The 137,735-nt window shown below is 42.2% G+C and overlaps 4 protein-coding genes across 7 annotated transcripts; 1 reads left to right on the forward strand and 3 right to left on the reverse strand.

The window, feature by feature from the left end:
* The first annotated feature begins 1,358 nt into the window (after window positions 1-1,358).
* On the forward strand, window positions 1,359-21,923 carry LOC105915492 (golgin subfamily A member 7). Its single transcript, XM_012849621.3, has 6 exons — window positions 1,359-1,444; window positions 4,148-4,273; window positions 11,178-11,330; window positions 13,629-13,730; window positions 15,744-15,798; window positions 20,232-21,923. The coding sequence occupies exons 1-5, from the start codon at window positions 1,436-1,438 to the stop codon at window positions 15,783-15,785; spliced, it is 432 nt and encodes a 143-aa protein (XP_012705075.2). The 5' UTR covers window positions 1,359-1,435; the 3' UTR covers window positions 15,786-15,798; window positions 20,232-21,923.
* A 10,188-nt stretch (window positions 21,924-32,111) lies between these two features.
* On the reverse strand, window positions 32,112-75,374 carry loxl2b (lysyl oxidase-like 2b). Its single transcript, XM_012849631.3, has 14 exons — window positions 75,282-75,374; window positions 68,237-68,596; window positions 67,890-68,065; window positions 50,322-50,533; window positions 47,315-47,531; window positions 42,384-42,567; window positions 41,510-41,661; window positions 40,191-40,358; window positions 38,450-38,615; window positions 38,018-38,258; window positions 37,704-37,819; window positions 36,356-36,492; window positions 36,138-36,249; window positions 32,112-35,035 (listed from the first exon to the last, which is right to left on the reverse strand). The coding sequence occupies exons 2-14, from the start codon at window positions 68,583-68,585 to the stop codon at window positions 34,965-34,967; spliced, it is 2,301 nt and encodes a 766-aa protein (XP_012705085.2). The 5' UTR covers window positions 68,586-68,596; window positions 75,282-75,374; the 3' UTR covers window positions 32,112-34,964.
* Window positions 75,375-79,364: 3,990 nt separating this feature from the next.
* Window positions 79,365-88,369, reverse strand: LOC105915510 (cytochrome b ascorbate-dependent protein 3). Of its 3 annotated transcripts, none has more exons than XM_036144665.1 (7): window positions 88,247-88,369; window positions 87,627-87,911; window positions 87,182-87,392; window positions 80,190-80,398; window positions 79,930-80,084; window positions 79,693-79,858; window positions 79,365-79,605 (listed from the first exon to the last, which is right to left on the reverse strand). In XM_036144665.1, the coding sequence occupies exons 2-7, from the start codon at window positions 87,906-87,908 to the stop codon at window positions 79,579-79,581; spliced, it is 1,050 nt and encodes a 349-aa protein (XP_036000558.1). In that variant the 5' UTR covers window positions 87,909-87,911; window positions 88,247-88,369; the 3' UTR covers window positions 79,365-79,578. The 3 variants fall into 3 exon arrangements, with proteins under 3 accessions (XP_036000558.1, XP_012705103.2, XP_012705110.2); XM_012849649.3 differs by having other exon boundaries at window positions 87,762-87,911; window positions 88,247-88,368; XM_012849656.3 differs by having other exon boundaries at window positions 87,627-87,916; window positions 88,247-88,340.
* A 22,511-nt stretch (window positions 88,370-110,880) lies between these two features.
* hdr (hematopoietic death receptor) lies at window positions 110,881-122,054 on the reverse strand. 2 transcript variants are annotated; one of them, XM_021309054.2, is made up of 10 exons: window positions 121,933-122,054; window positions 117,343-117,478; window positions 117,097-117,225; window positions 116,856-116,967; window positions 116,643-116,734; window positions 116,359-116,460; window positions 114,787-114,806; window positions 114,627-114,677; window positions 112,700-112,736; window positions 110,881-111,893 (listed from the first exon to the last, which is right to left on the reverse strand). In XM_021309054.2, the coding sequence occupies exons 1-10, from the start codon at window positions 121,942-121,944 to the stop codon at window positions 111,586-111,588; spliced, it is 999 nt and encodes a 332-aa protein (XP_021164729.2). In that variant the 5' UTR covers window positions 121,945-122,054; the 3' UTR covers window positions 110,881-111,585. The 2 variants fall into 2 exon arrangements, with proteins under 2 accessions (XP_021164729.2, XP_012705123.2); XM_012849669.3 differs by having other exon boundaries at window positions 114,489-114,677.
* Between the last annotated feature and the right edge of the window lie 15,681 nt (window positions 122,055-137,735).

The following is a 137,735-nucleotide window of genomic DNA, read 5'->3' on the forward strand; positions in this document are numbered from 1 at the left end:
AGAATGAATTCCTTCTAGTTTCCTCTCTAACCCAACATATAATCTTACTGTTTCTTCACCTCCTGTTTTGTGTAAACATACCAGCTTCTTAGCCAACAATGCAAATCCAGCCTGTGGTTTAAAGAAACAACCCAGCAGTGTTATTTTATGAAGGGCAGAAAAAAAATAATTGAGCACATCATTATTAGAATGCTATGCCTAGTTTATAATCTTTATGTTTGCACAGCTGGAACATGCTTGGTGAAAGTTCTCTCTTCTTTCCCTGCCCAACCATAAAGCTTCCCTACCCTACAGTGCCATGACCTTTCTCATTGTTAAAGGTTTTGTCGAGATACACGTCACATCTCCTATAGAATCATTTCTACAGGTGATCTTGCTGCAGTTTTGTTTTCTATAAAGAGCAGACTGGACATCTGCAGGAATTGTACAGCATTTCCATGAGGGAGCATCTAAAGCAGTAACTTTATTGTGTGCCGTCAACCAGCATGTGTTGTAAATGAACGGGCCAAATGGTGCTCATTAGTGGTCCCTCCCCACTCTGGTCATCACAGATGATTGGAGAACTAAATGTTAAGTCCTGCTAGGCAGAAGGAAACATGCAAGTCCAACTCAGTGGCAAAGGATGGGCATTAAATCTGCTTTTAGACCTGAACTATTTACCTTAATTTGTCAGTGACTAAATACAGTGTTGGCCAAATTAATTAACACCAGTGTGGTCAATGATTAAAAAAAAAATAATTTTAAAATAAAATTAATAATAGCTGATTAAAAAGCAAACTTCATATATGTGTTTATGTTTGAGATGCTTGGAAAGACAAGTCATTGTTCTGGCATCCCTCCAAAGCAACCTGCTTTGAAGAGAGCTTCTAATGGCTAATATGGAGAGATGGTGAGCTCAAGACGTCCCTCTTTAACAGTGAGTTCAGGAGACGTGTTTTTATCATCCATACCATCCTTCTAACTGCATTGCGGCAAGATAAATATTTGTCCTCGCCCACTCTTGTGGCCAGTGGAAAAACACAAATGGGCCCCTTAGGTCATATTTAGACTCCAAGGAAGCAGTGCTTTAATTTTGCCATAGCTGTACGCACACCTTTACTGGCTCCTGCAGCCAATTACATTTCGCAGAATTAACTTTGCAAGGGAATTTTTACAGTTTCTCTTTCCGAGCTATTTATTTATTTACTCTTTGGTATAACCAGTAAACAATAAAGTGAAAAGTGTTTGTTCTACATTTATTTTCTATAATTATTCAGAATTATTTTCTTCTATATTGATATTGATCATCCAGTTCTCCCTGCATTTTTGCGTATATGTTTCAGCAATGAACCTGGCCTAATTTGATCGGAACCATATGTCAGACCCGCTGTTTCCTGACGGAACTTGTACCCAGTAGCACGCCGTGAAGACTCGGTATCAAACAGAAATCTTCAACATGGCAGAGGTCGGTTTTAATTCGTTTTTAGCTCTTGGATTCATCCCAGCCGTAACAGATAAACGCGATAAGTCCCATGTCAGCAGCGGTACCGGGTTTGGGTCTCTGTTAGGGGAATGAAGTTAAAGAGAACCGGGCCGGTGGGCGGTGTTAGCCTGATGCTAGCTCACGGTTTGCTCGCTAATCTGCTAAGCTAGCTATGTTGTACAGAAAACGGGAGGTTTTTAAATAGCTAATTTTGAGTTCTGTCGAGCAAAGCAGCAGAGAGACCCCAGCTTCTCATTCTGGCTTAGTTTAGTTTAGCTGGTTATTGAAGAGCTAGCTAAGAGCTAAACATGAAACCATTAGCTGCTGACAGCAAACTGACTCCTAAAAAACATAAACAGAATTAATTGAAGTGGTAACAACGATGACACAGACTTTATTAGAAGATAAACACTTATCGGGTAAATGATAAGCAGCAATAAACGACATTAGTTCTGAATAGAAGATTATTCAGTAAATCTGGTTTAAAACTGGACCTGTTGCACCTCTAGAAAAGACAACATCACTGAAAAGTTCAATTATTTCAGTCATTCCATCCATAAAGATTAGCTCAGATATTATTATACATTTCTAGCATAGGTTTCTGTTTAAATCTGATACTCGCCGGCTAATAAAGACCCGAAATTCAGTGTATGAGAAAACATCCAAGCTAAATAAGACCAACAAGGAAACCACTGTTTGATACAGACTTTTTATCTTTTGTGTCCAAAGGCTTTGGACCATTGACCAACATCACTTTGTTAAAAGCATTCAGGGGCCATTTTATTCCTAGCGATAAAAACACAAAAGTAATATTTGGCATTTATTAAACTTGTAATAATTTAATGAAACAAAGTGGGAAAGAACAAGTAGATCTGAAAAAGGACGTCAGACGTTCACATTAATAAACCTTTCGGGTGGAATGTTGTTTAGTTTGTTGATCTAGAAAATGTTTTTAGTCTATTCCCAACAAAGACGACGACAACAAAATTATATATATATATCTTTTTTTTTTTACCTCTGCTAGATTTAAGCAAATTCCTTGAATCTGTGTGTCCCTGTGTGTTGTTTTGGTCAAAAGTTGCAGGATTTATTTGTTTTTGTCCCATTTCCTATGGCATTTAAAATGAAAGCAAAAAAAAATAAACCAACAAAAACAGGTGATCGACATTTTCTGTTTCGCAGGATATAACTGTCTTTGAAAATTTGGTCCTACAAAAGTGTCCGTTTGCGTCAGCTCCTTCTGCTGGAGGGCCAGATGTGTACCGTTGTAGATCTACAACGGCTATGGCTCAGGGGCCGGCGTAGGTCTCGGATGCTTCTTCACAGAGTGGTTGTAGATGTTTTATTGTTGTTACTGCAGGACTGAACTTCCTAATGATTCCAGTGCACTTTCAGTAAAGCTCACATGTTTGGACTTCACCCAGACTATTTAGGCCAAAATGAAACGGTCAGATTAGATACCAAGAATCTGTTTCTGTCTGCAGGCTCAAGGTTCTCTTTATATCTGTGTTCATTTTCTTTCACATCTCTAAAGCTCAGAATAGACATGATTAAAAGGAAATATGGTTCACGTCTTCTGCTTTTTGTTCTTTAGCACTATTTAACCTTTAAGACAACACATCATCAGAAGGAAGGCAGCAGACGATATATGGTGTCATGGCAATGTCTTGTATGATATAAACATTCCAAAAGGATCATTTGGAGAGCAGTTTTGGCTTCTTATCATATTGCAGGTTTCAGGAATGCGGTCTGGCATAATCAGAGTTATGGCCGGACGATAATTCAATAACAACATGTTTTGATCGATAGGAAAAAAAAAAGGGTCAATAAAATGTTCAGTAGAACACTTTTTCTTTCCTTTTTGCATTCTATCCTATCATGTAGGGTAACACTACAGTCGTTACATCCTACCAACCAATCACAGACCCAGACCTAGGAAAGCTTCTTTCCTAGGTCTGGGTCCTAGGAATAATAAAAAAAAAGAGTTCTTTTTTTTTCTCCCTTTTTTTTTTTTTAACAACTTGCAGTTTTGGTAAAAAGTTGGTTGAATACAGAGTTGAGTTTGATTTCAGTGTTTGTGTGTTCTTGGCCTAAAAACGGGTCATTAAGCAACAACATAAAAAGCCCAGGGTCGCACTTAAAATATTTTTTATTTTTACAATTTTTTTTTGATAGTCGTCGATATCGATCAATGTGTTTTCTGTTTAATCGATTTTTAATTTTAACATTGTCCAGCACTAGTCAGAATATTGAGGCTGGTGGATGAAAAGTCTGTGCATTGGACCTCAACACCCGACAGATGCAGAAAGACACAGAGAGAACTGGAAGTGTCGTGATGAGAGAGACGGGCCAAGCTAATGGAGAGTTTTATCACATCTGATATTCTTTCCTATAGCTAATGATAAATTGGCCAGTGCACAAATTTCTCGAATCATGGAGCCCCAGTTTCAGTAATGTTTGGTGGTGACCCCAGCGGCAAAACCCTAAGTTGTTCGTCTCTGAAACTGTCTGTAAAAAGCTACAAACGTGTGGACGGTTAATTGTTGTGGACTTAAGTTGTGTGTTCCAGTAGTTCAGAGCTGTGTTATTATTTTTACTCATTTTGTATCTCTTCTAGACGCTTGAGTCCCGTGACATCACTGTGGTGGTGCAGTAATGACTGAAGACTAATTCTTGTTTCCGCAGACCCACAGCTTGCAGGACATGAGGCAGCAGGCGGCCGTGGCGGCTAAAGTCTTCGTTCAGAGAGATTACACCAGTGGAACCATGTGCCAGTTCCAGACCAAGTTCCCCTCGGAGCTGGAGACCAAGGTGGGAGACCCCTCCAGGGTTTTTTTTTTAATCCTTATTTATTTTTATTACACCGGTCAAACTGTGGTCTATGACATCTGTGCTGTCTTGTGGTCGACGGTGGTGTTGGGAGGAAGAAGATCCGGAGCAGCTGCTGTGCCTGATCTTAGTGTCGATTCATCTTGAGGACAATTTCAGTGTTTCACCACAACCCAAGGCAGTGTTTCCCCCAGGAATTTGCTTAGGCGAGGCGTTGGAGGCGGCCGCCTCGCCAAGATAGTGCTGCGGGAAACACTGCAAGGTGTGGAGCTCAGCAGGGTGAAAACGGAGCGTTACTCATAAAATAAATGTCAGAAACCTCTGAGAAAGCTGAACCTTCCAGCTGATTCGATGGTGGCTGTTGCCATTTTTTTGGTGTGTCCTATTTTCCACCTAACCCCCGCTGAGACGTCTGAGCCAGGAGTTCCACTGAACGAAGCCATGCCGCACCTTTGCAGCTGGTCGCTGCTGGTCGAAGCTAGTCGCAGCTGGTCGCAGCTAGTCGCAGCCGGTCGCAGCCGGTCGCTGCCGGTCGCTGCCAGTCCCAGCCGGTCGCTGCCGGTCGCTGCCAGTCCCAGCTGGTCGCTGCCGGTCCCAGCTAGTCACAGCTGGTCGCTGCCGGTCGCTGTCAATCCCAGCTAGTCGCAGCCGGTCGCTGCCAGTCCCAGCTGGTCGCTGCCGGTCCCAGCTAGTCACAGCCGGTAGCTGCCGGTCGCAGCCGGTCGCAGCCGGTCGCTGCCAGTCCCAGCTGGTCGCTGCCGGTCCCAGCTAGTCACAGCTGGTCGCTGCCGGTCGCTGTCAGTCCCAGCTAGTCGCAGCCGGTCGCAGCCGGTCGCAGCCGGTCGCTGCCAGTCCCAGCTGGTCGCTGCCGGTCCCAGCTAGTCACAGCTGGTCGCTGCCGGTCGCTGTCAGTCCCAGCCGGTCGCTGCCGGTCGCTGCCAGTCCCAGCTGGTCGCTGCCGGTCCCAGCTAGTCACAGCCGGTAGCTGCCGGTAGCTGTCAGTCCCAGCTGGTCGCTGCCGGTCGCAGCTAGTCGCAGCAACTCCAGTCTTTTCCACCAGGTGCGCCACGGCACATTCCTGAAGCGTCCCAGATGCGCTCACAGATACACGGCTGTTCTATTGATGCCGCGCCGACGCCACGTCAGTCTGGGGCAGAGCGGGTCGTTCAGGCAGGAAGTCAGTTGATGAACAGCAAAGTGGATCCGGTCGAGTTCACAAGTAAAATACGACATGTGCAGAGGTTGGATCGCATTTTACTCTGAAACACCGCTACGTCAATACCTGCGTCTCCAGCACCAAGCCACCAGAGGATCTCGCTTGATACGAGAGACCATTTTATGTAAAGCTTACAAGTACTGTGATCACGCGATGACGCAATCCTCGCGTGATCAGAGTCCAACCCTGCAGAGGTGCCACGCTCTGAATCCCTCCCAGTGGAATAGGGTGCCTGGCAGAAGGTGTGTTGAGTGGAAGCCCGGGCTTCTGAAATGTGATGATTTCTCAGTGCCCCTCGCTGTGGCCTATGCTATATGGGTCAATGGCAAGGTGGAGGAAAAGCCTCTAAGTTCCATTTGAAGGGCTTGGTGAAATGGAGCAAGAGAAGCAGCCATGGGACCCATAGCAACTCTGGAGGAGCTGCAGAGATCCACAGCTCAGGACCCTGATCCGTCCTGTACTTCACAAATCTGGCCTCTATGGAGCAGAGGCAAGAAGAAGACTAAGAAGCTTTTTGCCCTGCATCCAGAAGACACCACATGTGGAGGGAAAGCCAGACTGCACACATGCTGGAAGCTTGCTGGAGGCAGCATCGTGCTGTGGGCGTTAATTTCTTCCTCAGGGCGGTGCAGAGGTGTGGCCAGTAATACAGGGGCAATCCTGGAAGAAAGTGCGTTAGGGTAAACGAGCTGAGGCGGGGGTGGGGAGGTCCTCTCCAGCAGAACGGCGAACCTGCAGCCTGAGGTACCGGGGATTGGGTTTTCCTTCTGCTCAGCGACGGACTGCGTTGTCTTTCCAATCAGAATTAAAACGCAGGGAAGTCGGTGCTTGTAATGTGACAGAAAAGGAAATGAAGTGCAGCGGCGGCCAGAGGAGACTCAGAATCCGGGTTTTCTCCAGGGGTCACGGCGGTGAGGAGAGAGCCGAGGAACGTCTGGCTCCATCTTCCCTGCGTCAGGCGCGTTTCATCACAGACACCCGGGCTCAGCCACTTCCTCGCCAGATTGGCTCGCTCCCTCCACCGCTGACATGCTCACAGTGTGCGCAGCAAAAGGCTCGCTGTGGGAGCAAACATTTTCTCGTGGCTCAGCCCACAGCTGGAAGATGTCAGCGTACGCTTGTCAGTTCTAAATATGTGGAGTTTGTCAGACGCGTCCCCAGGATACAAGAGCAGAGTTTAAATAATGTTAAACTTTCGCTCTAGAGTACTCCATAAAAGTATTTTTGGACTAAATAACCACATTTAATGTTTCTGTTTGCTTGAATTGACATTTAGGGGAAGACGTTGCAAGATGTCCAAACCCCTGCATGTGTCGCGCTGTTATTCTACCAAAAGATCTGAGTTCAGACGTACGGCCGCTGTTTGGACACTCGGATGAAGGATGGCAGGGTTTGTTCCATCAGCTGCCTCTTTCTGCAGAACTCTGGGCCTCAGTCTGTGCATGACGTGTGCTGAGGAAGCTGGTTATATTCATGTTGGTGGAGGAAGAGGAGCAGCCTGCCGAAGCAGCCCTGGCTCTGTGCCACATCAGAGGCAGCCAAACGGACGGAGAGCCGGGCTTTCGGTGCCTGTGCCGCACCAAAGAGCTGCTTCCCATCGCTTTATTGGCACGTCTCTGGAGTTGGGTGGTCTTCCGTGTTTTTTTGTTTTTTTTTTCCGGTAGGATTTACTTCCCATCCACACGTGGATGCAGGGCAGATGAAGGATTGTAAGAGCTTAGTCTCTCTGCCATAAAAATTCTTCCCCCCACACATTCGTTCAAGATTAGCTGTTCCTCTATTTCTGAAATCTGCAGCACGGGGCCAAGCATTTTACGGCCTGCGTTTTTATTTAATTAGTTCATTTAGCTTTTTAGTTCTTTGAGCCAACCTTTTTTTTTTTCCCTGTTTGTAGGGTTTGCATATTTGGTGGTTTCCAGAAATCACGTGGGTTGGAACGTGTTGTTTTTTTTCTGCAGGCAGATTTGTTATTTTAGGCTGTGGGATTTTCTTTTCTTCTTGCATTTTTTCCCCCCCTGAGATTTCTGGTAAATATGAACAAAGTACAGGGAGAGAGTTTGGAGGATGTCGGCATGTGACTGCTCACGTTCCAAACTGATCGCTGGTCCTTTAATAGTGTCTGGCCCCGGTCAGATCATTGCTCCTGACGTTCACAGGAGTTAAGTGACAGTCAGAGGGTGTGTTGGATTTAGTGGCTGCATCTGGAAAAAGCTGTGTCGCAACCTGCTCTCATCCTCCCTCTGGACAAAGCTCCTGAAACGGAAAGATGCTCAGGTGGTGTGGGTTTGAGCCACAGCCTAGAAATGAGAAAATTAGAAAGAGAACCAAAAAGGCCAAAGATGCTGCTCAGACTTTTTGTTGCCTTCCTCAGCAACAAGGAAAGAGGGGTCGTCTTTTTGCTCCCTCAGTACTACATGCGGTACGTTGGATAAGTACTAGCGGTGTAATGGTTCACATAAATCACGTTTAGGTGCATCGATATTAAAATCAGAGTGTGGTATGCGTTCATTTTGCTTCAAGAGAAACAAAAAGTGGCACCAGAGGGATGGAGGGATGGATTCCACAGCAATAAAACAACTTGGAACTTGGAACTGTTCCATGTTGTTCAGGAATTCTTTAAAGGAGCCTAGTCACGTACTATCACCATAGAAAAAACATATATTTGTCTTCAAATAAAACCAGTTATGCCAAGCATTCAACCTGATAGACTTTATTTATCCTTTTTGAGGATTGTGCACTGGGCGTGATCAGCAGACCTGAACATTGTTGTGCATTCTGCCTGCAGAAAGCAAGATGGCGGCTATTGACACGGCTACTGTTGGAGGCAGCGGACCGTCCTCCAAAGCCTCGCAGTAACGTGACAGCTTGGCGCGGTTCAAGACCAACCAGATCTACTTTAACCTCTTTCTGCTCTCAACCTTTCTCGGCTCCATTGCTGCTTGTTGCGCACATGCGCAATATCGTACTTCTGGTCACGTGGTTTTCTTAATGTAAATGTACACAAAGCGCTTCGTTTACTATCAAATAGACCAAAAATAAACTGTGAAACAGAACTTTAGCAGATCTTCCAATATCCGTTGTTTGCATCCAGCTTCAAGTTGTTTCAGGTGCGCTCCGTACCTTATGGCTGTCTAAAGATGCATACTCTGACCACATTTTGGTCCATTCCACCTGTCGTGTCTCTAATGCAGCTGCATGAGGAATGTTAATGCTCCCTAATAACTGAGTTCAGCGATAGCTGGGCCTCCTGTCTGTGTTGTTTAAAGTTGTGCTACATGCTATTTTGTCTGCTGACACAAGTACTCACTACCTTTTTGCTTCTCCTATTTGATTTCATTACAAGAATGGAGATTTTATCTGATAGACCATAACCAAGCAGAGGACATAGTAGGGCTGGACGATATAGAAAAAAAGCTTATCGATAAAAAAAAATGCATATTGATCGATATCGATTATTATTGAAAATATTTAAAACCGTATTTTATGTGCAGCTCTGCCTGGACATTTTATGATATTGCTAAATGATTTAATTTTAATAAAGAACACAAACACAGAATTCCAATTAAATATTTATTTAACCAACTTTTTTAACCATAACAGAATTTTTTTTAATGAAAAATAACTTAAGAGACCTGAGTTATGTTATTTAATACTGCCAAAGAATAAACTAAAGTGACCAGTAAAATGACCAAAATAAATATACCAATACCATTTTATCACCAAGAAGGGAGCCCAGTTTGGCTGCTGCACCTGCTTTGTTTTGGAAGAAGCTCCGTAAGATTTCTCCGAAGATGACGCGGAGCGACGCGGGGCTAAAACGGCTCGTGCTGTTGCAGGTGTGAGCGGCTGAGCGACTTACGTGATGAAACAAGTTGGTTGCGTTACCAGACTTTACCGGTTCCTTGCAAGTTTTACAAATCACTGGTTTATTTCTGTCAGACTGACGAACTAGTAAAGCTCAATTTTGGGACAATTTCCTCCGCCGCTACTTGCAACGACATTTTCACGTGCTCTGTGTTGTGGTTTGAGAGGGCGGCGCTTTGTGACTGCGTGCCTGGGTCCGCGATTACGATTGGTCGAGAGGAAGTAGTGACTGTAGCATCAACTAATATGATAGGCTGAAAGGAAGGAAGGAAAACTCTCTATCGAAGTTTTATTGACCTTTTTTTTTTCCTATCGCGCCACACGTCTATCGATCGATATATATTGTCATTAAATTATCGTCCAGCCCTAGGACATAGTTTTAAGTAATCACAATCCAAAGCGTGACATGCATTAGTTTTTCGACCCCTGAGCCATTCATTCATAGAACCGCCTCTCGCTGTAATAACAGCATTAGGTATGTTGGGGTAATTCTCTACCCACTTTGAACACACAAAGACTGAAACGTTTGTCTGTTAATTTCTGTCCGACTTTGACTGGGTCATTCTGACGCATTGTTACGCCTGGATCTAAATCATTCCATCGTAGCTCTGACTCTGTTAGGCTGCTGGAAGGCCAACCTCTGCCCCAGTCTCAGGTCTTCTTCAGCCTCCCAACAGGTTTCCTTCCAGGATTGTCCTGAATTTACCTCCATTCATCTTGCCAACAGTAAGCTCGAGAATCGATTATTGCGACGCGCTCAATATCTGTGTCTCCCAGTCGTCAATCAACCTTCAGTTGGTTCAAAATGCCGCAGCCCCCTTTTCAGCCAACGTTTTCCGACAACATCACCCCAGTCCTTGTTTCTCTCCACTGGCCTATAGTTTTTTTTAGGATTTTTAAATTTTGCTGCTTATTTTGAAAGCCCTTAATGCTCTTGCCCCTCCATACCCAACTATGGCCCTAAGGTCAACAAACCTTGTTAGAAGTCCTTAGAGATCAGTAGAGACGCTGGGGCGATCGGGCTTCTCAATCACCGGCTCTGGCATTCTGATTCTGGCTTAAACCTATTTATTCAGTAGCACATTGCCATATTTTGTAATTGCTTTCTCCTTCTGTTTCTGTAATGTTGATTTTTATGTACGGCCATTTGGTCACTTCGGGTGTTGGAAAGGGTTTTATAAATAAAAGTTGATTGATTAATTGCCACCGAGCATGGACGCCTCCCTGTCCTAGCTGAAGACAAGTGACCCCACAGCATGTTGGTGCACCTGAGTTAATACCTTGTACTAGTTTCCTTCCATTTCATAATTTTCATTCTTTATCGCATAAGAGTCCAATGAAATTGAGGTTTGAGGTTGTAACGCCACAAACCACCAAAATGTTCAAGGCTTCTAGAAGGAATCCCTTTCTAAAAGAGATCTGACTCCAACAACTTAGATTCCCCACATTTCTCTTTAGGTTGGGGAAGGACTCAAAAATATTTAATCAAAAGGGGAGCCTATGTCTTTGAAGAAAGAACACCGAGGATTTGTAGATTTTCAATGTTTGTGTCCAAGTTGGACCGAGTGCTGCCAAGTCATTAAGTAGAACCATTCTCACGGCACACAGCCGAGGCGTGCTGGTCGGTACAGAAGGTGTTTCAAAATGTGGGAAGGAAGCCCAGAAATTTCTTGACGCATGACCGGTGTGAGAACATGTAGCCCCACATTTATCAGCAGAGGGAAGTAACCCATCCGCCAAACAACACCTTTAAAAAAAGTGGACCTGGCTGATCTTGGCGTTTGATGTTCTGTTCATATGTTTCAGATTGACAAGCAGCAGTTCGAGGAGACGATCCGGACGCTGAACAACCTCTACGCCGAGGCGGAGAAGCTGGGAAGTCAGTCATTTATCGAAGGCTGTCTGGCATGCCTCACCGCTTACACGGTCTTTCTGTGTATGGAGACTCACTACGAGAAGGTAGGAGATGCTGGCCGTGCAAAGCCCTGCAGTATTTAAATATGTATTAAGTCAAGCAATCCCTGGAACTGAGTCCCACTGCACCCAAACAAATCCCCTTTCTTCTGATGAAGAGTCTCGGAGCAGTTTCCTTTTCCAAGGCGCTTTTATTTCTAGCTGCTGATAAAATGACAACCTAGACCTAAGAGAAAAAGTAATTTACTCCCATGTTTAATCTGGACTCAACTGATTAACCACATTTTTTTTAGTAAACTGGGTTCAGTGTCGACCTTATTATTGCCAGACCGGTGCCAATTAGACGTCCCTTAGGCTACATTCACACTGCAAGTCTTGATGCTCGATTACGACTTTTTGCTGAAATCGTTTTTTTGAGGTTGCCGTTCATACTACTATTAAATGTGACCGTCATCATACTTCTATCTGAATGTTTTTTGTTTGTTCTTATTTGGTTCCCCATTAGCTTCAGCATCAGCTAAAAGCTATTCTTCCTGGGGTCCTCCAGTCTTCCATGTGACAATACAACGTATTACATCACGTTACACACTATACATACAAGACATTTACACAAAATTTAATACATATTTACATTTAACGTCATTTATCACTAAAAAGTAAAATAAATAAACATAATATATAACATAAAGTTTTGCTACTCCAGATAGATCTATATCAAAGAATAAGCTAACAAGAACCCTACACAGTATCTCCTTAATTAAATTAACATTAACTATCCAAATTTCTTTGAAGGTAATATTTCTTAAGTGAAGTTTTTAAACCATAGAGAGTGTTTAGTTGTATGATAGGAATGGTCCAAGACCGTAAAGCGACACGCATGCGCAGATAACAGGAGACGTCAGCAGTGGTCTGTTTATGGCAGTAATGGTGAATGTAACTGTTTCTAGAAGTGTTCAATAAAGTTTTGTAAAACACAAAAAAATATATAATACAGATCCCGGCTGGTATCTTTCCTTGTTCTTATTAGTACGCTGTTGTGCAATGGGAGCCGTCAATATTAAGACCGCATCATAGCAAGATGAAGAAAGCAGCACAGCTATTAACAACGGTCTTCAATAGCTGCTACTATTGTGTGTGGTGTCCGTATCCTTGCTCTTGAGCAGGGCCAGAAAAAAACACTCGCTAGCGGGCGGAGCCGAGTGGTGCACGGTCAAACCGAGGCGGTGGGGCCGGGGCTTTAGAATCTGTTGCTGCATGAAGTAGCTTAAAAGATCTCCCAAAGCTACAGATCTCGCCCCGATGTACAGCAATGACGGGAAAACGTGTGAGAAACAAAATTCCTTGACATCGATCAGTCTGGGAAGGGTCCCCCGGGGAGAGCCATTACCCACACATGGAGAAAAGCTTGAACTGTGGTGATCCCACCCTGGAGTCGGCGACCTAGCAAAGTTACTCCCAGAGCTCTCCTAGAGACTCACCCAGGAAGTCACAAGAGAAGCCAGAACAACATCTGGAGCTCTGCAGGCTTCAAGTCGGTTCAGCTTAGGTCATGGATAAAAAAAGCATCCATGAGAGCGTTCCAAGGCCCAAATCAGTGCTGACCAAAAGACAAAAACACACATAAGCCCATTTAAGTTTTACTAAAACAACCAAAAATATCTTAATGATCCCCACGACTCTTAGAAAAATCTTCTGTGGACGGATGGCGTGAAACTGGAATCTTTTTTAAATGTTTACTTCCTGTTACACTGGAGTAAAACTACCAACTTCAGAAAAAGGCCATCCCACCTGCAGTCAGACATGGTGGTGGCAGTGTGATGATGTGGGGGATGCCAAGCAGCTACCAGCGCCAGGATGTGCAGTGGCCTTGTGTAGTCTAGACTCCAGCTGATATGCTGTGACCTCGTCTCATTTTTACAGGCTGCTCATGCCTGAAAACCTCTGTGTTCTCAGGCATGAGCAGTTTTCCCTTGATTAAAAATGTCATTTGAAAAAAAAAACAGAAAAAGAAGAGCTCTATAGGCAGCCATTACTTGTTTGCAGCTCCATACCCAGTCCGTATCTCACTAAACTACCAGTTTATGGCCGGCCTGCTGCACTAGGCTTTGTTTAGAGGCTAGAAGATTAATGGTTGATTTGCCTTAAACATAGTTTTTGTGAACTCATGTTGTTCAGTGAGCATTCATTTTAGATTACCTAAACGTAGCCTGGTCTGGGCTAAACTGGCTTTCTGTTTTGCTTACATTTTGGGCATTTATGTTCATAAAGATCACCGGTGTGGTTTAAAACTTCAGCGACAGAATGTCATGGAACACAACTTCACTGTTATTTTTCTTTTTTTAGGTTCTGAAGAAGATAGCGAAGTATATCCAGGAACAGAACGACAAGATCTACGCACCACGAGGCCTCCTGCTGACAGATCCCATCGAAAGAGGCCTGCGAGTCGTATCCTACCCTCCCACGCCAGTCCATCAATCTTACATTTAAAGCATGCCAGTGTTTTTCAGACGACTGGAGGCCACGGTGCTGATCATGACAACAACTGTCCCTGGAAGCCTTAGGCTGTCCAGGAAAAGAGCACAGTCCTGAATATTTGGGGCGATTTAAAGAAACAGCGTCAGCTAAACGCTTTAGCTCAGCTGCAGTGCTTTACAGGTCTGCAGCTCCCCACTTTCTGTTGGTGGGTAAGGATGGAATCTTAACAACACAGGAAGCTGGCAGGAAATCTGCTATGATGCTGTAAAAAGTTAGATAAAAGTGGCATGTAATCCACAGCATCTACGTACAGCAATGGGCGGCAGCAACATCCTGCCTGTCGCTGTGTCAGTGTGCGTGTGTGCGGTGACTCACCGTACGGTCTAATTGCACCTGAGTGGGAAGAGGAGATTAGGGGTAACCAAATCTGACTGAAATTGTTAGCAGCTGAGCTTTTGTTCCCTGTCCTGCCTGGGATTTTATTGGAATGACAGCGATCCGGATCGTTTTTCCAGCACCGTCAAACTGCGGCGCTGACTTTACAGTGAGGGGGTGGTGTCAGTGTTTCACCTCAACTCTGGTTGTAACATTTTCACTGAAGGAATATGACAGTTTAATATTTTCAGGTCATGTCTGTGGATTTGTTCCCAAACTATACTGAACTGCATTCAGTACTTGGGATCTAGACTTAGATGAACTTTATTGTCATTTTGTATGCACAGAGCTGTATGCATACAAAATGACATTTTCGTTGTATACTATACAGCTTACGACAATGTAATGAGATCCTTAAATCATTTTTTAACTGGTTTTCCTAAAATAACTGCGCTATGAGAACAATAATAGCAAAGAACTTTTTATCGTGTTCAATATGAACTTTTAGACGTTTGTGCCCCATAACATAAGCGCCCAGGCTTGTTTCAGGCCTGCTCTGTTGTGCTTCCACTAGATGTGTTGCAGTAGTGTAATTTCACACTGAAAAGTGGGCCATGATCCGATTTATTTATTTATTTATTTATTTAATTCAAATACATTTATTCTGAAACTTATTGAACTTTTTTTCCAAAATGAGATCAAGTGCACAACAATTAATTGCCCCCCTGCGGTAGATGATGGATCCTTTGGCCGACAGGATAGCCCTTCTTCTACAACGTTGAACTGGGTTGGAGCGCACACAGTCTCTCTAGATCAGGAGATCACAAACTTTTCAGACCGCGGGCACGGCACTTGCTCCTCCCAGGGCAGTGGAATATAGATTCTCTCTTTATAGGAATCTATATTCCTTTCTGATTCTCCCCTGCAGGAATTCAGACAGCCACTTTCAGGCAGCGAGGCCTAAGGTGTGTGATGGCAAGATGAACGTCTTCATCCAGACTTATTAATTGCAGTTCTAGTTGTTTAAAACCACAGGAAATGTAAGCACATGTAAATGAAGCTATTCGCTCATAGCCTTTTCCTGACTTGTGAAAATCTGCACACATCTGCCTTGTTCGAAGGACGTGTTCTCTTATATTTCCCATTTTGAAGAGAAGCTAGGAGAAATAGGCCTCTTTCATATTTATTCCCAAAGGAAGCTTTGAATTACAAATGAAAAGTTCCCTGGCACCTCCAAAGTTATGTTTATTGTATTGGAATTGTTTAGGAAGCCATTAATTGTAGTATGACAATCTTAAAAAGTAAAAAATAGGGTCTTCCTTCTAAATGTACTTAAATTAAAAGTTTTACTATGGGAGTTTTTTCTGAAATTTTCAATTTGTTTTTTATGCCATTTCAACAAAACCAATAACATTTTTGCCAGGTTTTGGGGGGGGCGGCTTATTGTGTTAAGAGATGAAGTGGAACGTTATCGACCCGTTTGGTAGCTCAGACAAGCCCCCAAAACAAATGGAAACGTTGGTTCTAACTGGAAACTGCTGCTTTGTTTGGATTTAAACTAAACGCGAACTTGCCTGCAGCTGCTTTTCCTTAACAGCCTTCGACAAGATCGAGATCACCATCTATGAAGACAGAAGCTTCACCAGATAAAAGCGAGAACACGGTGAGTCCGACCACAACCCGAGCCGGTGCCGCTTCCAGCAGTTCAGATTTTATGTCAAAATACGCTCCTCAGAAAGCTAAGCATTTCCACATCACGCAAATTCCCCCCCACCCCCCCAAAGTTGGAACAAATGTGGAGCTGCTTGGCTCGGGAAATAAAGAGGAGTAATAAAACAAGCTGCTCTCCCCTTTTGGCCCCTCTGTCCATCGCTTTTAAAAAAGAAAGCCTCCTGCCCACTCAAAGGCAGATCCCACATCAAAGTTGGACGCTGTGAGTAATATTAATGAGCTGCGTACCCTCTAGGAAGCCTGTTTTATGGAGCATTTTTTAAGCATTATTCTACCTACTTTCTGACTTGGCATTGTAGCGACCGGTGTTTAGTCCTGCTGTAAATGTCCCGAGAGCTCGGTGGTTAGAACACACCAGGAAGCCAACCTGAGCGGCCAATCCAAGCAGTGATGAAGAATGACGGAGCCCTCCAAGTTGCATTACTTGTCCTTAACTGGGATGAATTAAATCATTATCACATTTAAAAAGCCATTCGCTTGTTGACTTTGGTGGTTTCTCTTGGAAAGAATTAAGAAGTGCTTTAGCTTGGTTTATAAATCACTTGAATTGAAGCTTTAATATTAGCAAATCAAAACTCAAGAGGAATACTTTAGGGTGTACTGTGTCTTAAAAACTTCAAACTTATTTGGTTATGATAAAGCCACAAACCTGCCTTCATTTACTGGAATTTGATGTTGATTGATGCAAAGCGGTGCTTAATTGGAAAGTGATTCTTGGGTTTCAGCTTTTTTTTTTAATTTGCATATAGAATTGTCTTAAGCCTATTTTGCAATTATATTCAACTCCTTTTGAGCTGGTACATTGTTCAACCATCTTTGACTTCATCCGCTCATCTAGATAAAGGTTTTGCCCATTGGTAGTTGAGAGCTACCAATGAAGTAGCTCTCAACTTCGAAAAGGTTGGCTATCACTGGTCTATAATATAAATTTAAATTAGGGTGTGCATTTGTATTGAAAACCCTTTAATCTGTTACTCCAAATAAAATTGATTGCAAACAGTTTCTTTAGAAGTCAACTAACGAGGGATGCAAGTTATTGACTGAGTTAATCTAAAGTTGACTGGTTTTATCGATGGACTAGTAATTAATTGATAAGCAACCATTTTCTTAAAAAGCCAAGTTTTCTCTTGAAAAGATTCTTTCCATAACATGAAGGATTAATTTTTTTTACAATATGCAGAATTTTAAGGGGTGTCATTACATTTTTCCAATTTATTGTCGCCAGTATTAAATACTGGCTGAATAAACAAACTGTGGTTTTCTCACACATTAAACTTGGATACATTTCTAAAATTTAACTAAACAGAAACCTGTTAGGTATAAACAAATAAGTTGAATAGAATAAAATCTATGGAACACTAATAATGCCCACGAAAGTCCTCACCGTCAACTGTGCTTCTGCCATCATGTCTTTTTCTATCATGTTACCATTTTTTGCATATTGTTTTCCATCATCACATCCTCGCCTTCTGAGCTCAGCAGTGAGTTTTGGTTGAGAAGCTGCTCCTGCTCCGCCATGCAGCCTGGCTGAATGGGAGCTATTTAGCTAGCAACTTAAGGTGCTTGTTGATTGTTTATATTTAACAACAGAGCCGCATAAAGATGCATCCTTGTTGTCATTAAACAGTGCAAAAATATTAAAAATTTTTAGATTTGCTTTATTCTAACAAAACAAAATCTTAGCCTCTGGTTGACAGCAAAAACACCCCAAATAACTTATCTGTTATACCAGGTAGATAAATCCAGCCTGTAAGGAGCTAATTGGAAATAAAATAGCAAGGAAGTTGTATTGGGACAAAAATGGAAAGATATTAGAAACAAAAAATGTGTCTGTAATATAAACAAATATAATTGCTTAATTAATTGTTCAGAACAAGAGTGTCCAAATTACGGCCCAGGAACCATTTGCTGCCCCTGGATTTATCTTTTTTATTTTTTTATTTCTAACTACAACTCAAGAATGGTTTGGCCCCTTAGCACAGGTGGCTGTTTAACATGGAGGCTTTTTAGTTTTTATTACCAACAGATTGAAATCTTCTTACAATTGAAAATGTTGGGTACGATACAAAGTATTTCTGTTAATAACCACAATTTCTAAAGTTTCTTTAACTTCATAGTAAATAGAACGACGTCTATCCAATAGTTTTTACTCAAATGCAGATTTTTGGTCCACCATTATCTGCTTTTAATTTATTTATTAAACTTGACTGAGTACTGCAAGTGTTCTCAAAGAAAGACGGACCCCAGTCCTCTTCTTGGTACTGAGAAGAGACAAAAAAAAATGCTCCGAAGAATTTGCAAACTGGATGACCATCTTTCATTAAGGCAAATATGCAAAAAGCCTTTTTAAGTTTTGGATCTACAATGCTTTACACATTCCTCTTGTTTAAATAAAATATTCCTTAAAATACTTACATTTGTGGAGCAGGTAAAAATCTCTATTGACTATTTTGGTCATTGTAAGTTTTTATTTCTAAATTTCTTTCATGTATTTTTTGCAGTACTTTTCTCATACTTGGACCATTTTGGCCCACGCGATTAAAAGGTTGAACTTCCTGGCTTAGAACATACAACGTTCATCAGAAAATATGCAGTTTTCCGGCATCTCAACAATCTCCACTTCAGTAAAAGTTGACTGGAGCGTTTCTCCGGGGTGTCCCACAACATAATGGCTTTCCCTAAAACGCTGCATCGTTCAGCAGCAGCAGCACAGCGGGATCCTCGGCCGCAGACGGGGTTTTAACTACCTACAGATCTTCCACACAGCCAGGGAGCGCGCCTCATCTCATAAATCATTTCTTTCTCTCTTGCGTTCAGATTAAGCCAGGGAGGCTCATTTAGGATCTGCTGGGCCCAGATCACACCTACACAAAAGTACTCTTGTGTAGAAGCAGGACAAGAGCAGGTCATCAGACGGGGGAGAGACTATCCCAGTAAATACATTAGCAGGGGTATGTTGTGTTTGGCACCACCTCCGTGACCGTAGACCCCTGTGGACGGCTCTGCTATTGACCAAAAAGATGGATGGAGGGATTTCTCTGCTCATCTGAAGCTCCTGCCGAGGGGCCTCAACTCCTGTGCACGTCCTTCCGCGGAATGTAAACCCAGGACTTTTATAAGTAGCTGTTGACAGAAGTGTGCGTTGGACATTTGCCACAATCAAAAGCGGGGCCAGCGGTCTGACTGAGGGGACCTGCAGTATATTCATCTCACGGTTGCTTTTCCCTGCCGGCGTCTCTCCTCCAAGCTCCGTCTGCTACGTCCGTGTCGAAAATGAAGAAACGCTAACCGGGCGCGCCGAACTCCGATCGCTCTGTTTTACCCAGGAATGTTCAGCTTTAATCAGCAGGCTCCTCATTGAACTTCAGCTGCTCCAGAGCACATAAAAAAAAATATAAAAAACCCCGTCTCCCTCCATTGAAGGCCTAGCAGGCTTAGAGCAGGAATTCTGGTGGCTGAGCGTCTGCCAGGTGAAAAGTTGAACAGTGATGATGGATCAGCCTCCGGTGGGAGGAGTGCGCTGCGGAGGGAAAACAGGCTTGGCCTATGCGCTCCCCGACTGCCGAGCAACTAGTCAAAGGCTGACGGCGCCAAGTCCGTGTCCGGGCGTCTGTTTCTGAGCGCCTTCTGCTGCTGCCGCACTCTTATTTGGCTCCCTGCACAGACCTGTAAAATCAGTCTGGACACCGTTGGACGGGCTGAGGGCAGAAGTGAAATTCATCATTGGCTTTGTGTTCTTTTCATTATCTGAAAGGTCGTTTTTCCCTCTGCTGTCAAGTAAATTTTTCGCAGAAGATCATTTTCACCTGCCACCTTTTCAATTGCTCTGATTACACAGCGCTGGAAATGGTGTTAAAAGGCAGTCAGCACTTTTAAAACATCTTGACGCATGCACTTTATTGTATCCAGTCCTTGGATGGAGATGGGTTGGATAAACATTTACATTACCCACCTTAACTCTGGGCTTCTTTCACACATGAATGCTGGATGAAGCCTGGGGACTCGGCTCAGAGCGGCTGCAGGTTTCTCAAAGAACGTGCGCTGATACTGACCTGCTCCTGCTGTCCTTAGCCAGAGATCACAACCTCTTTCTTTGTCTGGGATTAAAGCTAATATGTTACACGGTTATCTGTTGACCCAGGCTGGGGAGGATGTGCTGCCCTAGTGGAGGAGTTTAATTATCTTGTTCACCAATGAGGGGAAGATGGAGTCTTGCTGTTTGTAATCCAACAAATTCACCTTTATTTGGTGGTTTACAAAATAACCAATGGGTTATGTCCCCAGACTCATGTAAAATGGTAAAGTTCATAATAAGAATTAGTTGATGTCATGTCATGATGATGGGTTCTGCTTGTGTTTGTGCAGCCTCCGTTTGGCCGAGCAGAGCTGCTGGACCCGCAGCAGCTGAACAACAGAACCAACCTCCTGGACGAGCTCCCAGACCCGCGACCTTAATGCTGCGTCTTTACAATCTGGCCCCTTCCCACCGGTTACTAATGCATGTGTCATTCACAAAATCCTTTGACCAAGTTGGACATTCAGCTCTACTGTTTGAAGAAATGTTGCAGCGGTGCTTCGGTTTTCCTTTCCCCCCGTTCTGTATTTTCCTGCTCACACGTGTAAATGTTTAAGTTGACCACAAACATATTTACAGGAAATCTGAACTCAGAATTGAACCAGTCTTTTAACCCTTTTATGCCGGGCTAATGCAGCTGTTTGAAAGTTAGTATTTGTGCAGAATTAAGTTATTTTTTTTAATCAGATTTCCTTTTGGAATGGTGCAGCCATGAAATAGGGCAACTTAAATTTTACAGATCTTTTCCAGAGCTCACCTGCGCTGTAATGGATTATTTTGCCTGAACTGATGGCTCAGTGGCGGCGTTCCCTCGCAGTTGTTCAGTCTGGATTTGTTTCATTTTAATTCTTTCCCAGATGGGGTTTGTAGTTTTGCTCCCATTTTTTTTTTTTTTGCACCTTATCTGCCTGTTTCCTGAATATCGGCGTGAGCCTTTTATTTAAAGCTCTCTAGAGTCCAGTGGCAAATTTTTATTCCTGTAAATATTTGACTTGTATGCATTGATTTAACAGATCCTTTATTTCTGTATTTGGTGTATGATACTGTAAGTGCTGTCTCTTTATTTTCATTTGGCATTTGTGCTATGCATATTTGACCACTGTTCATTTTTACTGTTCATATACACATATAGTCCAATATTGCCTTTGACAGAAGTATTAAAAGTGCTCTTGTTAGTTGACAGCGCCCAGAATGGCTTTGAACGTTGCCTCTATGTAAGGATAAAGGGCCAGTCACATCAAAATTTGAACAAATATCTTTTAAAGCTTCTCAGTGAAATGGTTGCGATTAGCACATGTTAGAAAAGCACAAATGTTTCTAAACATTGACGTTCTGGTGTGACACGGCCCAATAATTGTGAAATAGGGTTTTAGAGATTTTCTAGAGATGCACCAACCAGTTGATCGGTGATTTTTGCAATTCAGGTCCAAGATGGTGATTTTCTTAACCCCCCCCCCCCCCCCCCCAAATTAAAAATCAAACAGCATGTAGTAAGTACAGTGAAATAATTCTGTCGTTTTCATTTCTGTCAAAACCTCTACCTCCGTTTAAGAAATGTTTTCTCTTATGACTTGTAGACCTTGTAGGAAATCTGTTTGGACCAGAGAAGGCCTGATAGGTGCGTCTCTACTAAAATCAAAGGATGGCTTTCTTTTCTGCGTACCGGGAGCAGCTCAGTTCGGCATTAAGCCTCTCGTTGCGTCCTGTAAGCGGCTGATGTTCAGCTTCAGTCGTCCCAGATGTCCTGTAAAAGTGAAGCATCTGGAATCAGCTCCATGTGCAGGTATACAGGTTTGATTGTGTAACCGATTGTTAATCAGATGGAAGTGTTGATGTCTTCTGTAAATAAAGTGGGAGTTGTGTTTTGTTTTTTGTTTTTGTAGGTTGAGCCCAATAATTGATCTTTTCTGTTAATTTGCCAAATGAAATTCAAATGTATCAATAATCTTAAATATATGCTAATAAATCATGTAAATATTTGACTGTAGATTATTTCATGTGTTTCTCTTATAGAGTTCTTGAATTTTAATTTAAATTAAAACCCAATTGCTTAAAGAAGCAATAGGAATGGGCAAACTTTTCCCTTTGTGGAGTTTAGGTTAATTCAGACTGAACAGAATTTGAGTAGATCCAGCTTTGACATTTTACTTCATAATTTTTATTGTCGTTGCTAGTTGGCACAGTGAAGTAATTGGCATCTAATAGTAGCAAATGTTTGGTACACAGATGTCCACATTTCAAATTGTTTTTGGAAGTCATGAAGGTTGTGTCCTCCAGGCCAAAGAGTAAAGGGACTAAAGCCAGCATCAGTGATGGTATGAGGGTGAGTTAGTACTCATGGGATGGGTAATTTGCATATCTATGAAGTCACTGATAATGCTAAAAGGACATACATGTTTTGGAGCAACATATGCTGCCATCTACACAGTGTCGGTCCATACTTGTCTCCTATTGAAAATGCGATGTGCATTATGAATCGCAACATATAAAAACAGAGACCGTTTGGGCAACTGACAATGTATATCAAGCAAGAACTTTCAACATTCCCTGCTTGTTAAGCATTGCTAAAAGAACAGGTGGACCTGTGATGTGTTTTTATTTACATTTTACACAATGTCAGATCTTCAGTAGAATTTTATGTTAAAGGTGACCTATTGTGAAGAATTCACCTTGCACATTTTTGTACTTCCATTTGTATCTCTACCGCTTACATCACAATCGGTAGGTTCTGGCTTCACCTAGTAGCCCAAGCCAAGTAAAACTGTAATAATGAACACATGAGTTTTTATCACATCTAACATTCAAATTATTATTATTATTGGAATAAATCACATTCACAACTTAACATTGGCATGAATACATGCCAGAAAATGTGCATATAGCTACACATATCTAGAACATAGCATAAAATTAGCATCATGCTAAAACTAACGGTTAGCATCATGCTAATTTGCATTAGCATCACACTAGGAGTATGTGCGCACTCGGAGGGGCGGAGTGATATTTCAATATTTCAGCCGGTCCATGTAATGCAGCAGCGTAAGCGGGTCTCACCTGTGTTTATAGTTTCTTATTTCAAATAGTGACTTCATGGTCAGAAACAAGACCAAAAAAACTGCAATCCATCACTCATGAAATTTACAAGCAACTAGAATAAACCAAGGCCAAAGTCGCTTTCAAAGAGGCTCATTTCTCTTCTCATTTTAATGGCCACTGCTTTTTTCTCTGTATTTATTGCTCTAGTTCCATACTTAGAAGGTATGAAACTGCATGCCACTTCTATGCCGATGATTACCCGGTCTATGTACCCTTAAATGCAGAAGCACTGTGTTTCAATCTAAGCGCTATTGGATTACTTAGATTATATTAATGCTTGACTGGCGGTTTATTTTTAAATGAAAAGCAAACAGAGGTGCTAGTGGTAGGACCATGTGACCTCTGTGAGTCCACCACTGTTGATTTGGGAAACCTGAAAGCACATTTTAAACCAAATGTTTCCGATTTATATTTCCAAGTAGGGCAGTGATTTTGAATTGGACCGTCAAATTAGAGCAGTTGTAATGTTGCCTTTTATCTTTTAAAGGTATACTATGCAACCGGGGTTGATTTTCCAGCGAGGCTCCCCCCAGAGGGCGAAAGTAAAAGTGCACTGTCGTAAAGATGCTCAGCTGTTCTGGTTTCTCCGTCAAGCCAGGCGCGGTTGTTTTGAGCTTAGCAGACAGGCCAACGCAACGAAAAGTAAAAAAAAAACGGCAGTACAAACAATGACTAACACAGTATGAACATGCACACAGAGAGAGAGAAACCATTCCAATGTTACTTACAATCGCATCAGTAGAAACGTGAGGTCCGCGTCAGCCTTGCAGCCTTTCTTTTTCTTTTAGCTCTCGCCATTCGGAAAAAGCTTGCCCGATGTTCACCCGTGTACGACTCCTCTCTCTGTCCAGAACCCTTTTCCTCTTTCTTGCCTGCTCCAACATGGGCTTTCGCTGTTTTCTCGCTGGTTCCGCCATGATAACTGCACAAATATCGCCACTGCGCTACCAACGAGCATGCCTTTCACTGGGGGCGTGTAGCAGTTCTCGCCGTAAAGCAAGACCGACTCTCGCGGTCTTGCACCAGACTTCTGAGCCTGTGAGTGCGGGCCGTAAGCTCCTGCAATTGCAAGTGCGGTATTTCCCCCACAGACCACCAGGGCGGCCGAGAAAACCTTTGTTCGACCTGAAATGACTCATTTAATCATCCAAAACGGTATGGAACACATTAATTAACTGAAAAATGTTGCATAGTATGCCTTTAAGGTGCTTGGCAAAGGGGAAAACTTTCCTGTCCAGGCAACTCTTTGGAACCGTGATCTGTGCTTTAATTTCATCCTGCTTAGATTACTGTAATGAACTTTATGTTGGAAGGTGAGTCAGGTTGGTGGAACAAACCATCCTTGTTCTGGCCTCAACTCAGTGGGTGTTAATTTCAAAATTCAGCAAACAGGCTTAAAGCGGAGGCAACCGGACTTTCACTCGGTTCTGGTTGCCTCAGATTTAAGTTTATATTTGCGATGACCTGAATAACTTTTAAAACTTGTGTTTTTGTTTTGAATGTTTGAATAAGCTTACACCTTCATACCTCTCTGAGCTTCTTCATCCCTTCTAAACTTCTCAGTCCCTTCGGTCGACCAAACGGCAGCTCCTGCAGGTACTGAGCTCTAGGAGGAAGCCTAGAGGGTCTGGGGCCTTCTCTGTTGCTGCTCCTGCACTGTGGAATAACCTCCCCCTGCACATTAGAACAGCTGCTTTACTGTCTACTTTCATCTTAAAACACAAATTTATTCTTTGGCTTTCAACATCAGTGGGACTTAGTTTTGACCTTGTTTGTTTTAAATTAAATACCTTATGCTGCACAGTGGCGCAGTGGGTAGCGCTGTTGCCTTGCAGCAAGAAGGTCATGGGTTCAAGTACACCCCTGGGTCTTTCTGCATGGAGTTTGCATGTTCTCTCCGGGTACTCCGGCTTCCTCCCACAGTCCAAAAACATGACTGTGAGGTTAATTGGCTTCTCCAAATTGTCCTTAGGTGTGAGTGTGTGCGTGAATGGTTGTTTGTCCTGTCTGTCTCTGTGTTGCCCTGCGACAGACTGGCGACCTGTCCAGGGTGTACTCCGCCTCTCGCCCAGTGAATGCTGGAGATCGGCACCAGCAACCCCCGCGACCCCATGAGGGATTAAGCGGTTTGGAAAATGGATGTTTTATTGTGTTTAATCTTTTATCATTCTGTTGAAGGTACATATTTTTCTTTTAAATGTATGCTAATAGTTAGCATGTGCAGCTCTTTGTTTCAGTTGTGGTGGTTTTACAGCACTTTATAAATAAAGATGTAATGGGATGGGATGATAATAAATCTACATTAGTTTAATTTTCTGACTTGAGTGACAATAAATACTGAAGCTTTTTACACATGTACTGCGGTTTCTGAAAGCTTCCCTTCTTCCCTAAGTCCAACACCATGAGACTTGATGCTAAAAGAAAGGAGGGTGGCCGACCATCGATTAGTGAGCCTCAGCTCTGACACCTAGCACCTGCATGACGACCTGAGGGACAGAGAAGTTAAAAACGTAGGACTTTGACCCAAGTCTTACATGCTGGACTGGGTGAGGAGCGTCTGTTTCTGTTCATGTCCTGCCTTTATTGCTTTCTCTAGTTATTGGTGACCTATAACCTGTGGTACGAGCCATGCTGAAGCTTATTGTTTTCTGATGGTCCCTCCTCATCCTTCTCTTTCACATTGGGTTTCAACTGTGCAATGCATTTACGTAGCAATTTATCATCAGGGGCCGTCGCCCTCATGGATTTTAGGAACTGCTGCTGTTTCATCGTGAGGAGCATCTAAGATACAGACGGTCAGACAGTTTCCCTTCAGGATGTTCTTGTTTAGAGCAGAATTGACGGTTGCATCAATTACAGCAAGTTGTCCAGGTCTTGATGAGGCAAAGAAGCCCACCACAAACCATCACACTGCCAACGGCACGTCTAACTATCAGAGTTATGTTGTTTTTCTGAAATGCTGGTTTAGTTTACACCCGATACAAAGGGGCACACCACCCAAAAAGTCTGGGTGGATCATTTTTGTAATAAATGTGATGGAACGTTCCCATGGATGCAAACTTCACCCCAGCCCATTTCTTATTGTTGAACCATGAGCACTGAAGCAAGTGAGAAATGGCATTTTGTAATATTGTTATTATCCAGCCTATAATTATGTAGTTATGTTTATCTGTAGTCTTGTCTCCTTTTTTTGATCCTTTTTTTTTTCACCACCAACAACTTTAAAGATTCCAACTCCAGAGGATTACTCATCATTTCTTTCCGCTGGGAGAACAGCGTTGTCTTTGTGCTTTCTTCTGAAAAGCAATTGGCAGGATCTGGATAAAGCTCCGGGCCTCTTAAACCCCACCTCAGCAACATGCCAGGCTCATCACCGCTGGATAGAGTCGGGTTCAGAACTCTCCAGCTATTAAACGGCCTTTTAAAATCCAACTGGCTGCGGCCTTACAATTACTACATTCCACTTGATCCTGGTACCGGTGCAGCTTGTTTCACCAGAGTTTTATTTCACCAATCTGTGTATGTGTTCCACCTCGTTACTGTCTTTGCTCGTATACTTGGCCCTAGAAACCAGTAAAAGCTCCCGTAACCTGAACCTGGCTCACTGTTTTCTGACTCTGCAGAATCCCTGACCTGTTGACCATCCACGTCTACAGTTCCCCGAGAGGATCTGTCTGTTCCATAGCAGGAGTTAAATAAGTCGTTCCATTATCTGTTCAAGGTTGCCAGACTGCACTTGTAAACACTTGACATAATCCTCCTAGGGATCTTTCATCATGCTGATTGCCAGTGTATTAAGAAACCCATAAAGATACACTGACTTGATAAATCCTTCAGAAAATGATTCATGCTACCAGGCAGCCATTGTAGGCATAACAATGTAATTAACTATGGTACCTGTTGGTCTACTGTGATTAAAAGGTACGGTTTCAACCAGATACTTGCACTTGTGGCATAAAAAGTCAAAAAAAAATTTCTTCTTCACTGACTATCATTAAATCAATATAACTTTTCCCATTTTAGGTCAGGTAGGTTCAGCTCCACCCGAATACCCTTAATAATAGTTTCTAGTTCCTGTTCCTTGACCTTTCACGGGGTCAACAGCGTATAGGAAAGGAGCCTCGGACTGCTGTGCCGAATTCGGACAGCCTTTAACTCCGATGTCATTACAGGACGCAAACACACATAGATGATTCTACAGCCTTCCGAAAATGAACTACAAAGTCAGCACTCTCTTCTCTCCGGACATTTTTGTTGATTTCCATGAGGTGGGCTGTGCTGATACAGCCATGTCACGCAAAGGATTGTGGGATACCTTAAGGCTTCTTAGCCCCAGTAAGGGACGTTGTGGGGTTCCTAGGCTAAACCAGGGAGCATACAAACTTCTTTTCCTACCTCCTTCCTTACTGACTGCACAATTCGGACAGCACTTATCATGGCGACCGCTGACACAGTCCTTACTATATAAGGGTATTCAGATTGGAGTCCGAGGACAATAATGACATTTAAAAAGTAGTGAGTGCAAACATTGTTTTCTGGTAAGGAAGGTAAAAAAAAAATCAGGATTACATTTCCTACTTTGTGGTTGAACTTGTTAAATTTTAATTGTGTTGATTATGTGGCTGTGTACTTAATGTATCTTTCATATACATGTTTTAGTTGTTAGCTGCACGATGCTTGGGGTAAGTTGGAACATTTTAATCAGTGTTACAACTTACCCCACAATAAATGTGGTACAGTTCTGAATAAAATATCTTTTATTTATTTCATCGTGCCCAGGAGTTGGAAGAGAAAGACTGACAGGGGTGTGCCTCTACACGTTTTGGAGGAAGCATCAGCAGGTGTAAAAGTAGAGGGAAACATGGTCAGATCTTTGTTGAAAATGTATGACACTTTTTGACATGTCACACACAGTTGTAACAAAGTTGACTAGGGATCCAATAAACTTCCCTGTGTAGGATAGTTGTTGGTAGAGAGAGCTGCAAATTTGTACTTTGGACTGTATAGACAGGAGGTAAGCCCAGATCATAGGCTTTGTGTAAGATCCATTAGAATAAGTTTATGAAATATGATTGTTGCAATGTCGAGCATAATGATTGTACTCAAACTTTTCATATGATTACAGGTAAGATTGCAGTGACATATGTCTGCAAACATCCAAAATCTTGGGACAACATTCCGATGGTTGGTCCAGATTGGCTTTCTGGCTAATGAAACGAAATCCAACTCCATCCATCAGGAGTCCTGGCTCCAGAGGCCGCCAGCTTCAGGAGCCAGCCTCAGCTTTAATAAACACAATGTGCCCATTTTTTGGGGGGAAACTTGATGAAGCAGTAAAGAGGCACAATGTTAACGCAAACAACATTTGGAATGTTGATGAAACTGGCATCTCAACTGTGCAGACCCCTGACAGAGTGACTGCAAAACATGGACCACATGGCCTGCATCATCTCTCTTTTCTTTTCTTTTTTTTTTTTTTTGGTGCATAGGCAGACAACTGCACTGCATTCAGTTTGGATCCATTTGCTAATTTTGTTTTTTAAACTTTAAGATAAAAATCTATCTGTTGCTTGAATCATTGTCGAAGTCCTTATTTTGTGATGTTACAATTCATCCCAATGCCTGTTACAGCTGACCCTGACGGTGGGGTAACGTTTTACTCCTTCTGTTTGAGACTTATTTATGGATTTTCTGTTTGAGCTGCTGCTCTGTCTACAGGCACGTTTATTAGCCAACACTGGTATCTAGTCTGCGTCCCTGTTTGAACTCACTGGATTAAAAGATGTTGGAGTTGGAGAGAAAGGAATGTCCAAATTGTTACAACTGTCCCAAGTCTCCCCTATTATATCTATTAAATAACAAGCATACTGAGATTAGTTTTCATGTTAAATAGTTTACCCAACATTCCCTTAGTATTTGGCAGAATTCTCTTTTAAACTGTATGACGCATTGAAAACATTTTGGCTGTCCTTGTAGAAACAGACGTGCTGTGAGTCAGGTTTGCAGGCCAGCTTCTCAGCTCTGCCCACAGATTATCTGCAGGACTGAGATCAGGGCTTTGACAGGGCCACTCTAAAACGGTGACTCCTTTAAGAAATTTTTGTCATTGCAATTATACGTTCCGACAATATCTGTCTTCTTGCATTTAACCCATCCCCAGGGAGCAGTCTGGGTGGTGCAGCATCCCCGACGGAGGGTTGTAAAATGACCGTGTTCTTCAGCACACTGAGAGATCTGAGCTTTTAGGAGCCTGCATCGTCTGTTCGCATCAAAAGGAATTTACACTCACATCTATGGATTGTTTACCTCAGATAGCGAGACGGCCAGTCCCATGGCAGGGACTCCATGGACTTAGGCATCCAATGGTGGAGACTCACGGCAGGCTCCCTTATGGCAGGTGCATGGAGACATGTGGGTGACTTCCAGGCCTGTAACGTGTAACTTGAGATGTTTTTCAGATTTTTCTGTCATGACGGACACTGTAAATGATGTTATAAGTTAAAACTTAACGCATATGAGAAGGGATCCACTCTAACTGACTGAGCTTCTTCACAAAGGTTTTTACCAAATGGCATTTTAAAGGGAAGTTGACTGCATTGTTCAGCCTGGATGATCCATAGTTTCATTAGAATCTCTGCTTGGTTGAGTTGATTTGATGCTATATTTCTATTTGGAAATTGGAGTTTTTTTTGTTTTTGTTTTGCCTTCAGACGGCGCGTGTGTAAACACACATTTAATTGAAGAGAACAGATCGTTCTTGTAAAAATCTGTTAATACAGTAACGTTAATGAACTTGTCTGTGTGCTAGCGCTGTTTCAACAAATCCAGGCTCTGACAGACAGTCTGTGAGATGTGGACCTGTAAAGATGTCATGACATGTGTGAGCCACAAGAGGTCAGCGTTGCATTGACACCGTTTTCTTGTGTCCATGGGAAATCCCTGTCAGTTTGATTGAGGGAAAAAAAATCTTATCCACATTATATATTAATGGGATACATTTAAACACTTTTTTTCCTGAAGTCTTCAGTTCCTTATTTATGTCGCTGGTGATAATTTTCTGCTTACTTTAGGATGCATTTTACTTCTATCCTTCAGTAATCACCAGCTCACCACCAGGCCTTTAGTCAACAGCTGATTTTAACATTTATATTTTACTTACAATGCCCGTACCCCTGATTAAACTAATGTTAGAAGAACAAAAGCAAAGCGCAATTCCCTGATTTCACAAAATCCAGCAGAAACATGCAGGGTTTTTTTTCCAATCCTGTCCCAATTCAACATGATTCATTTTTACAAATATATATAGAAAGGCTTAAAAAAGTGTATTGTGATTTTATGTGGCAGACCAGAACAAAGTAGCTAAGAATTGTATCATGGAAAGAACACGTGTGGGTCGCTCATTTTTTTGAAAATATATTTTGACATTGTGGAATGTACCAGAGACCTTACTTTACAGAACCAGGTTTTACTGTATACTTACAGCTTGAATGTCTCTTTGGGTTCATGTCCTTCACACTGGAATTTATGCCTGTTCATTTTTGCAGACAACTCATGTTCACTCAGATTGCATGCAGAGCATCTGTGAATGTTAGATCTCAAATTTTGCCACTGACCATGAAAAGCATTTACGTCTGGACTTTGACTAGGCCATTCTAACAATTGTAAATGTTTAAATCTAAACTGTTCCATCGTAGCACTAGCTGTGTGTTTAGAGGTGAACCTCCACCCCCATCTTTTACAGGCTCATTTTTTTTAAACTGTGCTCCATATTTAGCTCCATCCCATTTCCCACCAACTCTGACCAGCTTTGCTTTCTAGGTGGAAGGAAAACATCCCCATACCATGAGTTTGCCACCAACAGGTTTCAATATGGGTTTTCTTCCAGGGCAAGATTAGTTCTGTTCCCTGATTCTATTACCTGCATCTTTGTGGCATGTCCGCAGTTATTGCAAACCTCTTCCCTTTCAATAATGGATTAACCAGTATTCCATGAGATATTCAAAGGTTGGAACATTGTTTTACAACCTAACTCTGCTTTAAACCTCTCTGTTCACTGATGTGTTCTAACAAACCTCCAACTGACCAGCTGGATTTCTAGATTCCCACTAAGCTGACCCCTATTTACTAATAAGTTCCCACCTGAAGCCAACTGGTGGCTGCTTAGGAAAGTTCTGGGTGTCGGAGGAAAGGAAATTGAACACAAATGTACGCCACACGTTGTCACCTGTCTTTTACACTGACACGCTGCTTTAGTTGCTTCATAACTCTTTATTATAGGCAAACACCCAACGCACATTGTCTGAATTCAAGTACACTGTTTGTATGCATAATGCAGCTGTTCAATATGTAACTGTGCCCTCAGAAAACAGAGGGCCAGTTTGATAGCACCATTACAAAAAGTACAAATAAACTGAATTCACACATATTCAAATACAAAGGAATACAAACAAGGAATACAATTACATAAAAAAAAAATTCCCAAGGAAAATTCTTGAAACAATGTTTTGGCAGAAAAAAAAAAATCAGTCAGACCAATAAAACAAAGAAAAAAATAAAGGTATCTGTACGATCACAGGGTGAGAGCAGTTCTTCCTCCAGCCAGTTTTTCTGTTACAGGAACATATGGATGGTGAATGGGTCCCACATTGGTTCCAAAGGTTTCATACTGGCCCTTTAGCCATGCCAGTTTGCAGGCGTACGTTGGATCCAAGGTGTGTGCCGTATCAGTTCCCCCGATCGTTGGATTAACACAAGGGAGCTTATTTTCGCGCCCTATTATGAGCCCACATACATTTTGAATTAGGAATTCTATGGGAAGCCCACCTGTATTTGTCGATGTGAAACTTGCTCAATCTCTGTTTCATATGTATGGAGAACTTCTGGTTTCCAAGGGAGAGCAATCTGTCGCCTGCCCCCAGAAGTTGGAATTCTACGTCTACAGTCCCAGAGCAACCCTGGCCTCAACATTCAACATGGCTGACATGTATAAAACAGTAGAAGTTGCAGAAATAGACTGTTTATTTCCACTTTTGATGGTTTAAATCATGTTAAATGGGTTAAACACAATGTTGTAAACATGTTCTTTTAGTGTTTAAAGGTTTGAATCAGTGTTATTGTCTCATATTGCTAATAGTTAGCTGGGCAATTTAGTAAATCCTGCTAATTTTTTTCCTTGCAACTGAAACTGGTTTGTGTGGGTGGGGTATCAATTCAAATTCAAGTTGTGACCTGTGATCTACCGCAGAGTTCGTCGACTTAACTAAAGGAGTTAGATTATACAAACACATCTAACATAATGTGAGTGTTGCTAGGGCGCCTACGTGAAACAGGAAAATATCTAAACACTTCCTGGCACTAGTAAAATGGCGGCAAAAGACAAAAGGAACTATAACATTTACGTCTAAAAGCTCATTTGATTTTTAACTGGGGCCCTATTTTTGTTTTGCTTGCTGCAGTTGAAAGACGGGAAACGTCTGCTGGAAAATTAGGAGAAAGGTCTTGTAGTTAATAGGGTGCAGGTTGGTAGCAGTGCTTTTCAATCTCCAACATGTTCCTCCGTTTGTTTGGATGTTTTTTCACTAAACAATGCCAGTACTAAGAGTCAATGGTAGTTCTATACATTTTGCATGAAGTCTAAGAACTATTCAGACTCTCTAATTGGCTACAGTATGGTGCTGTTTGTTAGCTTGGAATTACACAGGCTACAACAACAAAAGATAATTTTTTTCCCTTCTAACCCTAACCCTGCATCCGCAACAGTTCTCTGAGCTAGTAAACGTGTAAATGGGTTCATGACAGCTAGCTAGCTGATAGCTAGCTAGCAGACAGTTAGCTTGGTTTGCCAACAGGATAAGTTGTTACAAGACGTCACTCTCTCAATATTAGCTTCTACTAGTTTTTGACACATATAAAATACGGCTTCTGCTCGTATAAAACAGATAAAGTTGCAGTGACAAATCTATATTAGACCATGTTGTGTTTGGGCTGGAACACACTAAATGAAGGCTAGTCAACTATATGGCCCTACGTAACAATGAATGTATCTGAGGCTGCATCCGAAAACGTCTAATTATAGCTCCTAGCTCCCGTTCCTTGAGCTTTTATGGGGTCAACAGTAAGAACTATCGTGGGGAGGAAAGGAGATTCACTCTGCTGTGCCGATTTCGGACATCCTTTACCTCGTACGTCATTACGCGATGGAAGAACACGTGGATGATACAAGTAAAATCCGAGCATACAGGTTTCCGAAAAAGAACAACAAAAAACGCAAGTTAAACAAATGTCGCACACAGCTGAAGCTCTTCATTACATGAACCAAAACATATGAAGGTAAACGTATACAGACTCTCGTTCTAATAGAGACCGGTCTACAACTGCTTGTTATCGTCTTAAACAGAGTTGACATACTGGCAATGATTTTGTTGTATTTTATTTGTTTCAATTTTATGAATAGGTTTCGCTTTTAACAGACAACAGTGTAATACACATTATATGCAAAATAAACAATGTGTACAACATAGAGAAATAATGAGAGTTTACTTTTCAAGGTAACATATTCACTTCACAGCTGGCAATTTCAGTGCTTCCTTTGATTTAAAACGTTGCCGTTACACTGTTACAATGTCTAGCAGACCTTACTTGGTGAAGACAAGAAAGGCGGAGATGGCCAAAAGCCTCTTATCCACATGCATGACCAGCAAGACATGTTATATGTGAAAGAGTAAATGGTGCTGCATACAAGTGCGTGCTCTCTTCTCTTTGGCTATTTTTTTTATTTCCTGTGAGGTGGGCTGTGCTTATACATAATGTCATGCAAAGGATTCTGGGATCACTTATAGCTCCTTAGTGCTGGTAAGGAACCTCACAAGGTTCCTTTGATAAAGGAACTATGAGAGGAAGCATGCAGCCTCCTTTTCCTACCTCCTTCTCCACTAACTGCACTATTCGGACAGCACTTATCATGGCGACCGCTGACACACTTTTGCTTTGGCTTAAGAGTCCTTACCATAAAGACGTTTTCGGATGCAGCCTTTTAGGCTATTAGTTCTTAATTGAAATTGTATGAACTTGTGCTGGTTAGCCAGTAGGTGGCAGCAAACTACCTGCTTATCCACACGCACAGAAAGCAGCTTCTGAATATTATCTGCCGCAGTGCAGTTCACCCATGGAAGGTTAAAAAAAAAAAAAAAAAAAACACAGTTATACAATAAAACGAGAACATGAAAATCAATTTTGGTTAGGAATAAAATGCTTCTAAAGCCCTTTGATAACGACAAGTCTCCCCGTGTGAAAAAGAAGCTGAAAACAGAGAAAATCCACATTTCAGAACCAGTCTTTATGTTCTGTAAGGGCTGCGACAGTTCACGCAAATATCACTTAGGATTAACGATGAAGGGACTTTTAAAATGTTTGAACTTCAGACATTAAATGCGGATTAAATGCAAACAAAACAAAAAGCCTGTTTCCCCACATGCAGTCCTTCATTAGTTCCTTGCAGAAGTCTGCATGTTTAAACAAAAAAACAACAACAAAAACCAGGCTCTACAGTTGGGTTCTTTTTTTTAAAGTGCTTCTCTTCCATGAAGACAAGTTTTAATGAGGTTCCTTGAAATACTTGTCACTAACCTAGACGCTTATTTGATCACACAATAAATGAAACAGTCCCTCAGACACAGACCTGCACAGAGCTTCGCCACTCCCTTGATCATCCCTGGGAGTATGGAAGGGTTTTGTAAAGTTCATGCTGCCTCAGGTTGGACAGAGGAGGTAATCACATAATCTGTGCTGAGAGGTGAAAAAGAAAGATGCTGAGAAGAAGGGAGGATTCATTCAGGGACAGCGAGAAGAATCCAGCCCAGATGGAATGGATAGTGGTCGGTGGGACTCTTCCCGTCGGAGGGGACTGCCTCTGGACTCCACTCCTTTGTTTACCTGTGGGTCACCTGGTTGTTTAGGAGGCCTGGGAACGTCATCTCTGTTTCAGAGCTCAGCGAGCCATCTAGAGGCAGAGCAGCAAATGACAAATAAACAAAAAAAAAAGAAACTTTTAACATGAAAATATCCCAGAAAATTGAATGCAGAAAAGTGAATTGATTACTAAACTACATTTCTGCTAATAGTTTGCAAAGACTTAAGCTCAAAGTGAAGGTCATTAAGAACATAGTGGATACATCTGTAACAAATGTTATGAAGTTGTGTTACAAATTTTAGATGTATATAACAGGCAAATGGCTTAAAAGCTAAATCTGAGCGAAATTTATATTTGCTACTATAAGTGCATTTGACAAATGACTAAAAAGTTATTAATCTGGATCATGGTTAAAGAATGAATAATGATCAGACTACAGGCACAGAATCTATACCTTTATAAATAAAATACATTATATGTATTGGTCTTAGTAAAGCCTACGTTGTGTCTGTTGACAACTACAAAGCTGTATGAAAAAATAAATATACCATGTGTGAATCTGCAAGGCTCCAATCTCAGGCCTCTTTTTAATGCTATATCTTATATAATGCAGAAAAGACTAAAGTTGTTTTAGTCCCAAAAACCCAAGGTTGGACATCAGACTCAATTTCTCAAATTTCAAATATCACAAAACGTCTATTTTTTTAAAATCAGCCAAATACCATTTCATAAAGACTGTGACAATGAGAAGCTTCCTATCAAAATATCACAGAAAACAAACTGATGCATACTTTTAATATCAGCAGGTTTTCATATTATGTTAGTCTTTGAAAATGTGACTAAATTTATTTAGGCCTACAGCAGCCTTTTCCAAAAAGCTGCTCCACTGACTGCACTCTGTGAAATAATTGATTTTAAAAGGGTTTTAAATCTCAATTGAGCACTGATTTCATGGTTACCTGGCATTTCATAGTTGAGTATTTTTACCTGTCACATACATTTTTAACTTTAAGCAATTTAAACTTAGTTTGACAGGTCAACTCTGATTTAAATAGTCAGTTAGATAGAGTTTCAGTCTTCTGGGGGTTTCTTCCCATGTCCCAGCACCAGCCTTGTTTATGTTTTATGATCACCAGCTTTACAGAGACGGTCATAGCTACAGCTACTTTCCAAAATCATAGCAGGGTCTCACCGTTATGGCAGTTGTACATCCACACACGATGGCCATCGTATCGAAATCTGCATTTTGTGAAGTTGTTGGTGTAGTCTGATTCTGGCACTTCGTAATTAGGGTTAATAACGATCTGTTGAAGGATAGGCAAGAATGAGCGGAGCTTTACGGCTGCACAGAGAAGACGTTGCTGAGACACCACAGACGGAAAGAAGAAAACAGCAGGAAAAAAAAGTCACCTGAAAAATGTAATCCCCGGGTTTGACATCGGTGATGTCCACCCACTGGCAGTCAATGTCATGCCTGTAGGTATCCCAGCAGCCCACAGTGATGCCTTGCTCTCCAAAGTTAGCGCATTCATACTTCTTCTCGATGCCTACGAAGACAAAGGAAGGTAACTTCACATCACAAGTCTCCTTGGAGCCGTTCAGAAATGATCGCATTTGCATGAGGCGATCTATATGGCTAGATGAAGGCGATGATGATGATTCATGAGTTTGCTTCCTAGACGGATTAAAGACATCTGGATATTTCCTGCTTTTGGGGAAAAGCAGGTGATATTTGATTAGGACTTAACTGAATTTCCGAGGGCTTGGTTTGGTGCAATAAATGTAAAGCAAACAACTGAACGCATTCTCTGCATTTATGAAGCTTGGACATCGGAGCAGACAAGGTAACAGAGAACCGTTGTCTTAGTTTTAGACTTTAATTAGACTGAACTCGGACTATAGCATTTGGAGCATTTACAATATCAGGTCATATTCAATGTTATTGAGAGGAAGATATCAGTTGGCCATTAGCCCACATTTTCCTCGCTGCCCTCTCTTTTTGTGGACAAATGACATATCTGTCTGGGAGCTTTAGCATCTAGGTCTCAATGTTTCTATAAGCTGTCGGCATCAATGGAAAGTGAAACTCATCTAACAAAGCAAATATACTGGCCTGTAGAATAGAATAGAATTCAACTATACTGTCATTGCACTGTCACAAGTACAAAGCAACAAAATGTGTTCTCTGCTTTTAACCCATCCCCTTGGGGAGCAGTTAATGCATGGCACTTTAATGTAATAATAAATGTTGCATCCAAAATGTCATTTGGGTTTGCACACCTGGATATTTCAATGACACTCCTGATTCCGTAAATGGTGCAGCTCCTCCAATTTAAGCCACGTTGTTTACTTTTGCCCAAAAAGGGTTGGAGACAGTAGTGGGAGAAGGATGTGACAACGTTTAATCTATCTGGATGGTCATATAGTAATATTATTAGCAGTATCCAATACTTTATGCTGGGTGTTTAAGTGGAGTTTGGAGAGGCCCCTGGCTAAAGTGTGGTTCACACACATTAGCCAGTGTTGAGTCAAATGTGGGCGGTACCAACTGTTTGGCCCCTCCCATTATCTCTATTCAGCTGTGCCTCCTCATGACAGAGGTGTCATAGCACATCCTTAGCTCACATAGCCTTTTGTTTCTCCACTCATTGCAAATTGAAATTAAAACAAAGCCTTTTTTTCAGACGGCGGCATTTTTTACAATGTTTTTCTTTCATTATTACATCATCATTGAAGGCAACCAGGGTGAGATACGTACCTTCATCACACTCTGAGTCCTCCAGGCAGAAACTTGCTTTGTGTCCCTCTGCCACTTTGGTTCCGTTCAGACTCAACAGGTCATACGTGGTGAACACCTCCATGCTGTGATAATGCCTACACACACACACACACACACACACACACACACACACATACACACACACACACACACAGAAACATTATAAAGGTGCCTTGCTTCAACAATCTGTTCCACACTCAAAGAGTCTACAGTTTGCAGTGCAGATATGCGTAGCTCGTTGTTTTTCATTCTTAATTCAGCTTTATTTCTAAACATTTGCTCTCTACGCTGACCTGTGACAGTCGTGCCACACCCACAGGTGCTTGGCCGCTTTGGGCTGGAAGTCGGACTGGCCGTTGTTGTGGATCTGGGAGGAGAAGCGCAGCAGGCGGCGGTACGAGTTGGCCGGCGCCTTGTGGGAGGTGGAGGCCAGACAGTTCTCCTCGTACGCGCACTGCAGCATGAACATGGGCCGGTCCTCCATGTAGGTGGTCTGCTGCACCACCTCAGGGTTCAACACCAGGTCGGGAGCCGCTGAAGGTGGGAGGATGAGGGGGGGAAAAAAGACGGGGATGAAGAAAGTATTGATCCCCCTTAAACTGTTTTATGTTTTGTCATGTTACTAGCTGTAGCTGCAAGTTAAAATGTGAATTATTGAACATTTTTTTATTCTCATGCTTAAGGCTGAGCAGGAGTGGGGATCGTAGGAAGTCCCAGAGTCTTACTTTCAGAGCAGGACACCCCGGCGGCGTAGCTTCCCCCTCCTCTGGGGCAGCTGAGGTGGGCTCCATGGTGCAGGCAGTGGGACAGAGACATCTCAGTCCCAGAGCAGCGGACCCCGCTCATCACCACGCTGTCAGCGCTGACCTCACCGGGCCAATGCCACGTCTCCTGTTGACACAGAAGCGTTCAGAGATCAACATTATTTTTTTATTACACAAGAACATAGGTTTCATGACCAAAACTGACCCTTGTTACGCCTCTTCATACATAGCACCTTGTAAGAGTTGAAGAAACCTTTATTTCTGGACTGTTGTTTCTGCTCGGTGTCACTGTGATAAGACTATAAATGGAACCTTTATAAACGAAACCATTGAAGAATATTCGATTGAGGTACAGTTTTTTTTTTTGACCACACAGATTATTTTCAGACTGCTGAAAAGTCACATTAGTCAATGTTCACAGCGATCCCAGACCTCAGTGCCAAAGGCAAGAATCTTTGCATTCTAGGACATGAGCAGATTGTTGATTCTCAGGTGGATTTAATATGTGGTTAAATATGTCTCCATGTAAAAGTCTAACCCTGTCTTTCCGTGCTTAACCCCGTCTCTGCCCATTTGTCAGATACAGCTAAACTCATCTTTGTGTGGACACCTGCACATCTGTCGGGGAACCTGGCAAACAAGGGGCCTGACGAGTCTCAAAGAGAACCCATTGTTGAGGAGGTCTGACCTGCAGGCGAACTTAGGTTGCATAGAAGCAACTTCATTTTTCTGTTCTTGCTTTGAATTGAAAAAGCCCTTTGGATGAAGAACAAAACGTATTTTATCACGGAACTAAAGTTCAGTTGTTTTGTGTTTTTTAATCCTTTTTTTTTGGAAAAAAAACATTTTAGCTCTTAGTTTAGAGAGTATTAGTTGATGTCTTTTGGCCATTGTGTTGCCTAGTGGTAAGACTCAATCTGTCATCACTGTGAGATGGGTTCATCTGCATAAAATATAGAGATAATCCGATCCAATTTTTTCCGATCTAATCCGATACGATACGTGGCCTAAGCATACCGGCCGATATCCACTCCGACATTACTGTTGAATGAATAAACCGTGTACCTCGCCATGTGAGTGAACTTATCAGGCTTGAAATAAAAATTGTTTAAAAAAAAGTTCTGCATGTTCTTCAGCATGGTGCTTTTGGAGCTGCTTAGTTAAGTTTGTGGTGTTGAATTTACCAACATTATCACCCTCCTCTCAATGTATGCGTTGCAGATGCTGCGTGTTGCAGTCGGACTTGTTGGTGTATCAAGTTTGATACACCAACTTTGCTCCATGTTGTTCTGTGTTTGCTCATCGCAAGCTGCTGTGGATGTACTGCGTAGCTGGCATTGCAAACATAGAAGAAACTAGACTGCCGTAACTGTATTGCTGTGTATAATATTAATAAATATCATACACTGGACCGAAATTCTGGATCGGCATCAATCATCTGATATCCAATCATCCAGCTAATTAGTCAATGTCGGAGCCGATATCTGATACAGTTGTTGGATTGCTGCATTCCTAGTGAAATAATCAACATGTTTTATAAAATGATAAGAAAAAAAACTGTAGGTCAACTGCTTACCAGTCAGTGTTGCAGAAGATGAAACATTGAATTTCTATTAGCCCAATGTGCACAAAATCAGATTAACGTGATTCAAGTGGAAGTTTCTCTTTCTAAGAATGCAAGTTCTGTTGAATGGAAAAGTACCTGGAAAGCACTGCGGGCAAAGCCCAGGCCCAACTGTCTGCAGACCACCATGGCCTCCATGGTTCCCCAGCCCTCACTGCATACCGTCCCCCACACCGAGGAGCCGTTCCTCTCCACCAATACCTCCACACGGCCTTCGAAGGGGCTACGGCCACCTCTGAGACGCAGCTGTTGGTGAAACATCGGGAAAAAAACACAGCTAAGGATAAATCTGTTTATCCTTTAGGCAGAGAGATGTATATATATATATAGTACTTCTGCATATACTCACTACACATAAACTTGTTTAGGTCACTCTTATTAATTCAAAATGAAATGGTCCCCTCCCATAGACACTATTGGAAGAAATGCGCTGCAAAACATGCACTTCCTGTAGCAACTCAAGAAGTACAACCTTTTTTAGGAGCTGCTGGTCATCTTCTACACTCTTTATTCAGTCTGCCCAGTGTTCACTGAGTGGTTTGGCTCTCCTGAGAGCCTCATCAGGGCTCACATTCTCTCCATCAAGGATTTTGGGTCAGTCCAGTCTCGGGTCAGGAAAAAGTAATATCTCTGCCGACCACATGCATCCTGAGCATAAACTGTTTAGACTCCTACCTTCAGCTCAGCACTACAGAGCGCTATTTACAAAAAAAAAAAAAAAAAAAAGCCGGCAAAGAGACAGCCTCTTCCTGCAGGCTTTCATTTTGATAAACAGTTAACAGTCAGTGCCCAGATCAATACCATGCATGTCTGCACTACTTTGCCTCATCCTCCTCTTTTGCTAAAACACGGTATATAGGCCTATGCATACAGTAGTTAAATACATTTTTTGTATTATTTCCCTTCTTGTATATTTATATTTAAAATGTCTTCATTGAGCACAGTGACACAATTGGTAACACTGTTGCCTTGTGGCAAGAAGGTGCTGGGCTTGAGTCCCGGCCTGAGGTCTTTATACGTGGAGTTTGCATGTTCTCCTCTGTCTGTGTGGGTCTCCTAGTGTCTCTATGTTGCCCTGTCCAGGGTGTGACCTGCCTCTTCCCCAATGACCGCTGGAGATAAGAACCTCCGTGACCCTGCATAGATACACGGGTGGATGGATGTCTTCACTGAGAGCAAAGTAGAACCTGCACAAACTTGTTGAATAAAGCTGATTCTGTTAAGGGGGGGGGGGGGGGGGGGGGGGGGGGGGGGAGAGACAAGGTTTTCTTGCTTAGTGGTCCTGGAGACATTTTATGCTAACAGGTTCAGTGAGCAGACAGCGTTGAAGGCAGACCCTATCTGGATCTTTCCTTGTTAAAGGTTCAGTTTGGTACTGAAACAGAGGTGAGTCTAACCCTCTGCTCGAAGCCCATAGCTGGGACGTTGCATCTGACGGCTGCATCTTCTTCATGGCTGCAGCCGAGAGCTTCCTTGTTGAAGGAACACTCAGTTATGGACTTCTCAAATCCTGAGCACTTCACTTCATTCATGTGCACGGGCCCCATACCTGAAAAACATACATGCAAGCATTTAGAAATGATCAGTTTTTAAAGCTTAAAGGTTTGGGATTTGATTTTAAAAAAAACTTATTTTAAGCTATCTGTGTTTAACAAAAAAACTGTCAACGCGTTAGATTTTTCTAATTAAAGATAGGACCCAACATGGTTCCCCTAAAATCTTGACAAGCTAAAGATGGCTTGTCTGTCACCCAAATAGCCCGCCCAACTAAAAACAATGTCTTAATTAAAGAGCAGAACAGCAACAAGGTCTAATAATGATTGTAATACCAACTAGAAAACTGTTTGAACTTAGGTCACATAAGATCTATTAGATATAAGAGGTTGTGACCCAATGGCCATCTGCACATGTTATCAGAATAAAAGGAGTGAAGGAGTGTGTTTTTTACTTGAAATGGAAAGTGATGGCGTGTAGGAAGCTGTAGAGAGAGAGCTTGTCTGGCAGTAAAACGGCCATTCCTAGTTTTTTTTTTTTATTATGAGACAGTTACGGTTCTACTTTCTAATTAGCATTGGTATTTGGCTTCGTCCCCCCTCTTTACATGCTGACCACAAGTTTCTTTAGGCCTTAATCACTGGTTGCATTAAAAGAAAGCTCTCCGAATGTGGCATCAGACTGGAGGGAAAATTAAAATGTCATCTGCCAAAAAAAATTAAGAAACAAAATCAACAAACGTAAAAAGCCACACCACACACTACGTATAATACATACCCTGTCCAAGTTGTCCTCCAGACAGCGCTTCCTTTGCTGAACCGAAGCCCAGCTCCCGGCACACCACAGTGGCAGACAGCAGGTTCCAGTGGTCATCACATATGGTGCCCCACTCTCCGTTTTTCAGGACCTCCACCCGGCCCTCACCCACAATGGCTCCACCACGGAGGCGAACCAACGGTTGCTGAAAACGACACACAGAGTGCAGAGGAGCCACTGGTGAAGCAGAAGTGACCCAACTCTTAAAGGAGAACAACATATATTTTGGTTTCTTTGATTATCTTTTAATGAAAAAGTTGGTAACATCGTCCTTTTCCTCCTTTGCAAAGAGAAAGCTGAGGCAAGACAACAGATTTGGTATAGTAGCTGTAAGTGTGATGTCGTGATAACGTAGTGTTAACCTTGTGTTTCTACAACATCTAGCTGCATCTGTCTTTCACAGAACCCCTTAAGAAACTTTTCAACATTTCTTTCAGATGCGAGGTTGAGGGGAAATTTAGGAATTTAAAGCAACTAGCCAAAGTTTTTTTCTAAAATCAGTAAAACTCACTTTAGATAGAATTGATCACTTATATAACAACATCTAATGGTCTGTTTTTCTGTTTGTTTTGCTTGTCTCACTAAAACTATCTGCCATACTAAAAACAAACCACACACATGGCTCTTATGACATCACATAAAGCAACCAATTACAGTTACTTTAAACATATTCTTTTGTTTTTGTGTTGGTTTTCTTTTTTGATTGTTTTTAATAAATCCCTCCTTCAAACATTTTTACCTTTTTCCTGGCTGCTGGAAAAAGCATTTATGATGTAGATGGGAAAGTCTGGTTACATTGAAACAGATGGAAACGGTTTGTGAAGAGGGCTGGAGAAGTAACCTGACCCTAGCCAGATTGATATCCCTCCGCCTAGCTCCATTTACATGAGCGGAGCTAGGCGGAGGGATATCAATCTGGCTAGGGTCAGGTTACTGAAGAAGACCATAATGCCCAGATTTTATTATTGAAGATCTTCAACGATCATTTCGCGGCAAGTTGTTTTAGAAACCTCATTGTCTCGTTGATGCATTCCCCACAGGGGATAAGCGTGTTGGAAAACGGATGGATGAATGGATGGATGCTGATGACACTCAGCTATATTTATCCATAAATCCTGATGAATCCAATCAGTTACTGCGACTGCAGTCATGTCTTGATGACATCTAAAGCTGGATGACTTTAAATTTCCTGCTTTTAAATTCTGACAAGACAGAAGTTCTAATCTTTGGACCAGGGTCCTCAAAAAATAAACTTCTTAATCAATCACTTAATCTGGATGGCATTAAATTGGCCTCTGGTAATAAAGTAAAAAACCTTTGTGTTATTTTTGACCAAGACATGTTATTTAAATCCCATATTAAACAGGTTTCCAGAGTTTCCTTTTTTCACCTCTGGAATGTTGCCAAAATTAGAAATATCCAGGGAAGACAGATCACCCGCTATTACCATCTAATGTAGAAAAGATTCCTTGATCAATGTGTGCTTCTGTGCTTTTTGTCTCTCTTGTTGTGTCTCTGTTCTGTCTTCTGTAACCCCCAGTGGGTCGAGATAGATGACCGTTCATACTGAGCCCGGTTCTGCTGGAGGGTTTCCTTCCCGTTAATGGGGAGTTTTTCTTTCCACTGTCGCTTCATGCTTGCTCAGTACGAGGGATTGCTGCAAAGCCATGGACAATGCAGACGACTCTCCCTGTGGCTCTACGGTTCCCCAGGAGTGAATGCTGCTTGTCGGGACTTTGATGCAATCAACTGGTTTCCTTATATAGGACATTTTTGACCAATCTGTATAATCTGACCCAATCTGTATAATCCGATTGTATTTGACTTTGGAAAGTGCCTTGAGATGACATGTTTCATGAATTGGAGCTGTATAAATACATTTGAATTGAATTGAAAGTCTTCTAAAGCCTTTTTTCATCTGTACGGCAGAAATACTTGCTAAAAGTGTGTAAATCTAACATTCAGACTGGATCTCAAGCTTATTCAATTAGTTGAGTAGACAGTTAAAAGTGCCAAACAGCAGGAGAGTAACCTTAAGAGGAAGGCCAATAAAGCTGGAAGCACTGTTAGATTTCTTCTTACGAATTTCTCTCGATCACAAATAAAATTATTCCAAAGACCACAGCGATAACTGTAAATGATTCAAAACTAATTTAACCAACAAGAGTCTCTTTGTTTAGATGTTTCTTTCACAGAGGAGAAAGAAAGGTGAGCTCTGATTAATGAAACAATAGCCGGGTTTCCATTAATGTTTTTATGCACATTTTGAAGTACTGCATTAAAAAAGGGTTGATGGAAATGAAAACATTTTTAATACCTTCCTCATTAGCTATGTTTCCACCCAGTTGAAATGCGACTGTTGAGTAGACATTTAAAATGTTGCAAAAAAAGAAAAAAGAACATGTAAATTAGGCCTGTTTCCATCTACTAGTTCAGAGCAAATTAGGCAGGCTACACAAAACGGAATTTCGTAAGAAGTTGACATTATGCATTGCTGTGATAAACAGGAAGCAGAGGTTGCAAACTAACATGGACCACACATCTGAGAAAAGTAGAGCGAGGTTTTTTGAATGTTTTTCATCACGTTTGCTGTGTCTCCTCCAGGGATTCCGAAAAACAAAATGACTTGATGCTAACAGAAGCTGTCTCGGCTTAACGGAAAAGTCTAGAAAACAAAAGCTGCACTCTAAATTTACACATTTAGTTTATGAATGAGGTTTCTTTTCAGTGAGGACTGCTGAGAACATTATAAGGTTTCGAGCCATCCCCCAGCTGTAGGACGTGACACAGAGCATGCAAGCTAAAACCTCAGAACACAGATGAAGTCATCCAGACATAAATTCAGGTCAGTTTTCTGGGACTGTAATTTTTGATGGCAACTGTTCATATAGATTAAAATGAACAATGACTGTTTATGGAATATGTGAGTACCAAGATCTCTGAAATACCTAGATGGGGAATAATTTTCCCTCTCCTTCTCAGAGAAGAGGTCAGAGGTTAGAGCTTCTGACCCAACAGCTATCTGAGGGAAAACTCCCGGAAAAGTAAACCAGGAATCAGTGAAGCAACTTGTGGGTAAAAAGCATTTTAGTAAAAAGCGTTTTTTCCCAAACATTTCACCTACACAGAACAGAAAATCCAACAAACACACAGCCCCCCTTCTACTCTTTTGGCTTCAGGTTTTCCACCAGATGTTAAAGCAACAAGGCTGCAATCATTTGCTCCCACTAATAAACATGCACGCGTGACTACACCGGTCACTTGTGGGTGACGCAATGCCTGCCTGACTCACATGTGGTGTTCTCCAAGCTCTAACACAGAGTTAATTCAGGATCTGAAGCGGAAAACTAATTGAGGCCTTCCCATGCCGATGCCACGACGCTAACCGAAGCTTTCTGTCCACCGTCGTGTCCAAAGAAAATCCGTTGCCTTTTAAAGTTAACGTCAGCGTAATTTAGACAAAACTATTAGCTTGATCAGTTAATCAAAACTTTCCATTATTCTGACAGAATTCAGCATGTCGGTCTCAGGTCTGAATCAGCAGGATTTTATGCAGTAGACTTTTTAAAAGTGAACTAAAAGTAATGTTAGAAATTACGTGATGATGTCACACTGGGAAGGGAAAACGTGGCGCCTTTAGATGGAAGCGTTACCTACTTTAAAGACTGTTACTGCCTAAAACGTGGACATAAAAGTCTGCAAAGTGAGCCAATTAAAGGTTGTCAAGCCTGGCTGTGAAACAACATAACTCGACACAAAACATGGAAGAAGTCCGACTAAATGCTATACTATCAGGAAAATACGAACACACTGTCAGATATCACCTAAAGTACCAACATTTACTTAAAATAACAGTTTTGACAAAAATGTGGAACTTTGACTGACACTGATTTACAACAAAACAGTGCGCTCGCCTCTTCTTCAACTGCTCTGTCTGTAAGGCTAACATCAGCATGTCCAGCTACCATAACAGCTGTTGTTCTGCTGCTGGGTTGTTGTTTTCTTGCTTCAGTAATTATTTATTTAACCATGCAGTGGAGCATTGCGAGGTGCAGCTTAAAGGGGGAGCTAACCTCAGACCGACAGAACCCCTCATTGGGCTGTCCGTGTCCGAGAAGCTAAAACAAGCTAGCGTTAGCTTATGTTGTCCAGGAGGTTTACCTCACTGATTCAGATACAGGAGTTTTACTGACCTTTGTATTTTCCTCTCAAACATACGTGTCAAGCAGTTAGCTTAGCATGTAGCACCATTTAGTATTTCGACTTTTTTGTCTGTCTGCCTGCCTGGGAAAGTGTCTCAGAACAACTATTTTGTGTTTATCTTCTCTAAAAAGACGATTCAGTGTTTTCTTCTGGATGTTCTCCACATGTTAGCAGACTTTAAGACTTCCAGCTGCAGCTCATTATTTGCGTCAGGTGTGAGGCTGCAGGGAGTGTCTGTGTGCTGAAGTGCGACAATTTGTGCTGATGTTTTTGTTGCCAGTATTTCTTTTACTTTTTACACTTTATATACGATATAACTTCATATATAACTACTGGATATGCTAGTCCCAAATGCAGGACAGTATTTCAGGTGAGAAGCTACCTGCTCTTGAGCTCAGAAGAAGCCCAATTTGAACAAAATGTAAATTACCCCTTAAATCATGCAGGTATGCTATATCCATAATCATCAGGCCATACCAGATGAATTTATAATAGCTGATTGCGTCTTCTGCTTTGACAAACTTTTAATTCGATCTCTGAAAAAGCTGAGATGATTCAAAGGCAACTACAGTTCATGTTTAAAAAACAAAGGACACTGATACCCATTTCACCTGACTCACATAATCCATACAATGCACTGATTCCTAAAAACCTGAGGATCTGTTACACCGAGGCATTGCAGTCATTACCTCTTGTCTGAAGGCCTTCCTATATCCAGTCATGGGTGTAGGGGCGAAGGCTCTACCAGGCACACAGCTCACCACCACAGGCATCCCTCCAGAGCACGTCTCGTTGGACTTCCTAGCTATGATCTGGCCCAGTTTACAGCTGGACAAGTGGGCTTCAATGCCAGTGCAATTGACGGAGAAGTCCCAATATGTTGGCTTCTTCCTGCGAGCAAACATCCTAGACAGACGGAGGGCAAAACAGATTAAAGTCAGATTGTGTGAATCTAAATCAAAACATCATATATGATGTATGGTACTAGAAATTATTTATGGCTTGTTAGAGGACATTACTGGACAAAAAGCCGAGCAGAAGGATTGGAAGTGGGGGCGTGGGGTAAGGTCAAAAGTACCCTGGGTCTGAAAATTGACCATGTTGTGGTCTATAATGGTAGCTTGACCAGACACGGGGTGTAAGTCAGTCTGTCTGTCAAGATTCCATACTCTCCAGTCTAAAACAGACCAGACAAATCACTTTACGATCAATAGGCTCTGCCCCATCTCTGCTATCTGTTCAAAATCTGATTTTTTGGTGTTCTGATGAATGGACCTGTTGCTCATATAGAGACCATCCATCCTTCCGTTTCTTTACCTTACATGCGGAATCCAGTTTAGGATCATTGAATGGGTTCTGGAGATCTCCCATAGTCATTGGGTTAAAGATTGGATAGATCTTGAACAGGTAAGATGGTCCATCACAGGATCTTATGGATCCATGGCTGAATAAAGGAATTATCCTGAGGTTGTGCATTTCTTTTTTTTCCCCAAAAATTGCAAAATTTAACAAATCTTAATATTCAACAAATTTCATACCTAATAGTTTTGTATCTGAGATTAACTTTGTCAAATTTTGTTTGTCTAATCTATTTACAACATCCGTCAGACATACGGCACAAATGGCACAAAGGAGTTATTTTAAAATGCGCTTTAAGATAAATTAGAGGATGCTCCATGCAAGGAAAGATTAGTGTAATTCCTATCCATGCAAATCTATCTTTCAGTTTTGATAACTCTGTAAATATAGCAGCTTTTACCATTTGATTTTGCTTTATCCTGTTTTAAACAACTTTAAAAAAACTTAGATTAGAAAAGCATGACATTTACTGTAAAAGCCACATAGCTAAGTCTTATGAAAGTCAGGATTATGAAACTGCTGCAGCTCCTGGCTCTGTTCTCATAATGGCAGCCTGTAGAAGCACGCTGTGTGTTTCACAAGACTGATGTATGAGCAGCCTGACACGTAGACGGAAAGTTGGGGAGCATCTGTTCTCCGCTGTGGTTACCTAAAGCAGGAGACTTCCAGCCTGAGCAGACAGAAAATCTAAGGTTATCTGGACGACTGGGATTTTTAATGCTGGCCCTTGTTTAATTTGTGGCTGTTAGGCTGAGAACTTCCTGACGAAAGCAAGATTTACGACCCATCGGTGGTTTCTCATACATTACATCACCTGGGCACAATGTACTGATGTCGGACAATCAGGAGCCAGGTACAGTTCACAGAGTTTGAGGACATCTGATGTCCCACGCAGCTGTGCTACTCTAGATATATGTCTTACATCACGACTTTTCCTTACATCTTGGCTCAATTTGAGCATTACAATGATGTTTGTATCATTATGATGCTCTAAAGTAACAAGGCACAAGGTATGAAGATGATTTTCCTTACATCTCAAATTCCTTGTAAAAACACTGTGTGATAGCCCCTTCTGAAGGAAGTGAATTTGGCTGTATAATGTTGTGTAATGGGGAGTAAAAGTTAAAATAGTGTAGGAAAATTTACATTAGCCTTCCCCAACATCCAGGTCTGCGGAGGGCTTATGATTTTTAATTTGCAAAACTTGGTCATTAAAGCACAGCCAAAGAACAGATTGAAATGAACTGTTTTAGACTAAAGACCAGTCTCTCCCTGTGTATATGGTAAATGGCTTGTACTTGTATAGCGCTTTAACTAGTCTTGACGACCTCCAAAGTGCTTCACACTACAGTTCAGTCATTCACCCTTTCACACCCATTCACACCCTGACGGTGGTGAGCTATGTTAGTAGCTGCAGCTGCCCTGGGACAGACTGACAGAGGCGAGGCTGCCATGCACCGGTGCCACCGGGCCCTCTGACCACATCCAGCAGGCAATGCGGGTGAAGTGTCTTGCCCAAGGACACAACGACAGAGACAGTCAGAGCGGGGGATCAAACCAGCAACCCGCCAATTGCAAGACAATCTCCCTAACCTCTGTGCCACGTCGTCCCTATATATATATATATATATATATATATATATATATATATATATATATATATATATATATATATATATATATATATATATATACATATATATATATGTATATATACATATATATGTATATATACATACATACATACACACACATACACATATATATATGCACATACATATATATATATGCACATACATATTATACATGCATTATACATGCATATATATATATATATATATATATATATATATATATATATATATATATATATATATATATATATATATATATATATATATATAAAATATTATTGCCATATTACTGACATTAAGACAGCAATTCTTAATGCTACACCACCAGAGAGGACACGTAAAAAAATTGTTATTATGTAGCTAGTAAGTTAAGCTTTTATTTCAGATGACAGATCCGCAGGTAACACTAATGAGCATGTTTGTAAAACAAAAACGAAACAGACAAAAAAAAAATATGTACACACATGAAAATACAGCACAGTTTATTGTTTTGGCATGCCTTCGTGGAGGTGCTGTAATTCATTAACAGGCAAGAGTTGAAGACATATGAGAACCTCCATAAAGCTTCCCCTGCCATGAAGAAGACTCTCACTGAGTCTCAGCATCCAAAGGTTGAACATCATGGTCTTAATCACACAAGGCCATTAACACTGAATTTCTGTGCGAGTATTTCTTTGGCCTCCAGGACAACACAGATGCTTACTTGTATACTCTGGTGTTGAAATTCCTCTCCCCTGGGAAGCCAAACATGCCACAGATGACTCTGCTGTTAAACTGGCTCCATTCCGTGTTGCAGATCTGCTTCCATTTGCCGCCATCTTTCACCTCTACGTAGCCCTCTGTCACAGGGATCCGCTTGCGGTATGACGACAAGATTGCTCTTATGCGTACATCCTCCACATGAATGTCCAGGTTCTGGGGGAGAACATTGAGAGAAATGTGTCAGCAAAAACGCTTTTATCACAGGCCTTCAAACAATGAGAAAACATGCTGGACAGACCGTAACACACACACACACACACACACACACACACACACACACACACACACACACACACACACACACACACACACACACACACACACACACACACACCTCAGAGGTACCTTTAGGAGCTCTCTGTTTCCACATCAGTTTGAATGGCTATGCTGGAATTTAGATCCTGTCAAAACAAACTCTGATTCACACCTTTACAGAGTTGATTTTAAAACACAATGAGTGTTTGAATGACCTTGTTTGCTGCTATTGTCCTGTTTGTTTGTAGAAAAATCAAAGGTTTTGGTTTATGTTAAGAGTCTGATTTTGTTAAATTTAAAAATCCATGCGGTTTACCTAAAAAACCTGCCTATGCCTAGCGCCCCTAGTGGCTAGAGGTTACAGGGTGCTGCTTAAAGATGTTAATGTAGCTTTACAAGGCAATGAGACATTGCATGTTTTGTTTGTTTTATGTTGGTACACGAGTTAATTTGACAGATAATCCATGAAGAACTTTGGACTTGGATCATTTTCCAAGGAGAACCTATGCAGTATGATGAGATGTAGTTAGACTATTAGTTGCCTTTGTCTAGAGACTACATTTACCGTGTTACATAAGACCATCAGCGTCCCCCTCTGTTTCTGAGACCACTGGTTTTACAACAAAAAAAAGTTTTACAACACATTACCTTGTTAATGTTAAACATCTTGGCAAGCTTTTAAGAGTCCTTGGTATCAAAGCGTTTATGTGGCAAAACGGACCTACAGTGAAACTGCAGCTGGAAAAATGCTTACACACACACACACACACACACACACACACACACACACACACACACACACACACACACACACACACACACACACACACACACACACACACACACACTATGAGTCCATGTGCAGGAAGAAGCAATCACAGAACAGAACCTTTTTGTTCTCCCAAACCCTTTCTATCTGCTTTATCAATGATCACAAAGTTCAAGTACAGGGCTTGGACAGTCATGACAGAAAAAATGGATTTGATTTTGAACTCAGCAGTCCATAGGATCCACCATACATATGCTCCTCCAAGAAAGAAAAAATAAAAACCACAGACATGTGGAGTTAAATTACAGTCAATTATGCTGCTTCAGCAGTTTAGTTCCTGACCTGGAAATACCAAGGAAGCATTTTCCTTATAAACTGAGAGGTCTAAGCAACCTACCCCTTGCAGATTCTGACATTTTGTATGGGCCAAAAGCATTTTCTTACAGACCAGAACCAATAATTTTTAATTCAACATCTGAAAAAGCTTATTTAAGGGCTGTAACATTATTTAGGTTCCTGTTGTTGGTCAAGACTCTGACATAGAGTATAGATCAGGCTCAGTAAATCCAGTCCGCAGGCAAACCGCCCGACCAAACTCGAGCCCGTCCAACACACTTGAATTGCAGGCCCGAGCTCCAAAAAGCCTGACTTGAATAAATATTCTATTTAAAGTATTACTGCTACTAGACGCAGTCAGTCCATGCGGCGCACATCACTGCAGTGACTGCCTGCGTACGCAAGGAACGCTAGGGCAAAAGAGTACACAACAACTGAAGTCCTCGATTAGTCCTCGATTCTAGAAGTGTAACCACATTTAGCATCTACTAAAAAAGAAATTATGTCAAATTGTGCAATATATTTTACCTTTGTTTTTGCTTACAATCAGTTGTTAATATTAATTTGATTATTGCATGCACCAGTATTGTATATTTGGGTATGATGCTAATTAGTGACACGTGGTATTTAAGGAATTAAATGGACCTTTCAGTCTTGGTTTATTGATGCAGCTGTTACAACATGACTGAAATTGAGTCAAAACACTTTTGAACAACAATTGTTATTTCATCGTTTCAGCTTTTTAAATACAGCTAAATATTGAAATATCAGTAAAGAATGGTAAAGAGATATTGTATCAGGGTACAATATTTACTTCCCAATACTAATACTAAAAAGGTTTTATATGTTACTGTAAGCAGAGGAAAAAATAAAAAAAAAATTGACCCTTCACAAAAATGAATCATATGTATGGCACTAATGTGGGGACATTTGTGGTTTTTTTCTGTCTTTTTTGTTCTTTCCTGTCTTTTCTTTATTAAGGTAAAGGAAAGTATGGTCCACTGTCTCATTGGTGTCATGGTTATGTGGTGACATTAAAATATAAAGTTACATAGAGTTCCTGGAGATATGCAAATTTAATAAAAAGGCCAAGGAACTTAATATATAATTTTCAAATATGTTATAATTAACTGTGTCAAATGCAGAACAGATATAACTGAGATGAAAGTTGTAACATTTAGAATGCAATACTGGACGAATCCATGCCTGCGCTGTAGGTCCAACTATAACAAGAAAAAGTCTAATATGCCAAAAAGTAAAGGAAAAAAAAACAATTTAATTTCCTGTAAAAACAATGATAATAATAATAATAATAATAATAATAATAATAATAATAATAATAATGTATATTGTTTCTCTTGATGAGGCACAAAATACTAGAATATTTATAAGGTATAAAGAATAATAAAGGGATCATAGTTAAAATGGTCACACTAAGCAAAAGCTTAGATAAAAACCTGAGAACACATAACTTACAAAAGTCAGGCAACAAAACTTTGCTTTGCGACCTTCAAAAGACTTCCAGAGTGACAGTTGTGAATGAGAACCTGTAGTTAGGGGGTGAATCTGCTAGGTTCAGCACAGACTTTTCTTATACAGAGCCAGAAAAACATGAAACCCTGACATGGAATAATGAGAGAGGAGGTTTCCACAATTGGCATGTTCCTCCAGGGAAGGGTGCATGTCACATAAGAGAAAACACCATTTTTTTTTTTTTTTTTTGGTCCAGTGCTATTTTCTGTCAAAGATAACCACATTAATCATTCCAGCCTGGTGCAACAAATTCTGGATTGTGTGGCATGTAAAACTTCATAAAGTATTCAATTATGGTACACAGAATTCCTGGAAATTTATACTGAATATAGATGAAATACTAGAAAGCCCTCTGGTATTTCCTTTACTACTCTGTCCTATTTCAGGTGCTATCTCCAGCACTTTAAACGCTCCCATTTCATTCCTTGTAATTTATCTTGATGACCTTCCTGTTTAGATTGTCAGCATTTTTCCAGTAGAACACAAAAACAACTAATCTCACTTGGGGAAACAAGCACTTCCAAGCATGTCTTGTTTCAACTGACTCTTAGAAGTAAGGTTTTTCCAGAGTCTGAAAACTGCTACAGATGGAAATGGCATCAGATATGAACAGAGGGGAAGATTTATGAATGAGGCAACACAAGTCTGGTTAAACAAGAGCACTCTGAGATCATGCTAGACACCGTGTACTGAAAATTCCTTTATCATGGCAAATTCAGTTAATTAGAAATGTAAAATTTGCTACTAAACTATCTCCAACCTTTTGTTAAAAAAATCTTTACCTTGTCTGCAGTCAGTAGGCTACCTCTCTAACCGTCTTCTTTGGGATAATCACAACCTTTTGAGGGGACTCAGTTTCGAACAATTTATAGCAGTTTGCCCAAATGATTTTTGTGTAACTTACTTCTGAAAGAGGTCAGCTATTTATGTTAAAAATATTTAATGAAACAAAAAACGTGTTTCTTTTGTCAACATGATCCTGATAAACTAGCCTCCCTTCAGATGTAGGAGATCAAACTGCTGTCAAATGTCTGTTACCTCAGAAAAATGTCTGTCCACTAGCTAGCTTTAGTCACCATGGTAACCAACAGTCAAAAGGCTGATGAGTGTTGGAAGTCTCTACTCCTCTCATTAATCCTTTGGGTTTTAATTCATTTAATAGCATCTAGGATATTGGTTTTGTGGCAGACGTGGTGGGCTCCATTGTGGCCACAGCTGCCCTGACAGAAGTATGGCTGGCATACAACTGGTGCCACCGGGCCGTCCTCCAAAGACACAACAGGAAGAAGCAGTGATGATCTTTGCAGGTCAGCTGTAAAACCATGTGGGGCTAATAGCTCTGCAGACCAGCCTCTTCCTCCAAGCACACCACATGTTGCACATCTTCACTAAATAAGCTCAGTTAGTTGGGCTGCTTTCACAGCAGTTGAGTTGATGGCACAAAAACTGCTGAAGGCATACCAAATGTGGTATTTCGTTTTGAAGGTATAAGAAAGGGATCCTGTGGGGGCTACTTCGGTGAGTATAGAGTACCGGACCCTTTAATAAGGGCTGTCAGGTCTCTGTACGACCGGTGTCAGAGTCTGGTCCGCATTGTCGGCAGTAAGTCGGACTTGTTTCCAGTGAGAGTTGGACTCTGCCAAGGCTGCCCTTTGTCACCAATTCTGTTCATAACTTTTATGGACAGAATTTTTTAGGTGCAGCCAAGGTGTTGAGGGGATCCGTTTTGGTGGCCTTAGGATTGCGTCTCTGCTATTCGCGGATGACGTGGTCCTATTGGCTTCATCAGGGCGTGATCTACAGCTCTCACTGGAGCGGTTCGCAGCCGAGTGCGAAGCGGCCGGGATGAAAATCAGTGCCTCCAAATCCGAGACCATGGTCTTGAACTGCAAAAGGGTAGAGTGCCTTCTCCAGGTTGGGGAGGATGTGCTGCCCCTAGTGGAGGAGTTCAAGTATCTTGGGATCTTGTTCACGAATGAGGGGAAGATGGAGCGGGAGATCGACAGGCGGATTGGTGCAGCGTCTGCTGTGAAGCGGGCGCTGTACCGATCCGTTGTGGTGAAGAGAGAGCTGAGCCAAAAGGTGAAGCTCTCAATTTACCGGTCGATCTACGTTCCTACCCTCATCTATGTTCACGAGCTTTGGGTCGTGACGAAAGAACGAGATCCCGGATACAAGCGGCTGAAATGAGTTTTCTCCGTAGTGTGTCTGGGCTCTCCCTTAGAGATAGGGTGAGGAGCTCAGTCATCCGGGGAGGACTCAGAGTAGAGCCGCTGCTCCTCCACGTCGAGAGAAGCCAGTTGAGGTGGCTCGGGCATCTGGTCAGGATGCCTCCTGGACGCCTCCCTGGTGAGGTGTTCCGGGCACGTCCCACCGGGAGGAGGCCCAGGGGAAGACCCAGGACACGCTGGAGGGACTATGTCTCTCTGCTTGCCTGGGAACGCCTTGGGATTCCTCCTGAGGAGCTGGCCCAAGTGGCTGGGGAGAGGGACGTCTGGGCCTCCCTACTGAAGCTGCTACCCCCGCGACCCGACCCCGGATAAGTGGAAGAAGACGGACGGACGGACAGACGGACGGACGGTATAAGAAAGTAAAAAGTCACATATAATAAAAAAATACCAACATATAGACGATTTGCATCAACATTCTCCATGTTAAGACACCCAGGAGGGTTAATACTATTAGTAAAGTAAAAGAGAAATTAGGAGAAAATGCACCTGCTTGATGTGCAGGATTTCTTGTGTATGTTTAGTGCAGACTGCTTTGAATCTAGTGCAGATATATAAAAATATATAAGGAGCAAAATAGTTACAAAAAGAGGAGATTGTGTTGCTTTGTGAATTTGCCCATAGCTGTCCACGATCTGTCCCCTACACCACACTTCAAGACATCTGCACTATCCTTTTAAATAAGATGTTATACTGTTAGTTTCATCGAAAAAGCTTCTTTTTTCGTCTTCTTCATCTTGGAACAACTGTTTTAGGTTTTGCCCAGAGCAATCTATTACCCTTGAAGTAACTTTAGATACAGAGTGTCAGATATTTAGTTGTTAGAAGCCTTCTATAGCCTATTGGGATGTGCAAAAAAAAAAAAAAAGTCTTCTACAAAGTGTTTAAGATCATATGGTTTCAATATTTGTTTCTGCTAGCGTTAATATCCCCTCCCATCTCCACCAACATTCCCTGACACTGGCTTTATATACAGTGAGGGGTATGGATTCATGCCAGTTCCTATCGATTTTATTTAAAAAAAAAAGATAAATAAACGGGAACCCTGAAAATGTTTGGTAAGAACTAACTGACCAGGTGCAAAGTGAATCCAGGACAATGTGTTTTGTGCGATTATTTAAAGAATTTAGGGAACATTGCCTCACAGTGTGCACTTCCTCCTTTCAGAACCATTAAAACAGCCTCTTTGTTAACAAACTGGGAACAGATGTTTCACAGCACTGGGACATCTGAGCCAAACCGGAGCATAAATTACAGAGACAATGACTAAATGGAAATGATGTGATTCAACATGGCATTGGAGTTGAAGTTTGTGGAAAATGACTGCAGAGCAAAGGGATCAGACTGTCTCATCATGTGTTCAAAACAGTGTAAAACTACTATCACTGAGAGTAAATCAGACATTTGTGCAGAAAAAGCTTTCTTTAGCAGAGGGGAACTAAAAACACTATTTGGAAAAAGAATCTCCTGCTTATATATCAGGCACATTTTCCATTACGCTCAGTAGATTCCAGGAGGTAAATAAGCCATCCAAGTTAAGGATTTGTGGTTAACTCTTTAATGCGAATCCTGTTCACTCTGGATAAAACCCACACTAGGCAACCAGCAACATATGGCTATAATCTTCAAAGGGAATGCATGCAAGTAGTGTGGAGCCATCCATCAAATGACAAGATCCAGATTTTTGATCAAACAGAACCAATCTTCTGGGTGTTGAATTGTGGCATTCCGGTGGACCAAGCCGTTTGTACTGAATGTGCTGAGTCCTTGGCTAAAACAGAGCGCTGTCTTGACAGGAGCGTTCGAAATGTGCATCCATTAACTGTAGCATGAAGTTTTAAAGAGATGAGACAACCAGCTTGTGTTTATGAGAAATGCTGCAGGAGCGATGCAAATATTAGCATATCTGCTCACTCTGTGAGGCATGCTGTGAGAGCATTTTCTTTGGAAAGTCTTCCTGGCCGTGGTGGTCCACCTCACTGAAATGAGGTAATCACTTCATTTTAGCAGAGGAGGCCATTGAAGCTGCATGATGTTAGAAAACAATGCAGTTTTAATATTTATAGTCTGACACATTTTTTTTTCTTTTTCATTTCTATTTCATCAATTGTTAGGATATTTTCAATACTCTCTCTTGTCTTTAATGCTTTTAACAACATAATGTGTGTCAGCTACGATCATGTACTGCACAAAGACTTCATCCACTAAGTTAAACATGTTTCTGGTATACAAAGCCTGAAATTCTGAATCTTGTTGGCTATAAAATAAATTAATTAATTAATGAATAAATAAATACATAAGGACTACATCAAGATAAATATAGAACAATGTAACATGGTGTAATGACAGAAAAAGTAGAAATTTGGAGACAATTACAAAAGAAAAGATTATTTTTAAACTTCAACAGGAGCAACATTAGGAATGTCAAATCTGTTTTACACATGAGATGAAAAACCATAAGTTATCACTGTCATCTGCCACATCCCCATCTGTCTGTTGGCTTTGGGAGTTTGAAGCTGTACAGTTGGAACCATGATAAAAGACCAAGAACTTCACATGAAAGGAGCTCCTAATCAGTTCTTCCTGTATGCTGATGACTGTCTTGTCTCACAATGAATGCTGGTGCACTGAAAGAATTAATGTAATATGGACCTACACATCAGGAAATAAAGGGCCCTTTATAGAGTATGAATAGTGCATGTTTACTGGGATCAAGGGTTTGAAATTTGGTGTTCAACTGTATCAGGACAAGAAACATTACTTTTCTGTGATGTTACCATCTCAATACATCTGTTATAATTTATTTATATTAAAGGATCAACTGATGGCAAAATTCAGGGCTCAATATGTGCCCTCAAGTGGTCAGAAAATTACAAGTTGAATTAATCAGTAAGCAAAGAGCACACATTGGGAGGCACAAAGGAGCATCTTGTAATTCTCAAGCCTATGCTGACACCTTTAACAAACCTTGGAATGTGCTTTGCTGACCTGCACTAACTTGGAATACGATACTAGAATGTAGTGATCAGAACTTCTCCATTATTATTATTAATGGAAACTTCAGTCACTCAACCTTTTCATCCAGTCTGAGTCAATTTCATAACTTTAATTATCTATCCATCCATCCATCCATCCATCCATCCATCCATCCATCCATCCATCCATCCATCCATCCATCCATCCATCCATCCATCCATCCATCCATTTTCTGACCCGCTTAATCCCTCATGGGGTCGCGGGGGTTGCTGGTGCCTATCTAACTTTAATTATTAAAAAATTAAAAAATGCAGTCCCCGAGTGCAGTATCTAAATCCTCCATCCTTACTTCAGTGTTCTAGTTCTTCTCATTTAGAGAAGAGCTGCAGATTCCTAAATTCTGAATTCAGTGTTAAACTAATCTGTTAGGTTAACCAGTGTTAACCTAATCTGGATATTAAAGGCATAATTCATTAAATTTTATAAACTGTGGAATTGTTATTGTTTTGTTCTCTATATAATGAAATTTATGCATTATTTTTCCGGGAGAAAAGACATCTATTCAACAAAGCACCTATATACATCACAGACTTGTTATCAGTGTATCAACCATCCAGACCACTCAGATCTTCTGGTGTCAACCTACTCTGCATACCCAGAATCAGAACCAAACATGGAGAAGCAGCATTTAGTTTCTACGCTCCACTAATCTGGAATGAACTCCCAGAGGACTGTAAAAATGCTCCAACCCTGAATTCTTTAAATAAAGGTTAACACCCTATTTGTTTAGAATTGCCTTTGACTGTTAACGTTGAAGTTTGTAGTCCAACTTGTCTTATACGTCTGACCTACTGCTACTATTCCAATGCAATATGCTTGCCTCTGCACTGTTTTTCTTGTCTCTGTAATGCTTTCTTTCCTCTGCCTTTTTTGTTTTTCTTTACGTACAGCACTTTGAATTGCTTTATTACTGAAAAGTGCTATATAAATAAACTTGCTTCGCCTTGCCAGAAACTGCAGTTTGGAACTCAAAAACACATTTCAGAATAATCTGAAGTCCAGCGGGCTTCCTTGAAGCCATACCAGGACAGACAAACAGGAAATGGGAGGATGAGGTGATGACTCTTTCAGAGATGTGTGGCTGAGCATTGACTTTTGCTTTATGTTGTTTATTGTACTGCTGAGAGATACAGCGCTAAATATACAACCAGGCCAACCGAGAAAACCTCAGACCACAAAAGAACAAATTCATGGAATGAAGTGTTTACTTTCTCCCTGTATGTCACAAAATGCTGCAGAATACTCAGCACACATAAGGAGGAATCTGAACACAGATGGCAGGGCTTAGCAGCATGTGCCTGGAAGGGTTCATGTTTCAACGCTGTCTTAGCTCACTCTCTCACCGTTTTTTTGTGGGGGTTATCTTGGCTCAACTGCTGCGCTGAGCCTCCCATCACCTGACAGAGCCTCTGCATGCAGCCTAATAATCATCCCAAACCACCAGCGACATATCGTCATGACTGCCATTACACTAGCGTGTCTGCCCGGATGATAGGTCCAGGCCTCTGCGGCAGAGCACTGCTCCCTGCTGGGTGTGTTTTACATGCTGGGGGTGATTTGACTTGTTTCAGTAAATGGAAAAGCTGAGTCGGAATGTTTTTTTTTTCCTGGCCACAATCCTCGTCTGGCTCCTTATGTCTAGACATGTTCAGCTGCACTCTGGAGAAAATCAGAATCACACACTTCTTGGGTCTCTAATTCACACTCAAGGTCGTCTCTCCATGATGGACAGTGCCAGCTATATCTATTAGCACCCCTGGTAAACATTCATTTTAATGTTCATCTACAAAAAAATCGACCTTGAATTTGAGTACATTCATTCAATGGGGAAAAAAGTTCTCTGTTCAGAAATGTGTTTAACTAAGTCACCAAATATCCTTTCCTACAGTCATCCAAACCCACCTTGGGTGTTTGTTGGCAAAATCTCAGTTTTTGTCTCATCTGACAAAAGCACACACTTCCAGTTATAATCCTAGAAGAGCAAATTACACATGATGTTTGTGAAGATTCAGCAGAAAACACTCTTTTTTCATGTAGATAGTGCTTTCTATGGAGACCTGGCATCTTCAAGATGTTGTAGAATCTTTGCTGTAGTCCTATTCAAAGATATTCGTTTATCTTCCTTGTCATGCTGCTCACTGTGTGTGATTCCACCACAAATGTGGGTCCTCATCCAGTCTAGCTGTCAGTGGCTAAAAGGAAAGGGCCATGTAAAATGTATACTTATCAATGCATTAATAATTAGAAATTCCTAGAAACTCTGATCAACATGAAAAGTAAAGTCCCTCTGTCCGTCCAGGGGCAGGGGCACCAAGTCCAGGAGGGGACCCCAGCCCAGCAATATCCTCTGTATATCCATTGTTGGGCCTCTAAATGGGGCACCCAGGGAGCATCCTGATCAGATACCAAACCACCTGAACTGGGACAAGCTCGATGAGGACAAGTTGCGACTCCTGTTTGAGTACAGGGGGAGCTATCTATAAGTCTTAGTCCAGACACCCTCTCGAGTAAGCCTATTTCGGACTCTTGTAAATGGCTTGTATAGCGCTTTAACTAGTCTTGACGACCTGGGGGTCACTTCACACTACAGTTCAGTCATTCACCCATTCACACACACATTCACACCCTGATGGTGGTGAGCTATGTTAGTAGCTGCAGCTGCACTGGGACAGAGGCGAGGCTGCGATGCATCGGCACCACCGGGCCCTCTGACCTGCATTGCCAGCAGGCAATGCAGGTGTCCTTGTCTTGCCCAAGGACACAACGACAGAGACAGTCAGTGCAGGGGATCGAACCGGCAACCCGCCAATTGCAAGACAAACTCCCTAACCTCTGTGCCACATCGCCTCTTGTATCTGGGCCATGATCTATATTTCTCATGACCATAGGTGAGGGTCGGTATGTAGAGGGTCTTGGGTAGAACATGTTTTTTTTTAGTCTGTTAGTTCTTGACTTTATTGCCCTGAAATGTTTCTCTGAGGGCAGGAGTTTTGAAGAGGCGATGGCCGGGGTGGTAGGGGTCCCTGATGATGCTCTGGGCTCTCTGGAGACAGTGGGTCCTGTGTATCTCCTCCAGAGATGGAGGGTAGCTCAACACCAATTCCACAGAGCACCGATAGAAGGATATTTAGATCTCAGTTGCAGGCAGGGGCTTAGACTTGCTAATTCCTGGCAACATAATCTGGCGAAAAGTAAAGTTTAAATCAAAAATATGCTTTAGTTATAAAAGGGATGTTTTCGGATTGTCCATAATTTTGCCTTTTTTACATGATAAGACGTCGGACTTGATAAAGCGCTAAAAAAGCGCCATATCACCATATACAGAAGTGATGGGTCTCTAATCATCCGAAGTAGGCCAAAGCTGGAATCCAAGTGAGAGCGGGCAGAAAGTGAAGGCTGTAGGAGGCTGTCCTAGAGGCGGAGGGAAGGCTGCATCACACACACCCTGTGGATGTAGTTATATGAGACCATAAAAGAGACCCATCTATCACCTAAGCAGCAGAGAGATTCTGAAGTTACCTATGGCTCAAGACAGGAGAGCCATGGAGTTGTGGTAGCTAGCTAGTAATCTGGACACAAGCTGGAGTCTGATCAGCTCTGGCTGTGGTGCCTAGATGAGAGTGTATGATGATGAAAGACCCAAAAAATCCAAAGATTCCAGGAACATCTCTGACAATGTGTCCACGCATCAGCATATGTATTTACACAGCGATTCTCTATTAACTGGGATAAATCCACTATTTTAACTATCAGTACAGATTTTATAAGTACAAAATCCATGCCAACAGGGACAGGAAATAGTAAATATCTGGCCATTATTATGTCAACATGACTTTTATAGGTAATCATAACAGTAAGTAATATCAGCTTTATTGTCATTGAAACAAAAATTACAACAAAATTTGTTCTCTACTTTTAACCCATCACCCTTGGGGAGCAGTGGGCTGCCATGTGCAGCGTCCGGGAAGCGTTCTGGGGTTAAGGGTCTTGCTCAGGGACCCAGAGTGCAGGCACTGGGGATCGAACCAGGTACTTGCATCCTTCTCTGAGTGCAAGCACACTGCTCTAGGCCAACACTTCCCATACACCGAGATGCAGCTCGGTAGGCAATTTGGGGTTAAGTGCCTTGCCCAGGGGCACATCAACATGTGGCAAGGGGAAGCTGGAATTAAACCCACAACCTTCTGATTGCCTGACGACTACTCAACCCATCAAGCCACAGTCGCCCCCAAAGCAGTCTAGTCCAGGAGGCGAACCTGCAACCTGTGGCTCCATAGCTAATTTCTTTCTCCTCTGAGCCACCACTAATCAGATCAATAGAGAAGGACCTTCCTCTGTAGAGATTATTATCCATGAGTTGCAACAGTCAAAATGATTGTTCGCCTTAAAATTAACCACGTCTTTTCACGATCCCAACCAAACTTAGGAAACTAGGCTCTTGTATTGCAATTTTATTTGTAAATAAAACTACCCTAACTTTCCAAAACTTTCCAAAAAGCTAAGGATCAGAGCTGTTTGGAATTACCTGATTTCTATAGATACTATAAGGCCAACAGATTGTAATATATCCTGAAAAGGTTACAACAAAGGGCCTGAGATCAGGGACGGCTTGATATTAAAAGAAGATATTCAAATACAATATCTTTCATTTATCAGTTTTATCATCAAGCAACACCGCTCGTATCAACATGTCAATAGTAACCTTTCCTTGACAGATTGATGAGAACTTTTTAAAATGAATGATGGTTCTATTTTCCCAAGTAAACTGATACCCATTTGGAACATTCCTTGGATTTTTTTAAATGCAAAAACAAACTTAAAAACATGGCCTTACAAAATAGCAGAGAAGATTGGGGCTATTATCCAAACTAAATAATTTAATTTAATGAATTGATAAACATATTTTTAAATAATAAAATAATTAAATCTACCCCCTATATTAGTAGAGAAGGTCTCTTCTCTCCAATCAATTTTGGAATAACTGGGTTTTTATCAGAGGCACACACAAAAGAGGAAGAAAATCTTTGATTTAGACAAAGACAACAAATTTGGTCCTAAATATGTTCTAATACATTTAGGACGACTACTAATGCCAACACACAACTGAGAATTGGGTCAAATTGTGCTGGATGGCCATCTGCAAAATGTACACACCGGATAAGGAACCTGGTGCGAATGATCTGATGTAAGTGTGCAGCTTGGGCACTTTGCTCCTCCAGGGTTCAGCGTTCCCTTCGCCAGTGGTCCAGGCAGTTTGGGCTGTCCTGGGCTCTCGTTGAACCAAAGGGGGCCCAGGCTCTGGCTGGGCTGGATTTGAGGTCTTCTCTTTCTCCGTAGGGGTCCCCTTCAGCTGTCTCCCTGGGTGGGGGGCTTTCTGGCACGCTCATTGTGGCTCCAGGGGTTCGCTCGGTGCTCTTTTAGATCATGTACATGCTCTTCTTGCTCGCTGTTAACGGGGTAGACCTACTGTTCATTGTGGCTTTTTGCATGTAAAGTTATGCATGGGTGACAGTGCTTATACCGCATGAACACTTATTTACCTATAAAGGTAGATTTAGATGCACACTTGTGTGCATGCTTTTATGGTTTTATGACATGTTCGCTATCACACAGAATGTCTGAATGTTTAGTTGCTGTTGAATTCAATACGATCTCTGTCATTGTTACGTCTTATTTGGGTTAGTACTGTTGATCTTCAGCTAGTTGTTGCTTATAGTTCAATTGTTGTTTTTTTAGTGATCTTTGCTGTTGTAGGTGTAATGTAGTGTCCGTTTGTTCTCTCTATCCCCCCAGCCGGCGTTGTCTGAGGACCCTTCCCATTTAAAGCAATACAAACAACAGGACATTTTTAGACTCCTCCATTGTAGAGCAAAAATCTGCTGAGTAGATGGGACGCACTATACTAAGTGCCAAGCAGGAATAAAACAGGGAAATGTGTTTTTTAGTTGTCATTAGTTTGATTGTTCTATGTCCACTTCTTATTCTTTGGTTAGTCTGTTTTACTGTCTCTGGTAATTCCCGTGGGAAATGTTCATCTTAGTTACTAAATTTTCCAAAGAGAAGCAAACAACATGGGTGACAAAAAGGGTCACAGTATTACTTCCTGTCTGCAGTGAGCTCACAGTGATGGAATGTGTGAGGCCTGCAAAGAGTGCAGAAAATAGTCAACTTGGGGGAACACTTAGTTCAGAGCTTGCTGCTCAGCCCAGATATGCAGCATAAGCCGGGCTTCAAAAAGGTCGACTAAATGACTGATAGTTACGAGTGTTTGAGCTCATAATTACCTGTCCAACTTCACTTTCACTGAGACATTGTCACTGCTGGCAATTTCCAAAGGACTATTGTTAAAGGATCCTGGGATTAACTATTGATTTTGAGTTTTGCTGGGAGAAAAACAAAAAAATGATTTATTTCATGGGGCATTAACAGGACAACAGTGTGCTCTTTTCTCAGAGTCCAAAGCTACATTGTTACAACTTACAGAAACATTCCAAGGACTGAGAATTGAATTGGTCTCTTCCAAGCTTTATTGAATGCAAAAAGTTTGACTTTAAGAATTTCCCCTGCTGGCATAATGTAGAGGAAATATGCTGTAAGTATCCTCATGAATATGCTAAATCAATCCTCAGTTTGGCGGCCCGACATATCTGGAACCCTTTGCCTGAAACCTTTAAACGTATCCCATTTGTATAAAACCTCTTTCAACTGTGTAGAAGAAGACTTTCTTTATAAATCTTTCATCGGTTTATATTCATCTTGTGTCAGACTTGTTTTGATTTTATATCCCATTTTGACTGTGTTTGCAACATTATCAGAGCGCCACACAACCATCATGCAGGAATCGAGCTCTTCCAGAGGTTATAAACGAACAGGAAAACTCAACAGTTCTAGGGAAGACCAACATGTCATCACTTTACCTTATGCAACAATCAACAACCTTTTGAAAGATTTTGGGATGGCAACAGTAGTCTGCTTTTCTCTTTAGGAAACTATGAGCTCACTGCAGACATCCAAGGTTCTATTTTACATTCCTGAGATTTGCCATTTTGGACACCGCAGAACATTTGTTGATTGAGCCTTTTTAACAATTCCAACACAGAACAAGCTGGAGTCCAACAGAGTAACAGAGGTGTAATTAGTACAGCAAATTAAGAAAGAACCTCTCAGGTCATGCAGATTCCTCTATAATCTGATTATAACAAATATATACAGGCAAAAACACGCAAGTCTTAAGACAGTTTTTACCTCATTCAAAGGGGATATATCATGCTTTTTAATGCAATCCTTTTCCCATTTCAATCATTCAGTTGTAGTCTATATAAAAAGGGGAACTGCAATGCTTTTGTCTGAATTCCTCGTTATCGCTGCCCAACAGGCTTTCACCCCTGTTCTGAGGTTCGTCTGGTCGAAGAGTATTCCACTCCACCCCATTCAGCCATTTTTGTAGTTTGTAAGGGGAAGGTGTACTGGATTGTGTGAGGTTAATACACCAAACAGAACATTTTCACTTATTCACTTGTAGCTCAGGCATCCTTGAGTTTGGTCTACAGACAGAATATAAGATATCTACGCAGAACCTGGACAGACTAAATTTAGATTTTCTGCACTCTTATGGAGTCCAAGTACAAAACAAAAGTTATTTAGGGGTTAAAAAGTGGATTTTGCATGATTTGTCCCCTTTAGCATTATTTATAAGCACTGGTTAAATAATCAGTCCAGGCTAATATGAACTAGCCCACCATGCTGGATTCTTACATTTAGGCATGACCACAGCGGATTATCTGCCTCCATCTCACCCAATCCTTAACATCCTGCTCTCGCACAAACTGTAATTCTTCCTTCACAATATACAGGAAGCTACTGTGTTGTCAACCTTTCTTCTTCCTCCCTGGCAACTTTACATTTATTATTATTTGCCAAAAGGACACTCTCTGCGACAGACTGGCAACCTGTCCAGGGTGTATCCTGTCTGTCGCCCATTGACAGCTGGAGATAGGCACCACCCCCCCCCCCCACCCCCCTCACGACCCCACATACGATAGATGTGTTAGAAAATGGATGAATGGATGGACACTCTGTTCCCTCCATTAGTGCAAATCCCCTCAACTTTTTTTCTGAAAACCACTCAATCAGAGCTGTCTCTTTGATAAATCAATTTCTAATGCTGTCCATTTTGGCAATGTAAAATAAAAGCCTTATAGCAGGACATCACAAAAGGACACCACCTTGTCAATCCTTCTTTTCACTCATGCAGCTGTCCTTCTTCAGCCTGCACTCTCATCTTCTGCATGGAATTGGTGTAGTGACTATGAGAAAACTAGACATGTTTTTTTAAAGGGACAGTTAAACCTGGAGAGCCACTAACAGTAACTCAATGTGTTGCTTTTGCAAAGACCTGACCCAAACCCTGAGAAATGTATCATTGTCTATCATCTAGCTGCTATTTGTCCTTCTTTAATGACTAAAACTAAACTAAACTTTGGTATGTTTTGATGATCAAATAAAAAAGAACAAGATTCATGTTTTTATGAGAGGGTAACGCTTACATTTATTCTCAGCTTTAAGAAAATCTGGAAATCTATTTAATAAAACGACTATTTATTAAAATTACAAGCTCACTCATGACTTTTGCACAATATATAAAATATTGATATATAAGATTGGACTGGATCAGTCTACAGTGACTAGATATTTAAAAGACAGTGTGATTTATGATTCATTCACGATGCTTGTATAAACAAAGCAAGACATTTCTGAGTTTCAGCTAAATATTGCAAAAATCTTAATCTGAACCCAGTATTCTGTATTGTCTCGTAAACATGTAGCATTACACCACTAACAAAAATGGATAAGGTCTGAATTGTTAGCAACAAGGTTCCAACTTTTTTTTCTATTTAGATTAATTCAGACAGAACAACTTCTACATTAAAAAGGAAAAAAAGGGCTCTCATTTAAGACAAGGTAATTACTCATGATACAGAATCACAGTTAGGCTAACAAAGTTACATTTCCAAATATTAATGCTATGGTAACTCTTTATGTCAATTTAAAACATATTTTACAGGATACTCACATTTTTAACTTAGCCTTTATGCTACATTCCAAGCCATAAAGCAGCAAGGCCTCAATCTTAAATAATTTAAGATTCAAAGTTATTTGTGTTTTTTCTGCAACTGCAGTTCCACTTTCAAATCCAACAAAGCCATATCACCCCGTAAGTTTCTCATGATATGTTGACATAACAAGTAAAGCAGCCAGCTGGCATCCTGAAGGCTCACATATATCTTCTACAAAGTCAATTCTAAGAATGAAACAAAGAAAAAAGTAGCATATAGGTTTTGAATGAGGTTACCTCCACATGATTGGGCAATGTGTTGACAAATTTAAATCCAGGGATCCTCTTGTCACTGCACACCACGCCTACATCTTCAGTGTGTTTGCAGTCTGACACACCAATGCCGTTGGATGGACACAGAGCCAGCGTCCTCTCTTTTCCAGTACATTGAAGATTGTCAAACCAGATGGGTCCTTATGGGATAAAACAGAGATAGAGACTTCGTTGTTTTCAGCATTCAACTCTTTACATTAGTTTATCTCTATACTATGAAATATTTAAAATGTACACACATCAATAGGTTGTGCACCAATAAATTCCTTATAAAAAAACAGACTGGCTCTATTTAGATATATCTGCATTACCTTCTCCTTTCCCATATTTTGAAGATGGCACCCAAGAGACGGCTTCCTGGTAGCCCAGTTCCTTGCACACCACCTGGGCAGAGTGGATGTTGAAGTCGTCGTCACAGATGGTACCCCACGTACCGTTGTAGTAAACCTCCACTCGACCCTCGTTGTGCTTTCTCTTCTGTCCTGCTAGTCGGAGCTGAATCCTGGGGGTATCTGGTGCCAGGACTGGGGGGGTGTACTGTTCCTGTTCATGGTCGGGGTAGCCCGGTGGGTATCCCAGGTTCTCATACTGGGTATGGGCCAGCTTTAACACCACCAATAAGATGCCAGTGCAGTAGGATAGCTTTTGGCTGGTCAACATGTTGATAGGAACTGTTAAAAAGATAAGTAGAGAAGAGATGTCATTAAAGGTTGTTAGCAGTGATCTAAAGCTGGAGTGACGCTACTTGATTTTTGGCCTGATTGTGACCTCAATTCCCTGTTGGGGAAGTCTGTGCCAGTCTGCACTAGGTGTGGTCAGTCAGCAGGGCGAATCAGTACAAAGATCTGTTAGTGAGCTGGGGGGAAGACCGGAGTGTACCGACCTCACCCAACCTCAGTCACAGTCAAACATAAATGCTACAATTTTTTTAAACGGACACAGTTGGGGTCGTGTGAACTAATTACCAACCCAAGAGCAAATGCATGTCAGACAGTGAAAAAGAGCAGCTGGGACACTGCAAGAGCAGCAGGCATAATACATACTTTTAACTAACCAAAGAGTGGTAAGAAAAACAATAAAACACCAGCAAGATACTATTAAAGACTTAAATACAGTAAATAATGAAGAGCGCTATTAAAATAAACCAAACCATTCACACACACTGAACATGAAGACAATGCGACTTAATTTAACAAATTGACATTTCTGAATAAAATATTTTCCATGTTCAAATTTTGAGAACATCTTCTGTTACCACCTACAGGTATTTTTGTCTGTTCACACCCCTGCAAGAGTTTCCGCATTAGTTTGACACACTCAGTTGGCTTCAGTTGGTGTGAGAAATGCTGTAGTCTTTGATGCAGAAGCAGGTCCAATTGTTAAGTGTGTGATCCCAGCCTCTCAGTCGTGGAAACAAAACCCATTCTGTTTGTGTGAACACCAAGTTCTTTTAAAACCACTGGTAGTGATAGAGAAATTGAGCTGAACCATCATCAAGGAATTGCAGGAAAGGGGCATTATATTGAGTTCACACTATTACTGTATTACAGTCAGATAGGAGCTCAAAAAATGTATATCCTAAAAGAAGAGGCCTCTTCATGTGTCACAGGAAACAAGTAAATACACAGAAATGGGAAACAGGGATTGTAACAAAGGGAAAAAGTAACAAATTCCAGCTGTCAGACTTCTTTTCACTCAGTCTACAGAGAACATAACCCTAAGGTAAAGATTCTGGCTCTAATCTGCCACACAATCTCACTATATACAGTAAGGTTATATGTAAGAAAGGTTATATATATATATATATATATATATATATATATATATATATATATATATATATATATATATATATATATATACATAATTTGTTTCCCAAAAATAGTGATGTGGACAGTAGACAAAAGGTGGTCAAATGCTGTCCAGACCAATAAAACAACTGCTCTTTTGTTGAGGAGGCTGTGAAGAAGACACCAACTTTAGAGTGGATATCTGCCAACAGTTAGCAGGTCACTGCATTTATTTGGAGAATACAGATCATTTGGTCTTTTTTGTCTGACACAGTTTCTTGTTTTCTACTGAGTGCCAAAAATGTGACATGATTTAGGTCTTTGTTTGTTTGTTTGGGACTTTTCTGGACGTTTCTTGGATCAGCCTTCACCTCTCAGCCATTATCAGCTCAGTCTCCATCCAGCCACCTCTCAATCACATCCACCTGCTGCACTAACCAGTCAACTCTGTTCACCTGTCTACATATACCTGCTTCAGCCAACTCATCCCTGCCAGAACCTCTGATCTCCTCTCGTCTTTTGTGATGCGCCTTTCCTTTACCAGTGCCTGTGTGCTCAGCCAGCTGGACTCTTCTCATAAAGGTTGCCTGTGTCTGCGTGCTGCAGCTATGCCTGTTCTCTGTGAGTTCCAGCCGCTTGCTCTGCCCCTTCTGATAGTTCCCCGGTCCACATCGCCTGTTCTGGTCTTTATCTTTCTGTATCCTCTGGTCTCCTGCTCATCCCTGCCTGCCTCCACCTTCAGCCATCATTCATCTGTCAAGTCTAATTCTGCATGCCTGCCTCACCTGCCATTACTCGTCCTCACAATAAAACTTTAAAAAAACGTTTCTCTGTGTCCGGCTTAATATCGGGTTCACCAGCAGTAACCACTACAGAATGCTGGGGTTAAAAGTTTTCCAGGCCAATCCAACAAGCAGTCTCCGTTAACTGAATCTCTCTACATAACAGGGCAACTGAAGAAGTACTTCCTTTCTTACATCAAAATATGAGCCTCGAACTATAGGCTGGCCTGATCCGGGGATCATAATTGCTTAGATTTACCTGACTGGATGAAATCTCCTGCTGACAACTACTAGATTAGCCATGCCTGCAAGATGAATTCTCGCAGTATTTATGCTTTAAAAAAAATGGGTGCAGAATGTAGAGTGCTATACATTATCAATCTGGCTGGCCAGGTTACAACTAGATGCCACATCACCAGAAAGGCTTTGGCACAATTTTTTCATGTAACGAGAGCCCGTTCAACAGTATTTACTAGCCCGCTCGAGGAAGTGCAAAAATATTTGAATATATTTATTTTTTTTGTACAACATCTAGTGGATAATTATGGATCCAGCCACATGATAGACTGTTTTTATACAGAAACTCTGGGGATTTAAAAATGTTATCCTTCTTCCTACTCTACTTTGAACATGGTATTGCGTTTTAGGATCATAAATTGTTAAATTTTTGCTGGATATTCAATTTTGTGATCATTATTTTCTAATTATTTTCTTTTACTTTTTTCCACTACCAGGTCAGATGAAAACTCTTCAATCAAACAACTAATTAAATAACAAATTAGGCTTCCCTTGCTCTCACATCTCACTTTCCAACACTGCCTAGATGAGCAGGAGCCAGGTTTTCTTCTAGGTTTGCCCTCTATTTAGTTTTCCTCTAGCCCAGATGTCTGCAACCTGTGGCTCAGGAGCCACATGTGGCTCTTTAAGCCCTCTGCAGCAGCTTTTTGAAATCTTGGCCAAAAATGTTAGAGACCTGGGAGATGGTTTTAAATATAAAGGTTGAGAAAAAAGGCTAGTTTTACGTTTCTCCATGCATTAGCATCTTTGAATACATAAAACAGGGAATCTTATGACAATTTAAAAGTTTGACATTTCTCTTTGTACCAAAACGTAATATCCATCCATCCATTTTCCAACATGCCTAACCCTGCTGGGGTCACGACGGGTGCTGGTGTCTATCTCCAGCTGTCAATGGGCGAGAGGCGGGGTACACCCTGAACAGGTCACCAGTCTATTGCAGGGCCAAAACGTAATATATGTGTGTGTGTGTATATATATATATCCATCCATCCATTTTCCGAACCGCTTTATCCCTCATGGGGTCGCGGGGGGTGCTGGTGCCTATCTCCAGCGTTCACTGGGCGAGAGGCGGGGTACACCCTGGACAGGTCGCCAGTCTGTTGTATATATATATATATATATATATATATATATATATATATATATATATATATATATATGGAAAAATAACTTCCATCTTTTCAGCATTTTCCATGATCACTCGGACATGAATTGTGTCACTGGGGAATCAACAGCAATTTAATAGCGAGTGGATAGTTGACGACCAAGTTGGTCCTCCATCGTGGATACAGGGTCGTCATGGTTCAGTGTGTTGCGGTTAATTGGAATTTCAATTTTCAGAGACCTGGAAGCTAAAGAAAAAAAACAAAACTTTGCCTCACTTTGATATGCAAGCTCGGACGTGAGAATTGGTATCCAAACTAGAGTGACTGCCTGTGCAGGTCGAATGGCTGCACCTCAAAGAAGCAGATGCTTTTGCCAGGAGCTATCCCAACTACCAGTTTTAATAGAAAATAAGTTGGAGAAGAGCACAACGATAAGGGGAATAAGAGGGAGCATACATCAAGTGAGAACACGCTGGTGTCATACAGGTATGAATATATGAATATAAATATGAAGCTTCTGCTATTTTAGCAAAACACCTGTTGCACAACACTGGCCATATATTATACGAGTCACCTGCCTGTGTGTGTATAATTTCTGACCAACATTGTGAGTAGTGTGGTACAAACGCAAAATATAATAACTGCAGTTTTCTTTTTATTTCCCCATTAAACTCATTGAGTTTGAAATCCCAGTAAGTCCCGCAGGGGTTAGTCCCTGGGCCCACTCTGTTTACCTTCTACGTTCTCCCCCTTGGTTAACAACATTTCACCACGTGTCTTCTACATAATGATCTTTTAATTGTTATGCAGATGACAAGCAGTGCTAGATCCCCACCTCTCTGCAGGTTCATCACAGTCCCTCTCCACTTGAGGAAGTAATAGTCTGCATGAATGCCAAATCTTCTCCAACTGCGCATGTTAAAAACAGAAGCTATTGTTGTTGGCACCCTGCATCAGATTCACTCATCGTCTATTTCCTCCATAATGTTCTCTGCCCACGACATTCCCGTCTACAGTCACTGATCATGACCCTGATTTTACATTTGAAACTCACATCAAACGCCTCTGTAAGCCCTCCTTTCATCTCCAGAACATCTCCAACCTCTGTCTATTGCTCTCCTTCTCGGGTGCTAAAAAAACATGTTCACGCTCCTCAAGACTCGACTATGCACCTTTCTATGGAACTCCATCCAAACATGGCAAAAAACTTCAATACGTACAAAACAACGGTAATAGACGTTCCTCCACTGGATTCCCATCTGTACCAGGCTGCCCTATTCACCCACCAATCCATCTATGACAATCCTCCATACCACCTCAAAGAATGGGTCACTACTCAGACATCAACATGATCCTGCTGTTCCACTAATTCTTTACGGCTGTATCCCCCCCTAACAAAACAGTCCACCATGGGTGCCCTTCCCTACCCTCTGAAGACACCACAGACAACAAATTTAAGAAAGCACTGAAGCTAGCTGCTTTTAGTTCTTAGTTCTGGTTATTATTTTAGTTTTTATAGCACTTTTGCTAACTTGCAGGGAGTTTGCATGTTGTCTTGTGCATGCATGGGTTCTCTTCGAGTACTCCACCCTCCTCCTGCTGTGCAAAACCTTGCCTGTTGGGTTCGTTGGTCTCTCTAAATCGGTCCTAGATGTGAACATGTGTGCGTGGTCTGCTGTCCTGTGTGTCTCTATGTTGCCTTGTGATGGACTGGTGACCTGTCCAGGGTGGACCTGACCTCTCGCCCAGTTACCGCTGGAGATAGGCACCAGCTGTATGTGCCACCCTGGGCGGATGAGCGGGTATAGGTAACAGATTGGTTGGATATTACAAAATGATGTGGGAATCTGTCATGATTAACAGAGTAAAAGCAACGACAACAACCACTTCAAAGAGATTAAAACAGCCGTCTAACACTGTGGAATGTTCTCCGGGGTTACCTTCTGTGCTTGGACTATGTCACTTTAACGCAAACAATCATTGCAAACATCTCTGCTCAGATCAAGACAATACACCTCATTACAACCTCAGTACCAACAGACAAGACCAAAATGTAGGTTCTCAAACAGCTCCATGCTCCCCAGGTACAATATGGAATGAGCCACCTCCCAACCCAGAAGAACCCAAAGGACCAGTTATATTCTCAAGCTGACTGTCTGTGCTGGATAACTACCACAGCTTGACAAATGTTGTTACTATGCATCCAGATGCTAGAAAATGGTGTGGAATTTTGGTGCGAAGCCCCACAAGCTGTGCACATAGAATCAGAACAAGCAGGCATGAAACAGTATTAATACGGAATTCCAGAACCAAGAAAACAAGCTCAAAAAGCATGCGCATAACTTATATGATCGAATGACTTCACAACAGATGTGTCCGTCCTGAGCCTCAGTGTGAAAACATCTGGCAGCCCCGGGCTGACCCATCAGCAGCAGCGTTCTCTGCCTTCCTCTCTGTAACGTGGCACCAGTTACACAAGCTCGACTCAACGAGCTCCTCGCGCAGCGAACAGATGGAATGAAACTCCCCAGCCTCCGGGTCGGGCCAACAATGCGTCCGTCCAAACAGCAAGCGCCGTCGTCGGACAAACGATCTGAGTCGGGCTTTCACAGCAGCCCGGCCTGCGCCTGTGATGTGGGAAATGATCAGGAGGCATGCAGACAGGGTGACGCTGGAGCGGCTAAACATCGAGGTTGGGATTGATTCCCTTTGGCGTAAAAGGAAAACAAAACGATACAACACTGGATTAAAAAAAAAACCTGAAATGGGAAACCTCTGCTGTCAGAAACACACATCATGCACTCTGAGATGTGTTTATAGGGGCAACTGGATGCCGGCCAGCTCCTTACGTACAATCAAGTTCTAAGAACTTTTTTTTTGTGTGTGCCATCTGAGCTATTCGCCTTCAGTAAGGCTTCTGTCTGCCACCTGCGATGGAAGCGGTCTCAAAAGGTCAAAATGTCAATTTGCAGGAATGCCAGCGGCTCTTCCAGTGACCCATGCAAAAGCAGCCAACAGTGCAGGCACTTACCAAGACGAAAAAGCGAAATCGCTTTGTGTTTTACAGCAGCCTGCGTTTTTTAATCATTCCTATTGCACTTATCTGATGGATAACTGTAGGCAATTAAAGCACATATAACACTGACACAGATGGTCATGGCACACATATTGTAGCTAGAAACATACACCTTGCTTTTTAAAGTATTTTCATAATGCTCCGAAGTTGTGTTGAAAACAATACAGTGCTGCTGGGAATGCATAAAAATTGCCATGCCCGGAAGGATAAATCTTTAAAAGAGTTTGGAAACACTGAATCAGTTCACAAGACTCCGAGTTTGGAGTCAAAGATTGAAAAGTTCGAGCTGCGGCTGAACTCACTGTTCTTCCCCTCTGGTGAGATGAAGCTCCGGGTACCAGGCTCCAAGCAGCACACCCTGGATCCTGAAGTCAGCTGCTCTGAACTTTCACTGCTCTCACTGCAGACCAGGACCAGTGTAAGGAGGGGTCCTAAGCTGCTGAGGCCCCGCCCACTGACAGCTACCTTCACTGGGACCCGGGCACAAGGAACCCAGGGGGTGCAAAAGCAGCTGTCCAATAAAAGGGCCTCCCCAGGACTGCAAGGGAAGATGTTTGTTCTTTCTTTCTTTCTTTCTTTCACACGCCCCCCCCCCCTTCCCCACACACACACTTACACACTTACACACACAACTAAAAGTCCTTTTCACCCACCCCAGAGGACAGCTCTACAGAACTGAGTAAAAGCCCAGGAGATATTTGCATCTCATTTATACTCTAACATCTTCATGAAGTTACTTTGTTGCAGCAGTTTACCTGAAATAAGATCCATTACTCACGCAGTTAAATTATTTGTAACCCTAACAGATTAGGTTTCAAAATATCTTATTCGTCTAAGATGTCTGTTTGCTATGAGACATTAAACAAGCAAAAGGTAATCCAACAATGTAAAAGGATGTTGAAAAATAATGTTTCTGTCTTTCATAAGAAAATGGCATGTCAAAAATGATTTATTCTCTCCTCAATAATCTGTGGGAAAAATAATCTTCATTTGCATTACATCAATCAAGCCCGTCTTATAATCGCTGAAGAGCTTTACGTCTGAACTGGTATTTTGATGAAGATCTTTGGCGAAGAAGCTCCTTTTAAGTCTTTTAATGAGCAACATTCTGTTGATTATTTGGACTTTTAGGCCTGAAGCTGCTTGCACTTTGCTGCCATCTTGTGTCAGATGGTTGTCTTCAGATCGCAGAGGCCACCAAATTTACCTCCCTGTTAAACTGAATGGGATGCTTTAAGCCACGGGTGGGTTAATACAATTCAATTACATTTTATTTATATAGCATCAATTCATGATACATGTCCTCTTACGACACTTTACAAAGTGAAATTCAATCAAATCACACAGATTGGTCAAAACATGTCCTCTCTAAGGAAACCAGTTGATTGCATCAAGTCCTGACAAGCAGCATTCACTCCTGAAGAAGCGTAGAGCTACAGGGAGAGTCGTCTGCATTGTACATGGCTTTGCAGCAATCCCTCATACTGAGCAAGCATGAAGCGACAGTGGAAAGAAAAACTCTCCATTAACGGGAAGGAAAACCTCCAGCAGAACCGGGCTCAGTATGAACGGTCATCTGCCTCGACTGACTGGGGTTACAGAAGACAGAGCAGAGACACAACAAGAGAAACAAAAAGCACAGAAGCACACATTGAAGAAAAAAGAGAGAGAACAAAAAGTTAAACTAGATTACTTGTAGCAGTGAAATACCGTAGAATTGGAACTGACAGTTTGAGTTTCAGTGTTTGAGGAATAGGGTGAAGACAACTGTTTTGGCTGTTTGCTCTGTGGGGCTTTTTTCTCCAACATGTGACTACTGCACCTGGGATGTATTTGAGAACTTGTAGTGACATTTGTGGCTTCCTCTGCATCGTGGGATCGTGCGTTTCCACTACTTCCACTTTCAACCACTGCAGATTACTTGATGTGTTTCTTCTCTTTTTCTTTAAAAGAAAAATTAAGAGAGATCCGTCATGACCGTTGTTGCAGGTCCACCAATCCATCCTGCCCTCACTTCACAGGAGAGGTCACACACGAGACCTCAGCTGTCTCACTTTCAGTCACAGTAAACCTGGACCTTTCCACATATTTACATGTTAAAACAACAAGCGTCCGCGTATTTATTGGGATTTTATGACTGAAAAACCTAAGGTGGTGAAGTGAAAGGAGGATATGTGGTTTATATCAGTTTTCAGGTCGTCCTGTTAGAAGGTGAACCCCCGCTCCAGTTTCAGATCCGTAGCAGCCTCCGTATGTTTTTTATTTTACGATTGCCCCGTTTTTTAAACTCTCTGTACGCTGCCACTACCTTGTTACGGTGAAAGGAAGATGTGTCCAGTTTTAGATTGCCACCACAGCAAAGAGATCAAAATGTTTCATTTTGGATTTATTTGTCCAGAGCACCTTCTTCCATGTTCACTGTGTTCCCTTCTTGGCCTGTTGCAAACAGGACATCTGTGGCTTTATTTCAACAAAGCTTTTCTTTTTGACACTCTTCAAGAAAGAATAAATATTGGTTATACACTAATACTTGTCCTACAAACAGATTAGCAAAATTATTTAAATAGGCTAACTAAAAAAAAGTTTTGCAGGGGTACAGCAGCAGTTAAAATCTTTATGAATGTCAAAAAGCTGGTGGAGACAGGTGAATGAACCTTTTCACCATTTATTGTCTTAGCTCACCTGATGCTCAAATGATGCTACAGAATATTTTTGGAGTAGAAATGTTTCCTGAACAAAAAGAGAAAAAGTTAGACAAATGTCACACCGTGAGGCAAATATGAAAACCTTGAGAATCAGTATGTGTTGTAATTTACAGTATTTATTGTATGAAGTGCTGTGAAAAGGGTATTTGCACTTTTACAGATTTCTTCATTTTTGAGTTTGTGGCACTTAAATGTAACAGATTATTAAACCAATTTTACTATTAAAAAAGACCCTCAGTTGTTGCAAACTGTAATTTACAGACGGTAGCTTCGTTTGTGCAAACTATTTTATTTACGGAGGGAAAAAAACCATACCGCCCTAACATGTGAAAAACTAATGGCCTGCCTTGTTAAATCAAAAAAAGTTCAATCACATTTTTAAAAGAACTGTTTAATTTCCCAGCCTGGAATACAGCCAAAGCTGTATAAAGAAACCAATGTGATAGAACCTGAATAACTGCTTAAAGTAGGCTAGATCTGAAATAACCACACATCATGCCCAGAGTCACTGACATCCATCTGTCTGGGGAAGCAGTCGGAGCCGTCATCCTCAAATAGAGAAAACAGTGGTGACCTTCCAGGGAGCAGCTGGCCTGCCAAAAGGACTCATCCAGGAGGTCACAGGAGAACCCAGAACAAAATCTACGGCTCTGCACGCCTCACTTACCTCAGCAAAGGTCAGAGTTCATGATCCAACAGTAAGAAATGGACTGGGAGAAAACAGCATTGATGAGAGTCCCTGGGACCGTACGGTTGCTAGGCAGCAAAAACAACCCAAGGCCCTTCTCACATCTGTCAAAAAAAATGGTCCGATCAACTCAAAGTCTTTTTGGAAAATGTTCTATATACCAACCAGACAAAAGTGGAACATTTGGGAGGATGTGCATCCTCTTAGGTCTTTTGTAAGACTAAAAGCATTTTAGAGAATAAAACAAACGTTGCCACCTCAGTGGTGGTGGAGTGACGGTTTGGTACGGCGTTGGGACATTTCAGGAACTGGAAGACCTAATTGATGGAACCATGAATGCAGCTCTAGTGTAAAATCCTGAAAAACATCTGGTGGTGGACCGTATGTGAGCTGAAGTGGACCCGAGTTCCACAGCAGGCCAACATTCCTCCAGAGATGCAAACAATCATTGCCAGTTACTCCAGATGCTTCATACCAGTGGTTGTCAGTGGTCACCAGGTCTAGAGAGCGGTGGCTTGTTCAAATATGGCCAGGATGCTGCAGATGGCTTTGTTCCTTTAAAGAAATCCTCTTTTCAAACCAGATGGTTGTATTTACTCCAGCTGTCTCTGATATTAAAATCTGGTTTACCATCAGAAACATTTACAGTGTGAGAAAAATGCAACAACTTTAAGCACTGTGTGTACTTACAAAAGGCTAAAGACTTTTTCCACTGGGAAATTTGACCGGTTGCCAAAAACTAAAAATACCATGTTTCTGGCCATGAGGCGTTAAACGGCACCTCTCCAGAGAAATGCAACAATCCTTCTCCATCTGACCACTGAAGTCTTCCCAGTAAATCCTGTCGCTTTCTTTGATCTTAACAAGTTAGGAAAAAACCAGAAGGACTTGTAAAGCTCCGTTGAACATTAAAAGACAACAGTTGTTTTAAGAAGAGTGTAAGGGCGAGGCTGCAGCATGTCAGATTAACTGATGAACAAACATGAGACATCTGATGGAGAAACCATCATTTATTCTTTGGATGAAAAGCAACTTTAAATATAACTCCTGATAAATATTTACATCAACAACAAGCAGATTAGTACTTCATACACCAGACATCAAAGTTAATCATTATCAGGGAAAAAAAACAGAAACATTCAAGCCACATGTAATCTCTTCTGACTGCACGGCTTTTGCAGAAAACTGCTGGAAGTGGCTCGACTCTCATTCAATCTCTCCTTGAAGCAACGGCTGTAAGATAAAGACGATCAGGTTTATTATTAAACGTGTGAATAAATCAGGTGTTTTATTCTCCGTCAGCTTCAGGGATCTCCTCACCGTGTAAGCCATGCCCTCAGGACGGGACTCTGGTCTCTGCCACTTAGTGTTGGACAGAATCTTGAGGACCACCAAGCCAAAGGCTACAATCAACACCCCCAATGAATTTGCCAACAAAGCCTCGGATGGAAGGCTGGAGTAAGGTCCTCCACTGGAGTTCGCTTTTCTGTGCAAACAAACAGGAGTTAGGGTTAAACATTGCGATTGTAACTCAGAAACGTAAAAAGGAGGACTCACAGGACAAAGAAGAGTTTCTCGTTGATGCCTGAGATGCAGGCGGCGACGCTGAGCAGCAGGATGCTGCCGCCCAGCCACACGTGGACGGGTTTCAGGAGCATGCGTAGCGATACGGGGGAGCAGGGCAGGAGGAAGCCTGCCAAACCCGCCGTCCACTGCACAAAAACGGGTCAGAACAGACAGATACATCAGAATAAAACAACCATCACTTGACTGATTAAAAAAAACAACACCCCGTTTCTCCATGTGAAGCCGTGTACCTGTGCTGCAAAAAGAGCTACGGCTGCTATTCCAATCCAGCTGTGTAACGAGTACAGGTTGGCAATCTTCTGGGCGTTATGGAAGTCGAAGACAGCGCAGAGCCCCAGGACGGACAGGATGAGGGAGAGGAGCATCAGCGCTGCATGGAGCAGCTTCCAGGGAAGTTTGTTCTGACCCCAGGTCAGCGGCACACGGTACAGCACAGCGCCTGAAGGCAACAGAAGGCGAAACTCATGCTCATCATTTTTATGCCAAACACTTTAAAAAGTGACATCTGCTGTGTCTCCTGAGGGCAAAAACTTAGAGTTCCACTGATGTCTTTCCGCCTTGGCACCGTGTTTAGAAAAAAATCTAAATATCTGATCCTGTGAATGCATTTGCTGATCAGGTCGTCACTGCATTTGTTTCAGAGCACTGAGTTGCTGGTTCTATTCCAGATTGCTCCAGGAGGAGTCGGGGAGGAAGTAGGTGTCTGACGTGATACAACCTGTTTATTTACTTTATTTCAGTTAAAACACTTGCATTTTCTAATTATGTACACCCTCCTTAATAGCCAACCTATATTGGCATTACAACAGTTAAACCGTTCTTGCCATCAACATAATCTTTTATACCCAAATCTGCCAGAATAATTCTGGTCTTGATGCTAAACACACGTCACCATTAACATCAGGTCCAACATTTCTCAGCAGGTTGCACCTCAACCCTTTAGTTCTGTCTGACTACTCCTCAGGGTGAAATTCACAGGTTTATATAAATCGCTTGGGTTCCAGGTCCAGACCCATTTTCAAAGCATGATCCATACATTTTCAACTTAGCTGAGTAATCGGATTATAAAGATTGTTCATGATAAACAGATTTTTCCAGTTTTAAAGGACCTATATCATGCAAAATCAACTTTTCTGAGCTTTTAATCATGTTATGATGTTATTCCTCCATCATAACCATGGCCATAATGGTATTTAGTTTCACGTGTGAACTCTGCTCTCTGAGCAGCAGCTCCTCCCTGTTCTGGAAAACAAGTGGTTTATTACTGGTCGATGTAGAATGCTCATTACTCCACTGCACCGCCCCTAACCGGAGAGCAACACGCGGTGATGTGAGGTAGCGCACAAACATTTATGCTCAAAGTTCAGACAACCAGGCTCTTTTGCCACTTGATCTGCACAGCGACAGCAGCTGCTGTTTTTTGACATGGTGCTGCAGCAGCTCCAGAGCGCCCCCACATGGGGAGAGGTGCAGTTGCAGTGAAAGCAAGGGTCTTTCTTCCAGGTTGGAAAAGATAGCACCAGAAAACTACTAAGAGTTCATTACAAATGAATACTCTGTAGTGCCAAAGACAATATTTCATCAAATGCCTGTAGTTGACTTTATAAGGCTTAAAAACAGCATGATATAGAACATTTTAATATAGGTTTGCTTTCACTGTTCTGCTGCCCAACTGTGTCCAAGTTTCAACAATCTGACCCAAACCAATTTAATGCAGAAAGCCAGAACAGTCCAAGAACCACCAAAACACAATCCTGCCAGGAAGTGTCTGCAGTAAAGCTCATTTCATACCCACAGGGCGTGAGAGGGTGCTGACCAAAGAATTTAAATACATTTTAAAAAGCCCAACCCCTGTGGAGCGCATCCTGTTGTCATGCTAATTTCCACCTTTAGGCATGGCTAGCATTAGCAGCAGCCCAGAGGGAAATGTCAAAGGGTCTTAAGACCAGACGAGACTTCTAAAGGCCCGTTTACACTACACCTAAAAACCGAGCCATGCCGAGACCGGTCCTAGCTTGGTCCAGTTAACTGAGATAAATGCAGCCGTTTACACACACAGGAGTTATCTCGGTTATGGTTCCTTGGTTGCTCCTCGCCTCCTAGTGGCGATCTGCGTTACTACCGCTCTCTGGGATTGAAGGCGGGACCGAGCAAATCAAAATGGCGGCACCCGTCACATTCAGGATGTTATTGTTAGACAGATTCGGCTTTTGGGACGTGGATAAGACAAATTAACATCTAATAAGGATTTACAGACACGGGAAACAACAACAGACGCTGAGGTTCATAAGCAGAATCATCTCTGGAAACCGTGTGGCACGGTAAGGAAGCTAGTATTATTATTAATGTCTGAAATTTGACTGAATGGAGTGTGAATCGGGACGTGCAGCCAGACACGCCGGGAAACCCGCGGACAGTCAGCTGACTGTAAGGGCATGACGCGGTCTGCTCATGCGCTCCTCGTTCTCAGGGAACCGGGATAAAAAAAACCAGTCCGAGACCTACTGATGAACTTGTCTGCAGTTAGCGCGGTCCGGTTATGGTTAGCGCGGTCTGGTTCAGTCTGCTGACCATTTACACACAAGAGTTATCTCGGTTACCGAGCTCGGACTGGTCTCGGCTCGGTTAAAAAAGTGTAGTGTAAACGGGCCTCAACTGTTCTAACTGCAAAGCATGGTGGTGATGGTATTATGCTGTGGGACTGTTATGTTGCCAGTGGTCCTGGTGCATTGAGCAAAGCAGAGGAAATAATGATGGAGCAGGATTGCCGTAATGTGCTGCAACATGCTCTCAAATCAACAACGACATGAACCCTTGGACATAACTCAGTGTTGCAGCAGGAACACCCACCCAAACATCCAAATAGGCCCCTTATAACCTTAGAGAACCTCAGCTTTACTAAACAGCAGATCTGTGACAAGAACCCAACCAGTTTATGTGGACATCAGATTCTGTAAGCAAGAACGTCAAATATTCAGCCAGAATGAGGTTAGAGGTTTGCTGTAACTAGTGTGTTAGCAATAAGACATAACCATCAGTATGGGTATATTTCAGCATCGCATGCCGAATTTTTATCGTTTATACAGATTAAACTTGTACATCCAAAGAAATATGAACCGTTTCACCATTCAATCATTAAAAAGCCGCTGAACTGTATTCGTAGAAACACCCCGAACACGACTACAGAATCCACCAGAACTGCTGAAAACCTGCTGCTGACACGCACTCAGTTTTAATCAGACGGATACAGACAGGCTGTCATTACTGACAGATGACATGGTGTGACGGTCTACTGCCAGGAGATCTTTTGTCTTCTTTCTGCAGCAGCTACTCAGCTTGTCCGGTCACATGTTCTCCTAGTGTCTGACAGACGAGTCACGCTTGAAATCAATTCAGCTGACCTGCTTAAAACAGCACAGAGCCCATTTAGTTCTGACTGAGACGCGTCACACCGATCCTGCATCTGGAGGCACATGTCACCGCTGAGGTCATCCTCTGAACTGAATCAGAACCTAGAGACCACTAATTCATAGGAGGGCTTTAATTGACAGAGGCAGGTTTTTAACAGTAGTTGTATAAAAGAACAGTTCTAGATGGGAGTGGAGCTCTTGTTACCTAAGCTGGCTGAGGCAGGATGAGGCTGTTGACTGAAATTCCTGGCTCATAAATATTGAAGAAGTTAGAGGGCGTAAAAGGTAAAGCCACAGCGGATTCTTTAGAGGGAAGCGCCAACAGTCTGGGACCGCACGTAGAAGTCGTTCTGTGCTGCAGGGAAGTGTCAATCAGACAGGAAAAACAAAAAGACTCATTTCACCCAGAGAAAGGCATTCAGCAGCTAGCATTTGTCATGAAAAATGCTGCTGCTTGCTAAAGTCTCATGACTGAGTAGAACTTGTTATGTCTTTATTCTACTCTGTTTACGGACCCGGTGTGACATAGGTGACTGCACTGAGTCTCGTACACATTTCTGCACCTCTGCTGTCCTTGGGTAGAAAAAACCTGCGTTAGCTCTGTAGGTCAGCGCTAACACGATGATGCAGTCTGGGCTCTCATCTTCTACAAGATACTTTATTAGACCTGACGGTGGGGTGTTATCCATAACACTGCTTGGATGATTTTACTTTTCCAGCACATGCTTCACATCTATCGTTCCTATTCTTTAGGTACAGTCATTCGCTCGAGACTTAGGGAAACTGAAAGCTCAACTTTTCAAAGCGTGAACCCAGGTTCATCCACCGCCTCCATGTCTGCAAGGACAAACCTCCTAGGTCTGAAACAGGATATTCCAATGGTCCACAAACAAAACCAGCTAAATATGTGAAGTGAAAGGACCTTTTCTAAATGGAAAGTGATTCTAAAGGTCCTCACAGGCCTGAGGACATTCATAAGATAAAACAATGGCTTTAGAGTTCCTGTTCCAATAGGCGGCCCGGGTTTTATGGTTAAATTGATCTGCACGGAATCCCAGGGGGAGTGGAGATGCATTTCATGCTTCCTGACGGAGTTAGCCAGAGGATTTGTTCTGCCAGTAAACTTTACCACCTCATATTCACACTAATTAGGGCTGCGTTAAGTTAATGCAGTTAATGCTCAGCCCTGAGCTGCAGCCTAGGATGGAAACCACAGCCTGACTTGACTCACTGAACCGTTATATCACTTTCATCAGAGCTTTAAGGGAAACGCTGGTGTAATCTGTCTCAATGCATCACTTATGACTACAGCTGAAGTATTTTCGTCTACAGGTAAATATTTACAGTACTTTTACAGAACTGTCACAGATTATTGAAACCCGTTGTGCTTTATTCTCAGCTCCCTTAAAAGGCCTAGCTCCTGAAAGGCCAAAGTATTCCAGACTGAAGGTTTTCCTGGCAGAACCAGGTTATTCTTTGGAAGTTAGTTCATTTCAACAGTCACTTCTAATCTGCCTGAGCAAAGCCCTTCTACCTGACAATTTTCAGATGAATATTTTTCTTCGGTAACCCAGTTAAAGCTGAGTTATGAGTCAGTCACCACAAAACAGGAACTAAATAGACAACCAAGCCAACAACCCGTTTTAAATTGAATTCTTACACACTTCCTCCTGTTGTCATGAAAACTGTTTTCAAAGCAGCGATTACACAGATCAGCAGAGTTTATGATGACATTTCTGTACCCAAAAGACGATTCCCAAAAAATCTGAACCTTGGCATGGTTTGCCATGCACTTGTTAAAAGGGAATTGGTCAATTTGAGAGAAAAATAAATATTGAAAAAAACGTATGTAATACAGTACGGAAGAGGATTAGGGCCACTCAAAAAATAAAATAAAAAATCTACTTAATTCTGACTTTTTTCTCAGAATTCTAACTACCGCAGCAAACCATTTGAAAACAAACGGCGCGAAGAGACGAGCAGAGAAAAAGAGAGAAGAGAAAAGAAAGGAAAGAAAAAGAAAAGAATCTACCCTGGTGGTGCTGAAAATAAGGGAAAGGAGAAAAGTAGAAAGCTGCTCCCAAAGTTACCAAAAGTGACTGCTTTCGGCTTCTAAACTGCAGCAGCAGCAGCAGAAACCCACAACCGGCAGCAAACTCAGCGTTAACGCTGGCTCCTGTTGGGGAGCGTCCGTTGAAGGGGACGTTCCCCCTATATTAAGGATTTATTCACCTTATTGTAGATAGGTCATTTTAAAGTAAGTTTCAAATTTCGTTTGTATTTGCTACAAACGATGAGAAATCAATTATTTAGGTGGATTTTTTTCATGTTGAATTTCAGGAAAACTTCAGGCCTTTGGGTGTTCCTTCTAAAATCACTCTCAGAACTTTACAGTTAGTTTTGGCAGTCTATTTGTTTTAGTCTTATTTATACATTCAAAAAACATAAACAAGTTATTACCAACTTCTTACTCTGCATTACAGCTTTGTATTAACATTGGTTTAATGTGTGTTACTGTGTACAGCTGTGGATGTAATGGGTCGAGTTAATTATAAACAAATTAATTTTCTGTTTGGTAGTTTAAGCAATTGTCATATTTGTAGCATCACTAGTCTTTCCTGTGACATGCATCTTATTTTTGTTATCATAATTCATTCTCCAGCTGAAGACGATTTTTTTTAAAAGAGTTCTGGCTTAAGAAGTCAGTCCTCAAAAAAAAGACTTGTTCGGTTTATCACATATGGTAAATATTAAATCGTCATTTTAGGGGTACAAGATTTCCACTCAGCATGAAGGTTTTGAAATCTATAACTAGCAATGTAAATATGTATAGTAGTAGATTAGAAAATGCTGGATTTCCCTCTGAGTTACAGTGGCACAAATAAAATTTCATGAAATCTTCAAATTTCTACTTTAGCAATTGAGTAAATATACATTTAACCACGGGGTAAAAGCCTTTTCCTGTGTTTTCTGTGTTTGTTTTCAGAATGAGACAGGGATGGGCTGTGACAGAGAGATTTAAAAAATTATCCAGCCAGGCTTTGATAATGATGTGTTTCCACCAGACTGAGAGGGTACAGCATCATCCACTCTGCTGGTAAGGAATCAAGCACAGTGGACTTCCTGAAGATGACCCAGCTCTGGCCAGTCAGCTGTCTGATCATCCACGCTGCTCTATAATATGGAGAGGACCGCTCCAGGTGATGGACAGGATCAGACGGACGCAGATTTACTTCCAACTACTATTTCATTCAAACAGATAAGCAGATCATGGGTTGTCTACTAGAAAAAGGGACAAAAGAAAATGAGTGGAGAACAGCAAGAAAAGGGATTAGAGAGGGACAAAAGGTAGAACAAATAATGTATGTCTATTCTATTAAAATTTCTGTATCTGTATAATGGGTCTGTTTTATGTGTCGTCTTCACAATTCAGAGGGCCCCATGCATTTCTTTGCCTAGGGCCCTAAATTTCCTAAATCCGCCCCTGCCTATGTGTAAGTGCCAATACCCTACTAAGGTCACAGCTAGCAGAAGTGCTAACTTCCTAATTTTAACTGAATGCCTGCTCACATGATTGCATGGCAGCAGAGAGGAGTAAAGGTGATCTCCATTACGCCACGTAAACTGAATGGAATCCCTGACAGTAACTGTCTGGGGAGTTTAACCTCCACCGTAGCAGGTGCCCCACATAACAGCTGACATAACGAGACTTTTACTGAAAAGCCCACACACCTTCTGCATCAAAAGACGGAACAGAAGTGAGAAAGAGAAATGAAACCGTGCAGAACCCAAAACGTGGGAGGCCCACCTACCGTAGCCGTAGAGCACCACCAGGCCGGTCACCATCAGCACCGGGTGCCAGTTGAACTGGAGGCCCGAGCCGTCCCAGGCGAAGCCTCCTCTCCACCGGCTGTTCCACACGCACACGCACGCCACGCAGGCCAGCCCCACCGCCACGCACAGCAGGTAGCACAGGTAGAACATCACGGTGGACCTCATCTTCACGCGATCCGTCAGATTAGGCTGGGCGAGAGCAAAGTCACCGATGAGAAGGGCCTTGAACACCTTTGACCTCGCTTTGCTCAACTTGTTTTCATACAACCGCCAGCTGATAAACGTCAACATCAGGCACAAAAGCAACAGTCCCGTCAAACTGTTGCGTGTGTTTCCTCCAGATGTGAGCAGAGAGACAAGCACGGCCATCTCCAGGTGTGGTAAAGCAATCAAATATGAGCCAGTGTGTGTGGGGAGCCTTACCTGGTCAACAGCAGCTGAGCTGAGACACCTGCCAGCAGCGCCTACACTACTGTGCTGTCCTAACAGTGAACTAGCTACCCATGGTGGAGGCGGGACCGCAGTCCCTCCCCTGCCCTGTGTTTGATAGAAACTCACACAGCCATGGCTGCTCGCTTCGCCTTCCTGCGGAGGCGACGGGGTCTCACTTCCACACGCAGCTGTGTCGAGACCGGCGAGGGGGAAGCAGTCAGAGTCAGAGACGCAGCCGGGGCAGCTGGGACATTGAGTTCTGCTCTGCTGCATTAGCTGGCCTCGCGACGGGGGAGTTCAGGTGGAAAGATAAATAAAAAAGAACATGTTTTAGTTGGACAGAAACTGGCAGCTATTTGACTTTTGTTGGCTTAATATTAGCCGAAATATATTATTTTCTCAATTTTGTCTATTAAAAACTCGTAAACCCTTCCCCTTCCGCTAAAGTTAAAAAAAGAAAACATTTGTTTACGTCAAACTACTGTACGAAAGTCAGTTGTAATGACGCCAGGTGCGTCCGCCCTCTACGAGCGAGGCGACCTCGCATTTTCCAATTTTTCAAATAAAGCTTTATAATATTCACGAATCTTAAAAAGCGTTTGACTGTTTACCTCATTTACAGACACAAAGACGGGTCAAGTCAAAAGGAGAGCACAATAAAGCGCAGGTGTTCAGGCTACAGGTAAACTATTTTCATTTCAGGGGGGGAAAAAAAATCTCACTTATCCCGTTTCCGTGTTGCCAGCGCAAGCCACTATGGGAAATGTGGTTTTATTTGGCATCAGCTTGTCGGGCAGTGACCTAATTTCTGAAATCCAAGGCTTGAGTGTCATGATACGACAGTGAGCCGCACAGACTGCTCAGTTCAAAATGAAAATATTCCTTATTGGAAGAAATAAGATACTATTAAAAAATACATTTACTGTCCCACAATGGGGAAATTGTGCGTGACAGCCTCAAAAAACAAACAATAAAAATAAAATAAAAAAATTATAAAAAAAAAGACGGATCATCAGGCCTTATTAAATGAGTGGTTTAAAAGCAATAGACAGAAAGGAAAATTAAATGTTATTTCGTCTGCAAGTCCAATGAGTTTATCCTTAAAAAGCTGGGTGAGCTGTGATCTCAGTGAAAGGAGTCATGCAGCATTTATCTGTTGTCTTTCAGCTCCACCTAGAGGGAATAACGGCGAGCATCTGCGTTCTCTGGTAGACAAATGGTCAAGTCACAGGACATTTAATGGAGCCAACATTTGGTATTTGCCTTCTTGCTTACAGTCATACATATATTCAGTAAGCATGTCTCGCTTGCACCGAGTTCTTCAGGGAGTTCTCCAAAGTGCATGGAGATAAAGGGAAAGTCTAAAGCTATACCCAGGATTTCAGAGTTTACTAAAATTTTGTTTTTGTATTTATTTATTTAAAAGGGACAATGCATTTACATAGTATACATACAATCTGAAGAAATACTATAAAATACAGGATTTTAGCCGAGGCTAATTTCCATCCTCTGTCCCGTGCCGAGGCCAGCTCAGCTAGTCGACTCTTACAATGATCTTATTCTCCATTGTTAAAACAAATATTAAAATATACACAGCCTTCAAACCCACACCTATCCACTCTAACCCCTACCCTCCTATCCTCCCGTACGCCCACCCTCATCCACCCACAGTCCTGAACACCCACACCCAACCCCTCCCTCCACAACCGGCCTCATACCAATTAACCTCCTGCACATTTGTCATACCTGACATACCCCATCCCTCCCTTATGAAAGTCCACAATAAATTGTCAATATTAAAAACCACCCTGAACTATTTGATACCACAGAATCCATTTACAATCTCCTATGAACAAAGCAACCAGAACAGCAGTAGACCAGCTCCTCAGATGTCCAAGTGAGGGCGGTTCTGATCGTCCAGAAGCCATGATTTGAGGTGTTTCGAGTAAGAGGTGATTGTAGACAGCTCCCTTATAGATGATCAGGTGCTCAAGTGGAGAAAAGGGGAACCTTATACAGCACCAGGACATGGAGCTGTCAGCTGCCTTTGTAGTACGGGATTAATTACAGGCACAGCTTGAACATCATAGATATATCCCTATTTTAAATTAATGGCCATATGTTGTCTGATGCAGATTTTTAACACTACAGGTTGGTTTCTCAAACAATAAAACTGGCAACAAGAGAACTAAAGAATAAATAGCCTCACCAAAAATCAACACAAAACAAGAATTCATCTTAAGTGCATTTTACAAAATTCTTTAGATTAGTAAAGCAACATAATTACTATAAACAAGAAACTCTCTTCATATTAACAACCTAAATAAAAAAAAAATCTACAGTAAAATTATGAAATATTTATAGTATAAGCAATCTTTTAACTCAATATGAAGAGTTTTTGTTGTCTCCTCTTGTGATTTTGGAGATATAAATTCCTAAAATCAGCCCAAGTTTATCTTGTAAAGGCATTATGAGAAACTTTGACTTTTTTTCCCTCTCAAAAATAAGCAGTAAAATTATGAATTATAGTATCAGTGTCAAAGTAATGTTTTTTTCATAAATATACATTTTCCAAGGGTTAAGCTTCTCCTTTTCTTTTAATTTCTGTCTTTTGCGCCTGCAAAGTCACCCTCTGCTGCTTTGTTACCGTAATGTACCGTGTATGTGTGAAGCTAATATTTACAACAGAGTGAACAGCAGCTGGCTTAACAGTGTATCTCCAAGTGTCGTCTCAGTTGACCGCAGTCCTCAAGGCCAGATGTGTCTACAGACTGATCATTTGTCCTGTCAACTGATTTCTTCCACCCGAGTTCCAATAATTGCAGCTCCTCCAGAGTTAACATGAGATGGTCGATTGATCAGGGACTCTGTGAGAGTTCCTCTAAGCTTGAAAATAATGACCTACCTCTGCTTTAAACTTCCACCCTGACCTGTCTGCCGTGTTCAGAAGGAAATAACATTTAGCACGTGAGGTGGAAAAACAAATCTTAAATGTCAATTTCATTCAACTTGCCAATCATGCACCACCTTATATCGGTCTGTCACATAAAATCCCCAAACAATGTGGTTATAATGTGACAGACATACAAGAAGTATGATTTGCAAGTCACTGTGAATATGTGCTTATTGGAGTTTGGTTGTGATTTTCAGTAAAGAATAACACAATTATAGTTCAGGGCACAGACCGCTTTTATTTTGAGTTAAAATGTCCGTGCCGACCCATATCCAGATCAGACAAAACTCATTGTCCTCCTCGCGCGATTGAGTTGTGGAATAAGTAAAACGAACAATTCAGTCCTGAAGCAAAGTTAAAAGCGGAGGCCTGGATCTGTGATGTCATATTGATCTGTTGTCGGTGAGCAGAAGGCTGAGTCTGTGAATTTAGAAATCTCACACCTACCTTTCAGGTTGGGGGAAGTCATCCCTGATTCTGTCACAGAGCCCTTTCTACCTTCCACTGTTTATTCTCAGCAGGGTTTTCTCAGCAGTCTAACAAATTCTGGCTGAGCGACAGGAGAACTCGGCTGCTGTTCTCGACACAAGCTTCGAAGAATAGTACTCATCCTCTTAAAGCTTCGTGTTTTAGAGTTCTGTTGTACCTCCATTGTCCCTCAAGCTCCACAGAAGAGCCCTGGAGGCTGAAAATGTGACACTGCCACCCCTTCACCCCCCCTCTTCATCACTGATTACCAGTTTTAAAAATGAAGACGGGTAAGCTGTTTTTATCTCTGTCTTCCATGGCTTGAATGCGGCCATCATCTCAGCCTCCGTCACAATCAGCTGCTATTCATGCAGCGTTGCACATCAACACACCGCCAGCGACCTCCGGAAACAGCGCTTCTATTGCTGCGGGCGGGATTGTGCGAGGTAATCTAAAAGCAAATCTAATTTATTCTTGCTGCCTGCATGTGGGCACAATAGTTAGGGAAATGGGATTTGAAATTGGGGGGGGGATGTTCAGTAAAGCCCCGCTGTGTTACTGGTTTTGTCTTGCAGCCACAGGAAATAACTTGTGAGTGGCTTCGTTAAAGGAAACCAATTGCAGTCTGCACCCTTGATATGATCCCAAAGGTCCTCTTGCCTCTCCGGCTCGCACTCCCAGGGGTTTTTGGGTCTCTGCCCTCAGCTCCGGGAAGATTGAGGCAGCTGTGGACGTCCTTTGGAGGTTTTATTAGAAAGTGGGAATGGAGAGTGTGGAGTGGCAGCTGGGCTTCTTCAGGTCCAATAATCACAGGAAACTACAATCTATCTTAGAATACAGAGAATGGAAAATGATTTGGAAGCCAAAGTAATTACGCTTCGTGGCCACTTGGGGGCAGAGTAGCACGCTGGAAACAGCAGCAAGGTCGTTTCTTTCACACTGGTTCCAGTGCCCAAGTATCCACAACCCTTTTAATATTCTTAACATTATGCTGCGTTTCAGTTACACATTTCAATGTATTTTATGGGATAGACCCATACAAAGTGACGTGGAAGAAAACAAAGATCACATGGTTTTTGAAATATAAAATTTCATTATTAAAAAAAATCTGAAAATGTGCATTTGTATCCATCCTCTTTTACTCTGACGCATCTAAATATAATCCAACAAGACCAAATGCCTTTAAGAAGTCGGCCAATCAATAAACAGAGCCCAGCAGTTTGTCGTTTAATCGACGTGTAAACCCTGCTGTTCTGTGAAGGTTTGTGAGAGAATGTCGGGGGACAGCTAAATGAAGTCCAAGGATCACAGCAGACAGGTAAGGGAGACAGTTATGGAGAGATTTAAAGCAGGGTTAGTCCATAAAACAATGTCTCAAGGATCATACATCTCAATCTATTATTTGAAGATGGAAAAAGTTTGGCTAATTACTGGTCTAAATCCAGCATGAGACCAATAATTAGCTAAGAACCCCCCGATTACCTTGGAGGAGCTGCAACGATCCACAGCTCGGGTGGTACGATCTATTGACAGGACAACATATGCGCTCTACAAAGCTGGCCCTTTGTGGAAACTGCAAATCACATGGAGTGCACCGTCCCCATGGTGGAACATGGTGGTGGCAGCAACATACTGTGGGGATGCTTTTCTTAGGTACTGATGGCAAAGCCTGTTGAAGATTGGAAGAATTATAGAAGAAAACCTTTTAGAGGATGAGGTTCACCTTCCAGCAGGACAACAACCCTAACCCCGCAGTCAGAGCTACAATGGAATGGCGTAGATCAAAGTATATCCGTGTACTACAATAGCTCTGTCAGAGTCCTAAATCCAGTTGAGAATCTGGGGAATATTTTTGGGCACAGAGACTCTCCAGTTGGACTGAAGTAGAGCTATTTTGCAAAGACGGATGAACAGAAATTTCAGTCTTTATATATGGGAAGGTGGTAGTACAATATATTAACTCAGGAGGTCTGAGTGCATGCCCTGCTTATTATTTGTTAACAATAAAAATAACAATTGAAAGCCATGTATCATTTTCCTCTAGTTCACAATTCTTTAACCAGGATGCTGTCAAACAGCCACCGTTGTTCTAATCAGTCATGACCTCCTCACTCTGCACGTGTTCTAAGCAGCTGGAGAACGCTTATGACCCGTCAGGGCACACTGGGAGAGATTGGATGCCAACGACATAGAAAAAATGTATTTTGAAAGGGGAACCTGGATTAGTTTTCTATTGCTTAGTTCCATTTCTAGTGAACACGCAGCTATTGTAAGGATAGTAATATATGAACATAGCTGTACATCATTGCTGGCTCTGTTGAGAGAGTGAGTTTATGTTAGGTTGTTGTGGTAGACAGGAGAACAGGCTCGCCCAGGACTCTATTCAAGCAAGGGCCGTCATCAGTAAAGCCTCAGTGTTTTTCTGGATTGGCTCTAATAGGATAAAATAAAACATTTTACGACCCTGATTGAATATAGAGAGTCCATAAATCTTGAAAGTGTCTAGTGAAGCTGGTTATGAGGCATTTATCATTTCAGGCACATGCGCAGACATTTTTAGGCGCCTGAGGCAAAGAAAAGGGCACCCATCATTGAATTTATTCTTCAAATAAAAAAATAATTTTTTTTTTTTAAAAAGTAGGATATGTTTAACTTACAAAATTATTGTGTTAACACAGCAATTTAATTAATTTATTAAATAACCTGTTACGACAGCTACCTGGGGAGTTGGCTTTACAATAAAGTTCTTTACAATAAAATTATTAAAAAAACATTCAAAAACAGATAAAACAAACAAAAGATGAAATACATATAAAACAATAAAATATAAAAATCAGGAATGCCACTGTGGTACTGAATATCAAAAGCCCCCCTGTATATAAATGTCTTAAGTTTGGATTTAAAAAGACCTGGATCAGAGACTGAGTGGAGATCCAGAGAGAGCTGGTTCCAGAGTCTGGGTGCTGTCTGGGACAGCACCAAAATGAGTTGTTCTCAGAAGGTGCAGGGGTAAAAAGGGGGGAATGTGGGGATAAATTAATGACGATTTCAGACTAAAGCATTTCCACTTTATATAGACTACAACCGAATGATTTCAATGTGAAAAGGAAGAACTGAAAAGCTTGGTATGTAACCTTTAAAACTGACCCTGGAGAAGACAATGTGACTGTTACCTGGTTTTGAAGACAGGTAAATCGGAAGATCGTCTGCATAACAGTGGAAAGAAAAGTGGTGCACAAGTTATGATTGCTCCAAGTGGCAGTCGATAGAGACAAAATGAGGTGAGTACTGGAGGAAGATGTTATTAATCATAACTGAAAGACCTGCCTGTCCAGTAGGTTGTAAACTATTTAATTACTAAGCCACAGATGCCAGTGTGGCTTAAGCGAGGCAGAAAGAGAATTGCTTCAATAAACGTCTAATCAGTGAGGATAATTCAATTTATCAAATTTAATAAATGAATAAATAAATACCAGGCAAAGGCCATATTTTATCTGCTTTTCAATAACAAAACAATATATTAAATAATCATCAAAAATACTTTAACTTAAAACTTGTCAAAACTCTGCCATGACTAAAAGAAATAAAAATAAAACTTCCATCTGTTTTCAACTCTTTATTATTGTATTATTATTCCATTATTTTTAAGACTTTATTATTGTTCCATTATTTTCAACACTTTATTGTGAGAGGCAATTGACATTCATCTACAAAAAAGTATGTGGTCATGCTTTTTTTTGTCCTTTCAGGTTTTCATATTAAAATAATTAAGATGTTTAATAAAAAAATATAGCAAACTGGTCTAGTTCATAAAACAGTGAAACTGTCCTTTTAAAGACAGAGGTAAGGCTTTGAAATCAAGGATTCCAAGGTTACGAAACGTGTTATTGAACCGTGGTCCTACAGGCACTCTGCCCTGTTTTAGATGTTTCCCCGCTTTAGCACACCTGATTTCAGCCGCTGGCTGATTAACAGGCTTTTACTGACCTGCAATCATCTGAATCTGCTGTGTTAAAGCAGAGAAACAGCTAACGCATGCTGGGCAGTATGCCTGGAGGACCAGGATCTAAAAACAGAGGTGTAGGCTATGCGTTATACATAGATGCTCTTTGTATAATAAGGCCAGCCTTTTCAGCAGGTGTGACACTTAAATCTCCCCTTCCCCTCCTTTTTCTTTCTTAGGACACGACAGCCCAGAAGCCATGTGATGTTTTCAGCGGCGCTTTGTGGGGATTTTTGCACCTCACCACATTTGTTTGGTGTATTAGACAGACATTACCTGTCTGATCCTACGGGTCAGAGAAGTGTGGCGGGTGCAGGTGTTTGGACTGGCGCCAAACACCTGCATGAAGGCAAAATGGGGGAGCGGGAGGGCAGGGGCTTGTACATGCCATGGATCAGGCCAGTCCAGAATTCTCACAAGAACTCCGTAAGGGAATTGATGGCAGAGTGGGTAATGTTTATTCTAAAATATTGATGAATGAAGAAAAAAAAATCAAGCAGAAAGGGTACTTTCCTCATCCGGGGCAAAAGGACAAGTGCTTGAGCACCACTTGTGGTCTTTCTATGCAGACGCCTGTATCCCTTCGATAACGGCATTTGAAGCCTTACAAAGAGGTTTCAGTTGCGGCATGATTGAGGTCACGGTGGAGTGGAGTGTTGGCGATATATTGGTTTCTGTGTGACATACTGCAGAGGTGCATTTTCAGCTACATAAACTTTCCTCCCTCTGTGGGAACATTTTGACATGATCCAGGGTTTCTGCTGTCTTATTGTTTTTTTCAAAGTTTTAAACTCAATCAATTTTTAAGGCTTAAAAAGTTTTTAAAAATCCCATATTTCTTTGAGTTGTCTTTACTTAGGAAGGAAATTTCTACTAGGGATAGGTTGGGGTGTAGGTATCGGTATCATGTTCCAATATCAACGTATTTCACGGATGGGAAAAATCCAATCCAGCCAGTGGACATTTCCAATCCATAAACTGTTACTATGGTTTAAAGTTTTATGCTAAAAAGTCTCCAGAGTCTCCGGCTGCTCGGCTAGCTGGCTGCTAACTGCAGAATGAATTTCCTGAACGGATGTGGGTCTCAGGAGACTTGGAATAACAACGGCCCCGTTCAGGAAATCCATGCCACGGTTAGCAGCTAGCAGAGGTGCATTGGGCCTAGCACTGTTGCTAACCAACTTTTAATCACAACATTCTGTCCTGACCTACAATACATTGAACTTAAACATCTGAAAAAGTACCCCCATTGAAGAACACTGGGATTTTTTAAACCAGTTCGGCACATCAAACTGTTTTAAGTGTGACACTGAGCTGAAACGCCAAGCTGCTCTGAGCAGGCAGTCACGAAGATGTGCAGTGTTACAGCTGTGCTCAGTGCTGACAGATGTGCGGTGGGTGTCTGGTGAAGAAAAATAGTGCTAGGCGTTCAACTAGCTTATCAAACTTACTACAATCCAGTTGCGGCTGGTGAAAAAAAATCTTGGTGGGGCTGACCAATAGATTTCCCTGCCTAACACAGTACATGCCATCAAATTAAAAGTCAGAAAATGACTGCGATTCCACAATAAGCATTTAATTCCCTTCTCAGAATGAGCAGCCTACAGATGCATTCAACCATTTACAGCTATATTAGGTCTTATTTTGGAAAGGAACAGTATTAAATACAACACTAAAATTCACTATTTGTCACCAAAGTAGGCATACACCATACTGTACTGTCATTATCTTTCACAGTGACACAATGGGTTTCACAACACAACAGAATTTCAAAATATGAAAAAAAATTATCAGCTGACAAAATTATGTACCTGATACAATCTTCACAGCACCTTCCAAAATCCTTTCAACATATAGCCCAGTATTCAAACTCACTTACCACATGACAAAATGTGTGTGTGTGTGTCTCTCTCTGTCGTCGTCGCCGTAATCTCTACGTCACTGCCTGACTGACTGCTAGTTACATTACTTTATGTTAAAACGGCTTGCCATATACCTATATCACTGTGCAGCAAGGGCTATGATTCCAGGAGCCCCAAAGCCAGTCATTTTGGCGATGCTGATTGGCCAAATATTTATACATTTTCCCTAGCAACATTATACGATTGGTTATTTGGCTACACTTGCGGGGCTCCTTGAGTGACAGCCCTACGGGAGAAATGCTACATTCTGTAGGTGGAAATGCACTGTTAAATGAGAGTCAATTGGTAGAGTCAATTAGTAGAAGTGTTTTAATAATTCATATCACATGTAGCCACATACTATTAATTAAAAACTGACGTTAATAATACTTTTGAAATCTAAATATATATTGACTGTTACCCTCCACATCTAGGGAGGGCAGCGCCCGAGCGCCCCCTATGGGCCAGCGGCCACTGCTACAATCAATTCCCCTACTATGCCCCACTTGCAGAAAGGGTGGAATCTAGGCCTTTGTCACAATAAACGTAGGAAATTGGTATGCTTGACTAGGAATCCTAAGCAAGTAACTTGGCGTAAGATTCAGCAGTCCACTTGCACCTCAAGAACAAAGGACACTCTTTTGACAACAATGATGTCCAGATTTTTTTTTAGAGATGCCACTTAACCTAACAGTCATGTTTTTGGACTGTGAGGGGAAGCCGGGGTACCCAGAGAGAACCCACACATGCACAGGGAGAACATGCAAACTTCATGCAGAAAGACCCAGGACAAGGGTAGGACTTGAACCCAGGACCTTCTTGCTGCAAGGCAACAGTGCTACCCACAACTCTAAACAGGTGGGTTTTCAGTCTTCATTTAAACAAGCTCAATGTTTTGGATGTTTCACAGTTTTCTGAAAGTTTGTTACAGATTTGTGGAGCATAGGAACTAAATGCTGCTTCTCCATGTCTGGTTCTGGTTCTGGGTATGCAGAGTAGACCAGAACCAGAAGATCTCAGTAGTCTGAAGGGTTGATACAACAACCACAGGTCTTTAATTTATTTTGGTGCTAAGCAGTTCAGTGATTTATAGACTAACAGAAGCATTTTAAAGTGCATTCTCTGAGCTACTGGGAGCCAGTGGAAGGACTTTAAAACAAGGGTGATGTTCTCTACCTTCCTGGGTTTTAGTGAGAGCGCCAGCAGCAGTGTTCTGGAGCAGCTGCAGTTGTTTGATTGATTTTCTGGGTAGACCTGTGAAGACACCATTGCAATAATCAATGCTAAATCAATGCAAAGATAAACGCATGGATGAGTTTCTCCAGATCTCGTTGGGACATCAGACCTTTAATCCTGGAAATGTTCTTCAGGTGATAAAAGGCTAACTTTGTAACTGCCTTTATGTCTTTGAAGGTTCAGGTCTGAGTCCATCATTACACCCAGATTTGGGGCCTGATCAGTAGTTTGTAGTTGTAGATTTGTTCTAAGCATCTGTTCAGTGCACGGATGGGTTCAGAGTCACCTGGTGACATGGTAATGTAGAGCTGTGCATCATCCGTGTAGTTATGGTAACTAATCTTGTTTCATGCTGATGCTGATGTAATCAGCGTGACTCTCCCACAGCAATGCAAAGACTGAATATTCAAAGTCAAGCACATTTATATTTGATGTAATGTAGTATAATACGGGCCCTGAGCAGCCACGCTCTCACACCTTTATTAGAAGCGAACCAAATCACCTCTCTCGAGTGGTAATTTGGCTGGTACAGTGGACGGGCCACGACAGAACGCTTAATAATATTCTCCACGAACATTAGTTTGATGAATGAGAGTCAGAAAGCTGATTTGTTACAGCAGAGGCATCATTTAACAGAAGGATACTGTGACACCTCTATTAAACGCTCGCGCTCTGAGCGCGCACCGTAGGGCTGCTATCTGAAATGACGGACACGGCAAGCCCATCAGCATTCATTATGCTAATGTAAGAAAAAGACACTTGTCTTCAGAGCAAATGAACAGCGAGCGGAGCGCGCCGCTCAGCCCAGCGAATGAAGAATGAAGCACAAAATGAGGCGGCAGACGGCCGACATGATTGGCGAGTGAAAGGGAGTCGGAACCGCTTATGAGGGCAGATTAATGCGCAGATGTAGTATTTATGTCCGCACGTACTGCTGCGGCTAAAGGATTAAAAAGAGGTGAGACATTTACACAAATTAAAGCGGTCTGACACCAGTCCCCCTCCTCGAGACAATAGTGCCGTCAGCTTCCAACCATAACTTAGTCCTTTTGCAGAAGGTGCTCCGGTGGTGTCTGCCAGCTCAGCAGGCCCCGACACGTCCGCCCGCCGACTCACTGTTACTGCTGGCTGCTGTCATGGCGAAAGGTGCATAGTGCTGAACAGAGATGTGTTGTAGGTGCTGCTGGGCAGTATCTGTAAGGTGGATGAACCAAAAGGTCACACGAGGTCACGCTCTGCATGTGGCGAATGTCAGAAACAGTTCTAGTCAGTATTTATGACTTCATCCAACAGCTTCATGAACAATAAGGCTGACAGCCTCTTGTGTAACTAGGCAGCTTTATGTGTAACGTATAAGATTGTTGATGGTTTACACAGTAATATGAACACTCGACTACAAGTGCAAAAAAATACATATTGAATCACCATTTTTAATGATGTAAGTTTTATTGATTTATCCAAAACTTTTTATTAACGACAGTGAATTTAGCAGTGAACTGATCCTTAAATGCTGTAACGTGCCTTGCAAAAGCATATGTATCCCTTGAATCCTTCTTCATTTTGTCACATTACATCCACTGTCTGAACACGCTCGTCTCTGCAGGTTTGCAGGGGAGGGTGGTGCCTGTCTCAAGCAGCCATTGGCCCAGAGGCTGGGTACATCCTGGAGAGGTCACTGAGCCATCACTGGGTAACGAAAAGACTCAGAACAAACAACCATGCATGCACTGGTGCCTAAGGTCAATTTAAAGAGCCCAATTATCCAATTGTTGGTGGTAAGCAGATTACCTACATGCAGAAAGCCCCCTGACTGGGATTCAAACCCAGGACCTTTCTACTGCTAAGCAATAGTGCTTCTGACTGCAACACGGTGCGGCCCGCCACCACCACGACCATTTCAACTCAACAGGGATTTGATGTGTTAGAGGAACGCACTAGAGTAGCGCATCAAGTGTAATGTAGAAGGAACCTAATCGGTCCTTTATCGTAAAATTCAGAAAAACGTGAAGTTGATTAGTTGTTTTTTTACTTCGGCACTCCTGAATGAAATCCAGAAGGCATGCAATTAGTAAATAAGAATCCATCCAAGTGTGTGTCAGTATATTACAGATGTACATGCTAAGGTTTCAGATGTTTAGTAGAGAGCACATTTGTTCAAACCCAGACCAGGAGAAATAGAGGTGGACGTATCATGCTAGGCTTGCTTTTCTTCATCAGAAACAGGACAGCTGGCCACCGGGCTCACAGTTGATAACCAGAAAAGCTGATAGAGGTCGCAGAAACCTTAAGACTGTGGCAGAAGTTTGCCTTCCAGCAGGAAAACCACCATAAATCTACAAGAGCTAAAATGGAATGGTTTAGACCAAAGCATGCTCGTGTATTAGAATGGCCCAGTTAAGCAATACCTCAAAAGACTTTGTAGATGTACTTGTGCAAATGTATTGAAGTATTTACTTAGGTCAGCTGAAAACATCTTTTCACAGTTTTTTCAGTTCACAATGATGCATAACGTGATTCTCATTTACCAAAACTTTACTTGAAGTGCTTGGTAATGTTTTCTCTGTTACTCAATCAGCAGATCACAGACGATGGAGATTCACCTCATTAGCAAAATCTGCATTATTTGAGGTAACACAACCTTTTTCCTGGTCAGAATAGGAGCAGAAAAAAAATTAACAGGAATAACATTAATGTAGGCTGAGAATATTTAGTCATACGTATGGGGTCAGAGCTTCAAAAGGTTTGTACGTATTAAAACAGGTGCAAACTAATTAGTGTGTACAAAGCTGATCTTTAAATGAGCAATTTGACCTTCAAAGCAATTTGCATGTATAAATGAGCAGAACAGTGAGTACAAACTTTTTTACATGTATGCCTTCATGAATAAGCAGATCAGGTCTGTCGACATGTGAAGATACTTGGGCTTTCAGAATAACAACAGTGGAATAATATTAAAATAGTAAGGTTGCGTCGAAGCAATGCAGCATCCATGGGACTGAGCATGTGGGGGTAAGCGGTATTAACCTTCTTGTACTTAAAGGAACTACAAGTGATATATTTACTGTAAAATAAACCTGAATCATTCTCACTTCTCACCCAGGATACAAGTACCATTCCCTATAAACAATCTGTCTTGTCCATCAACAATGTCTTAGTCACGTTTTTCTCCTTTCAAACTTAGAAGTATGGTCCTGAACTACTTCGGTTCAGAGCATTGCCCGTGTTTTCTTCCTAGCTCCTCAGCCAATCTCATGAGATTTCCCAGGATTCTCAAAACAGAGCGCAGGATTTGGTATTTTATCTTAGCAAACAGCAGCAGCCTGAAAACATGGAAGCAAGTAAGAGAAGCAAACCAGAAATAGAACAGAATACAACATTATATACCTGTGCCGTGTTAGTAAAAATTCAGAAGGGCTTCACACCATTTAAAAACGGCATATGAGATTATGATTGGCAAGCTGTTGTGCTGATTTGAGCCAAAAGGTGTCAGTATTACTTATAGCTCCTTTAAACCAAGGCAAAAAGAAACAAAAAGAAAACAAACCAGCTGGATTTGATTATTGATGATTTGGCCTGATCTTGGAACGTTTGGTTCTTCAACACTCATCCTGGACTTGTTGTCATAGCAACATGTGCGCAAACTTAAGCCTGCTTGCATGCAGGCTTATTTCAAGTAAACAGGATTAGATTGCGGCTCTATAAGTGGAGGAGATAGGGAAGTCTGTCGTAGCCATGTCCATTTTTACGACAGCAACCTGTTGCTTTATATTTATAGAATGTTCTTGTACTTCACTTTTACTTGTCCCCATGTTCTAGTGGGTCCTGTGGAGGAACTGACATAAAAGAACAAAGTAAATATGTAATTATTAAAATGCAAAAATACATACTGTAGAAAGTGATAGAAACATCTACCATGGATAGTACTTATACATTTAATTTGTCTGCTACTTTTTGCCAGCCCTCTCTCCTGGCTTTAGCAGACTTTGAGGTGTTCACTGTCGGTTTTTTTATACTTTATTTTTGTCATCTCAGTAGTTTTAGAAATACACATACATACATACATACATACATACATACATACATACATACATACATACATACATACATTGAACAATTGGACACCCCCCCCCCTCCCCGTAACAAAAATTACAGAGCAACTAGTTTGACAGGAGCAGTTGAATAATAATAATAAAAAAAGGAAAAAAGTAATTACATTACTTATACAGTTGGTGTCAAGTTCCAATGAATGTTCCATTTTTTTACAGTATTGTATCTATAAGTTGCAAGTCTTAATGAAAAAGTCATGCATTGTGTGAATTTCTTCAATTATGTCCTTCCAGTCCGAACATGATGGTGGTTCCGCATCAAGCCACCTGCGAGTTATAGCTTTCTTTGCACCTCCTATTAATATTAGTGGGAGATATCTATCGGACTTCCTCAGCTCTTGGGGTAAACTACCCAGGAAAACCGTAATAAAATCACAGGGTAAATCTAAGTCCATTTTAGTATTGATTTCTTTTATCACTCCTGACCAGTAGGATGTGATCTTAGTACATTCCCAGAAGACATGAAAATATCCTGCAGACACATTCCCACAGTTCCTCCAACATTTTGCCTTCTCAGTGTCGTTACAATGTTTACTTTTAATGTTAGGTGTAACAAAAAAACGCACCATGCACGTCCAGGAAAATTCCCTCCATAGGTTTAGATTATTTTTCCCATTTAACCTTCAGATATGTTGTATTACATTTTCTCTCTGTTTGTAGACATGAGTATGGTTTGGATATTGTTTTTTTTGGGAGGTCTTCCATTGCTGGAATCTAATAAGATTTTAAGTATACCTGTCTCATCCTCCTCCAAAAATGTTATATTTTTATTGTAATGGTATCTTAGCTGAAGGTATCTAAAGAAATCACATTTTTCCAGGTTATAGTTATGTTGAAGTTGTTTAAAACTCTTTAATTCACTATTGCTTGCAATATTCCGTTAACTTTTCTGTGACTTCTGTGTAAATCTCCTGTCGTTTTAATTAATGACTCAAATTCGGCATAACCTTCCATTAAAAGCTCTTGTTCTGCTTGGGAGAAAAACTATGCACGTTCTTTGGCCATGCTGAACAGCCAATAGCAGCATTGCTGATCATTGTTTCTACTATTGACACATATCCCCTTTTAAACCGACGCATAAACGTGCAGTTATCTCAGATAACTCAATCCAGCGATACTAATCATAAACAACAGGTGTGTTCGAAGAACCCAATGAGCTGGATCATGATTAGCACGATGATATTATCTTGGATGTCTCATTTGATCTTGGATGTTTTAAGCAACGTACGAAGAACGAGCCCCTGATCTCAAACATTGTGGCATGATTGTAAATAAAAAAAGCTGAATATTAACCGCCTCATAAGAACAGCCGGACGGACTGGCTCTGAGAGGAAGGAAAGGGGGAGGAGGAGGGGAGGGTGCTGTGCAGGTCTGACCGCACGCCTGTGTGTGTGTGTGTGGGAGGGGATGTTGACCACAACGCTGTCTGTCTGACAGCAGCTCCCATCACAGCGGTGTACTTCAGGCCTAGTTCTCATTCATAAAACAATGAAATTGTGGACAAATTTTGGTACGTTTTAAACCGGGACAGATTGACTGTCCCTGTTAATCAGGGATGTGTGGCCATTCTAGAAAAGCGGTTCCAAAAGTTATCCATAACTTGCTCCCTCATTGTTCCAATACAGACTCTGTAACTTCTATCCATCCATCATCTATACCAGCTTATCCGTGCAGGTTTGCAGAGATCTCTAGCGACCGATCAGTTATTTTGCATTAAACTATTTTGGGGCTTCCTTGGTTTGTAATATTTTGGCTCAAGCGGCTGTTGTGAAGTGCTGGTGGAGGTAAATATATCCCTGAATATCCCTGTAAGTCTGACTGTACAGCTCCTTCCTTGGCTCAGCTATCAGAATCAGATTTTCCAGGTTTTATGATTGATATGTAATCATTACATTTTTTAGCCGTTTTCTTTACTTCAGTTTGTAGCACTTTGAGACACTTAAAGAGCTCTATAAATAATAGTTTCCTCTTTATCATCAGCTCCCAAACTGCCAGAAATTTACTAATTTAAAATGGGGTTATATTTTGTGCTTCTTATCCACTGTGGACGCAGTCTTTGAAGAGCAGGTGCTACACACCCACTTTCTGCTCGCATGGTTTTCTTTCTGTCGACGCAGTTTAGCCGCTCTTATTTGGATTTCCTTGAATATCAGGCCCATAAACAACACTCATGTAAAACAAGTTCCCTTACTTGGAACAAAACTTTCCAGTTCATCATGAGACCAAACTATTCATCCAGTACTTGGTGACGTCATCTTGCGTCAGCGGTTGAAGATAAACTGGTTTACAGTTTATTAGGAGAGGCTCCATGACGTAGCCACAAGACAGACTTAACCACATTTCTTTTTAAAAACAGAGCATACTTTAAAGGGGTTTGTATCAGTCAACATAAATTTAACCCTAGCTGAAGGTAAAAGCTCAATCATGGTATCTAAATTTGATAAACATGAAATTATTTAAATCAGGTCAGGCTGAACTGCAGATGATTAAGCAGTTTTTAGGATACGCAAGTCAAAAATCTCTAACAATGCAAATAAGCAGACTGTATAGAGAGGCATGTCCAAACATGGCCATGCTGGAAGTCATGCAAAACATTACACTTCATATAAAATAAAGTGGATGAGAAATAAAAAACTAACGGAAATAAATTGGTGGCCAACAATTAGTCGTCTGCAAAGTAAATGATAAACCTCGACTCAGTTTGGCTCCGACACTTGTTTGTGTAGAGCATTAAAAGCAGGGGCGACGACACACAACCCTGAGGACAGCCAGTGGCGCACATTAGTGGAAAGTCTGTCGATGCGTGTTCTCTGTGACCTCTCACCCGCCAACAAATGGTGTCAAACGGAGGGAAATATCAGTCTGCGAGCCAGGATTGTGAGGCTAATGAGACGTCAATAAAACACAGACATGGAGGTTTTCATGCCTTCTAGACGCCCAATTACAAGGTTGAATGATGTAGCGGTAGCGTGTTTAGCCCCGTCAGCATTGTGAAAGGGGTCAATTTTGCTCTTCGTCTCTTCAAGTCATTTCATGACTAAAGATGTACCACTGGAAGACAATCATTGACAATTTGGAGAATTTACCCTTGGCTACTGGTACAATAGATTCCTTCTTTGCTCTTTTATGGATCAGTTTTTAATCGAGCAATATCTGTTTACTTGTCTGTTTATTCTATTCAGATTATTTTATTTTGTAATGTCATGGTTGAGTTTTGGTTTGGCTTTGTTTTTCTGTTATTTTCATTTTTTCATCTCTTTTGGGTTAGGTTTGACTTTATTTATTGTTAGTTTTCAGTCATCAGTTATTTTCTGTCAATTTTCACCTCACCTCCTCAGCAGTCAGTCACACCTGAGATCATTTGCTGGTTAATTAGTCAGACCCTGGTGTCACCTGTCAGTTCTCTATTTAAACCTCCCTCTGTCTTTAGTTCAGCACTGGGCCGTCATCATCACTCCACACCTCTCCATGCCAGTCCCCGTTTGCCTTGGAAGCTTTGTTTTTGCTCCTGTTAAGGTTAGTCCAGTCAGTCACTCTAAAGACTGTTTGTTCTCTGTTTGTCCCTGGAGAGGTTCTGCTCTGTCCCCTGTTGTCTCTCAAGTTCTGCTAACCTGACTAGCCGCCCTGGAGGAGTTCTGCTCTGTGCCCTGTTGTCTCTCAGTTCTGCTAACCTGACTAGCCGCCCTGGAGAAGTTCAGCTCTGAGCCTCGGTGTCTCTCTAGTTCTGCTAACCTGACTAGCCGCCCTGGAGAAGCTCAGCTCTGAGCCCTGGTGTCTCTCAAGTTTTGCTAACCTGACTAGCCGCCCTGGTGAAGCTCAGCTCTGTGCCCTGGTGTCTTCTATGAACTGCTAACCTGAGTGCTACGAGGCCTACTAGCCGAGCAACACCAAGCAAGGGTGGACTCTCTGTCTCCGGTCCGTCAGCTCCTGTCATCACCTTCTCTCCGTTCCTGTACAACCAGCTCCTCTGGCCTCATCAAACCTCCACCCATCAACCTTGTAATAAATACTCTCAAACTTTTAGTCCCGTGTGTGCATCCTGAGTTTATCGGTAAACAAAATCCTGACAGTACGGCCCAGTCACAAGGTAAACTCAGGCGCCATGCGGGACTTACCTGCAGGAGTTGACGACCCGGAAATCATCGCATATTTAGAGATGTGCCAACGTCAGATGAGGGAAAGGTACGCCAGGATGGCTTCAGCCCGGAACCCTGCGCCACCGATCCGGGCCAACTCTACTCCCCTGGTGGTCCAAGTGGGTGTGGTAACGGCTACTTCAGAGCCCGGGAAAGGAAGCCGCTCAGCCTCTCGTCGTCTCGGTCATCATCTCCATGACTCACAGCTGGCCCCTCGAGTAAGGCACATCGTTCCACCTAGCAGACCCCCACGCATCGAGGAGAGCCAGCTGTGGGAGTTCTACTACGGAGACCGAGACGACCTTCTGCCCTGTTGGCCAGCTGCCACCCCCGAGATTGCCTCAGACTCCTCATCTGTCCCCTCCCGGCGAAGACGGCGTAACCACCGGCGCGGAGGGTCCGTCAAGGTACAAGAGGAGGATCCGCCTCCAACCTCGGCGATCTCCGAAGCCTGTAGTCCGGCGCCGCTCTCCGAAGCCTGTAGCCCGGCGCCGCTCTCCGAAGCCTGTAGCCCGGCGCCGCTCTCCGAAGCCTGTAGCCCGGCGCCGCTCTCCGAAGCCTGTAGCCCGGCGCCGCTCTCCGAAGCCTGTTGCCCGTCACAGCCCGAAGTAGCCGAAGAGTTGGTTCAGTCTCCGCCCGAAAGCTCCGAGCTGCCTAAGACAGACCCGTCGGCCGACGAGGTAGTTGTTTCGCCTCAAGCCGAGGCCGACGAGGGAGCTGTTCCGCCTCAAGCCGAGGCCTCCGAGGGAGCTGTTCCGCCTCAAGCCGAGGCCTCCGAGGGAGCTGTTCCGCCTCAAGCCGAGGCCTCCGAGGGAGCTGTTCCGCCTCAAGCCGAGGCCTCCGAGGGAGCTGTTCCGCCTCAAGCCGAGGCCTCCGAGGGAGCTGTTCCGCCTCAAGCCGAGGCCTCCGAGGGAGCCGCTTTGCCTCAAGCCGAGGCCTCCGAGGGAGCCGCTTTGCCTCAGCCCGAGGCCTCCGAGGGAGCCGCTTTGCCTCAGCCCGAGGCCTCCGAGGGAGCCGCTTTGCCTCAGCCCGAGGCCTCCGAGGGAGCCGCTTTGCCTCAGCCCGAGGCCTCCGAGGGAGCCGCTTTGCCTCAGTCCGAGGTCTCCGAGGGAGCCGCTTTGCCTCAGCCCGAGGCCTCCGAGGGAGCCGCTTTGCCTCTGTTCAAGTCCCGTGAGGAGGTCCAGGAGGACCTGCCTCCGCCAGAGTCCCGTGAGGAGGTCCAGGAGGACCTGCCTCCGCCCAAGCCTCGTGAGGAGGTCCAGGAGGATCCGCCTCTGGCCTCGGTTTCTGCCGAGACCTGTAGCTTGGTGCCGCCTCTGACTCCTCTGTTTGGCCGGAGCCGCAGACTGCGGACTTCGAGCCGCTCGACTCTGCCTCGTCGGGGCCGTCCACCACGGCGCCCGTCTCTGACTCCTCTGTTTGGCCGGAGCCGCAGACTGCGGACTTCGAGCCGCTCGACTCTTCCTCGTCGGGGCCGTCCACCACGGCGCCCGTCTCTGACTTTCCTGTTCGGCCGGAGCCGCCGACCGTGGTCTCCGGGCCGCTTGACTCTGCCTCGTCGGGGCCGCCCTCCTCGAGGGTTTAATCGAGCGATGCTGCTCCGCCGCCTGCCTCGTCCAGGACGACCTCCACGAAGACTTTTTCTTTTTTTTGCTTAGCAGCCGTTTTTGCCTGAGCCCTTAGGGCCAGTGCCTTGTTGTTTTTTTTGGGCTCGATTTCAGTTTTGATTTACTTAGGATTTTTGGGGTGTTAGAGTTATTTAGGGGTTCTTGTTTTCTTAGAGTTCTTAGTCTCTGTTTTGCTTTTGTTTTTCCTGCTCCGTTTTAGGATTCTAGATTTCGCCTTGGTTTCCAGGCTTTGCTTTATTTCCTCATTTACAGCCTTAGTTCTCTGGTTTTCTCGTTAGTTTACTTATTCATGTTCTAGTTTTCTTGTTTTGCCTTAATTTCTAGTTTAGCTTTAGTCTCCTATTTTGCTTAAGTATTGTTTTTTTTACCTTAGTTTTTCAGCTTCAGTTTTGTGTTACTTTAGCTATCTAGTTTTTTACAGTAGTTTACCAGTTCGGGTCCTAGTTTCTCTGTTTAGTTTTAATTTTCTGGTATCGTTTTAGTTTTCTGCTTAGTGTTTTTGTTTTGATTCAAGGGTTAGCTTTAGTTTTTTCTTTTGTGGTGCTATCCCTGTTCTAGTCTTGCCTTTATTTTCTAATTCTTAGTTTAAATTCTTTATTTTGTCTTGCGCTCTCCCAGCGCTCCTTAGTTCCTAGCTCTTGCTTAGGTTTCTGACCCCTGATAATGAGCTGTTTCACGCTCCTTCGGTTTGGCTTAGTTAAGTTTTTGGCCTTCTTGTTCCTCGGCCTTCTAAGATTTTGACCCCTTGGATCCTCGGCGTGTTAGAACGCCCTTTGTCTCCTGGCGTATTAGGACGCCCTTTTGTTCTCGGTTCCTCGGCGTGTTAGGACGCCCTTTGTTCTCGGTTCCCCTGCGTGTTAGGACGCTCTCTGACTCTTGGTTCCCCGGCGTGTTAGGACGCCCTCTGTTTTCGGTTCCCCGGCGTGTAAGTACGCCCTCCGTTCTTGTTCCTAGGCGTTTTAGATGTTCCTGCTTCCCTCACATCCCGACGCTCTCTTCCCCAAGCCCCGGCGTTTTCCTCACGCCCCGGTGGGTTCCCTTTGGCGCTATTGTGCGCCCATTCCTTCCCTTTGGCGCTGTCGTGCGCCCGTTCCTTCCCTTTGGCGTTAAGTACGCCCGTTCCTTCCCTTTGGCGTTAAGTACGCCCGTTCCTTCCCTTTGGCGTTAAGTACGCCCGTTCCTTCCCTTTGGCGCTGTGGTGCGCCCGTTCCTTCCCTTTGGCGCTGTGGTGCGCCCGTTCCTTGCCTTTGGCGCTGTGGTGCGCCCGTTCCTTGCCTTTGGCGCTGTGGTGCGCCCGTTCCTTGCCTTTGGCGCTGTGGTGCGCCCGTTCCTTGCCTTTGGCGTTGTCGTGCGCCTGTTCTTCCCTCTGGCGTTGTCGTACGCCTGTTCTTCCCTCTGGCGTTGTCGTACGCCTGTTCTTCCCTCTGGCGTTGTCGTACGCCTGTTCTTCCCTCTGGCGTTGTCGTACGCCTGTTCTTCCCTCTGGCGTTGTCGTACGCCTGTTCTTCCCTCTGGCGTTGTCGTACGCCTGTTCTTCCCTCTGGCGTTGTCGTACGCCTATTTTTGCCTTGTGGCGATGTTTGCCTGTTCTGCCCGTTTTTGCCTTGTGGCGATGTTAGCCTGCCAACATCTGTTAGATGCCCTTTGTTTGGTTTGATTTTAGCCCACCATCCTACCTTCCCTCCACCCACCCTGGTTCGATCAGCTTGGTTATGACTCTTGCCCGCCATCCTGCCTTCCCTCCACCCACCCTGGTTCGGTCACTTTGTAGTTTGTTTTGTTTGATTTTAGGCCGTCCGGAGTCCGGCCTTGAGGGGGGGGTAATGTCATGGTTGAGTTTTGGTTTGGCTTTGTTTTTCTGTTATTTTCATTTTTTCATCTCTTTTGGGTTAGGTTTGACTTTATTTATTGTTAGTTTTCAGTCATCAGTTATTTTCTGTCAATTTTCACCTCACCTCCTCAGCAGTCAGTCACACCTGAGATCATTTGCTGGTTAATTAGTCAGACCCTGGTGTCACCTGTCAGTTCTCTATTTAAACCTCCCTCTGTCTTTAGTTCAGCACTGGGCCGTCATCATCACTCCACACCTCTCCATGCCAGTCCCCGTTTGCCTTGGAAGCTTTGTTTTTGCTCCTGTTAAGGTTAGTCCAGTCAGTCACTCTAAAGACTGTTTGTTCTCTGTTTGTCCCTGGAGAGGTTCTGCTCTGTCCCCTGTTGTCTCTCAAGTTCTGCTAACCTGACTAGCCGCCCTGGAGGAGTTCTGCTCTGTGCCCTGTTGTCTCTCAGTTCTGCTAACCTGACTAGCCGCCCTGGAGAAGTTCAGCTCTGAGCCTCGGTGTCTCTCTAGTTCTGCTAACCTGACTAGCCGCCCTGGAGAAGCTCAGCTCTGAGCCCTGGTGTCTCTCAAGTTTTGCTAACCTGACTAGCCGCCCTGGTGAAGCTCAGCTCTGTGCCCTGGTGTCTTCTATGAACTGCTAACCTGAGTGCTACGAGGCCTACTAGCCGAGCAACACCAAGCAAGGGTGGACTCTCTGTCTCCGGTCCGTCAGCTCCTGTCATCACCTTCTCTCCGTTCCTGTACAACCAGCTCCTCTGGCCTCATCAAACCTCCACCCATCAACCTTGTAATAAATACTCTCAAACTTTTAGTCCCGTGTGTGCATCCTGAGTTTATCGGTAAACAAAATCCTGACATGTAATGTATTTAATTGTTGACGCAGCTTTGTTTAGCGTATGGTATCCAAGACAAATTTCCCCTGTGGGGACTATAAATCTATTTATATAGCACAGATATTTTTCACTCAGAACACAAAAACAAGTGTAAAGGTGCCTTTATTCAACACATAAAAAAGTATGAAATCAGGGTTTAGATTAAAATCTAAACCCTTCTCTGGTATAATAAATAAACTTGTTTTCAGTGCATAAATACATCGGATGTTGAGGTCAAAGACACGTAAATACATTTTAACTGAAACTGTGAAACGTCATCCACCCGATTATATAAAAAAACAAAACAAAACAAAAAACACATCAGGTGATAATCAAAACGTTAAGATTGACCACCCCAGAAAAAAAAAAAATAATACATCTTAGGTGGAACCATTCTTTTCAGTCAGGGTTAGCCACCTCGCAAACATACAAGAGACAAAAATAATCAGAATTTCCAATCTGGGTAACAATTCCAACACCTGAAGTATTCAATGATAAATTATTTTATAGGTTGCCTCTTACTTCATTGGCCTGACCAGTAACACTAATATCACCATTTGCCAGATGGCGTTAGTAGTCCTTGTTCTACTGAGAACCTTTAGACAGAACGGGCTGAGCTAAAACAGGCAGAGGAAACCAGGTAAAAATAAAGACGTGACCTGCACAGAGATAGTCTCTTATTAACCTTTTACCCACGACCAACACGTTGCCAGTCCAAGTCGGGTTCTGTGTGGCGTCAACAAAGAGATCAGTACTGATGATACATGAAGAAAAATCCCACCTCATGGCATAATATGTTAGCCACTTTCTTCAAACAACTCCCTCAGATAAACTCTCGGAGAGGTAATAACCACGTTGAATTGCTTTTTGCATGATCATCTCTGCAGTTCTCCTTTGGTTCAAGTCCAGTAAAGCTTTGAGCAGCTCATTTAGGCTGGCATTGATGCCCTCTTTCTCCACCCAGTGGTTCAGCAGTTCATGGATCCGGTCTTCATATGGAAGGTGATCTCTACTTTTGATTACATTGTCATTCAAGCTGAGCTGACGGAAGAACCTCTTGTGGAAGTCCATGTTCAGCTCTTCAAAAAAGTCAAAGCATTTCTTCAGAGACTCGACGCCTGTAAACAAAGATGAAGACCATCATTCAAACACCATGCAGTCAGGATCACAGAGCTGTGCAAAGGCAGTCGCACCACATGAGCTTTCATTTTGTTGTGATTTATCAGGTTTTATGTGACAGAACAGAATTGCGTTAGCGCCAAACAAAAAGAAAAAACATGATATTTTTTTAACCATTTTCAGAATTTTGAGGCAAAATATCCAAACTGCTTCTGGTCCAATGTGGCTAAGTGCCTGTTGAGGCATATTCTGCACTTCCTTAATATCAAATTAAAAGCACTTTGCTGACATCTACCAGTAACAGTCCAAACAAGATCCAGTTGTTGTTTTACAGTATAGAGCTGTACTTGGCATAGGGTGAAAATGGGCCAGTATGGTTTGCACAAAGGCCTGCATCATCATTCAATCTGAAAGATTTTCCACTATAGCTCAAATTATGCTTTATTCATTGTCCCGTCCACTGACCATCTCACCCCCACAATGTTGTTCAGTGCTTGTTTTCCCACAACATAGTGTTATTTCAACTCTTCTAATAAGGCTAGAACTCTGCTGCTGCTCTGGATTTTATTGCCTTTAGTTATACTTTTTCCCTCCTTTCACTTCGCAAATATTGGCACTTGTGATTGTAACATTGTGAAATGTGGACAAGCTAGAAGGGTATGAATATTTTTCACAAGCACTGCATGTGTAGACATTTTATAACCAACAGTTCAGACTGTATAAAAGATATAAAAGATTGCATCTTTTAGTACCATTCCTAGGGTGGCAGTTTCAAACAAAAGGAATGACAGTAAAGGAAGTTTACCTTCAACAGGAACAAGGTTGGGGAAGGGCTCTTCTTCCTAAAAGGCAAAGAAATGCAGATTAACATACCAGACAGAGGTCTTCATTAAATAGGTATGTATGCGAGAGGCCAGATTTGATAGTCAAACACTGGTGAGAACTGTTGGCTTGTGACGTACATTTACATAGATGAGATCAGACACTGACTAAGAATATTAACAGATTTCCACAGCACAAGTCAGTTTCCCACTGGGAAACAGTTTCAGAGTGGGACTGATCAGGGCACGGTGCCTTTGGGGCAGTGGCTGGCATCGGTGGGCTTTCAGTTTGAAACACAGGGTTTCCCCCGCCGTATTATGAGCCTAGCGGGCACCCATGCTTTACTTGGCCTCCCAGGCTAAGCGTCATTTGTTTACTCAAAATGCTCGATGTTTGAGAGCAACATAAAAAAGTTCAGTTAAGTTCCCGTCTGGGAGAAATCCTACGCGCTAGCGGTTATTACCTTGACGCACACTACAGTACCCAGCAGCACCCGTCCTTAGAGCTGCGTCACGCAACGCTCCTCCTACTGCCTAGATTACCCTGTTTTCTGGGGGAAACCTTGTACGTGGATTAGGGGAAGTAATCAGAGTTGATTAAACTCTCAGTTTGTAGTTCTAGTCCAATGAGCAGCATCACAGTGTATGTTAGGAACTCCGGTTCCTATAAAGGCTCCAAAACAACAAACAGTGGCTTCACAAACACATCTGGTGTTGGTCTTTAAAGCTAGATATCACTGTTTGAAGAGTCTCTCTCGGTGACACTCACTGAAGTCAATGAACAATCCTACAGGAAACAGCAGAGATTAGGACTGCAAAATAAATACGATTAGTCTATATGTGTATAGCAGAGAGCTACCTAGATTCAAGTAGCTGATCATTCAACTACCATGCATTCAGGTTCTAATGACTCTGATCATACATGTAGTTTAATGCAGTCTGAAAAGTTTAAGGCAGCAAAAAAACATTGGTAAGTTGGTAAAGTTAAAAAACTACAACTAAGGGGATTCAACGCCAAAACAGCAGAATCTTTTAAATATAAAACCTTGTAGTTGAGATTAAAAGTCACATTTCTTTTTTCATTGCTAATCCTAAAACATCAGGACGTTTTTCCTATTGTTTCTTATTTATTTCAATGTGTTACTTTGGCCAGGCTAACCAAAAAGAACCAACTGGTCACACGTTAACAGATGAGGGCTTTAATAGAGCTGCAAACTTTTGGTTTGACCACCAGACGGAGCTCCAATTTTCTTAATTCACAGCTAGTGCAAAATATCAAACTTTATCCTGTCTACTGAGGTGTGTTGCTACTGATAACGGATAATTGTGTGTGAGCATGTGTATTTTGACCAAAGCTCGGTCTAAATGTGTCGGACCTCCATGTTTATGGTTGGGGTCAGAGTTAAGGCTGTGGCGTGAATTAAGTCTAAGGTTAGGAATTTACTAGCAATGGTTAGGGGTGGAGCTGGGGTTAAGCACAATGAGTTAATAAAGCGCAAGTCGACACAGTGGTGTGTGGGGCGATCTATTATATGGACATTCATTCATACAAATGTATACATACTAGACTTGAAGGTGTTAAAATCCTCAAAATATAATTCAGATTTCATGAAGATATTTTAGGTTTAAAGTGACAAAAGCAGCAGATTCCTGGGAGCAGACGTCCAAGGTTCTGAGATATGCTGCGTAGAAGAGAGGAAGCAGACAGCTGAGAAATCAAGGGGCAGCGGCAGAAGCCAGGAAGGAGAGGTCAAGATGGGCCATCAATCTCACCCTCCTGCTGGGGTCGTCCCAGGAGAGGGATGCAGCGGGGGCAGAGCAGAGCGGGTCAGTTAGGTTGTGCTGAGAGCTGCTGGCAGAGCTGGAATTGCTTTCGCACAGGATTATCCTCCCGTTCATTTTGGGCATTACCAGAGACGGGCGGTGGGTTAGACTTGTACTGTTGTCTACTGGAACATATTCCTGTAGAGAATGGGGGACAGATTTAGTTTGGCATTTCAAACTGGTCATTTTAGGATATGTTTAGGAATTATTGTGTTGTTAGCCTCAGACCAAAATCAAAGTGACTTACCTGTTTCAAACTGTCAGAGTCTGAGGAGAGAGGAGGAAAAAAAACACATTAGATTAAGGAATCCAAGTCTTTGGCTTCCATCTGTACAGATTACTAGCATCTATGATCAGAAATATACCCCTGGGTGGAACAGCTGGCACTAAACATTCAAATGAGTTTGATGCAAACCTACGCCAACAAGCAGACTGAGAGCAGAAGTAACTAGAGTTCACGAAAAGCAAGCAGAAATGGGTAAAAACCGCCTCATGAGGCGGATGGAATCCGAATAAAAACATTTACTGAGAAAAACAGCGGCCATCTTTCAAATGAGGATCAGCTGATGAGGACACGGCAGCCATGTGCAGTGCGTGGGATTACTGTTTATCTATACCAGGTAAACAGGAAGTGTGTGTGTTGCCATGGCACCGGGCTCCTACGCTGCCATCCTTTGTTCTACAGTATGACCAGTCTAAAAGGCAGCAAGGCTTAGCATGCGTCACCACGTAGCAATGCAACCAATCCGGTTCTCAGGAAGAACGAGAAACATTAATGTGCTTGTCTATTCTTAACATTTACGCGTAATTATGGTTATATGAATAAATATGAAGCTGAATCCTGGTTGTCTGTTGGCCTCATCAGGAGTTGCCGAGTCTAACAGACGGTTTAGAGAAGTTTTTTTTCATCTTTGGAAACAAGCACGAACACGCTTGGATGACGCCTTTAAATCACCAGAGTGGTTCCCTACAGGTATTAGGGAAATATTCAAATAATACACGGCCCATTCTGAAAAGCCTCATCAGAACAGATTTTGCAGTGTTGTCTTGTTGTAAGGAAGCAATACCAAGATTAGTTTGGTGACGTGTGCCTGACGCAGTCAGATCAGGTGGAGCCGGATGTACTTCAGCTTTTTCTAGCTGGTCCTTTTGCTTCCTGAACCGCTAAGATCAAACAGCAAATTTGCACTCTTTATTAAAAATTAACTTCCACATCAACTGTCTAATAAGCGTTCTAACCCCCCCCCTATTTTCAAACCGTTCTAATCACATTTCTTTCTGCACATGTTTGAGGCCTACTTTTGTTCAGTAAGAATCCAGATCTTACATTTGATGTACATCAAATCAAAGGTTAGGGTTAGGAAAGAATTCACACTTTAAAGTGCAAGTCTAAAGTGCATGGCTTTTTACGTGTAAAAAGGTTTATAATAAATAAATAAATAAATAAATAAATAAAGACGCTTTAGACTTTTAGAGGAAGAACAGCTTAGATGGATCAAGGACTGCAACAAATCACAAGTGGCAGGATTAATGGGGACACGCAGGGGTTAGTGGCAGCTCTACGGCACAGAGAGGTGTGCGGTCACACTCCGGCGGTTTTACACGTTAAACTTCATAAGATGAGTCATTAAACTGAAGCTTCAGGCTCAGGATCAAACTTTTACTGTTCAAACCCTCAGAGTCATCCGAGCCGTTCCACGGCCATTAACATAAACTTGCGGCAGTAGCTTTGCTATCATCATTTATGCTGGCTATTTATCTCTGTGGATGTTATTGTCCCCAGATTTGAAATATTTGAAATGTTCATTCACCAACGTACCTGCTCCTCTGCATTTCTTCCTCCAGATGATAAATATTATTATCGAAGCAACACAAAGTATCACAGCAAACGCGACCCACAATCCAACAGTCAGACCATTATCTGGTTAGAGAGAGAAAAAAAAAAAAGACATGTAGACAGACATTAGCGACATGTTGTTTAGAGAGAATCCAACAGAGTCAGTAAACCAGCTTAAAAAGCCCAACGACAAAAATCTGAGAGAAAAAAAAATAAATCTTGAATATTTTTTCTGTGGGATCAGATGTAACAGATAAAAACTAGACCTGCATCGGAGGCAGATTTGGGCTGGACTTTCTTGCACTCGGTGTTACTGGTAGAGGTGCAGTTCTTCACGATCACCTCGTCACTTCCACACCTAGTGCAGAGGCAGAGCAACAGGTCAGGGAAAGCATCAATTAGCCACACCATCCCTGACGGCTTCTAAAAGCCAAACGAATGAGATGGTTTGCGCCCGCGGACGCTTCGCGCACACCCACCTCGAGCACTTGGTGCATGTCTCGCACGCTTCGTCTGGATGGCAGTACCTCCCCGCCTTGCACCGGCACACCGTGTCCTGGGTGTGAGTGCACGACATCACAATTTCCTGATCTGAGGAGGCAGCACGGAACAGGCCTTGTTAAGGCAGAGTTTATGCCCAGCGCGCGCTGCAAAGGCGCACCATCGATTTTCTTCTACAGACATTTTAATCAATAGCACAAAAGTGTCAAGAAGAATCACCTGGGGGGCACCGGGCGCACTTGATGCATTGTTTCAGGCCGTTGGCGTGCTCGGTGAACGTTCCATCGTCACATTCTTCACAGGTTCCTTTCTTTCCTGCCTCGGTGCAGGGCGCTTTCACATACTGCCCTGAAACACAGGGGGGGGGAACAGTCCACGTTGGTTTATTCATCATGCATCTAACTCAACTTGTGTTTTTTCCCCAGCCTCTGCTGAGTCTCTGGGACGTGGCTGCGTGCGGCTTACCGGCTGGACAGTTTAAGCAGCAGATGCTGCCGTGCACGTACTCCGTCTCGTCACTGCAGGAGACGGACCGGCCTGCCCTGATGCCGTGGGGCGGGCGTGCTACGGCGAGCCGGAGGAGGCAGAAACCCAACAAAACCTTTGGGAAACATTTGAGAATGTTAGACGCTTTGATTCCAGTTTCAAACGGTAAGCCGTCGGAGAAGCTGCAAGCGACTCCACCGGCGGGCCAGAAACTCAGGCAGCCGGAGCAGCTGCTGCTCAGGTTCTGATGGGTTTCAGACTGTTGGGGCGAACTTACAAAATACCAAAAAGTAAAAAAAAATAAAAAAAAAAATAAAAAAATTTCTTCTATTCATAGACATGTAGTGGAAAAATCAAAAATGATTTAAGATCCTCTGGTGGAATTAATATTCCATTTGTTGTATTTATTCCTGTCAACATCCTTCTAAGGGCCACGGTCCGTTCTCCTATGGTTTCTATTCACGTTCCCATCGGTTTCATCTGCTGCTGATCGTATCCTGCTCTGCGCTCGTTCCAGCCGTTTAAAGTGATGCGCGGGGTCTTTTGGGACTGTAAAGGATGAGGGAAAACGCAGCAGGAAGAGGGAGGCAGCATGCTGAAGGCGTGCAGACAAAAGAGAAGAGATAACATCAATCTAGAGCCAACCATCCCTTTAGACATGACGGGGTTTTTACATCAATCTATCACCAGGAGAATCTCGTAGTGTCTAAATGAACCTCCGGGTGGCGCTCTGCGACTACTACCTCCTGGCCAGGTCAGATAAAGTAGCAGACGCGTATCCTTTTCAACAGGCTATCCTCCGGATGTTTTAGTAACAATAAAGCACGAGCCTTAACACGGTCAACCATTAAAGTACGAGGCAGACAGACTATTAGGTTAAAAGCGGAGGATTCAGTTTCAGATCCAATATCCATTCCAAGATGGGCTGTAACTGGCCGGTTGCCGGTTTGATTCCCTGACATTTCAGGAGGGAACAAACTGGTCAGAGGGGCCGATGCATGGCAGGCTTGCTTCTGTCAGTCTGCCACAGGGCAGCTGTAGCTGCTGACTTAGCTCACCACCGTCAGGGTGTGAATGGGTGAAGGACTGGCTGTAGTGTGAAGCGTTTTGGACTTGACTTTATCAAGTCAGACGACAAAGAATCCCTTTCACAACGCGAGGCTGGCACCTCTAAGTCTAGAAGGGGGCTTTTGGTAGCTGTACTAACCTTTAGGGTGAAAAATATATTTATTTTACAAATATTTATTTGGATACAATACATTTCCAAAACCAATTGATGTTTACATTAATGTGCCATCCAGGGTGTTAAATGCCAAATGAATCAATTTGGCATTTAATACCCTGGACGCCAAATTCTGCACAAACAAATGGTTTTAAAAATACTCACCTGTAAACTGTGACTTCTCCTGCATCGTCTACATTTAAATTGTTTACTTTTAAATCACTGCTGCACCCTATACTATATATATTAATTTAATTTTACTGCAATTTACAAGCTGTACGCAACGAAATTTCGTTCTGTAGACACTCCATGTATACAAAATGACAAATAAAGTTGTCCAAGTCATCTAACATTGCATGGTAGTTTTGATTCTACATCTTGTAGGAATGCCCAAATAAGGCAATAAAGCATAGCAGTGTTTTCCCAGAGAAATAAAGTTGAACCTTGTCCCCGACCCCCCCCTCCTCCTCCTCCTCCACCTCCACAGGAATACCTGGCCAGGTTTAAGAAACAACCAAATAAGGCAACAAAAGCAGCCCCCAGCCACACCCTCCTTCCGGCCACCATTGCAGAGCAAACAGTACCAAGGAGAAAGGCTGGTGGGTGGCGATGACATGTTGCAGAGGGAAATATGCAACCCCCGCTCACAGATGGCAGGAAGATACACTTCACTGGAGAATCCATTCGGCTCATTTTTGATAAGAATTTAAAACACAGACCGCGTCAGATCCAGGAGATACGGGCGTGCGTTTTACAAAATGAAGAAACACAGCGTTAGACGCACGTTGGTAGCGAATAACCGGAGTGCATTAAAACTCAATTCATTTACTCCAGGATCTGCTTGCTGGCCTCGCACCAGTGCTGCCAGTCATCCAAATTGTTTCTATTCATCTGCAGAAGATCAGCTGAATGAAACTAACCAGAACGTCTGATTTCCATCAGCCTCCTGTTCCACCGTTTGTGTCGCGTTCGCCTGCAGCGCTTTAACTGATCCAGCTGTTTAAACGGATTTACACTTTGCTTGTTCTTCAAAATTCTGAAACCACCGTCCGTTACCTGATCTAAAGATTGGGGGTTAAAATCAGCAGACTGTATTTGTCAACTGTACTAAATATAATGAATCATTGTCTAAAACAAGTGATGCACAAAGGCACAGAGGATCCTTTAAAATTAGCTTTTAATCATTAAGGAGCTGATCAACATTTAGCTGAAAACAGGAAAATATGTTTTTCAAGCACTGGCAACAGGAATGTGACGTCCCCCATCTTCAGTTAGGCGTGACTCGAGCTGTGTAAAAAAAAATATTGATTTTCCATTTATGAATCAATTCTCATGTTAATTCCTAAAGACTGACTCATACAACCAAAGATCGATTTAAAAAAAATAATAACTTTCCACTGTGAACTTAAATGTGTGAGCCGGCACTTCCAGCTCACACTTCACTCTGGGAGTTGAATTTTTAATGTCATATCTTTAATAATGCACCAGGTTAGTGTCCAATTTTGGTGTCCCTTTGGGTTTAATAAAGTATTTTTGAATTGGATTTAATAGAAATAGCAGCTGTAGATCTCTCCGGTGTCCTCTGTTTTCTACCCTGGATCTGTTTGGGTATTCTGCCCCTCAACATGTTTCTGAAAGCAATTGTCTCAACCTTCATTAATAACTACCATTACTTTTTTTTTTATTTGCTGTTGAATGTTAATATAATAACAGTATCAATATGTTGCATAAGTACACAGTCAGGTAATTCAGGTAACATTTTTAATACCAGCAGTCACATTTGAGATCAGATCGTAAAGAATCGATTCTAAATCTTGAGCCTCGGAATCGAATCTATTCTTAAAATTTGAATCCACACCCAGCCCTAGACGTGACTACTGGGCAGAAGGGGGGCAGATCCGGGCTTCGAGCTCAGATACAGAGCAAGACGTACGTGCGCTGAGATGAGGAGCCCAGATAGTGGGTCAGATAGTCAGATACAGTCCGATAGTGGAGACAAAACGCAGAGGGAGTTTATTGTGGCACCTGCAACAAGCACACCATAGTAAGCTAAGCAGGTACCCATCAGGGGGCTGCTTCGCTGTGAGGAGGAGGAAATTACAATTTCTCCTCAGGACTGGAACCAGCGCCTGGGCCCTGACCACCGTGGATCATCCATAGAAGATGTGAGAGTGGCACCCATCTATCCGCGCCTCTCAATTAATATGCTGATTATGTTGATCTTAACTGAGACCGTTTCTCTTTAAAAAAAAAAAAGAAGGAAACAAAGAGAAATTGTGCCATTTACTAAGCAAAACAGCTGTAATAGTTGTAATAACACCTCTTTAAAAGTTCTAGCATTCCCAGGCAGAGACGCTGCCCGGTCATGTGACATGATGCAACACAGGGTTACATCAGGCAACACGCCCGTCACCGAGCAGCCGGAGAAGAGGACTTTCCTTCAGACGTCACAGCAGCTCGAAGCTGCCGGGCTGCCGTTGGGCAACACAGCCAGGGGTGGACTTGAACCCCCTCTGTCCACCTGATCAGCCCCGCCCAGCCTAGCTTAGCTTAAACACCTGCCTGTAGGCAGAAAGATAAAGCACCTGAGCCACGGCCTGAATGCAGTCAGAAGAGGGACACGCCCACCTACCTGTGTGCACGTGCTTTCACCGGCGCCGTGATTTCAGCCTGTGGTGAAAAACACGCTGCGTGACTCACGCCTCACCTGAGAGCCGTCCCGGCGGGTTTTAACGGTAATACACCCAAACTGCTCCCGTTTATTCAAGAGACAGAAATAAAGGCAGAAACAATGTCATGGCGCTTTCTCACACATTCAAAGGAGCCAGCTCTTCTCATAACAAACACCACGAAGAATTTAATGTAAGTCGGTCTGTTTTCGGGGGGGGGGAAATAAACAACAACAACACTGTCTTCTTCTTAATGTGTTCTCTGGACAGAGAGGGACCGAGTGAGCACTCCTGTTAACTTTCTAGACCCTGCGAGGAATCTCACACCTGAGTGGAGACAAGTCCTGGCAGACACACGTCAGAAGTCACACACACAATTCAAACTTTAAAACCATTTCTATCAAGCAGACTCTGAAGTTTCCCGTCAGTATTTGGACCTAAAAGCGTTCTGTTAACAGACTTTTAGCCAACTTCGGAGGGCCGACGCTGTTTAACACGATAAGGGCCTTTAAGTGCCTGCTGATTCCAAGCGCCCAGAGCCGGCTTCTACAGATAACGCCCTAACTTTGGGTAACCACAGTTTAAAAAAAAAAGCGACAAAAATAAACTAAATATCTTTTCCAAATGATCGGTGATAACAGTTTTGTGCCGTTTCACTTACAAGAAAACGTAACTTACTTTGACGCTCATTGTTTTCCTCCCAAAGAAACAGCTACTCACTCCTCACAGGTTTGGTTTAATGAGTCTCCCGGGGCTGGCTCCTCTGGCTCTGACTGCCGCAGGTGACCAGCGTCACCATTTGACGTAGACTGGGGGTGGAGCTAAACACCCGCGCACGCCAACACACATATATACACAGTGTGTGTGTCTGTGTGTGTGTGTGTGTGTGTGTGTATCTATATATGTATATATACATATATAGATAGATTCTCTCTCTCTATATATATATATATAAACATTTCTATCTATCTATCTATCTATCTATCTATCTATCTATCTATCTATCTATCTATCTATCTATCTATCTATCTATTTAATTAACTAAACTAATTGCAGTTAGACTATCTGACCTATATGTATAGCCAGATATTGGGTGAGAGTTAAGGTTCACCTTAGACAGGTTGCCTGTCCACCACAGACAACCAAGGGTGTACATGCTCACACATAGCTGTGCAATTTGTTGGGAGAGGTTCATTTTCAAGTTCATGTAACATCCGTGGTTGTAGACTGTGGCAGGAACCCTGAGTACCCAGAGAGAAACCCCACATGCACGACAGAGAGAACATGTAAATTGCACACAGAAAGATTATGGAGTAGGGATTCAGACCCAGGACATCAAGGCAGCAAGACTGACAACTGTGCATTATCGTGCCTATACAGGTGACAGACACACACCCTCTGATTGTACAGCTGACCTGGTCTTTCCCAGCTTATAAAATTATCTCAGATCAAATGTGACAAAACCTACCATCCATCCATCCATCCATCCATCCATCCATCCATCCATCCATCCATCCATCCATCCATCCATCCATCCATCCATCCATCCATCCATCCATCCATCATACTTACTTGGTCCTAGCAGGGTAGTAGAGAGGGTTCAATTAGATTAAATTAAATTTTATTTATATAGCGCCAGTTCATGAAACATGTCATCTCAAGGCACTTTACAAAGTCAAATTCAATCATATTAAGCAGATTGGGTCAGATTATACAGATTGGTAAAAAATTTCCTACATAAGGGAACCAGTTGATTGCCCCGACAAGTCCCAACAAGCAGCATTCACTCCTGGAGAAGCGAGCCATAGGGAGAGTCGTCAGCTTTGTCCATGGCTTTGCAGCAATCCCTCATACTGAGCAAGCATGAAGCGACAGTGGGAAGGAAACCCTCCGACAGAACCGGGCTCAGTATGAACGGTCATCTGCCTCGACCGACTGGGGGTTACAGAAGACGAAGCAGAGACACAATAAGACAGACAAACAAGCACAGAAACACACATTGATCTAGTAATCTGTTCTACATTAGATGGTAGTAGCGGGTGATCTGTCTTCCCTGGATGATGTCACAGTTAACAGAACGCCAGACCAGGTGTACCTACTATGAAGAAAAAGAGAGAGAGCAAAAAGTTAAAAGCTGAAATGACGACAAGCAATGCAAAACTGGAGAACAGTAGAACTCAGTAGAGTGAGAAAAATAGACCCTGATGTCCTCCAGTAGCCTAGGCCTATAGCAGCATAACTACAGAGATAGCTCAGGGTAACATGAGCGACTCTAACTATAAGCTTTGTCAAAAAGGAAAGTTTTAAGATTAGTCTTAAAAGTAGACAGGGGTTGTGCCCATCACGTCAGTTGTCAAGAGACAAAGGGGGGTATGATTGTCTGGTGACACTCTGGACTGGTCACCAGACAATCACTGGACCAACAACCAGGTACCTGCGATGAAAGACCTGCAGTGGGCAATATTGTGTGAAATATGGTGAGTCATAAGTCCATAGTTTCAAACTGCTATCGGATACATTTGTCCTGAGGTGGCAGTCCATGAGAAACCGTCACATCACGGCGATCAATGTGGCTACAAAGTCTCAATTACCAAGGAAAACAAATTTTAATCGATAAAATCTGCTGCTCTGTGCAGAAATGTAAGCTGGCAATGTATTATGCAAGGGAGAGAGGCATACCAACAGTTATCTGGGCATGAGATCCTCTCACAGAGACAGACAGTGAATGTGATCTGGGGTCACACGAGTCCACCTTTCAGATGCTTTCGGGCAAAGCAGATGTTGTGAACCTTCTCTACCAGAAGTGGAAAAGTACTACTAGTAAAAGCGAAGAAAGGAGCATCCATAATGGTATTGCCATCAATCAGAAGGTTTACATGAAGTAGGCATTTAATTCATTCTGTAAGGCATCCCCAGAACTCATTTAGCATAACTTTTAACAGTGTTGGCTCCTACATGTATTTAGTTAGTGTGACTGGCCTGCTTGGGGATCTGAATCTCCACACACGAATGGAGCTTCATAAAAAGGAGCGTTACGACGCAACCGCTGGCTGCTGAGCGTTCAAAAATCGTTTATTCAGCAAGAGTAGAGGTTCCCTCTGCAAACTGCAAAAAGATGAGAGCTCAGTTTCTGAACCTATTTACTCACGAGGAATGTTAATGTTACACCATGACGAGCACGCTTTACCCCGACACTCTTCGTAACGGGCTGCTTGAATCCTGAATTTGTTTATTACATAACAATAATACTATCATTAATAATACAGAAAACAAAATAAGAAAAATGATTTCAGTATAATCATACTATACTTTTGCCTTCTTCCCTGTACCCTAATATTTGTTGTTGAACTGATTGATGCTTGGGTATGGGGTACCGCGCACGTGACGTCACCGTCTCAAGAGCAACGCCCCTTTTGCCGCTTAGGTAGGGCATACAGGAGAGAACGCACGGATAACCCAGCTATTACAAGCGCAACAGAATCAGCGATATGACCGACTTTACAGCCGTTAAACTTTCCCAAGACGATGTCCCAGGCACACGGTTTACTGGTCGCACTGTCGAAGAACACACCAACCTTCAGCTCAAACGATGGCTTGAGTGTCGAGGGCTTAAAAAGACTGGAAAACTGGCCGAGTTGATGAACGGTAAGCTTTGTTTTTTTTCCTGCGCGGCGATCATGGCAGCGTCGGCCGTTTTTTTTTTTTTGTTGTTGTTTGCAATCACCGTCCAGGAATGGGTATATGTTTAATGTTTGTCTCATTTGAAATGTTTTTGAGTAAGCTATCCTGGTAGCAGGCTATCATGTTAGCGCCTGCTACCATGATAGCCTATATGCTGTCATGGTAGCAGGCGCTACTTTATTAACATGTCGGCCACCACAATACTCTTACCTTGACTTGATGTCGCTGGAATTGGGTCAGGATGTTCTTCGGTTGTGCCCTTTCCTCCGACAAAATGCTTGCTACATATGTACGTGAATTTGGTAACTTTTCCGGGTTGAACTGTTGTGTAGGCCGACCGCCCCGAAGCGTACACATTTCTCCTTGGCAGTCTTGAAGAAAACATCCTTCATATGCGGCCGATCAGCGTAACTCGAGTCGCTGTTGCACGTTCCATAGCAACAATGTTTAAAAACCATGGTCTTAGATTTGGAAAAAGCAGTCGTTTACCGAGTAAAACCTAGGCTAACGCACGTCTCTTTTACAGCAAAACAACGGCGGCTTTCCGGAGTTTGCCCCACTGCGTACCACGTGATGTGACGTCATCGTGACGTTGTGTTTCTAAAAATAGCTCGCGCGCGGTACCCCATTGTTTTTGTTCCCTAGTTTGACTCCAGTTACAGAGATGCAAAATCTTCTCGTACTTGTTCTCAACTTCAGTGTTAGCTTGTGCCCCACCTCCCCGTTCATGAAACATTTCCTGAAGACTTCTTGGTAACAGATTTCTTTCTAGATTTTATACATAAATTGTGCCGGGTGATATTTCTCAATGTCCTGTGATTTTCATATATTAGAGTTGTGGGTGTTAGAAAACCAGCATTGTGAAATACTCTGACAGCTCTTCTAGCTAAACTGTTAGTGACTGTAACAGTGATTTATATGTATTGCACCAACTTATTAAAAATCATTTATCATTTATAAGTATTAATTATTTGTGTCGGCTAAATGTAAAAAATAATGAGAGAGTGTAGCTTCTTTATTACTATGTTGAAATTCAGAAGATTTCATAGTCTTACATTATTGTGCCTTTAAACAATTTGGAAAAACTCACAGGTTTTAAGGCAACATCCACCTGCTTGCGGGAATCATGGGAACATTAGACAATCTGGCAGAATATCAGGAAGAGAATACCAAACCTCCACAAGTCTGGTTCATACTTGCGTGTGTTTTTCAGAAACCTGAAGGTGCCGCATCCATCTGCTCAAACAGTTCTACACCAGCGTAAGCAGCAGGGGGGATGCCGGACCATCATACCGGGCAGGATGGAGGTTGGTTCTGTGTGGTTCATGGTGAGTTTGTGTTCGGCGGGCACACTTCACAAAAGCAGAACATTGTGCAGAAATATTGAAGCTCAATACATCATTCAGGAAATTAAAGGTTGAGCACAAATTAATCATTCACATGTAAAATGACACTAAGCATACCGCCAAAACAGGGGAGTTTTCCTCTCCACTGTCGCTTCATGCTTGCTCAGTATGAGGGATTGCTGCAAAGCCATAGACAATGCAGACGACTGTCCACTGTAGCTCTATGCTCCTTCAGGAGGAGTGAATGCTGCTTGTTAAAAATTAAGATAGGAAACTTTTTGACCAATCTGTCTGGATCATTTGATTGAATTAATTAAAGGGCCAAGAGATGACGTATTGTGAATTGGTGCTTTGTAAATAAAACTGAACTAAATAAGTACTGTCTTTCTTCTATCCATTCCATTGAAAGTACTTCTGAGCCAGGGATTCTGTGTTGAGGTGTGTTTCTTTCCTGGATGAAGCCAGTGAGAGTTATATTTCTGCCATTAATTTTTTTTTTTTCTTTTACTTTTTTTTGCTGACTCAGCCACCATCTGTGTGCTGCAGATATGGCAACTCATCTTGATCCTGGTCCTGCTGGACATTTGACATTAAAAGGGAATAATTCCTTCACTGCAAAAAGGGAACTAAAAGTAAGTAAAATGTTTCTTGAAATTTACGAGTGTATTTGCCCTTATTGTGAGCAGGTAAATACGATTTTCTGTCAATGGAATGAGTATTTTGATCCCTAAAATTACTTAATTAGATATGCTGCACTTGAAATAAGATGATGGAGGCAAGTTGTTCCTATTTTAAGTGCAAAAATCTTATTCTATTAGCAGATCACTTAAACTTTCCGGCTCAATTCAAGGACAAATGCACTCATTGCAAGAAAACTGTCCTTAGTTTTGGTTCCCTTTTTGCAGTGTTTCCACTGTCACCTCATGCCCACTCTCGAGGAGGGATGTCTCATAAGTCAAGCACTTATTCAATTAGCTGACCAGCTTAATCTTTGCAGGGTTGAAGACGGGCTGATGCCTCTCTGGCGGTTAAAGTGCAAAAGCTGAGACATACCCTGGACAGGTGAACAGCAAACTGTGCGTCTGCACACGCCACACATAGTAGCGATTTAGAGACATGAAGGCTTCTGCATGGTTTGGATGCTTCTGCTAACCAGCATCAGAGTTTAACGGAACGTTTGTTTGCAGGTTTTCAGCTTTCCATCAAGCAGTTGTTTGCAGAGCACAGATATGCAGACAAGCAGGAAATAATGGTGCTGTCAATGATAATGACACGTCGATTAGTGCATGAGGGTGACCAAATGAAACCTGTCTCAGTCTGCCAATCAGGGCGAATTCAGCTGTGGCTGAAATGGTTGGACAATTATAAGTGGTTGAGGTTATACCGTGCGCTCAGAGATTGGCCTCATAGCTGAGTAATTCTCGGTTTCATGGGCTACCGGGCACTCTGAGTAGCAGAGAGCATGCAGTGCTCCTAGATGTCTGCGCTTCACTCAGCAACGTCTTACTCTACATCTTGCAGCCTGTTTTCATTTTGCCCAGTCACTCAGAGTTTGCTGCTTCTGTGGATTTCTGCACCGTTTGCCCCTGGAACTCACTTGGAAAGTGTGTTTTTAATGATAAGGCCAGCGGAAGGGGGCTGAAACCAAACCTTCGAGCCACTTTTTCAAGATAAGACATGAATTTTTGAGGTTGCATCGTTGTGCTCGTCCGTTGGGTCCGGGGAGAGATCAATTCAGGTGATATTGATACATTTTTTTTTCTTGGATCTGAGAGGAACGTTTTCTGCAGGGATAGATTAACTTACATTACGTGTGATAACTGAGCTATCAGTTATTACTTATACACGTTGATGGGTTTCTTGTTCATGCAATTTGCATACTTTAATTTTTTTCATTTTCTCTCGCATTCAACCAGCTGGTGAGCCAGTTGTGGTGAAGGATGTTTTTAAAGGGTCCAGCACTCTCAGGCTTAAAGTATCTATCTTTTGGTTGTTACTGCTGCTTGTAGAAAGTGTGGACTGTTCTGTTGCATTTCTGGAGAAAAAAAAAAAGAAGGAAAACAGAAATCACAGATATGCCAACAAGCAGGAGATTTGTCCATATTTCTTTGTTGAACACAATGCCACTTGGCACTAAATAGTATACATTTAGAAAACATGTTTGTTTTCCTTTTTATGGTGCCACATTTGTGTAGAAAATGCGCTTGTGGGTTGAGCAGAGGAGCTGAGTTTGTGGGTTGTGTCCACGAAACACTTGCCAACCCCTCTCTGCCAACACCAAGCAGCTTATTCTGCCGTTGATTCTTGTTTGGTGTTGTTTATTGGACCGGATACATGAAGTTTGGAGAAACGCGACATATTGGTAATTTCTGAATTTATTCATTCAACAAACAGGACCCTCAGTAGCGTGGGGGAGACGTGTACAAAACTACAGCAGCCTGGTCACCAGGTTGGTTACACACTACTGCCGGATGGCATTAAATTCCTCGACCATCATGCAAGTAAGCCCGTATGGTTCTGTTAGCCACTCTGCCATGGACAGCACTGATGAATGGATCCAAGCATGCAGGCCATTCTGTCCTGTTAGCTCCCAACTTCTGGAGGAAGTCTGTGATTTACCCCCTCCTCTGTGTTGCCCAGCACTGAAATATTGGTGGATAAGGTTCGGTCCCTAAGAGTGGAGATATGGGATTTCTCCTTATTGCTGAGTCTCACCTCTATATCTCTGTGTATTTAGATAGCATACAATGATGCTAAGCCTTACTTTCTCAGTGAGGGAGATGCCGCCCTTCACCATCGAACTGCCTCCACCTGCCAAAGCCGTTTGGCATTGGCAGGGTGGAGGATTTGGCAAGTTTTTCTCATCCCACATACACTCAGCTCTGCTGCTCAGCCCACAAATGTGGGTTTCAGATGTGGCACCACTGAAGGGGCAATAACCAGGCTTCCCACCGGCACAAGATTTATTGGCAAGAAGCATTGTTACAGCAGAGAGTGGATCAAACACACACTTCCTTACTTTATGTGGTAACAACTGAACATTAAAGATCTTATTAAATATGGTGCACCTGAAAAAAAAAAATCAATCTGTAATTTACAACCCATCTTTTCTCCTTCCTGATCAAGTATGGTAACAAATAATGCAAAATATAATGGATTGCCCTTTTTTGCACCATACTGTGGATTGTCTGATAGCTATAATTCTTTAAGGAATGGACTTCACTAAGGAAAGAAACAGTCTTCATTAAAATTCATTCGGTTTCAGCATTCTCACATGGCACTTAAGGCATGAGCTTTGTTGTAAACCATGTTGTTCATGCATGACAAGCATTTATTTGGGTTGAGAAAAGTGTCTAAAACGTCACCACCCACCTGTGTGTTTACTGTAGAAGTAACGCCTGCCATCTGATCTTTTTCCTGATTTGCAGCTCCACATCATCAAGAGCTGTGGAAATTAGAGGTGTAACACTGTAGCAATCCACAGAGTTACTGTAGACCAGGGGTCACCAACATGGTGCCCACTGGCACCAAGAAGCCCCTGAAGACCACATGTGGCGCCCACAAGCCTGTTCTAAAAAGAGCACAATCCACCAATGAGCTGCTTCTGAAACTATTTTATTCCATTACTCACCCTGTTTATTCAAACTTGGATTTATGTAGATTTAAAAATGACAATATCTATAACAAAGAATGAAAAATATGTTTATTTTACATAAAGTTAAGGTGATGAACTCTGACTCTTCTAGTTCAAAGGTCAGTACTGGTAGCCCTTTGTACGACACAACGCCAGTAAAGCAGCTCTCAGTTTCAAAACGTTTGGTGACCCCTGCTGTAGATCATGGAGAAACTATGATGTTCCCACTTACCAGACCTCGGGTCCTCAGGCTGCGTCGTCCGAGTTGAGCTACTTGCTGTTTTGTTCTGGTGTTGCTTTACATGCTGCCTTGACAAAGTCAGACTAAGAAGCGTAGAGATCCTCACTTCAGAACCACATGTCCAAAAGTCTAAAAACAGTGCTGGATTCATCCAGTTCACAGGTGTGCCAACCCATACTTTACATAGAAACCTAAACTCTCACATCTCTATTGGAAAGTTTCTTTTCTTAAGAAGTCATCTTTTTTTTACACCATGATCAGGGTGAATTCTGATTGGCTGCAGGACGTCAGTTAAAAAGTGTCATTGGACACATAATAAAAAGTTCTGGTCATATAGCCTGATTGTGTCACGAATTAGAAGGGAGATGAATCCGGAATTCAACCAACACACTAAGAATGCTCTTTACGGAGATTTATTTGAGGGAATAAAACGGGCAAACAGACAGGATCCAAAAAAGGGGCAAGGCAGACATCCAGACGATACTTGACAAACAGAAACTGGGCAGAAAAATACAAAACGTGTTACAAAAAATGTCTCAAGACGCTGGGAGCTCTTACCAGGAAAACAGGGGATGCACGCATGGAATGAATTGACGGGGAACAGAGAACTAAGGCAGGTTTAAATAGGCTGATAGAACAGGTGAGCGGAGGGAAACTAATCAAGGACAGGTGGGAGTGATTAAGGGAGCAGACAGGACACTAGAAAATAACCCTAAGACAAAACCAAACAAACCAAGCACAGAACTAAAAGTAGAGCTAAAACAGGGACCAGATAACTAACACAATAAAGGGGCTAAACTAGAATCCAAAAACGGAAATAAATCCAAGGGCGAAAAGAGCTACTCTAACCAAATAATAAACATAAACCAGAACAGAACGTGACAGATTGTTCTAAATGATTGCGCTGGCTTAAACGTTAGCTGGTAACGGTAGACAGGTGACGCCGGTTACCTTGGCAATGCGTCACACAGAGAGATATTAAATAGTTATCTCGGTCGCTTCTAGCGAAATACTCCTGATTTTAATGGTGAAAAAACATTCAAGTATTAATAACTGATTTAATATTTCTATCTTTCATAAGTCACCGTTGTATAAGCGGGATAATGCCCTTCGAGGTGTCCATTATCAGAAATGAAGGGACTTTGCTGAAGCATCTATAAGGTCTGATAATGGACAACTTGTCGGACATTGTCCCTAACATGTTTCATTGGGTTGGCAGCAAGTAAAAGCTCCAGTATCATCTCCTTGGCCAGAGGAGATACAGGATTCATCACTGAATACCACTTTCATCCAGTTCGATTCAGTTCATAACTACTTTAACTACTTTTGTGTAAGCCACTGAAACCTTGTCATCTCCTGTTTAGGTGCTGATAGTGACCCACACTAAGGTCATTTCTCTGGCAGATTTAAGTCCTACATTACTTAGTTTCTTCTGGCTGGCAGTAACATTAACATTTGGCAACTTTAACAGTGAAAACGGGCAAAAAGCTGGTCAGCCATTAAAAGACAGGGTGTGTTTGCTGATGCCGATGAATATATTTTCATTGCTAATTAAGAAAGGTAGAAGTAATTTTACTTCTATTCAAAATGAACAGAAGTAAAATGGTTAAATGTATCATTTATTTGAAGTTTCCTTATTTAATGATTTGACAGATACCATTCTCATTTCCCACCAGAAACAAACTTCTAGGTTTAAAGAAAACAACTTGAACATGAATACAGTTGGACTCTTATTTTGTCTGTTTTCTTCCTGCTGCTGTCCGTTCATCCTTCAGGTCTTTTTCTCCAGTCCTGACACTACCTGGGTGGCTTTATTTTACCACCCAGCCTGTTGCGGCAGACATCTCTTCTCTCTCGGCGTTGAGTTTCCTGTAATCCTGATGGTCTGATGTAATAAAATGTTTTAGCTGTGTTTTGAAAATCGAACATTTTCAGCTGCTAATTAAAAACGTCCTGTGCCTTGCCTGAAAAAAACAACAACAACAAGCAACTGAGCATCTTGTGATTCCAGATTTTTAGCCAGCGGTTGTTGCAGGCAGGTGTTAAAAGGGACAAGGAGAAGAACATAAACAGTCTCTTGGAAGGACTATATCAAAGTTGGTAAGACATGGGTGTCAACTGTTTATGACTCTTTCTCTTCTCCTTTAAAAGAATCTGTTATGAATAATTTGCAGCCGTATTTTGCCCCAGAGAGCATACTAAGTAAGTCTTTGAAGTGTCTCTGAACGTACAGGTACTATGCGCAGAATAGCCTGTTTGACTTTCACACAGCAGCCGTTATTTCCCCACAGAACAGGGGCTTTTTCTACACCTCGTCTAGAGAAAGCATTAGAAAACAACGAGGAGAGATGGGCAGTCTGTCGTCTCCAGAGCCACCCGCACATTCCACACCAGCTGAACTTCTCATCGTCACTCCTGTGTGATTTCCACAGAAACGGAAGCCTGAGAACTTTTTTTCTAAGAAGTAGTAGTAATTAGTTGACTGTGTGGTTGATGTCCAGCCGGGAGGTTCTGCTGTGTCTGGAACCAGTGATCAGTAAAGGCAGCTGCTCTTAGATTTCATACATCACTTTTGTTGTATGAGATTAATAATTGTATTTCTTTCAGTACTGCTGATTAGGTATACTGATTCTTTTTATTCTGGCATTTATAAAAAACATTTACCTGCTACTAAAGAGGCCAAACAATCAAACTGAGGTTCTCCTATCAGAAATGGGTGTTTGACAGAACTTCAAATAGATACACCATACAGTCATGGTATTTCAACATGCGCCACTCGACCAGACTGGTAGAACAAGTTCTGTGTCTGCACGAGCCATTGATTAAATGTGTATTCAGCGGCATGAATAATGCCAACGTTTATCTGATGTGTCGTGTTGATACAAGAAGGCAAGCACCAGAAATGTTCACAGGAACTCAGAAAAAAAAAACCCATCTTAGTCATGAAGTGTTAGTCAGAGGTAAAAAGGCAATCTGCAGATTAATCTAGGCAAGACTGATTTTTTTTCCTTCATACAACAGGAACTTAAAAATGCTTAGAGAAACATGTAGGAACAGATTTTTAAAGAGAATAACAAACAAAAAAAATACAAATATATAAAAGAAAGCACACAGAATGCAGAGATTTAAAAAATACAAATTAGACCTGATCGGATCTTTTTTGGGGGTGAGCTGCAGTAAACAGGGATGTATCCAGCTCCGAAGGACAAACAGTTTCTACAGTTAGTTCCAGAGCCAAACAGCATGGAAACTAAACGCTGTCTCTCCTTGTTTAGTTCTGGCCCAGGCAACACTTGGTGAACAGCTGTCTGTAGAGCTGATGGAGTGCAGAAAAACTGAATGTATTCTGTGCAGGAGCTGCTTGCATATCTTTATATTATTTTTGCGTCATATTTTATACCTTACTCTGGGCTCCATTATGTTTTTTGCACAATTATGACACAGCCTTTGCTGCAGAGCAGGGTCACGGACTTCCAGGTTACGGCACCAAAACAAATTTCTCTCAGACAAGGCTCAGGATAGGGATAAAAAGGGGGAATGTGGGGGCAAACTAACAAGGAATTTTGAATGAATGAATCTTTATTGTCATTGTCACAAGAACACCGAAATTTAAAAAGTGCCACCAATCCGTGCATATGTTTAAAAAAATTAAAATAAATCACTGTCCCAAAATTTACACACAATATAAGAAATAAATAATTCAGACCAAAGCATTGCGGTTCCTCTTTATATGGACTACAAATGGATAGTTTTGATGTGAAAAGGAAGACATTAAAAAGCATGATATGTCCCCTTTAAATCCTGATTAGTCAGCTACACTGCTCAATTTCAACCGGTCTGAACAGACATTGGGGGTATATACACATGTCCATATTTAATCTTTTTTATAGATGCTCTAAAGTTTATATATTTATGTTTAATATTTGTGTGTAGTGAACGTGTGAAATCAAATTCAAATTCCTTGTTTGTGCTTGGAAACCTGGCCAATAAAGCTGATCCTGAATGTAAATATTGAGCTTATGCATGAATAGCCTCAGGCAATCTTCCCTGCTACAAACAAACATCTGTCTTGGAGCTATGATTTTCTTATTTGGCTGAAATCTTATTTTTCTTTTTAGTCTTCTGTTCATATTGTCCTCCATTATTGCCAATGTGCAGCATTTGTATGCTGACAATAATCAAACTTGTAAATGAATTGAAAACGGTGATGTTTTAGACGCCAGGAACAGCCTTCTATGTTACAGTCATGGCTGTATTTTCAGCTCAGTAAAGTACAAAAATCAGTGACTCTTGTCTCTTTTAAACAGTTCAGTACCAGTGTGTCCAGGATTAATTGATCCTCTTTGCTTTCTTGAAAGCTCTCGGTAATTACACATGTAAACTGATCAAGATGGACCATTTAAGTACCCGTAATAACTACATTATTCATAGTAATCTGGCTTTAAAAAGCATCATTGCAGTTTTGCTCATAGGCTTCTGAATGAAACCACTTGTGATTTCCAAGCTGTTTAATTGTGTATTAGTTCTTGTGAAATAATGAAATGACTTATAAGAGACTGTTGTATATTTATACAGTTTCAGGGCGATCAATAATCCCATTGCCTCACCGAGCAGCCCCAAACTGTTTGAGATTTTGCAGCATAACAGTTGTGCGAGCTCAGCCTTTTTCCCCCCTAAAGATATTCCTCTTTAATGAGATTTTTTCCCCCCACATTAAATACACAACAAATAAAATCAATGTCTTTTATTTTCCTGTGACACTTTTTCGTCCCGTGACTTGAAAACCGCAAATACCGCATTTTACAGAAGGCACAACTGCTCCCAGCGTCTGCAGGAAGTTCTAGGATGGATAAAATCACTGGTGTTACCCTGGGTTGTGTGATAAGGGAAACGTTAGGATGCAGCGTCCTAAAAGTTGTCGCTAGATCCATTCCAGAGCTTTTCTTCATGTCAACGTTAAGCACGGGGAGAATGTGTACTGACGTTTGGCATCTCCAGCGTGCTCGTTGGGGCCAGATGGCATCATCTCAGTAGTATTCATAGATAAGTCATGCATCCAGGAGCAAACCAGACAGCCTCCTTCATGATAATTGTTAGCAGACAAGGGAGGACTCAGCAAAACTGATTGAGCTTCAGCTTTTTTTTTAATTTTTTTTACAAAGAATGGGCAAATGATTCAGTCTCTAGATCCTCAAAGCTTGTAAAGACATCTATGAAAAGATCCACTGCTGTAACTGCAGAAACGTGAGGTTCTACAAAGAACTGACCAATGGGGGCGAATACAGAAGCACACCACACTTTTCAGGTTTTTATCTGTGCAGTACTTTAAAAACAACGCATCGTTTTCTGTCTCATTAAAACGACTATGTACACCTCTGTGTTGGTTTATTACATAAACATTACAGAGTTTATGGTTGTAGTTACCAGAAACTAGTGGACCAGGTTGCCACCAAAATATTCAGAAATTTCAGTTGTCTGTCTGCATCTTAAGAAAAAAATTGCAATGTTCGTGGGGCTGTACAAAAGCAAATGCATGTGGGTTGCAAATAAACGTGCTACGGTTGGAAGCAGAAACCGCTGAGCTCTTTGTTTGCACAGACTCATTCTGAAATTACGTCTACCTTTTTTTATTTTTGTAAAGCAAGCAACCAAAGCATGGCTGTGTCACAGAACAATGTCTGTACCCGGTTTTTACACGGCAGACTCCAGAAGCCCAACCTTCTGCCGGAGAGCCACAAATTGTTTTCACTCCCACAACTTTATTTTTCCATGCGGGAAGGGATGAGATTTTCACATTTACATATTATTTCACGCCATGTGAATAAGACGACGGAACATAAACACGCGAGAGACGAGATGATCTTTCAGCTGTACATTTATTTCCAAAAGGCTGCATATACATTTGCAAATTCTACTGTACAGAAAACATCCAAAATGTCCATATTTATAGATACAGAGTACCACAAAGCTGCCCTGGCGTTACCAAACATAGATGTTTAGCACTAGAAAAGCTCTGCAGCCTATTCAATATTATAATCTTAAATACTTTTTCAACTAATACCTTTAAATGTATGCAAGTATGATTATTTGTTGTTGTTTTTCTTTTTTTTTCTTTTTTGTTCTTCCCCATCTGTACTTTACAACATTCACCATTTACAGTAGTTAAACAAGGCACAAGAATAGTGATATGAAGCCGAAGGCCATGCGTGTAGCAACGAAGAGCACGGGGCCGACCAACTCCGGTGACACGACAGTGAACTTCTCCTCTCATGAAACAGGATTAAATCTCACACCACAGGGTTATACACAGTGAGGATGTGTGCATCAGTTTAGGGATAATGACACACAGCAGACATCGCTGGAACATCTGGGCCGGGGGGAGTTGGTTGGGTGGGGGGTTGGGGGGGATTGGGGAAGGGGTTGAGGGGGTTCAGTGTGACGGGAGACATGGGGCACGGACACTCTTGATGCAATAGAAGCTTAGCTGTTACAAAAACACACTCTTTTTGCCTGTAGGAATAAAAAAAATGTAAACAAACAAAAAGACAAAACAAACAAAAAACAAAAGTGTCACATTTTGTTTGGTGGGGGGGGGGTTAAAGTTAAGGTTGACATGTTTCACAATTTTCACTTATATCACACAAAAGGAGCACTATAATTTGTTTAAAATGCATAGTGATGATTCAGAAAATTAAAGATATTTCTTTAGCATGGCATGGGAAAAAAAAACACTCCAATATACAGTAGCAGGTCAGCAGTAATTGGTGATGTATCTGAAGTAATACCTGCGGTACACGAGTTTGGCTAATACATTTGTTGCTCTTTCACCAAAAAAATAAGCTATGAAATAAAAGCAGCAACGACAAAAGGTGTTGATGTGGGTCAAAAAGGGAGCAGCAAAGATTTTCTCTTCTTAAAAGGTAATACATCAGTCACAAGTCCTTCACGGTCAATTGTTCTTACCTGAGAAAAAACAAAAACCTTCTTCCTTTTGTCATATAAGATGAAAAGAAAAAACTTTTTTTCTATCTTGGATTTTTTTTATTTGGGTTTGTAAACTGACTTTGTACTGAAATTTGTAATGAGCTAGAACTAATTATGCTATTTTTCAGGTTTTTTTTCTCAGCAGTGACTTGTGAAACATAAAAGCAGAAAACCCCCCAAAATACTCAAATGTGCTCTAAATCAAAACAGCCATGTTTCCTTTTTCAGTTATGTTTTGTGAGGTTATTAACAATAATATTTCTCTTACCTGTTGTACAAAGATGTCAATCTGCCTGAAGTTTGTTGAAAAGTACAGAAATCATCAGAGGGGTAGAAGACTAAGGACAAGCCTGATTGACCCCCCGTTTTACACAATATTAGCTATTTAAAACAACTAAAACTCAAGTTGTCCATATCCTTTTGTTGATGCGTGGATACGACATTATACTAGTGGATATTAACTATCCTAACATTCAATGGTGGCTGAAGTTTGTTGCCGTTTTCTCAGCTAACCAACATCCATGCTACGTCGCTAAAGCTACGTAGCTTGGGTGGTGTTGCTCGGTCTATCGATCCAATCCAAGTACACCAAGGC

The sequence above is a fragment of the Fundulus heteroclitus genome, chromosome 12, assembly GCF_011125445.2.
Source record: "Fundulus heteroclitus isolate FHET01 chromosome 12, MU-UCD_Fhet_4.1, whole genome shotgun sequence".
Classification (NCBI taxonomy): domain Eukaryota; kingdom Metazoa; phylum Chordata; class Actinopteri; order Cyprinodontiformes; family Fundulidae; genus Fundulus; species Fundulus heteroclitus.

What these genes read in the sequence shown, in the direction of transcription:
- LOC105915492 (XM_012849621.3), top strand. An exon ending in CCTCGGAGCTGGAGACCAAG is followed by an intron (nt 4,274 to 11,177) that starts GTGGGAGACCCC and finishes CATATGTTTCAG; the next exon opens with ATTGACAAGCAGCAGTTCGA. An exon ending in TCGAAAGAGGCCTGCGAGTC is followed by an intron (nt 13,731 to 15,743) that starts GTATCCTACCCT and finishes GCCTTCGACAAG; the next exon opens with ATCGAGATCACCATCTATGA.
- loxl2b (XM_012849631.3), bottom strand. Translation starts at nt 68,585, where the DNA reads ATGTTGACCAGCCAAAAGCTATCCTACTGCACTGGCATCTTATTGGTG. An exon ending in GTGTGGCACGACTGTCACAG is followed by an intron (nt 37,820 to 38,017) that starts GTCAGCGTAGAG and finishes GTGTGTGTGTAG; the next exon opens with GCATTATCACAGCATGGAGG. An exon ending in CCGGGGATTACATTTTTCAG is followed by an intron (nt 36,250 to 36,355) that starts GTGACTTTTTTT and finishes ATCCTTCAACAG; the next exon opens with ATCGTTATTAACCCTAATTA.
- LOC105915510 (XM_036144665.1), bottom strand. Translation starts at nt 87,908, where the DNA reads ATGCAGCAGAGCAGAACTCAATGTCCCAGCTGCCCCGGCTGCGTCTCT. An exon ending in GGTGGTGCTCTACGGCTACG is followed by an intron (nt 80,399 to 87,181) that starts GTAGGTGGGCCT and finishes TGTTGCCTTCAG; the next exon opens with GCGCTGTGCTGTACCGTGTG. An exon ending in TAGCTCTTTTTGCAGCACAG is followed by an intron (nt 80,085 to 80,189) that starts GTACACGGCTTC and finishes GTTTTTGTGCAG; the next exon opens with TGGACGGCGGGTTTGGCAGG.
- hdr (XM_012849669.3), bottom strand. An exon ending in CAAATCTGCCTCCGATGCAG is followed by an intron (nt 116,461 to 116,642) that starts GTCTAGTTTTTA and finishes CTCTCTAACCAG; the next exon opens with ATAATGGTCTGACTGTTGGA. An exon ending in ACTCTGACAGTTTGAAACAG is followed by an intron (nt 114,678 to 114,786) that starts GTAAGTCACTTT and finishes CATTCTCTACAG; the next exon opens with GAATATGTTCCAGTAGACAA.